At 45.1% G+C, this 143,414-nt stretch overlaps 3 protein-coding genes across 15 annotated transcripts; 1 reads left to right on the top strand and 2 right to left on the bottom strand.

The window, feature by feature from the left end:
• Positions 1 to 1,625: 1,625 nt before the first annotated feature.
• Positions 1,626 to 30,762, top strand: TCTN1 (tectonic family member 1). Of its 4 annotated transcripts, XM_086681666.1 has the most exons (15): positions 1,627 to 1,926; positions 4,951 to 5,071; positions 12,070 to 12,200; positions 13,559 to 13,710; positions 15,395 to 15,482; positions 17,012 to 17,121; positions 18,910 to 18,936; positions 23,206 to 23,340; positions 23,878 to 24,003; positions 24,393 to 24,478; positions 25,019 to 25,159; positions 26,318 to 26,480; positions 28,722 to 28,847; positions 29,669 to 29,813; positions 30,674 to 30,762. In XM_086681666.1, the coding sequence occupies exons 1-14, from the start codon at positions 1,707 to 1,709 to the stop codon at positions 29,810 to 29,812; spliced, it is 1,770 nt and encodes a 589-aa protein (XP_086537792.1). In that variant the 5' UTR covers positions 1,627 to 1,706; the 3' UTR covers position 29,813; positions 30,674 to 30,762. The 4 variants fall into 4 exon arrangements, with proteins under 4 accessions (XP_086537794.1, XP_086537792.1, XP_025789137.2 ...); XM_086681668.1 differs by lacking the exon at positions 23,206 to 23,340 and having other exon boundaries at positions 1,626 to 1,926; XM_025933352.2 differs by having other exon boundaries at positions 29,669 to 30,762.
• Positions 29,331 to 66,357, bottom strand: HVCN1 (hydrogen voltage gated channel 1). 10 transcript variants are annotated; one of them, XM_086681671.1, is made up of 8 exons: positions 66,196 to 66,268; positions 64,993 to 65,058; positions 59,622 to 59,661; positions 41,081 to 41,362; positions 36,479 to 36,577; positions 33,860 to 34,091; positions 31,498 to 31,610; positions 29,331 to 31,145 (listed from the first exon to the last, which is right to left on the bottom strand). In XM_086681671.1, exons 3-8 carry the CDS (start codon positions 59,640 to 59,642, stop codon positions 31,080 to 31,082), a joined length of 813 nt encoding a protein of 270 aa, XP_086537797.1. In that variant the 5' UTR covers positions 59,643 to 59,661; positions 64,993 to 65,058; positions 66,196 to 66,268; the 3' UTR covers positions 29,331 to 31,079. The 10 variants fall into 10 exon arrangements, with proteins under 10 accessions (XP_086537797.1, XP_086537798.1, XP_025789142.1 ...); XM_086681672.1 differs by lacking the exon at positions 66,196 to 66,268 and adding an exon at positions 65,731 to 65,763; XM_025933357.2 differs by lacking the exon at positions 66,196 to 66,268 and adding an exon at positions 65,602 to 65,675.
• Positions 66,358 to 91,616: 25,259 nt separating this feature from the next.
• Positions 91,617 to 113,427, bottom strand: PPP1CC (protein phosphatase 1 catalytic subunit gamma). Its single transcript, XM_025933476.2, has 8 exons — positions 113,170 to 113,427; positions 101,860 to 101,991; positions 100,658 to 100,888; positions 96,377 to 96,481; positions 94,268 to 94,491; positions 93,925 to 94,059; positions 92,899 to 92,959; positions 91,617 to 92,008 (listed from the first exon to the last, which is right to left on the bottom strand). The coding sequence occupies exons 1-8, from the start codon at positions 113,222 to 113,224 to the stop codon at positions 91,938 to 91,940; spliced, it is 1,014 nt and encodes a 337-aa protein (XP_025789261.1). The 5' UTR covers positions 113,225 to 113,427; the 3' UTR covers positions 91,617 to 91,937.
• Between the last annotated feature and the right edge of the window lie 29,987 nt (positions 113,428 to 143,414).

The following is a 143,414-nucleotide window of genomic DNA, read 5'->3' on the forward strand; positions in this document are numbered from 1 at the left end:
AAAACAACAGTAAGTCCTGGATTTAGAAGTTATGAAATAAAGGTTTGGAAAATACAGTTGTTTTTTTTTTTTTAAGGAAAGCATTACACCAGTTATTAAAAGTGGTCCAGAATTTCAGTCAGATGTTAAAGTAATCCTTTGTAGAAAAAAAAAAAAAAGGAAATATCTGTAGTATACATTTGATCCAATTTTATCTTTCTACACTTTGTCCAGCACGCCAGACAAAGGTGCTACAGGTGCCACTTTGATGATTTAGTTTTGCTAAATTTAACAAACTAGATATATGTACTGTTTTGGCATTTTTCTGAATTGGTAAATGTGTCTCGTGAGTAAATACCATGAGATTTTAAGTATTTTGACATTTACTTCTGAATTGTAAGGAGATTAAGGGTCAATGATACAGCCAACATCCCTGGACTGGGGTATCTTTATAAATAAGCCAGTTTAGATTGTAGGGGCTTTCTTAAGTCTTGTGGTCTCCATCCCCTTTGGTAGAATTACATACAGATTTGTTTTCTTTCTTTTCTTTTAAAACTTGTAAATCATTCTGCTTAATTTTCATCAATTTTTTTTGTCTGTAAAAAAAGTGTTCATTTGTCCCCCTTATTACAACAGGGTGACTAGAAGTTATCTGGCGACCTCCTTAGATCTGGCCATCTAAAACAAAAAAGGCAAAGCAAGTGTCAACAGTGTATGACATGGAGAAATTCAAGGGCTGTGATGTGTTCTCTGTGTTCCTTTAGTATTTATAGCTTTAGGGGCATCTGTGTAGCTTAGTCGTTTAAGCGACCAACTTCAGCTCAGGTCCAACTTCAGCTCAGGTCATGACCATACGCCCGTGGGTTCAAGCCCCTTGTCCAGCTATATGCTAACAGCTCAGAGGCTGGAACCTGCTTCTGATTCTGTGTCTCCCTCTCTCTTTGCCCCTCCTCCGCTCAGTCTCTCTCTTTCAAAATAATAAACATTAGAAATTAAAAAAAAATATTTGGTAGCTTTAGGGGATAGGTTCCCAAATTTCCCTCCTGTCACTGGTTGCGTCAGGACATTTGTTAAAAATATTGATTCCTGGAGGTGACTGGGTGGCTCAGTCAATTAAGGATTGGACTCTTGGTTTCGGCTCAGGTCACCTTCCCAGGATCATGGGATTGAGCCTCACGTGGGGTTCCTTGCTGAGTGCGCAGCCTGCTTAAGTTTTCTCTTTCTCTGTCTCTCTCTCTCCCCCTCCCTCTCCCCTGCTCATGCTCTCTCTAAAATAAAAAATAAAAAATAGAGTCTAGCAATATAATATAGCACAAAAATACCATAAAAAATCACGTAATTAAAAAAATATATATATGTATATATATTCCTGGACGCTACTCCAGACTTACTGAGTCTGAATCCCGGGAAAGTACTTGGAAATACGCATTTTTTAAACAAGCCTGGAAGTTGGCTTGCAAACTGCTGCAGGGATTTACCAGCCTTTCACCCCTACTAGCTTTCACTAGCTTCACGCCACCCCAGGTCTTCACCCCCTCGTCCCGCCCCTGTCCCCGCCCCTCGTCCCGCCCCTGTCCCCGCCCCTCGTAGCCGGCCTTACCCAGGCCCCGCCCACCACGTTCTCGTGTGGCCTCGCGGGACCAATCCCATAATGCCCCGCGCCAGGCCGCGGTTGCCAGGCAACGCGCGGGGTCCCTGCTGCGGGTCGCGTGGGGTTCCGCGGGGCTATGGGTTCCCCCGGCCTTCGGCCGCTCCTTCTTGTGCTCCTGGATTGCTGCGCCTCCGTGAGCGCCCAGGCCGCTGCCACCCCGCCTGTGACGACGGAGGGCTTCAACTCTACGGAGGCAGCCTGGATGACTCTCCGACCCGCCTTGTCTCCTAGGCCCCCCGGAACCCCCAAGGCCCCCGGGCCCTTCTCTGGCCCCAGGCCCACTCCGGTCACGGACGGTGGGTACCAAGTGGCAGTTCCTGGGGATCCAGAGTGATCCAACCTGGAGCGGTTAGCCCGGGTGAGGATGTAATAATGATAGTTAACATTTATGGAACACGCAGCTGTGTGCAGGCATTTCTAAGTATTTCATAGGCTTTGAGTCTCTCAGCAGCCCTTAAGGGTAGATAGACCTCATTATCCCTCTCCTACACATGAGAAAATTGAGGCTCACAGAGCGTAAGTGTGACAGTATAAAATCTTTGCAATTACTTGCAGTAGTCCTGGACAACATTATGCTAGAGGTAATAATGAACGAATTGTTACACCTTTGCAGCCAAAGGTGAAATTATGTAAATCCAAAGTTTCTGGGCAGTTATGGAAGTTGAATGCGTAGGATGCGTTGAACTTTTGATTTATCAAAAAGAGACGCCAGATGTCTAGTTTACTAAATGTGACTAGGCCCTTGTCTGTTGACTTCAGTTATGAAAACCCAGGATTCCTCTCATGTTGAGTTGGAGGTGGGAAGCGATGAGGTGAGGGGTGATGCCCACCTCTTAGGATTCATCCTGAGGGATAATTAACATATTTCTCAGAAAGTGACCTAATGCTGGAGTTACACATTAGTGAATATTGTATAATGTGATAAGACATGGATGACTTAAGGGGATGGCTGTAACCCTGAGATGCTCAGAGTGCAAAATTTTGTGAATATGCTTTTTTCTGGGTGAGGGTTCTTAGCAGTGAGCAGTTTCTCAAAGGGGTTTGTGATCTCAAAAAACAAACCAGACCAAAACATCAAAACTGTAAGTCCTCTGACTGCAACCCCAATAGGCATGCAGTATTTTTTTTTTTCCTTTGTGAGAGAAAAAGATCTTGAGTAAGGCTCAGTATTAGTTGAAAAGTTGTGATTGGCTGACACCATGTACTCTAGGACTTCAGTTCCTGAATCATCATTTTTCCAGAGGGCCTCCTTTATACATTATGTGTAAGGAAACATACAGAGAAATAAATTTTTACATTTTCTGTTTCAGTATATATTAACCAAACTTCTATATTGAAACTGTCGATTTGGTGAATTAGGGGAGGTAAATAAATGATATACAGGAACAGAATTCAATATCCACAATTCTCTAAGGTTGGGACTGGGTTATCCTTTATCCATCTAAGTATTCCATCTGTTTATGTACTTTCTCCCCACAATAAATCTATTCTGGAACCATCATTATTCGGGCATGTGTTCAGGGCTGTTTTTCCAGTATGGGGGATGCATTTGCATTTCATCTTTTTGAAGGACTCCTCTCTAGATCTGTGACTATAATGGTAAGAAATGACGGTTGGCATTTATTAACTGCTTACTGTGTAGCAGCAGGCCCTGTGCTAAGCTTTTCATCTTAATGTATCTCATTTAATTCCCAATGGTGTGGGTTATCCCCATTTTCTGGGTAGGTGAATTAGTTGCCTGATTTTAGGTCCCACCCCTGCCCTGAGTTGGAGCAGGGGCTGATGGAGTGGAGAACTGGACACCACGTGCAGAATGGGTTATAGATAGAAGAGAAAAGTGATAACTTCATTCTTGGTCTGAGCTCTGTTCATTAATATCTTGCTCTAGAGCCAGGCATGTAGATGTTAAGAGGTCTAGAAGAGCAGCTGAGCGCTACTTAGACCTTGGGAGCGCTCAGCAGATACTTGTTGGCTGATTAAGTGCACTCACATCCTGGATAGAGACCTTTTTTTTTTTTTTTTCCCTTCCCTAAGTGGCGTTCTTAAACACTATTGCTTTGTCCTTACTGGTCATATAGTTACTTACAAGGGTTTTGAGTTCTGAAAAACAAGTCAAGATTGTAATTTTAAGCACATAAGGCAGGGAGCCTAAACAACTTTTTTTTTTTTTTACATTAGCTTGCACACGTTGCCTTTTCATTTCTCTAAGCACATAGGAGAGTCCTTGGCTAGAGGGAAGTATGTAAGCTTAAGGGGGAAAACTTTTGTGTCTCAGATGAAGAAAGGATTGTGTATTTATTGGCAAAACCTTCCTCTTACACCTCCTTCCAGAGGATGCTGTTGTACCTTTTTTGAGGTGTATTTTGTAAAGCTGATTTTTGTTGTGAAATAGTTCATTCATGCAAATCAGAATGTTGAATTGACTCTCTACCACCATTTGCTTAAGATCCTTGTTTGTTTTGCATGAGATTTTTTTTTTTTTTGAAAAAGGAAACAACATTTTACGTAAGACTGAAGCATGATCTTATTCTCCTCTTCTCAGGAATAATTACTACCATGAATTCCCTGTTTATCATTCTTATGCTCTGCCATCTTTAAAAGGGTTATCTCTCCCCTGTTTGACAGAATAAAATAGAGATTTAAAAATCCAGATAGTCATTATTAAAAATTAAATGTTGTGAACTGGGGAGATTTCTACCCTTTCTATCCCCCCCCATGTTTTATTGTCTAAATTACCAAAGATATTTCCAGAACCCCAGGTACAAAGCACCTGTGCCAGTTTGATTCTTGGCTAATAGTTTGAATGTGGGCTCTGTTTTAAAGCTGCAAGGTGACATCTGAGGACAGAAATAAGATTGAGAACCCTGATTCCTGGTGGCCTTCATTGGGCTCTTCCTCTGAATCAGAGTCTCCAGAGGAGGGGCTTGGGAATCTGTACTATTACACCAGGTTCTTATGGTCCGGCAAGTGCTTTAGCATGCTGGTTCTTAAATTATCAGCATCACCTGGATAGTTTTGAAAAACACAAATGTCTGCGTTTCATAGCTTACCAAATCAGAGTCTTTGTAGGTAAAGCACAAACAGAACTTTCCAAGTGAGTCAGATGATTAGCTATTTTGGGGAAACTTCAGATTGAGGAGTATTCAAACTGACTAATTTTCACTTCACAAATTTCCCTCTCCGCCCCCAACCTGAAGTGCAGTGGGAAAAATCAAATGGACCTTTTGTATGATATGGACTTTTGGTACTTTGCAGTGGCAGGGGGCAGTCACTCCCTGCTGATTGTGAAGTTCTGCATCCCACCTCTTTTGTTTCTGTAGTTGCTGCTCTGTGTGTCTGTGACTTGTCTCCAGCACAGTGTGACGTCAACTGCTGTTGTGATCCTGATTGCAGCCCCGTGGATTTCAGTGTCTTTTCTGCCTGTTCAGTTCCAAGTGTCACGTAAGTTTGTGATGCATGCAGTTTTGATGGAATTGAACCAAGATTATAAAATTTGAGGACAGAAAGTGAAAACTCTTCCAGGCTAAAAAACCCATACCTGGTTTCCTGAATTTTGCATCATTCAGAAGCCATGCTGTCCAAACCAATATGTTTGGAGTATGTCTTATTTGCATCCAGCCGGCTGATAGTGCAGGCCAAAGAGAAGAGAGAGTCTACTTGGTTAAGAGTATAAGGAAATCTTTGTTTCCAGAGACTGAATTACATTTCACTCTGATTTGTAAACAGATAATGTGCACATTTTTGTATAGTTGAATTAGTCTCATGTATATAGCATAGGGTGAAAAGTGCAGTTTAATTTTACAGCTTTTGTTGTGGATATAGTACTTGTAACAAAAAATTAAACAGATAGGAAAGCTTTGTTTATACTTTTATGATGCGTAAATCTACTGGGGATTCTCACAGTTCACATTGTATAGGAGAATAATGGCAAATAACATTCCCAGTTGATTATCAGGTTAAGAAATAATCTCTTCTGAATGGTTTGTTTCTCGTAATTCAGATTTCAAAGCTCTTTGAAAAATATAGCACTTAAAAGAGGTTAATTTATTCAGGATGGGACCAATTTATTATTCAGAGATAGCTAACTTAAATTTAGCTATCTCTGTAGCTAAATTTGTAGTAAATTGTAGCAGTTGATACTTGACAGATTGAATGCTTTTTGGAAGTAGGATGTGTTTTTCCATGAAGAACTATTTTATTGATCAATGAGAAAGTGAATCTACTCCCAATATTGTAAAAATGTTTGGAGAATGGTATGTTGTAGTCAGATTGTTTTTCTGGTTATCTGGGCTACATCATAGTTAAATCTTTGTTAGAAACCATTCAGCTTTTCTGCCTTAGTAAGTAACAGGAGCCTGAGAGAGATTTCAGCTCCAATTCGAGATGATTATTTAGAATCTTTTTTTTTTTTTATTAGTCAATACTGAATTTTAGATATAGACTATTTAGAATATGGGTCAGCAAGCTTTTCCTGTGGAAGGCCACATAGTAAATATTTTAAGCTTCACAGGCCAGGGGTGCCTGGGTGACTTAGGCGGTTGAGCGACCGACTCTTGATTGCCGCTCAAGTCATGATTTCACGGTTCATGAGTTCGAGCCCCGCATCAGGCTCCACACCAAGATAATGTGGAGTATGCTCGGGCTTCTCTCTCTGTTCCTCTCTCTCCCCACCCTCCCTCCCTCCCTCCCTCTCTGCCCCTCCTGTGTGTACTCTTTTTCTCAAAATAAATAATAAACTTAAAAAAAAAGCTTCATAGACCAGTGGTCTCTGTTGCAACTTCCTCAACTCTACCATTGATGAGCAAAAGCAGCCATAGACAATGTGTAAATGAATGGGCATGACTGTGTTTCAATGAAGTTTTACAAAATTAGGTGTGGTTTGTGGACTCCTGGTATAGACATTAGAGCTGAATCCATAGTGCCCTCAGGAAAGGACCTCAGAATTTTTTTTGAGTTAGTTTTCTGCCCCCTTTACTTATTTATTTATTTACATTTAAAAAGTTACATTTATAAATATTCATTTTTAAAAATTTGTTTAATTTACATCCAAGTTAGTTAACATATAGTGCTATAATGATTTTAGGAGTAGATTCAAGTGATTTATCCCCTATGTATAACACCCAGTGCTCATCCCAACAAGTGTCCTCCCTAATGCCCCTCACCCATTTAGCCCATCTCCCTACCCACAAACCCTCCAGCAACCCTCAGTTTGTTCTCTGTATTTAAGAGTATCTTATGTTTTTGTATCTCCTTGTTTTTATGTTATTTTTGCTTCCTTCCCTTATGTTCATCGGTTTTGTATCTTAAATTCCTCATATGAGTGAAGTCGTATAATACTTGTCTTTCTCTGACTGGCTAATTTCACTTAACATAATACCCTCTAGTTCCATCCACGTAGTTGCAAATGGCAAGACTTCATTCTTTTTGATTGCCGAGTAATACTCCAGTGTGTGTGTGTGTGTGTGTGTGTGTGTGTGTGTGTGTACATATATATATATTCTCCATATCTTTTTATTTGTTTAAAAAATTTTTTTAAGTTTATTTTTGAGAGAGAGATATATGTATATTCTCCACATCTTTTTATCTGTTTAAAAAAAATTTTTTTTAAAGTGTATTTATTTTTGAGAGAGAGAGAGAGAGATAGCATGAGCAGAGAGGGGGCAGAGAGAGAGGGAGACACAGAATCCGAAGCAGGCTCTGGGCTCTGAGCTGTCAACACAGAGCCCCATGTGGGGCTTGAACTCATGAACTGTGAGATCATGACCTGAGCCGAAGTTGGACGCTTAACTGACTGAGCCACCCAGGTGCCCCCCACATCTTCTTTATCCATTCATCCATCAATGGGTATTTGGGCTCTTGCCATACTTTGGCTATTGTTGATAGCGCTGCTATAAACATGGAGGTGCATGTGCCCCTTTGAAATAACATACCTGTATCCCATGGATAAATACCTAGTAGTGCAATTGCTGGGTCATAGGGTAGTTCTATTTTTAATTTTTTGAGGAGCCTCCATACTGTTTTCCAGAGTGGCTGCACCAGTTTGCATTCCCATGAGTTAGTTTTACTTACGACTTTCTCCTAAATACGAAGTGTAATGAAATAAAAATTAATAATCCTAATTAATTATTTTCATTATGTAGGTTCTAATTCATAAAAGGTTTGTTTACATATGCTTAACTGTCAGCAGCTAATTAATGATTTGCAAATTTATTGTTAAGGTTATTAGGTTAATGTCTGTTTTCCTCACCAGATGTGAGGTTCATGAAAGCAAGATTAATATCCCTCTTACATACTTTCTGTCACTAGTGCCTAGTCTAGCTCCTACCACACAGTTGGCCGTCATTAGAAGTGAGTTGACTCTGTGGGTGAGTTTCCCCCCTCCACCCCTAACGGGCCCTCTGGTATTCTCTTTTGACCTCTCTACCACTGTCCTCTCAGGAAGACAGCCAGGCCAGAACGTGCAGGCTACCCTGACTCCTTCCTCTTCTTTGCCTTGTCCATCTAGCTGTCTTTCACACCTCGTGCTTCCATGAGCACCAGTGTAGAAGATGAGCTACATGCAGCCCTGCCCTCCAAGAGCTCACTGACAAAGGGAGACAGAGGAATGGTGGCAGTGCTGCCCCAGGCACTGAGACAACTGAGAAGAGTGGCATCTAACCTGGGCAGTTGGACTAAGGAAGTCTTTCTAGAAAAGACCATCTGAGCTGGGTCCTGAAGGATGTGAAGTTGGCCGGCATGGAATCGGGGAGGGCATTCCAGGCCGAGGGAGCCACGTGACAGAGTCCTGGGAGTGAGAGGGTATGGCAGGCCTGTTGCCTTAACTGCAGGTAGCTGAGTGTAGCTGGAGAGCGGGACTGAGAGGAGTATGCTGCAGTGGCCGGGGTCAGATCCTGAGGGGCCTTGTGTGCACACTGAGGGTTTGGGTTTTGTCCTGAACTCTGCAGGATGCCGGGGGTGAGGGGATTAGATTCCCACCTTAAGCAGTTCTGCGGCAGCACGGGTGATGATGGGTCACAGGGGCTAAGCCTGGTGGCAGGGAACCAAGTAAGAAACTGTTGGAGATACGGATGAACAGGTGCCCTCCTCCCCACGCTGAAGGTCGTGACTAGAGACATGCAGAACCGATACCCCTCCACTGCACAGGATTTGAGAGCAGGCAGACTGGAAGGGGAAGAGTAAGGAGTTCGTTCTACTGAATTCTTTACACTAGCCCTTGTGTCTGTCCATTCCTACTCCCTCTGTATAAGGTCACACCTCATTTTGTCGCTTGCTATAAAAAAGCCTTCAGAAGCTCTCATTACCTACATACTTCTTGGCCTGGATTCAGATCTATCCCGATTCAGATCTATCCCCAAACTCTTTCAGATCCTACTTCCTACTAACCCGTCTTGTCTCCTCCATGCATCCGAACTTTGGTACTCAAGAATTTCTAGACCCCATCAGTACATTACCCATCCTTGGCCAATGCCATTCTTGCACTCTCTAACTCCTGTACATCCTTTAAGACGCAGTAGGCCTCGTAAATTTTTTAGTGCTGGATCTTTTCTCATAAATACTATTTATAGGTTCTTTATGCCCACAGTAATGACCAATATGCCATTAGAATTATACAGAGCTTTTGGAAAAGCAGCCACTTATAAAATTGATAGCTTCCTTATACTTCAGCAATAACCATCAAAAAATATAATGAAAATGGATCCTATTCATAACACCCCATAGAAATGTCACATAAAACGTAAGTACTTAGAATTTGGGGCGCCTGGGTGGCGCAGTCGGTTAAGCGTCCGACTTCAGCCAGGTCACGATCTCGCGGTCCGTGAGTTCGAGCCCCGCATCGGGCTCTGGGCTGATGGCTCAGAGCCTGGAGCCTGCTTCCGATTCTGTGTCTCCCTCTCTCTCTGCCCCTCCCCCGTTCATGCTCTGTCTCTCTCTGTCCCAAAAATAAATAAAAAACGTTGAAAAAAAAATTAAAAAAAAAAAAAAACGTAAGTACTTAGAATTTATGTGAAGAAAACTGAAATATGGTGCGAGACCTAAAACATTTGAATACATGGAGAGATAATTTTTGTAGTGGGATGAGAAGAATCATTATGTAAACACTTCAACTTATAAAAACTTAATTTGTAGGGGTGCCTGGGTGGCTCACTTGGGCATCCGGCTCCTGATTTCGGCTCAGGTCATGATCTCATGGTTTGTGTGCTGGTACCACACAGCGTGCTTGGGATTCTGTCTCTCCCTCTTTCTCTGCCTGTCCCCTGCTCACTGTCTCTCAGGTAATTAAATAAATAGATAAAAATAGTTAAAAAAAAAAAAACACCTTAATTTGAAGTGTAATTCCATTGTCAGATGGGGGTGGGGTGGCTAATACATCAGCATGATTGAAAATTCATCTAGAAGAATAAACCTGAGAACAGCCAAGAAATTATTGAATAAGAAGAGCAAACTATCAGCTTTCAAACATGTCATAACATTATAGTAATGAAAGTAATGCATATTGCTTCAAGACAGATAGGTAGATCAGGATGAGAATAGTCCAAAAATCCGTTCTGTGTACTGATTTTAAAAAACCCACAAAATACTATGTATTTTTTTCCTGTTTAATATATAGTAAGTATAATTTTACAACAATGGAGTAAAGTTTGGATCACTCAGTAAATGATGTAAGATGGTAACTATTGAAAAGTAAAAATGTTAGACTTCTGCGTCATAGCGTTATATCAGTAAATTACCAATAGATCAAAGAGTAAAATGTTAAAAAAATTAATGAAAAAATGAAAAGTATAGGTGAAATTTGTTGTTCTTGGGTTAAGGAATGTCTTTTAAGCATAAGCCCACAGACAAACCATAAAAGATTGATAATTTTATTTAAAAAATCAAGGGGTACCTGGCTGGCTCAGTCCACGGAGCATGTGACTCTTGATGTCAAGGTTGTGAGTTCAAGCCCCATGTTGGGTGTAGAGATTACTTAAAAATAAAACTTTTGGGTTAAAAAAAATTTTTTTTTAAGTAAGGCTTCATGCCCAGCATGGAGCCCAACACCAGGCTTGAACTCATGACCCTGAGATCAGGACCTGAGCTGAGATCAAGAGTCTAATGCTTAACTGACTGAGCCACCCACATGCCCCAAAAATAAAATCTTAAAAAAAAAAAAAAAAAAAAAAGATTAAAACTTCTTTATGACAAAAAACACCATAAAATTGAAAGGTAGCAAACAGGGAAAAAATATTTACAACACATGACACTTGAGATTCTTAAAAAATGGATTCTTGCAAACCAATGAGAAGACAAATATCCTCATAAAAAATGTTGAATAGGTATGAAGAAGCACCTTACCGAAGAAATACCAGTGAGCAATAACCATATGGAAAAATGTTTACACTCACTAGTAAATGAGAAAAGTCAAATTAAAACAATGAGATAGCAGATTTTTGCCTGTGAAATTGGCAAAGTGTAGAAACTGAATAATGTGTATTCTTGGCAATAGTACAGGGACATAGGCACTCTTAACTGCAGTACTGGTGAGCACGTGTCTTCCCTTTCTGGAGGGAATCTGGCAGTATGTCTCAGAAGCCTTGAACAATACACCTACCTTTTGACCCAGCAATTCTACCTCAGGGAGCACAGCCTGAGGAAATAGCTGGAGACGTTCATAAATATGTGCAAGGGTGATGTTAAAGCGTTATATGTAATTGGGGAAAGCGAGAAACAACCTAGACCAACAGTAGAGAATTGGCTAAAAAAAATTGGGGTAGCTTACTTAAATAAATTGGTATAGAATGAAGCCATTTCATATAGTATTGCAAAAACATACTGATGACATGAGAAATGTTGGGCAGTATATACTGAGAAAAGGTCTTAAAAGCAGCACATAGAATATGATCCCATTTTTGTTACCTTGCTATCTTCACACCATACCTGTATCAAAATGATTACACTTTGTCAAATCTGGGATTGGTTGGTTTGACTGTACCCTAACTTCTAAGCCCCCAAACTTCTAGATGACTTCACATTTTCTGATTTTCAGTCTGTTGAAGGCAGCTTTATTCTAAAGACAAGGAATTTTGGATCCATTCTGGGTACTTGTAAACAATCTGAAGTTCTGCAAAATTTTATAATTGATGGTGTCAGAGTTTTACAAGGTTCATTTACATCAAAATTATACCCTGATCTATATTCTGTACTTGATACGATTTCCTTAAAGGTTATTCTACTTGTCTTAATATTTTCTCTGTTAAAGGAAAAAGTTTTCAAATGCCGAACATTTTAACACTGAATAAACCAAATAAAAATGGATTCAGTTCTAACATCACGCTTTCATGAATATCTTCCATGTAGTTGTTAACATAGTACAGTACAAGCATCTGACAGTTTTAAAATAATCTTGCTAAGATTGTGTGCATATGCCTTAAAATTTTGTATTATTATTTTTTAATTTCCAGGGGTGATAGTCAGTTTTGTAGTCAAAAAGCAGCCATCTATTCATTGAATTTTACAGCAAACCCACCTCAAAGGATATTTAAACTTGTTGACCAGATTAATCCATCTATTTTCTGCATTCATATTACAAACTGTAAGTATTTGATGCTGATATACTTTGAGAAGCCCTGGAAATTTTTTCTTTAAAAAGTTCTTTTTTGGAAAAAATGTCTCATTCAGTTAGATTTAAAGCATTCAGGTTATGGTTTGGCTCAGGTGTATCTTCTGAGGCCTTTTCACAGGCGACTGCAAAAACTTGATAGGCCTGTGGGCACGCATGTTTTCATTAAAACTAATGTGCTTATGTAGTTGTCTTTTGAAGTTACATACTTTATTTCACAGGTGTTTATAATATGTAGGCATGCGTAGGAATCTAGATTTATTTAGGTTGTGTGTATATTTATGTAGTTTTTTATTTTCTCCTGGTTTTTTAATGGTTGAAAATCAGGTTCAGCTTTGGTTTCAATTTCCTTTTTTCTCTTTTATTTTTACTAAGAATATTTGCATGCAAACCGGATCTTTATTTTTATCTGAGCATTGAGCTCAGATAGGGGTCTAGAGCCAAAAGTACATATAAGTGCAAAGTGTTATTAAGATATCCAAGATCAAAGACATATTTGTGGTTTTATTGCTTAAACTTCATCATCTTTTCAGAACGTCTTTATATTTTGAGTTCATTCCCTTGCAGTCGAAAACCAGGTGAATGCTCTGTGATTGGTAATCTAAAGTAATGACTGGTCAGTTATTGTCGGGTCCTATGACGTAAGACCAGGCAACTGAGCATACCAGCCCATTTCCTCCTTTCTATTCCATACACAACACATTGTTCTCCTGGGCGTTGGTTGGAGGTGGCTGCGTGATGGTAGAAACACAGTCTTTTGTCCCTGTCACCATCTGCAGAGAGCTGCACCTCAGAGGTTGATGCAGCCAGCTCCCCAGTCCGTGGGCTGCAGAAAGATTGATTATTATTGGCTTTTGTTGTGCTTCGCCTGCAGGCTTTACAAACCATTACTTCTACACTGTTAGAGAAACAGGCCGAATCTAGGGATCCTGTTTATTTAATAAGACTTGAGAAATTTTGGGTAAAGTAAATATGGAAAGAGACACTTTTTTCTTTTCATATCAGCCTTTAAAAAAAAAATTTAATGCTTATTTTTGAGAGAGAGCGAGCAAGCGAGCACGAGTGGGGGAGGGGCAGAGAGCGAGGGAGATACAGAGTCTGAAGCAGGCTCCAGGCTCTGAGCTGTCTGCACAGAGCCTGACATGGGTCTGAACTCATGAACTGCAAGATCACGACCTGAGCCGAAGTTGGACACTTAACTGACTGAGCCACCCAGGCCCCCCTCACATCAGCCTTAATACTACTTAAAAGCTGTTTCCAAAATATTATGTGTTATATATAATGCTCATATTATATTGTATGCTGACCTAAAATACTTTTTCTAAAAACAGATAAACCTGCATTATCATTTATTAATCCAGAAGTGCCTGATGAAAATAATTTTGATAAATTGATGGAAACATCTGATGGTTTTTCCTTGAATTCAGAATCAGAGATTTCTTTCACAATCCAGTCAGATGCTCCAGATACTGCAAAATATGAGGTGAATCAAGAACTTGATTAAGTCCATTCATCTTGTTGCAAATATCCTGTCCTTGTGAGTTAATTTTTCAGTATGTTATCAGCAAAACTGGTTTCCCTGAGACAGAATTCACATTACAGAGGGGAAAACTTCATGCCTACAAATCAAAGATCACAAAGATTAAAATTGAGTAGTTGAATTCTAACATAAGGTTTTTTTATTCTTTAGTAAGCCTGCATTTTTCTCTGCAGAAATCTTTGTGCTTCTCCACCTCAAAAGACGCAGCAGAGCGTGTGAGTCATGCTGTTGGGGACACAGAGTGGATTAGTTGTGTGCCTGGTCCACTTCTCAAAGCTGTATTTAGTTTTACAGATTTTAGAAAAATGTGTGCTATTTTATATACTATCCATTAGTAAACTTTTCAATGTAATATACATTAACTTTGAATACACTTCAGATTTTTTGGAAACATCTTAAAAGAGAAATATAAAAACATTCTGTGCTAATTCTAAAAGGTAAAAACATCGAGGTACATATGATGGAAAGGCCATAGTGTCCATGAAAATGCACATTGGAAATCACTGTTAATAGATCAGCATATATTCCTGATTTTTAAATGCATCTATAAAAGTATACATGTATAGTATTGTATGGAAGTAGGATTTGTAGTTATCTACATTGTTATGTAAGCTTCCTTTTTTATTCAGTGATAAATCTTACGCATCTTCCCATATCAATATAAAAATTACCATTTCTTGATCATTTTCCACATGCCAGGCACTGTGCAAAGCTTTCCAGACATTACTTCACACAACCCTGAAATAATGCGTCTTGTCCCCATTAACCGATGAGAAAAAGAAACTTCAGTCTAGGAAAGTAACTTATCGGAGCTACAGTTTACTGATACAAAGTATACCCTCTGTGTATGTATCATCATTTATTGTTGAACCATTCCACTATTAACAGACATTTGTTTCCGGTTTTTGCTATCATAAATAATCCATAAGGAACATTCTGATAGATATGTATATCTTTGTCTGATTAAATCCTTAGGATACATTCCTATAACTGGATTAACTTGGGCAAAATGAATGGAAGTTTAAAACCTCTGTCTCAGGTTGCCCTCCAGAAAGATAATAGGAGTTTAAACTCCCAGGTCCAGTGAAGGAGAGGGCTTGTTTCCCTAGATCCTTGTTGGCACCGAGATTCAAGAAAATTGGCTGTATGCCCAATAGCTGCAAATTTTGATTTGAATATTGGGGAAAAGTTTCACATGGTTTGGTTTTGGGAAAGAAGGCCTATCATTTTTATGATTTTGATGTATACCGTATCTGTTATTAAATAATTATTGCTAATAAAAAATAACTACCTGTCTCACTTCCGTTGCTGGCTACCCAGTTTCTGTCTGCATTGGAAGATGCTATGTCAACTTCTTATATACCTCTCTGGAGGAATTCTGTAATAAAAAAACAAAACAAAAACCCTGCAAATACAATAATGTTCACACACAGAGACATACGTCCTTAAAAGAAAGGGATGGGGCACATGGGTGTAAGCTCCGTGTGGGCAGGGACCATATCTGTTTTTTGTTCATCACTGTGTTCCTGATGCCTGTTACTCTGTCTGGCACATAGTAGGTGTCTAGTAAGTGTTGAATGAATGCTTTTAATAGCACCATAATAGCTATTGGTTGGTCTGTTCATAGTATGGGGTTCGTCTGCAGACTTCAGATTCATTCTTGAGATTTCCCTCTCCCCTTACGTCATCTCTCTGCACTGATGATAACCCTGCAGGTAAGACAGTGGGCAATTTTTTCTTTCTCTCTATAAACAGAGTTTGCTCTTAGTTTAAATTTGTAGTAGTCATAATGGAACAGGCTTCATAACTAGAAATAGTCTATCTTTGAAAGAGGTCTCAAAGGTTATGCAGTTTAGATTCCCAACCAGTGCCCAAATCTTTTCTACCATGTGACTGCATGAGCACTTGTAGTGATGGGGAACTCACTACCCGAAACCAGCCCACCGTTGTTTAACCCTGCCAAGCTTGGGGGAAGTTCTTTCTTCACTGGAGCTAAAGTTTGTCAATAGCTAATGTTTATTAAACACTTACTTTGTGCTGGGTATTGTATTAAGTGCTTCCATGTGTTCTTCCATGAGGAAAGTGAGGAACATTCAGTTTCTTGCTCAGGCCCGCTCAGGCAGTGGCAGAGCAGGGATGCAGCCCATGCAGCTGCTTCCCATGGATCCTGCTTCTCCTTTCAGGAGCATCATAGACTCTGTGGAGTCACCGTCCTGGCAGTGGGAGGCAGCAGACATGGCTCTCCAATCCTTAAGGCAGCATCACAGTGAAGAAGCTAGCTGAGTAGTGTATGGTCACATGTGGCTGAATGGAACATCATTTCGTACAGGAATGGAAGTGGATTCTGTTGAAAAGATGCTCAATCTTGCTCACAATAGGAACAGTGTAAATTAAAACCAAACTGAGATACCATTTCCATCCAGTGGATTGGCAAAGCTTAAGAAATTTAAGACTCTGGAGAGTCTTGATCTCCAGGCATTGATCTTACATACCTGGTGGGACCACAAATTGGTACAGCCTCTGTGAAGAGCAATTTAGCAGTATGTGTCAAAATTGCAGGTGAATATGCCCTTTGACCCACTGTTCTGCTTCTAGGAGTTGGTCCTACAGAATGTCTGGCCCACATGCAAAATTGTAGATTGCAGCATTGTTGGTGATGGCAAAGCCAGAGATAACTTAAGCATCCATTAATGTGGAACTGGTTGAATAAATTGTGGCGGATCTATGATAGAATACTGATTATCCCTAAAAAAAAAGGAGAAATCTCTTCATATTCTGAGCTAGACTGAACTCCAAAATATATTGTTCAGTGAAAAAAAGTGAAGGGCAGAATATATAGCACATATTTGTTTCTAAAAGGGGAAAGGAATACTAAAAATACATATACCCACGCTTTTATTTGCGTAGAATATTTCCAGAGAGATACACAACAAACTTGACGCTGATTGTCTCTGGAGACAAACAGTTGTTTCTGGTGGTGGCTGGGCCGGGGTGGGGATGGGGGGAAGGGGACAAGGGTTGGAGAGAGACTCTCAATATCCTTTTGTGCCTTTTGAATTGTGTGAATGTATAACCTATTCAAAACACAATTTCTTAAACCCTATTTGAAGCATGTTGTATATCTGTGTTATAACTTATTTTACGATTTTACTTAGATTACAAGTTTTTAGTTACCATTGGACAGTTGAAAAATTTCTTCTCTCTCTCTCTCTTTTTCCCCCCTTGGGAACGTTATGATTTCTAGCATTTCTGGTGAACCAAGCTGTTAAGTGCACCAGAAGGATAAATTTGGCACAGTGTGAAGAAATTGAAGCCCTGGGCATGGCTTATTACAGCAGCCCTAAAATTTTGAGGGTAAGAATTATTTTGAAGGGAAACTTATTCATCAGGTTTGTTTTCTGTTCTTTGCACTCTTTTTTTTTTTATAAAAATTTTTTAAACATATATTTATTATTGAGAGACAGACACAGAGCGTGAGCAGAGGAGGGGCAGAGAGAGGGGGAGACACAGAATCGGAAGCAGGCTCTAGGCTCCAAGGTGTCAGCACAGAGCCCGATGTGGGGCTCGAACCCACGAACCGTGAGATCATGACCTGAGCTGAAGTTGGCTGCCCAACCAACTGAGCCACCCAGGCACCTCATGTTCTTTGCGCTCTTTTGAAATAATGACAAGTATAGAAAAATTTCAGTACCTGATTGATAATTCAAGTTTAAATTTGTCTTCTCTGGTTCTTCAGTATACTGTTACCAAAGATATTGAAATAATCACTTAAAGTAATTTTTATTTTTACATAGCTCATATTTTGCTTTTAGTCATTGTGGTTTTTTTTTTTTTTTTTTTTTTTTTTTTTTTTTTTTTTGCGGGGTGGGGGCTCTCGCTCATTTTCATGGTAACCGATAATGTCTGTCTCCTGCATAAAAAAAGACTTTAAGAACTGAAAACTTTAGAAATTATAAAAACATCTTAATGTCTGTGGCAGAAATAATCACGTTAGCACCAAAAAGATACCTCTCTGAGAAGCAGGCTGGAAGAGAATAGAAAATCCACGTTGTGGTTCACTGATGAAATAAGCAGGAGAAGACAGGGAGGAGATAGGGTTGCTGGAGAAGGGGAAGAGGCCACGGTGTTATCGAGGCCCCTTCTTTCTGGTTGCAGTGACCAAAGCTGGAAGGGAGTCAATAAGAGAGGCCACTGGCCCACTTGGTGGATGGCTTGGAGGGTTGTGAGAGGTAAAAGTTATTTTCAATAATGAAAAACCATATGATTGCTGTGAACCCTCACCTCCTGATTTCCTTATTTTGGGGGGAACGGGAAGGGAGGAGGGTGGTCCATGACATCAGTATTCATCTGGGCTGCAGTTTTCAGAACCAAGGTTAAGTTTTTCCTCTCCCATCCCTTTCCCTCTTCCCCTCTCCTCATAAGTCAGCCATGTAGATCTTTGAATTCTTGCAGGTATTTGACCTCTCATGGTGGTGCTGGAAGTAGCCCCTCAAGCGTGCAGTCTCCGCGCTCTCAGCCCAGGCCTCCCCAAACAGGTCTACTCAGCCCCCACCCCTAAGTTCCCTTTGGCCTGGTAGGGTGTCTTATGATGAAAGGTGAGGTTGGGGGAGACGGGGATGGAGAGTGAAGGGAGGTCGAGGCCTTTGGAAGAGTACTCTGCTGTGTTGGGGACGCAGGAGCTCGCCATTGAGTGGTTTGGGCTAACGGCAGGAAGAGCAGCTAGGAGGCTGTGGAATCACCTGGGCCAGTGACAGTGGCTTTCCAGTGAGGACAGGTGCAGGAGGGTGACCTAGGAGGATAGGAGCCACATCTCCCCCACAGTACTGTGTCACCGGTGACCATGTAGAAAGTACGTAAAGATTACAGTGAAGCATGGAGGCTTCTAGAGACCAGCTCTGTCAGGCTGTTCCATTAAGCTTCCAGTCTAAAAGAAATGAATATAGAAGGAAGACATAAAGTTACCTTTGGATTAGGAGATAGATATAAAAATATGTAGGTGGCAAGTCTTGATTAAGGAAACTGTTTTCTTCTTTGTGAAGTCTGTGGTAAGTTGAATATATCCTTTAACCTGCGGTCTGAAAAAGCAATAGAAATGTTTCTTTCCATTGTACTTAACAAAATTTGTTGTTTCTTTTTGTTTAGGTGCCTGGTTTAAGAACAAAGGCAGAGGTAAGAGTATTTCTTGGTGGAAAGTAAGATAGATTATAATATATGGTCTTATTTCTGAGCCCTTTGAAATGAATACACTTATGATTAGAAGGGTACCTTACTGCCAATAACAAAAACATTTGCCAAAAGGCAAACAGAAATGAAATAGGGAAACTCCTTATTAGAGGACCTTTTTGTAATTACAGATTTTGAAAATTTGTAAAATTTTGAAAAATACAAAATTTTCAAAACCCCTGTTTTCATAGTTTGCACCTTTTCATATTTAAATGGTTTAGCTATGTTATTGACAGTGGGTTCACACCCATTGGCTTCTGTGCTTTCCAGGCATCCCTTTAGGTCTTCTTGGTCTCCTGTCAGGAGAGCTGGTTAGCTACCAGGATGCTGTCTGTCCATCTGTCTGGGGTAGAAGGTAGAAACAGTGAATGGTCCTGTGAATGTCCACACTTGTGTAGGAGCTGAACCCTCTTGGTATAGCTTCAGGGGTTGAGGTATGGGTGTCGATTCTGTCCGACCCCACTCCAGAGGCTCTGTCAGGCTGTGGTCGGGAGGCCAAGGTTTTCTCGTGGGTATGTTAGAGCAAAGGAACATGGATCTACCCCTTATTTTTGGGTCTGCACCCTGTGCCTGTGAATACAGTTCCCAAGGAGGACCAAGTTGATGGCCTTGTCATGGTCTCCCACCAAAGCTCATGGAATTGGTTGACCTTGGTTCAAAATTCAACTTCGCCATTATTTTCTCATATGACATATGCCTCACTCTCCCCAGTTGTTGAGCAGATGGTAAGTGTGTGCCCCAGAGAAGGTGTAAGGCTTGAGTGGGAGAATGCACATAGGTACTCTGCACAGTGTCTGGTGCCCAGGGAGCACTTGGGACAGTGATACCTACTGTAATTGATTTCGTTAAGTCTCTAGACACAAATGTGTTTGAGGTAGACATTTGAAAGGAAATAGTCATGTGATTTTGGACTTCACACTTCTGTGTGTAGGCCTGGATTTCCTCATCTGTGAAGGTGTTTTCAAACTTGTTCAGAGTTTTTCAAATGTGATCTTTAGCAGAACTCTCCCTACTGTGTTAAGTTGGATTGAATCCAAAGCCCCTGGTTGGAGCAGGGGTGGGGCCCAGAGCTCTCCACCTGCCTGGCCTCTCCATCTCTCTCCTGTTTAGTCCTTCTGAGGAACCTATGGCTCCCAAGAACCCAGTTTGAAAACCATACAATAGACTAGCTTTCAAATACCTCAAATCAAAGTGCTTTGATTCTACCATTCAAAACGTGAACGGTCTGTGGGGACAGAGATCCTGTCCATCTTGTTCATGACATATCCATAGTAGTAAGCTGGTGCCTAGTATGTACTGGGTACTCAGTGGGTTACGTGTTAATTGAATCAGTGCCTAGGGGATTGGTTCAATCAAGCAGGGAAGACCTAGTGTGAGGATGACGGGTGTTATGGGAAGGGGCGTGCTGCGTGCTGAACACTGTTCTCATTCCTGTGCACGTCTGAAGTCCATTAGTCTGTTCGTCTCGGCAGTCCTGGGAGTAGGGCCTGTTGTCACTCCCTGGCACATGAGTTACAGAGCAGTTGAATTAGCTTGCTCAAGGCTGCCCAGTGGGGAAGTGGCAGAGCTGGGATAGGAATCTCCAAAGACCTAACTCTCAACCACAACACTGGACAAGCTATACTGTGTGCCAGGCTCCCAGTTACAAGCTTCACACACATTCCTTCTCTGCCTCCTATGGCCATGCAGGCAGGAAGTGGCACTGGGACTTAGAACTCAGATTTGTGTGATACCAAAGCTTGTGCTCTAAAGGACAAATATATCAACTAATATCAGAGATTGTTTATAAAGATTTTTAAAAAGCAACTTCCAAGATTTGTTAGAGGATCAGGAGTATAAAAATTGGATCTAGGCTCCCCGTTAGGCTTGCCTGGAATCGTTGTTAATATCTATTGAACCATCAATGAAAGATTAAGTTACGGCACTATATTTCCACTGTTACGTATGCTTTAGTTCTTTGCCACAGGGTATAGCTTGGGGGTGGGATAGGACCGAATAGGACATTCAGGAAACCAGAGTAGCCCCACCATTTTCATTCTGTGACTATTCCAGTGGCTGTTGCCAGACCAGTCTTTCCGAAGCTTGTCTAACCTGGGCCCTTCGGTTTTTGCCAACTACGTCTGTATACCACCGGAATGGCTCCATCACAGGCTGGTGTGGAAGGGTGTGCGCGTTCTTAGAACCCAGGATTCGTGCTGAACCAGGGATCAGTAGGTTCAGCTAAAGAGATCCAGAGTTGTCTTTTGAGGATGTAAACTGAGGAGTTCATTAACTCATAGCAAGGGACTCCCTATGTAGGTCTTACGTGGATTGGTGGGCTTGTTATGCAGAGGGTGTTGTGGTGCTTGGTGGTGCCCTTTTGCCACTGTTGTCACATGACAGCTTGTCTTTGCTTCCAAACCCTGTCATGTTCCTAGAGGTTTGACTTATAAGGACAGTTACAGTCCTTTTGGTCATGGGAGCAGATGTGTAACAACTGCTTATTTATCTGTAAAATGACAGCTTAAATACCTAGTAATTTTGAATTATAAACAGCATGGTACATGATTGAGGGCAAAGTTCAAAGCAATATAAACAACTAGATACAAGTTAGATTCCTTCCTAAACAGTGATTTCTGAGTACTGACATTTAAAGCAAACATCAGATTTGTCACATGGTATGAAGAGGCCCAACTCCCTAGAGGGTTGAGCCATTTAAAGGATTGCTTGCTGCTTGTTGTTCTGCTGGCTGTGGCCATAAATGAAAAATGTCCTTTATTTTTTAAAACAATGTTATTTATTTTGAGGGAGGGAGAGAGAGAGGAGCACGCAAGCAGGGGAGGGGCAGAGAGAGAGGGAGAGAGAGAATCCCAAGCAGGTTCCATGCTGTCAGCGTCCAGAGCCTGACACGGGGTTTGAACCGACACATGGTGAGATCATGACCTGAACCAAAGTCAAGCGTCGGACACTCCACCGACTGAGTACCCAGGTGCCCCATGAAAAATGTCCTTTAATAGCATTGGGTTAAGCAGAGCTTCCTGATTCTGCTTGAAAGATTTATCTGTCTCTGTTTTCTCTTACCATGATCCCACCACTGTGTGTGTGTGTGTGTGTGTGTGTGTGTGTGTAAGGGTGTGTGTAGAAGTTGGGTGTGAAGTGGGCCAAGGGTGTATTCAGGGAGGGTGTGGGGGTATAGGGAGCTTTGTTCTGTGCAGAATGTGCTCGTGTGTACAGAATGAGTGCATTTACTGGTAGGAGCTGTGCTCTGGAGGTGAATATAGGTGAATGTGAGATACAATTCACATACCATAAAACTCACCATTTTTAAGTGTGCGATTTGTGCAGTTTTTAGTATATTCACAAGGTTGTGTAACCATCACCACTACCTAATTCCAGAACATTTTTTAATTAATTTAAAGTGTTTATTTTTGAGAGTGAGAGAGAGAGAGCGAGCGTGCGCGCGCATGTTGCGGAGGGGCAAAGAGAGAGGAGACGGGATCCGAAGCAGGCTCCAGCAAGCCCGAAGTGGAGCTTGAACTAACGAAATGTGAGATCGTGACATGAGCTGAAGTCAGACGTTCAACCAACTGAGCCACCCAGAACATTTTCATCACCTCAGAAAGAACCCCTGTGCTCATTAGCAGGCACTCCTCATTCTTCTCTAATCCTCTCCGTCAACCCCTAGGCAACCACTAATCTACTTTCTGTCACTGTGGATTTGCCTGTTCTGGACATTTCCGATAAATGGGATCATGTAATATGTGACCTTTTGTGTCTGGCTTCTTTCACTTAGCATCATGTTTTCAAAATTCATCTATGTTGTGGAATGAATCAGCACTTCATTCCATTTTATGGATGAATAATATTCTTTTGTATGGCCATACTACATTTTTCCATTTATCAGTTGATGGATCATTGCACTGTTTTCAGTTTTTGGCTGTTAGGAATGCTGCTGTGAACATTTGTGTACAAGTTTTTGTGTGAACGTAGATTTTCGGAGATAACCACTTTGAAAGATTTGGTAATATCCTTCTCTAGTATTTTCTGTGTAAATATATCTACATATAAGCAAATGTATTTTTGCAAGTGTGGAACTATAATATGCATACTGTTGTGTGGCATGCTTTTCTCTGCTTGGCAGTCTGTCGGCGGAGTTTGTCTCCAGTTTTTCGTTACTGTAACCGATTCATCTCTATTGGACGGTGTCCTCAGTGAGCCATCTCCTTTACTTGGCAGATCCCTATCACTGTTCAGTCCATCCTCATGGAGTCTCTGAATAAAACGCTAGCCCGACTGGAGGACACAGATGTACTGAACCAGACTCTTGTTGAGGCTGGGGACGTTAAAATCTGCACTAACGTTGTTCTTGAGGTAGGTGCCCAGCTTGGCTTTGAAAGCAGAGTCTGTGTGGCAGACCCAGGCTGCATGGCCCCGAGGGAGGACCTGGACGCCCTTCAGAGGGGGCTCTGGCCCATTCTGATGTGTTGGTTTTCTTGGCTTGCCCTCCTGCTTGCCTTCATGCTCTGTCATTAGAGGATGCTTCTTTAGGGTCTCTGAAAGAATCACGTGTGGTTTTTCTCCACAAACCTAGTGACTTTCAAGAATATACCAAAATTTGTTGTCGTTGCTGTTGTTTTACCACATTTCCCCTGCGGAGATGGACTGATCACGATCTGCTCAAACCTGCTGATTTGGAATACACGTAACTCGGTACAGAGAGGCTCAGATGACGCTGTCAGCTGGGGGTGGTGAGGCAACTCGTCCTGAAGTCTGATGAGCCAGGACAGAAAAGCTTCCATGAATAGAGAAATGGGAAAGGACTTGCCTTCTATATGTATTTTGAATTATTAATACAGCTACAGAAATGCAACAGGAACAGGTGGATTTGGAGTATCGTTTTGTTTTTAGGTCAAGTACAGCCTCACATATACAGATGCAGGGGAAATAACCAAAGCTGATCTCTCTCTCCTTCTGGGGACAGTGAGCAGTGCAATGCTTCCACTTGAGCAAAAGTTTGAAATTCGTTTCATTCAGGTAGGTTTGATCAATTTTGTACACATATTTAATTGCAAATAAAAAGAAACCATAACTTCTTAGGGGAAAAGGTATCCCAATTTAGAAGTATTACCATCTATCCATTTGTACTAAACGAAGGGTTTATGTCGCATGTATTTGTGAGGAAATCAGGCAGAGTCCTTGTATCTTATCCTTTCTGGGAGTAAGATTTTCTTCCATGTGAGCTTGTTCTTTTATAGAATGATCTACTCCTACACTCAGCAGATATATTTATAGTTCTGAGTAGGGGGGAGGAATTCTTTTATTGGTTGGAAATCCTAGATTTCACTGTGAAAAGCATTTTATTTTCACCCTATTTCCTTATTAAATTAAGAATTATTTGGGGGCATTTCTTCTTTGTCTTTCAGCAAAATACAAAGCCGGTTCCTCTCAGTGGAAACCCTGGTTATGTTGTAGGGCTCCCATTAGCTGCTGGATTTCAGCCTCAGAAGGGATATCCTTTTTGGTTCTGTAGACAAGGTTGATTTCCCTGTCCACTTGTGTGTGTCGCTCTTCTCTTTATTGCTGAGAGTCCTGTGAGCTGGAGACTAGTTCTGGCCAGGACTTCTCTGGTTGGCTCTGGTGGGTGGTGGGTCTGGCCGCAGAGCATGTGAGGTACGTGGGGTGGTTGGGGGTGAAACAGCGTGACCCTGGAAAACGTGTTTTATAGCGAAAATCTTAAGACAGAAAAGTTGACAGACTTTTAGATATATTTAATTGCATACTTAAACAGAGACTCTTAAACACATTTAGTGATTTTGAAAAATTGGAAATATTTTAAAGGAGGAACGGTTTCTGAGGATTTTCTTTCTGAGGATCTCCTAATCAAGGAGAATAGAACCGTTTTTTGCTCTGTCCCAGGAAATAACTGTCAAAATTGCAGATGCCTAGAGAAGGGATATTTGGGTTTCACTTCATGTCACACATGTGTCACTGTCTCCTGAAAATCGGACTGCGTTTGTACTGGGTGATTGTCCCTTAACTTTCTGTGAATATCTGGGATTATTCAGACCATGAACAGATATGGACAACTTACTATTCTTCGAAGCACAGCGGAGAAAGACTGCTTAGCACTCGAGGGGATCCGGACCCCAGTGTTATTTGGTTATGATATGCAATCTGGCTGTAAGCTAAGGTAAGAGAGAAACTTGTTTCTCTTGTGTTGATCAAACTTGTGTTGATCAGAAAACAAGACATTCCTACTCTTCCCCCATCTCAGTCGAACCTCCCCATCAGCCTGCAAGCGCATGTGAAAGCCACAGTGTGACCTGTTGGCACTAGTGACAGTACCTTTGTTTTCTAATTTTAGTTTTCACAGCCATACACCATTTGTCATGATTCAAAGGAAAATTGTTTAGATCATTTTTCTTATCAGATGTGGCAGAGTAAAAATCTCAAGGCTTTTGGAGATTTGGTTTTAAGGTTGCATACATAGCATCTGCGTTCACAACAAAAAAAACAAAAAAACAAAAAAAGCTGTCCCTGAAAGTCCTTTCTGTATTTCTGAAATTTAATTTACATAGTGCAACAAGCCCATTGAGAGGAAGCCTGCATGTGATCTCTGTTTTTACCGTGTTAACATCAAACATACATATAACGTAAAAGGTCAGCTCCGCATGGCCTACCCTCATTTCCCCCCTCTGCAGGCAATCTCTTGAAGTTCCTATAGCTGAGCTTTTGGAAACTTACTCCCAAATCTGTGAATAACCTTTATGTAATGCTGCTTCTTGATATTTTGGTCTTATGAATTATTGAGTCCCCACTATGGAAGACCAAGATTTGGCTCTTACCCCTTTCTTCTCCTACCCTACACTTCCCATCCCTACCTCCCCTCAGGGTAATTATAGCATTGTTTTGGTTAGACCAACACATTCCATTTCCATTATTGGTTCTGATCACTTTAGACCAGTATTTCTCTGAGGGAGTTTCAGGGACTACATTTCCACAAGAGTCAGTAGGGGTATGTCTGTGGTCCAATCAATATGTTTGAGCAACACCAAACTAAATTTAAAAACATGATTCCTTACTGTAAGGAGAGCCTCTAATATGCCAGTGTGCTTCAGGAGGGATGTGGGCATGCAATATTTCCCAAACTTTTGGCCATGGAAACTCTGCTTGGACAGAGCTAACCGAGGTTTCTCAGAGTTAGAGACAGTTTGGCTTCTGTCAAATGATGGGTTTGGAGTGAGAAAATAAAAATAAACTGGAGAGGGCACGTGTGTTGTTGAGCCGGTGAAAACTGTTGGAATGAACAACAGCCTCATTGCATCAACCTCTTCTTCCTTCCCACGAGACTGACCAAAGCCATCACGTGTCAGCTTGCAGTGCAGAAAGTGAAGAGCCTCCTGAAGGGCCATGGCTTCCCGGATTATGTGGCCCCTTTTGGAAATTCCCGGGCCCAGGATGTGCTGGACTGGGTACCCATCCACTTCATCAGCCAGGCGCCCCACATGAAGGTAAAGGGGAAGCGGAAGGCCGTACCTGTGCGCGAGTGGTCTCTCCTATTCCCACTGCTCCCCCTCCCCCGTGGGGAGGCAGGGGAGCTGTTAAGGAGATGGATGGCTCTGGGCCGGAGCCCAGGCTTTGCTGTCAGATGGGCCTGGGTCTTGAAAACTGTTTTTGCCCCTCGTTAGCGCTCTTGCCTTTGAGGGTTTGAGCCTGTTTCCTCATCTGTGAAACAGGGAGTGAGGGCTACAGTGTCAGCCACACGGGGTGGTACAGTTAAATGAGGGACATTCGTGGTGCCTAGTGGCCGCTCCAAACGTGGAAACTACCACCCATCACCATCCTGACTTCCTACGATCACTGCTGGTGTGACATGAGGCATCGTGACAGGACAGGGGAGTATGACATGGACTGTCACAGAAAGACTCCTCCTGTCCACATCGCTGTCCCATCTCTCGTTCCCAGGTCTATAAAGGCAGCCCACACGTGAGAGCTTTCAGTTCCAAAGTTCCCTGAAGAGTTTAATGGAACTTGACATGCTACAGAGAGGTTCCTGATCACATGTGATTGCTCTGCCCACCTTTTTCTTTTGTCTCAGCCGTCAGAGCGTGGGCTGGTCCCCATCACCGGAGGCGTGCTCTCCATCTTATCCTTTAATTGCCCAGCGTTTGCTTGTGGCAGCTTCTCGGGCCTCTCATTATCTGCTTAGCGTATTTATAGCATGGGGACAAAGGGGCTGAGGACTAGCTCTCTAGCTCTGATCCGGCCCTCCTCCTGAGTCCCCGGCAGAGACCCATGATTACTCAGTCCCTGCTGTTCAGCTGCTATGTCTTGGCTCGGGTCTGCCACCTCAGAGCGAGGCAAATTGCTTCTGGCTTCTGGCAGTTGGGTTGAGACATCCAGTTATTAGGACCCCTCAGAGGGGAAAACAGGTTGGGAGGAGAGGCAGTGCAGACATTAGCGTTTTCAGGGTTTTGCTGGTCCAGGGAGCTCAGAGAGCCTGGAGTGGGTTTTGTACTCCCCTTCCAGGAAACTCCAGTAGCAGACATGAGAGCTTGTGCTAATAAGCTCAGTTTCTGCCAGTGGTGTATCGCATCTTCTAATAACAGGATAGTCACAGGGATTTTTTTGCCTGCAAACTTCTTAAAAGGCAGTTCCAAGCTAAGGAGTTCACCAGTGCCTTTTTGGCAGGCACCAAATTTAGCAGGCTTGGTAGCTTTTCATGCCCTAAAGAGGCGTAGTTTTAAAAACTTGTTATTGTGGGGAAAATGTCAAACACACACACAGAAGTCGAGTATTACAATGGAATCCCTTCTACCGGTCAAGCAGCTTCAGTGGTTATCACATTTGCCAACAAACCAGATGTAAAGGCAAGAAAAAGGTTGGGAGGCTGTTGGCCTGTTCTGCCCGGGGGCAGAGGCCTCAGGAGGCGCAACTGTGGGAGCAATGCTCTCAGTCCACAGGAGACTTAGTATCTTTGACAACTTACAGACTCATTTCTTTTTTTTTTTTTTAATTTTTTTTTTTTTTTTAACGTTTATTTATTTTTGAGACAGGGAGAGACAGAGCATGAACGGGGGAGGGTCAGAGAGAGAGGGAGACACAGAATCTGAAACAGGCTCCAGGCCCGAGCTGTCAGCACAGAGCCCTACGCGGGGCTCGAACTCACAGACCGTGAGATCATGACCTGAGCCGAAGTCGGACGCTTAACCGACTGAGCCACCCAGGCGCCCCTTACAGACTCATTTCTATACGTTCCTGTGTAACACCTTGATCGCCAACTGATGAGATTAAATAAATGGAAAGAGAGCAACTGCATTTCTTCCAGGTGTGTTCTGGAACGTGATCTGCAATTAGGTTTAATTTCTGTGAATAACCCCATCCTCTCTTCTCTCCCCACCCAATGCCAGTTTCTCCCCTAAAGAATCCCTGAGCTGAAGTTGGGGCATTTGAAGCCCCGTGTTCCAGTTTGGTGTTGGGATCTCCAGAACTTCCCAATACTGGCTGGTCTTTCTAGAAACGGGAGAGCACGGAAAAATGATGCTTTAGGTGTTAAAATATTTTTGGAGCACTGAGTACTTTAAAATATGTGCTCTCAGCTGTTTTCGTATGAACTTCTAGAGTCTATTCACTCTCTTGTTCAGAACATTTTGTAATATGCGAAACATTTTATAATTAAAACTGAACTGCAGATTAAGTTTGACATGAGGTTGTGTAATGTTCAGACTGGTGAATGGCATTTTGTTTTGCAGGATTCCTGCCAGCTCCCAGTGGCTTTGGTTATAGAAGTGAAGTGGACAAAGTACGGATCCTTACTGAACCCACAGGCTAAAATAGTTAATGTCACTGCAAATCTAATTGCATCCTCATTTCCCGAGGTACGTCTAACTTGAGTAGAAAGGTATTGGTTAAGGGGCCCCTGGGTGGCTTGGATGGGCGTCAAGACTCTTGATTGCAGCTCAGGTCACGATCCCAGGGTCATGGGATTGAGCCCTGTGTTGGGCTCCACGCTGAGTATGGAGCCTGCTTAAGATTCTCTCTCCTTTTGGGGCGCCTGGTTGGCGCAGTCGGTTAAGCACCCGACTTCAGCCAGGTCACGATCTCGCGGTCCGTGAGTTCGAGCCCCGCGTCGGGCTCTGGGCTGATGGCTCGGAGCCTGGAGCCTGTTTCCGATTCTGTGTCTCCCTCTCTCTCTGCCCCTCCCCCGTTCATGCTCTGTCTCTCTCTGTCCCAAAAATAAATAAAAAACGTTGAAAAAAAAATTTTTTAAAAAAAAGATTCTCCTTTTGCCCCTCCCACACTTTTCTCAAACAAACTTAAAAAAATCAAGGTATTGGTTAAGATGTAAGTCCAGACAAAACTCAAGTGTGATAATAAAATTTATTCTGTGAAAAAATTATTGAAATTTAAACACTTTAGCAGTCATTTAGTTAGAAAATTCTGACAACAGTTGAATTCACATTAGCGTTCTTGTTTAGATTTGATCCTTAAAATTCATTGAAAATTGAGTTGCGATTGACATTGATGGGGTAGGACAACCTGGGTAAAAGTGGTATCTTTCATCCAAGTTAGTGGCTGATGGGCCCTCCGCATACCTATGAGATGCACTGACCACGGTCACGTGCGGAAAAGAACGCAACATGTCCCATCTTTGTTAGCACGCTGGAAGGCAGGGCTTGCATCGCTCTTTTTATTACAGACCAACTCAGGAAATGAAAGAACGGTTCTTATTTCCACTGCGGTTACTTTTGTGGATGTGTCTGCACCTGCAGAGGCGGGCTTCAGGACTCGGCCAACCATCAATGCCAAGCTGCCGTTTAATTTCTTCTTCCCCTTTGTTTGACGTAAGTTTTTAATCAAGGAAATGACACCACACCTCTAGAATCAAGTGCTGTGGGGCGTGGGCTCCCTTGGAGACCTCCTGTGGTGTTACACCTCTGACCTGTGGGGTTGCCCTCAAACCACACATCTCCTCTCTCCGCTCACTTCCCTCCTTTTTCCTTTTGGAAATTCTACTTAGTGTGACCTTAGAATGGGGCACCGTCTGGTCTTGGTGATTTCCAGTACTGTTGGCACATAGGTCACGTGTGGAAAGCAAATTGCAGCTTTGGGAAGATGGTACAGGGGACAGACCCTGAGTAGCTCAGGCATCGAGGGTTCATCCAGTGTATTCATCCTCTGCTTCAACATGACTTATTTTAAAAATACTCAGTTTGTAGTCCAGGTTTTCTTTACTGGTCCCGTGGAAACGAATACAAAAATAGCAAAATTGTACAAAATCATTCAAGTAGAGCACAGGGCCTCATGAGGGAATCTTTCCCCGGTGTCACCTTCATTACATGGAGTCTTGGGTCTAATTGCTATTTCGGTGGCAGGCACTGGAGCTCTCCAACGGGTGGTTGTACGGAATACCACAGAGCAGTTCCTAGCAGTTGATGCTGGAAAGAATAGAGTAGGAGGTCCCGAGGGAAGGAGTTGCTTTTATACATTAATTGCACAGTAATTGAGAAAAAAGTTGTCAGGTGGCGGAACTGGGTAGAGCCAGTTAGAAGCTAGATGCGGCAGAGGAGGGGCTGGGTACCTGAGGACAACCTCCCTGGAGGAATATGCACCAAGAGGAGCTGTTGAGAACAGCTTGGGAAGAGAAGACTTTCTAGAATGGGCTGGTAGCTAAGGTAGCTTTCTTTTTTCCTTTGTCTTTCAGAATGCCCATATGAAAGAATGCACTGGTTCCTCAATATACACGCGAAATGTGAAAAGTACACTGATGAGATAAAATTTTATATACAACTAGTAGTTGTCCAGCTTCGTTCATTTTCAAGCAAAAGTGTCAACATGAGAGAATATAGTTTATGATACATGGTGACGTGGAGTGAGGACGGGATGGGAAGTTCTTGGTCACGCCAAGAAAGGAAGGGCAAGCCTTTCCCCCGCCTTCCCCCCTCCCCCTACCACCTGCCCACCCCGGAATCCAAGCTGGGTGGAGGTGAGGCAAAGGCATCGAACCAAACCTCTCCCCTAAACGGGCCCAGGAGAGGCAGCTGTCTTTCTCTCAGAGACACAAGCCCGTGGAAGCAGGGTCTTCTCTTTGGGGTGGAGCAGGTGCGCATCTAGTTGACCTCACCAAGAAGTCCGTGCTGTCTCAAGAGCTTGTTAAGTCTTTCAATTTCTTGTTCCTGTCATTACAAAAGCAGGCAAACAAGTCAGTTTACCTTCTGAGCCTCCCCAGAGATGTGGCGAGCATTCAGTGGGTCCCCCGGATGCACAGCCGAATGAATGCTACACTCCTACTGGAGTCTGCCAGTGGAGCCTGCCTCAGTCAGATGGGGTCCAGTGGGCGACTCCAGTGACAGGAGGTACTCAGAGGAGGGACACCTGACATAGCTCTGGGGAAGGAGGCGATGCCTAACCTGAGTCTGAAAGAACAAGGAAGACTTAGTCGAGGGCTGTGTCCGAGCAAGGGCCTGGCAGGGAGAAGTGCAGAACTGAAGGCAGACAGGTGGCATTTTCCCACAACTGTGGTCTTACCTTCTCAGAGCAGCTGAATTCAAGGTGTTGGATCTTGGCGGCCAACTGTATATTCATCTGTTTTAACCTCAGTAGTTGCCGTTCTGAACGTGTCTTAACGGAGATAATTATTCCTGTAAAATAATTAAGGGTCTCAGTGATATAGGTTTCTAGTTTAACCACTTGGAAAAAGCCCTGTATTATTTATAACTGTGTCCAGCTGGTGACAGCATGGTCAGTCCCTTAAAGACATCAGAACTAGGAGGGTCAGAGTTTATCTCTGAGCTACTCAGTACCCAGGTGCTCCCCAAATGAATATTCTTAAGGAACTTTAATCAGACCTGAACTGGCTCCTAAAGATTTCCCTTTAGCCCACATGGGCTAAGAAGTCCTTAATAGTCCCTGACCACGTGAGTGTTAAGCTCCTTAACACAGAGCGTGTTCATGACGGCGTGGCTTATTAGCACTCTACACAAAAGACACGAAAGTACATGGCTGGAAATGCTCAAGCTTGGCCTTGGAATTGTCACTGTCCTGACTTTCCGCCTCCCACAGCTATGGCCAATTCAGCTATCAGGCCATCAACAAAGCCTTGGCTGACAGGGGGGTCATCGGCCTTATCTGGTAGGCTCCCAAATGCCCATGCCACAGTGGGGACATGACCTCAAAAGACTGTGCAGCAACTGGGGATGCTCTGTGCCTTCCAACTAAGAGTGACCATGTGTGGACTCGGTAGCCATAGGTCGGGGAGCACCGGCCCCCGGTCCCCAGCATTCTTGATTGTCTGAATCCAGTTGAAGCTTGTGTTGCTTTCTCAGACCTTTCATGTCCTGCCCCTAAATTTGATAGCGATGCAATAGTGCGCATTATTAGGCAGTCCTGTGCCCTGCTACCATTTGGACCAAGAGAATGAACAGAGCTCAGGCTTTTGGTTTTATCTGTAAAAGCACATCTCACAATGGTGTGATAGGAGAGTAATGGGTAGTAACTATTCCGGAGTCATTCATAGTTTGTAATGGTTGATCCATTTCAATTGTGCTAACCTTTGCACAGAGTATTTCTGTTTGATGAATGAAATAATCAGCATAAGCGTATTCAGTAAAGTGGAAAACTTCCTTTATTTCCTTTGATGGAGCCCAAATTAATTTTTTTTTTTAATGTCTGCTTATTTTGTGAGAGAGAATGGGAGAGAGTCCCAAGCAAGTATCCTTGCTGTCAGTGCAGAGCCTGACACAGGGCTCAATCTCACAAACCGTGAGATCATGACCTGAGCCGAAATCAAGAGTCGGATGTTTAACCCACTCAGCCCCCCAAGTGAATATTCTTAATGAACTTTAATCAGATCTGAACTGGCTCCTAAAGCCTGTGGGAGCCCGCAGTGCCCACAGGCAGAGCCCCGCATCGGAGCAGATGTGACCCCTCACCGCCAGCACGGAAGGCCGGGGTGGGACTCGTTGCTGCCCAGTGAAGGAGCTGCACATCCTAGGACGGGCCTGCCTCACTCTCCTGGCATTGACCTACAGTCTGTCGGGCTGGACGCTTGTCTAGGGATTCCCAAGCCTGTCTGGACGCCCAGGTCACCTGGTAGCACTTCAAAAACAGACACCCCACGAGGGTCCACCCAGACGTCGCATCAGACTCTCCACTGAAAAAACAAGAGCCCTGAAGGGGATTCTGGTGCAGTGGGTCTACAGACAGGCTTCAGAACAACCCTGACTCGTTCAGGGAGAGCTGAACCAGTTGGTGATCACTGTGTCCACCCAATAACAGCACAAACATGGCTTCTCTGAAACAGCCTCCCTGCACCAACAGGGTGTGTATGAGGAATATGGTAGAGCATTCTTTCCCCAAGCGTGTTCTCTAGAGCCAAAGTCTGCGTCATGTTAAGAGGTGTTATCTCCCCCCAAACTGTCCAGTTTGTCAGTTTGGGAAACAGTTCTCAAAGTCTTCCTCATGTTAACAAGTGCTGTGACTTCCTCAAAGGGCCAGAATCTAGGGTGCAGCGTTTGTCAGCTTACTTGCACCCCTTCTGGATGGTACCCCTCCCAGTGGGTGGGGTGCGGTGGAACAATCTTCGGGAAAACACCAAACAACAAAGGTGCTCTGGGGACCAAGCTGTAGGGACCAAGGAGGCATTCGTCTGACCCCTTCTATAAATATCTTCTAATTATCATGAAAACAAGGCCTACAGGAGAAATGTGGTTCCTCTTTGAGCATGTGACGCCGTGTCGATTTGTAGCCACAGAGGCTACAAACTCAGGTCACCCCCTTTTTCCCTAGAAAATGCTAGCCAGAAGGAGGAGGAACCATGGCCTCTGGGTCCACTCTCAGGCTGTGCCCACCCTCCAATTCCCTCTGCAGCCCGGGAGTGCAGGGAACATACCGTTGATGATCCGGGCCACCCGCCACAGCCGGAGCAGAATCAGTAGGCCAAGAGCCTCAAACTGGTGCTCATGGAACAGGAGGACGATGTCAAGGATAAAGGAAATCACCACCACGATGGTGTCCAGGATTTCAAACTTGTGGTGAAAGAACTCCAAGCGGAAGACATATAATTTTAGAAAAATCTCCATCATAAAGAAGGTCAAGATGGCAATGCTCATGCAGTGAAACACCTGGAGAGGACAGAGGCAGCACAGTGAGTGCAGATCCAGGGCTGGTCACAGGCTGGGGCAGGGCACACAGACGAGCTGGCCTTGAGTGCACCTGCCCGGGCACCGGAGAGTGAACTCATTGATTTGACCCCAAACTCCACGGGCTCAGTTCTTGGCCTGGGAATACGGCCGGAACACCACAGACCGGGGCTCTGCCCTGCCTGCCCTCTGACAGGCACTTGGGCAATGGCAGGATTTGAAAACCATGTCCTTTGGCCCGGTGACTCCAATGCTAGGAATCTATCCTACAGCCAAGCTGACACGTGCACAAAGGCATGTTGTAGGGATATTCGCTGCAGCATCATTTACAGACAAAAGATCTTCTATATTCTTTGCAGTATAGAAATATTAGAGGGCATCTGGCAGATGCATTATGGCACCTCCATATGGAGCACTGGGCAAAGGACCAAGGCTGACTCCTACGTACTGACGAGAAATGATCTCCCAGGTAGACGGTAACTGAAGAGGATTGCTAGATCTTTATTTATAAATACTACGTTTCCTTAAAGTAACCATTTCCATTCTAGGACAGGGAAAGTACAAACTCAGCTGGGACGTCGTCTTGCGCCAGAGAACAAGAAATGCTCAGAGCCTACGGAGTTATGTTAAAGAGATATAGTCAGTTTGAAGAGGCTCACAGTGACCAAATATGGGACAATTTGAACAGTGAACAGAAGGACTATGATTATCATACACTGAATACACCCAAAAAATCCATGAGTCCCCCATCGTGATATGTATACACACATGGGGGGAAAAGGAAAGCTCTTCTTTATATATATATATAAAAATTACCACCTACTAGATGTAAAATGAATGATGGAAATCTGAGTTCGCATCCCCCAATGTATTCACCGACTCAGATAGTGACCATCAGGTGGACGCTAATTGGAGAAGAGGATTTTTGCATGGCAGTCAAGTGTCACTGCAGATTATCTATAACTGAAAAGGGAAAGTGTCCCTGGACAGTGGAACAGCTCAGCAATTACTGCCTTAAGTGGTCTCAGTGAGGATCACCGGTAGCAATGTGCTGTGCTATAAAGAAAACACCCCACCAGCCAAGAACTCTTGCTAATTGTGCCTCCGGACCTCACCTATGGTGTACAGGGGATAGGGGAACAAGCTGGAAGGACCTCAGTGGAGACAGGCAAATCCAGAACACGGGACACTTAACAAGATGACTGGCTGGACTCCAAAAAGTCAGTGTCCTAAGGGGAAAAAATTAAAGGTGGGAGGACTCTTCTAGATTAAAAGAGCCTGTGGAGATATGACCGAGTATAATATCAGATGTCTGGATCCTAGTTTGAAAAAATAACAAAAACATTATAACAGATACTCTTGGGACAAATGAGGACATTTGAATATAAACTGGTTATTATAGAATCATTGATAACTTTTCAGGAATTGATAATATTGTGGCTCTATAGGAGAAAGACCTTTTTTTAAAATTTTATTAAAAAAATTTTTTAATGTTTATTTTGAGAGAAAAAGAGAGAACAGGGTGGGGGCAGAGAGGGGCAGAAGCAGGTTCCAGGCTCTGAACTGTCAACACAGAGCCCGATGCAAGGCTTGAACTCACAAGCTGTAAAATCATGACCTGAGCCGAAGTTGGACACTCAACCGACTGAGCCACCCAGGCGCCCCAAAAGGACCTTATACTTAAGCAAGTTGAAATATTTGTGTCCTAATGTCTAACTTACTTTCAAATGGTCAAAAATACATGGGTGTGTTTGTGGATATAGAGAAAGCAAATACAGCAAATGTTTATTTGCCATTTTTCATAATAAAAAGTTGAAGAAAAAGGCACAAGAGAGTGAGTACAGCAGGTATGTCCGTGATTAAGTTTAGAGAGAGAGGAAAAATATTCCAGAAGGACTCGGGCTGGCCACAGAATAAAAGCTAGCAGCTGTCTTGGGAAGGCTGGACAAACGTCTGGGGCTGGCTCAGGCAGCAGCTGTGAACTGGGGGATAAACAGTGGGCACATCTCCAACATGGGGACCACATCAGAATGTTGACAGGCAGAGAAATAGCTCATCTGCCCCTAAAGATGGGACAGTAGCCCTCTCTCGGTCAGATCCTCTAGAAGCAGCAGCAGGCTCCAGCTCTGCGGTCTAGCACCACTTGAGATTCGAGCCATCACACGAAATGAGAAGGTTTCTTGTTTGTAGTAAATGCTTATCTACAGTTTGGAAAGAAAGACATTTTCTCTGCTCGTTGGTTAAAAGCACCCAGTCAACCTACTCTGTTAAGGACTTGCGACTCCCAGGCGGGTGCCATCTGCCCCACTCTGCCCGCCTCAGGAAAGATAACAGAACTGAGCCGTATTAAAGGGCTGCTGACACACTACCTTGACGGCGTTCTTGTCAGCCTTGATGATCTTCAGGTCCAGAATGAGCTCAGCGAGCACCAGGAGGGCATCCAGAATGACCAGGCAAATGATGATAACCTGCAGACCAAGGGAAGGCGCAAGAAACATTAGGCCAGAAACATCTAGGGGAAACCATCCTGGGTAAAGATGCCAAGGATGGGAGGCCGCGGCCCACAGTCGAGCGCCTTCCAGGCCTGTTGCCTGCGCTGCCCCCCCCCCCCACCCGCTGGGAAGTGTCTGTCCCCCTGGAGCTTCTCTGTGTGGTTGAGTGACACTCTGTCACCACCAGTCTTCGTATTCATTCACTGTGTCTCAGCATCTCTCAAGCCAAACTGCCGATTCCTAGATGGCAAGAAAATGTTTTTTAAGTTTTAATTTTTCTGTTTCTGGAGATCTTCTTGCCAGGGTACGCCCAGAACAGATGTTCGGTAAATAATTAAAAAGATCTGTCTCACAGATCTGAGTCATGGAAGGCCTCCAGGGACTGCCTGCTTCAGGCAGCCAGATTACAGTGATGTCCACGGGACACACGAAATCGCTTCCGTCCAGAGCCGCGAATATTTGCCCAGCTCACGCGTGCTCGTTAGGGGGCCAAGGGCAGAGGGAGTCCTGGGTCTGCTGGGGACTGAAGAGAGTGGTGGGAGGAGGACCATCTTGTGGGCTCCGTGAGAGTGGGGTGCAGTGAGGGCGTGCTCTCACCAACGGGGGTGGGGGGGGCATGGTGACAGTGACGATGCTGGTGAGGCCTCTGTAATGGCAGGGTGGGGGTGACGGTGTCCGGCGGTGGAAATGGCAGCGATGGGAGGAGACCCAAAGGACGCCGTGTAACCCCTCTCTTCCCTCGGGAACTGTGGACCCTCCCTCGCCTCCCTCAGGGCCCTTCCTACATCCAACACTCCGGGGTAGATTCCACAAGTTCATCTGCCATTTTCTTGGCAGTGCCTGCAGTTTAGGGCTGGAACCCAACAGGCCTGTGTGAGGATGGACTAGTAAACCCTTTGACCATCTCAGCCCGTAGCTAATTATTTCAGTAATTACAGTGTTCAGTGACATGGTTTACTGTGAAAATTGCATGCCAAATTGCTCTGTAATGAAGTTTTCACACATATTCAAATTCAGTAGCTCAAAGATTCCAGCCTCTGGCAGGTTGTTTTTCCTTTTCTTTCTTTCTTCATCCTTGGTTTTATTTTAGAGCTGAAGGGATGTGAGAGCTTTGTCTGGTCTAAAACCAAGGCACAGAGACATTAAAAGCAGACTGAATATTCAGCTGTAAAACGGAAGCGGCACTGGCACACTACAGCATGAGTGATGGGGAAGACGCGACGCGGAGGAAGAAGCCGGGCGTCCAGACCACGCGTTGTCTGATTCCTTTCCTATGAAGTCCCGAACGGGCAAATCCATACAGACAGAAAGCAGATTAGTGGTCCCCGGGGGCCCGAGGGTTATTGTTTAATGGGTACTGGATCTCCTTTTGGGGTGATGAAAACATTCTGGAACTAGACCGTGGTGGGGGTGCCACAACACTGTGAATGTACAAAATGCCACTGAATTGTTCACTTTAAAATGATTAACTTTAGGGGCACCTGGCTGGTTCAGTCAAGTCAGGTAAGTGAATGACTCCTGATTTCGCCTCGGGTCACGATCTCACGGTTTGTAAGTTCGAGCCTCACATCGGGCTCTACACTGTGCCAGTGTGGAGCCTGCTCGGAAGTCTCTCTCTCCCTCTCTTTGTCCCTATCCCATGTGCACTCTCTCACTCTCTCTTAAAATAAATAATTGTAATAAAATGATTATGTGAATTTCTCTTCAATTAAAAAAGGTGAGACAGACCGAAGGTCATAAAAGTACAATGTCTGGGCTCCAATCCTGACCGCTGTGAAAAAATCCCCAGACCCTGAAACTGCCACTTCACAAGGCAGTGCTATTTCTGAGGGGAGTCATGTCACAAAGAGAAAAGCTGAGAATTCAGGGGAGCCGGTTAATTCCAAACCCAGATGGGGCAAAGACGGCCATGGTGAGAGCGAAGGCTATGGGGCCGCCAGCACCGGGCCGGCTCCTGCGTTGGCCTAGACCTTGGGCACGTCTCTCAAGTGTTAACTCCAAGCTTCAGCGTACTCTTGGAGAAAATGCGGTTGACCACATTTTACACCCTAGAATGACACAGGGAGCATTACATGAGGTAATGTGTGAAGGGTGCTTATAAGGCACAGGGCCCGGCTGTAGTGAGCAGGTAATAAAGTGAAGCTCCTTGACCTTCACAATTGTCCTCCCCAGCTCAGCCACCCTGTCCACCCATGGATTCCACAGAGGCCCAACACGCCCTATATTCTTTCCCTTGCTTGTACCATCCTGTGTGAGAAGTGATGGCAATTAACTATATACCTGGTCACCTAGGCTGCCTCAAACCACGGGAACAGGTAGAGAACGCATCCAAGAAAGGGATTCCAGAATCCTTTTGCATGCTGATTCTACCGGCAGAGATCAAACCCCTGCACTGGTATCCCCACTCCGCCGTGGTCTCCCTGAGCCTCTCTACAAATCCAGTTGTGTCACTCCCTCCCACCCACGCATTTAGACTTTCCATGGCTGCCCACTGCCCACAGGTGACCTTCCAGCACCTCCTCTCTTGCCAAGTTATCCCTTTACTTGCTACACGGAAGCCGATGTGGACCCTTCCCAATTCCCGGAATATGACAGGTCCTTTCCTATTTCGGCCCTTTGCAAACACAGTCCCTCTGCCTGGAAAGCTCCTCCCCTCCCCATTCACAGAGCTCAGCCCTGCCTAAGCTTCAGGTGTCAGGTGAAATGTCACCTCCTCCACTACATGTCTTATGACACCCAATCCTGGGTCATGTGGCTCCCTGCCCCCAGGATCGCCGGGAGCCCCCTTCTGTTTTCTTACAGAGGGCTTCCCTTCACTCATAACCAGCATCAGTCTGGGTGATGGTTCCTGGAGTGCCTGCCTCTCCACAGACTGTGGGTCCTTCAAGAATAAGGACAGGGACACATCTGCCATGCCTGCTGCTGTACCCCTGGCACGCAGTGTGTGCTTGAGAAGTGACTGTCAAGTGAATGACTAAGCATCTCTACTTCTGTTTCCACAGTCAGGCTTATCCAGTAGGAGTGTCCTTAGGGGTCCTGGCGCAGGGGGCCAGCCCTGTGCCCCCTCGGGAGGACCTCCCAGAGCTGGGAGGTCCAGGGTTTCCCTTGCAGCTGGAGGGAAACTGATGCCTTCCTTCTGCTCCTGAAATTGAGGGTTTGGGATTTCAACCCCAACAACTTAATACCACGTTTACTTTCCTGTCACAGCCGCAGAGGAAAGTGCTGAGCTGCAAGGCTTGTTGGGCTGTTTGGCCTGCTTCATTTCTCTAAGCTACGCAAGAATGAGAAAAAGACCAAAATTAAAAAAAATTTTTTTTTTTTTTTTCTATTTTACCCTGGAACAAAGTCAGTGATGGGAGAGGCAAGGGCTGTTTCTGCTTCCAGAAGGGAAGTCAGCTTTGGGAGGCGCTGGTTTATTTTGCTTTAGGAGGACACCAGCAACAGGGTCCCCAAAATGGCTCCATTACAGGACCTTGGGGGCTGCATGCTTCCTTAGTATCCCTGGGCCTCCCGAATTCTCCTGGGGCTCTCAGAACACGTTTCCAGACACTGCGGGGCCAGCCAGACCAGACTCGACCTGCGCTTGTCTTTCGAAGTCAGAAGATGCCAACAGACGCTTCGCTATTCTCTCAACTCCACATCTCCCTCTCATGTTCTCCCCTAACTGCACCCCGAGGTCAGCCGTGGGCTACACTATGCAGATCGCTCTACAGCATTAGAGACTGAAGCCCCCAGGGTGATGTGTCTGGGACACGGGACCCATCTTGGCTTTGTTCAACTCAGGGCACGCACTCAGTGTTTGCCGAATGAACGCAGGAACATCTTTTTCTGGCTCCAGTGTTTACCCTTCAGTTTACTTTTTGTGTATCATAAAATCTGCATAACCTAAAATCTACCATAAAACATTTGAATCATTTTTAAGTTGGCTTATAGTTCAGGGGCATTTAGCACGTTCACAGGGTGGTACAATCATCACCACTATGTAGTTCTGGAACGTTTTCATCACTCCAAATGGAAACCCGTATCCGGTAAGCAGCCCATTGCCATTCTACCCTCCCTCCAACTTGTTACCACCAATCTGCTGTCTGTCTCTACGGATTTGCCGATTTTGAACATTTCATATAAATGGAATCATACGCTCTGTGGTCTTTGTGTCTGGCTCCTTTCATGGAGTACCATGTTGTCAAGCCTCCTCCACTTTGTAGCAGGTGTCCGTGCCTCCTTCCTCCTCCTGGCCGAGCATGGACAGACTACATTTTGTTTATTCACTCATCAGGTGCTAGACCTTTAACTGACTTTGGATTGTGACTTATTTTATCCCTGACAACACGGGATCTGCCCAGTGCTGGACGGGGCACCTGACACACGGTTAGCATTCAGTAGGCATACAGTGGCAGAGACGGGCTCCCACCTTGGCCTCGTGACTCTTGGCTGACAGCTCTGCCCCACCCTGGGCATCTTGGGCCTCTGCCCACCTACCTGAAACCTGTGGGAGCTGAACAGCTTCCTCAATGTGGTCCTGAAGTCTAGGGGGGGCCTGGGCGCAGGGACAGGGGCCGCAGCCGGGTCGGCAGCTCTGCCCTCCTCACCGGAGGCAGGTGTTGGTGGCGGCTGTTCCTCCTCGTCCTCCTCATCCTCCTCATTCTCCCATTTCTTGTAGTTGATGTTCCAGGCATGGTAATCGTCCCCAACGACAGTGAAATGCTTCAAGAACTTGCTCATCCTCTCTGCCGGAGCCACTTTGGCCCTGCGGGAGCCAGCCTGAAGAGGGGGGACAGCGAGCAAGTTCAGGTGGGGGGGACGGCCCTCAGAGCCTGTCCAGGCCACTCAGACCCCACATTGCTCTGGCAGGGAGCAGGGTCCAGGCCGGGCCAGGCCGTGGGGGGGTGGGGGTGGGAAACAGCCCTGGCGTTCAGAGGACCGTGCAAGCAGAGACCGTGAGGTCACGGTGGTTTCTTGTGCTTTTATTTTTGGAATCCGGGGTCTCAGTGCCGATGAGGCAACAGGAAACCCCAGAACCCGTCAGGCCTGTCACTATGGTCTGGTTGGCAATAACCAATGAAATTGGTACCACAGCTCAGTCACAAAATACCCACCACGTGTAAATACCGGAAGAGTGGCCCCATGGTTCAGAGACATCACAACCTGAAAAACCGGAGGTGAGAGTTGGCGGGGCAAGGGTGTGGAAAGTCAAAAGTAAAAGTACCCAGAGTTTCACGGAAAAGTGAGGCCCCCCTCTTTATGCCACAGATTAGTTCTTGATATGTGAGTGGCAAATAGCTTTTTCCCAAGTTCGGCCAGTGCTGTTTTAAGTACACTATGGACAGCTGTTTAAAGACAAATGACTTCAGAGCAAAAAACAAATAATCCTCCTCCCTTTGCCCAGCTTGCCCTGCCAGATAGCAGGTTTCTTATGAAGTTCAATAATGAAAACTTCTAGGCATGAGTCCAAGAATGGGCAATATGATCAGTGGATTAGGGAAAAAAAGCCCAACCAGACCTATTCCCCTGTAGGAAATGTGTATGATGGTGGTGGCAATGCAGATCAGTGGGAAGAGGCTGGAGAGGTCAGAAGACGTGGCCTTCACAAGAGGAAGCAAACATAAAAGATCCCTAACTCACACCCTACACAGAATCTCCAATGCATTAACCGTAACATTTATAATTAAGAAAAAAAAAAAACTTTAAAGTCTTAGAAAAAAAAATATTGGCAAGTGTTTTTATGACCTTCAAATAGGGAAAGGTTGATTAAATAAGACACAAAACAAAGCAAACACATAGATTTGATTCATCAAAACTCAAATCTATTTTGGGGTGCATGGGTGTCTCAGTCAGTTGAGTGTCCAGCTCTTGCTTGCAGCTCAGTTCATGATCCCAGGGTGTGGGATCAAGCCCTGTGTCAGGCTCCATGCTGTGTGTGAAGCCTGCTTGGGATTCTCTCTCTCCCTCTGCCCCTCTTCCCTGCTGGTGCTCTAAAAACATCATCGACAAGAAAAGCAAAAAGCTTTTATATCACATACACACACATACCCACAACCCTACCAAGTTAAGACATACCACAGACTGGGTGTGACACACACATTATTTGCAATGTATTTAATGGAGGTTTAGTGTCCAGAATATATATAAAGAAATCATACAACTTTAAAAAAAAAAAAAAAAGACAACTCCATTGAAAACTGCCTGATATTAACAGGCAGGTCACATGAAAGGAAACCCAAGTGGCAGAGACCCACCACCTCACTAGTACTCAGGAAAATGTGAGTGGCAAGAATTCTAAAGTCTGCAACAGCAAATGTTGGCAAAGATGTGGGCCATCCCTTGAACACTGAGCACAGGCATGGACTCTGGTACCACTGTTCTGGGAAACAATCTGGCATCGTTTTGTCAAGTTGAAGGGGTGCATATCTTCCTTAAAAACTAGTGATTCCATCCCTAGAAAGACTCCAAAGAGAAACCCCCCCCCCCCCCATGTGCTCAAATCAGTGATATGTTCAAGAACGTTCGCTGCAAATGTTCATGTAAATGGTGGGAGAGAGAGGAAGGAGCCTTTTCTATTCACACGATGGCATACTATACAGCACTTCACACGAACGGACCGCGTGGCTCTAGGTCTCTGATGACGTCCATATACCCACTTGGTGGCACTGAACACAATAGGTCACTCCTTCACTCACACACTTGTTTCACTGGCTTCTGGGATTCCATATTCTCCTGGTTTTCCTCCCACCCCAATGATTAGTTCTTACCAGTCTCTTCTGCTGGATTCCCTAAGAGGAAGACCTTACATTTAAGAACTGACATTCCTAGGGCTCAGGCCTAAGATCACCTCTCTTCTCCACTCTCAGTTCCTAGGGGTTCTCGTTTAGCGGCACAGCATTAAAGGCCATCTGTACACCGATTATACATAAACCCCAGCTCCAATCCCCATCTCAACTAAGGGCATCACCCTTAGTTATCTGAGAGCTATCTTATACCTAGCAAGTTCAAGGCAGAATTATTCATTTGCCACCCAAAAGTCCCCATCTCAGTTTATGACATTCCATTTGTCTAATTCCTTAGGCCAATACCATTGGCATCATTCTTTAAATGTCTTCTTCCTCATTCAATACTTACCTAACAGCAAATTGTTGGCACTGCCTGTAAGCTAACTTCCCAAGGAAGACCACCTCTCCCCACCATATCTTGCCATCTCTTGCCTAGATTACTGCAGCAGCCTCCCACCTCCTCCCCATATCCATTCTCCGCACAGCAGCGAGAAAGGACTTTCTCAAACATAAATGAGATCACTTCATGCCCTTCCTTAAAGCTCTCAAATGCTTCTTTCATCACACTCAGGCCCTCTTCTGGGAACTGTCTTCCCCTAGACATCTGCATGGCTCACACCTTCACTTAGGCTTCTACTCAAATATCACCTCCACTGAGGCTTTGTCTGGTCGCTCTTGCCCACTCACACTGTGTCCACTTACTCTGCTTCACTTTCCTTTATTCTGCTTACTGGCGACATTATATGTGTACCTGGCTGTCTGTGTGTTATCTTCCCACCTTCCCAGACTCTGAGCACCACGGAAGTGGAACTTTTTCCATCTTGTGCAAATGACATACCCAGTGTCTTGCACTTAATACACTCAAATGTTTAAGTGACTGAATACACAAATGTGGATAGGTCTTTAAAAACATGTTGAGTTTAAAAGAAAAATATAGAATATGAATATAAGCCACTTATATAAACATGTAAAAATATATGCAAAATATTACTATATGCGTTTTTGGGAGTGTGTCAAAATGGGAGTGTAGAGGCTCCTGGGTGGCTCAGTAGGTTAAGTGTCTGACTTGGGCTCAGGTCATGATCTTGCAATTCTTGGATCTGAGCCCTGCGTTGGGCTCTAAGCTGACAGCTCAGAGCCTGGAGCCTGCTTCAGATTGTCTGTCTCCCTCTCTCTCTGCCCCTCCCCTGTTCATACTCTGTCTCTCTCTCTCTCAAAAATAAACATTTAAAAAAATGGGAGTGTAAGCATACAAAAGAATGGGATTTCTGCTTTGGGTCATGATAGAGTAACTAGTACCAGATTAGGCCTCTTGCCATAAAAACAAACAAACAAACAAACAAAACTGTAAAACTGGATGAAACACATGAAATTTACTGTGATCCCTGAGAGAAGAGAAACAGACGAGGTGAACCCCACAATCACCTGGCTTTCTGCCTAGAATTACTTTCTGGACTGTGGCAGCAAACATTATAGTTCAAGGCCTCTCCCCCTCTCCCCGCCCCCCCCCCCCCCCACCGCCTCAAGAATTTACATGGCAAAATACCCAAGGAAAGGAAGCTCTACAGAGAAGGAGCTCCAAAAATCCAACTTTGGCTGAACTGTAAACAGCTAAAAAGCTGCCAGAGATGATACAACGCTGGGCTGGGAGATATGTGAGTTCCAAACATCCCTAGTACCAATCTTGCTGAACACCCTGGGGGCATTCAGTAGAAATTCCAGAAAAGCCATGCCTTATACGTAGTCATAGGAGTCATGATCTAGTTCTGTAGTGAGAACTACCTTAGACCTGTCCCAGATACACTTAAAAAGAAGCCTTGAAAAGATCAAGCAGATCCCCAGGTAAACGGACTGCCTATTGGGACAAAACTCAGATTCTATTAGGGAGGACAACAAAATACACTCAACAAGGCAGCATTCATAAATGGATAGCACACACTAAAAAATTATAGAAAAATGTGGCCCGTAACCAGTAGAAACATTAGATTAGCTCAAAATGGACAGAGATAATAGAACTGGCCAACAAAGACTTATAAATAGCTATTATAAATATGTTCAAGGATTTCAAAGAAAATAGGAGCTTAATGAAGAAATATAGAATCTTTTTTTTTTCCAGTTTATTTTGAGAGAGGAGGGAGAGAGCACGATCCCACATGCAAGTGAGAGTAGGGAAGGGGGAGAGAGAGAGGGGGGGAGAGAGAGAGGGAGGGAGAGAGAATCCCAAGCAGGCTCCGAGCTGTCAGTATGGAGCCTGACACAGGGCTCTATCTCACGAACTACGAGATCATGACTCAGGCTGAAATCAAAAGTCAGACACTTAACTGACTGAGCCACCCAGGTGCCCCCAAATATAGAATCTTAATAGAGAAATGGAAACTATTTTTAAAAAATTCAAATGGGCTCAAATCTGATTAGATAATGCAGGATGAAAGATTAGTGAATTTAAAGACAGAGCAATAGAAAATATCAAGCAGAAATGTGGTGGGAAAAAAAGGCAGGGATAAAAACCCAGAGCCTCAGGGACAATATCAAGTGGTCTAATATGCATGCACCTACAGCCCCAAAAGAAGATGAGAGAGAGATTAGGGCAGAAAAATATTTGGAGAAAAAATGACTGAAAAAATTTCCAAATTTGACGGAAAAATATAAACATGTAGATCCAAGAAGCTTAATGAACACTTAGGAGGACAAACAAAAATGAATGAACTAGAAGGAGATACCAAATTCATGATGGTGGCTGCCCTCGGGGAGTCATAAAGGTTAAAAACAGAAGGGTTCAAAAAGCACTTGAATGCTCTCTGAAAAACATCTTTTTATTATTTTAAATTTTTTTATTTTAGAAATTGAGCAAGCAGGGGAGAGGGGCAGAGGGAGGCGGGGAGGGAGAGGAGAGAGAGGGAGGAAGGGAGGGAGGGAGGGAGACAGACTTAAGCAGGCTCCATGCTCAGAGTGAAGCCTGATATGGAGATTGACCCCTGACCCCGGGATCATGACCAAAATCAAGAGTTAGATGCTCAACCGACTGAGTCACCAGGGGCCCCCGAACACCTTTTTAAATTACAAAAAAATTTGAGGAAAGTATGACAGAATGTTAACAGCTGTCAATTCAGGGTGATGATTATAGAAGTACTTGATAGTATTTTTATTCTTTTATATTTTTATACTTTTCAAAGTAAAATAAAATGATCTTTCTCCAACAGTACACCTTTGATGCATATTCAGACTTTTTTCATAAACGGTTTCACGAGCTCAGAAAAGGTTAGAGTCCAAAGGGATTAACTACGGTGATCTCCCCTCTCTGATTCCAGGTGGCCTCCTCTGCCCAGTCTCCCATATGGTTCGGGTGCCTTAGGAGCTCCCAGTTTGAGATTTCCTCAAACAGAAGAGGTATGAGATACGAAGAGGTCCAAGGAGAGCTTGTGACCACCTGAGAGTAAACCTTCTGATTTTTTCCGCATCCACAATCCTGGAGCCTGTTTGGTTCTCATCTCCCCACGTATGCTGTTCATTTCTTCCTCCTCCCCAGTCCAAGTCTTCATCCCAGAGACTGCAACTGTTTCCTTATAGATTTCTCTCCCAGGACTTGGTTCTTCCAGTGCATTTTCCAACCAGCAGCCCAAGCAGGCCTCATAAACCCTCACCTCTGATCATAGTATCTGATCCTATCACTGTCCCCTGTTTTTTGGATAAAAATCCAAGATCCTGGGGTGCCTGGATGGTTCACTTGGTTAGGTGTCTGACTCTTGATTTTGGCTCAGGTCATGATCTCACAGTTTGTGAGACTGAGCCTCATATATGGCTCTGTGCTGACAGTGTGGAGCCTGCTTGGTATTCTCTCTCTCTTTCTCTCTGCCCCTCCCTGGCTCACATTCTCTCTCAAAATAAACACCAGGGGCGCCTGGGTGGCTCAGTCGGTTAAGCGTTTGACCTCAACTCAGGTCTTCGGGCTCTGTGCTGACAGCTCAGAGTCTGAAGCCTGCTTCAGATGCTGTGTCTCCCTCTTTCTCTGCCTACCCGCCAACCTGCTCTCTTTATCTCTTAAAAATAAACATTAAAAAAATTTTAGGGGCGCCTGGGTGGCTCAGTCGGTTAAGTGTCCGACTTCAGCTCAGGTCATGATCTCACAGTTTGTGAGTTCGAGCCCCACGTCGGGCTCTGTGCTGACAGCTCAGAGCCTGGAGCCTGCTTCGGGTTCTGGGTCTCCCTCTCTCTCTGCCCCTCCCCCACTTGTGCTCTGTCTCTCAAAAATAAATAAAAAATGCACACAAAAATTTTTTTAAAACAGGGGTGCCTGGGTGGCTCAGTCAGTTAAGCATCTGACTTCAGCTCAGGTCATGATCTCATGGTTTGTGAGTTCAAGCCCCACATCAGGCTCTGTGCTGACAGAGCCTGGAGCCTGCTTCAGATTCTGTGTCTCCCTCTCTCTGCCCCTCCCCGACTCATGCTCTGTCTCTCTTAATAAACATTAAAAATAAATGAATAAAAAAGATAAAAGAATTTTTAAACAAAATCCAAGATCCTTCCTATTATATACACAGCCCTGTGGCCCTTCTGTCCCTCCAGCCCTCTGCATTCTCCCCACACCTGGTCTTCACATGGCATCTTCCCTCAACCTGGACTACTCTTCTTCCAACTCTGAGCTTGGCTCACTTTCACTCAAGCTTGGAGCCTCAGCTGAAATGTCCCTTCTTCAGAGAGGCCCTCCTTGACCCCTAAAACCTAAATCAGACCCCTTCTCAGGTTTGTAATCTGTGTATTCTTTTCTTTTGAGAGATCCTCATGACAGTTTCTAATCAGAATGTTGTGTGTATGGCCATTTACTTATGACTTCTCTTTCCACACTAGCAGTTAAGCTCTATGAACGCAAGGCCTGTGTCCCCAGAGTCTCATGTGACACCTGACCGGGAGCAGAAGCCCACCATCTGCTGGCTGAGGGCACTGGTACTGTCTTCCATGCTGGGCTGTAGCTGGTCTCAGGCTGGACCCTCCCTCCGTTGCCAAGGGCCAGCTCCATGGCTGTCCCAAAGCCCTCTGGGCAGCTACTGGCCACAATTCTCCCCTAAAACGCCTCACCTGGCAGACGGAAGCCTCCTGGGCTGGTTTTCTCAGCATGATGGGAGCCTTGGGGTGCTTTGTAAAAACGACATTTATATTTTACAGGAGAGGGAATTTTTCTTTCTGAAACCTTGTGACCAGTAAAAAAGCAACTTTCTGTAATTTGGGATGAAAATATTTATGGCACCCAGCAGAGCAGAAAACAACTCTGGTTTTAAGTCAAAAATATGACATACCAAAAGCAGAGGAGTTTCAGAAAAGGTCAAAGATATAGCTGATCATGAAAATGCTGTGGGCTTCGGCAACTTTTCACCACCCACTTGGGGCTCTCAGCTTCCTCCTCCCTGCCCAGGCAAATGGGAGGATTGACTCAGTGAGCTACTCGGAGCACCAGCCTCAGGGCCCAGCCTGGAGCAGCCCTCCGTGAGCGCCTGCTATCCTTCCTCTTCAGCAGCGCAAACTCTCATTTCTGCTCCTCGGACATCATCCCCGGCCGGGGACAGTTCGCTTCTCTGCTCGCTGGCCCACTGCCTGCCCCTGCAACCCCCAGACTTCTCAGTCACGCGAACTGACAGATTCCCTTTGAGGCTTACGCTAGATTGAGTTCTGTCACTGACAACGCCAGGAATCCAGACTTGTAGGGTCCCCGGCACTGGACACGCCCACCTCTACCTCCCCTGCGTTAACCTTCGCCGTCCCCTTGTATCCTGACACTACTCTCTCCAGGGTCACCTGGAGCAAAGCCCACAACTGTGGTTGCCACCTGGACTGGACCGCATCCTCTCACACCGTTGACTCGGTTCTGTTTGACAATCTTGCCTGCCTCTTGATTTTTCTCCCATGTCCGGCCACCCTCCTCAGCCTCCATGTCCCTGCCCCCATGCCACCAGGTCCCCCAGTGCTGGTGACCCTGTGCTGGTGCAGGGCCAGCCTCCCCCTTTGGCAGTCTCAGCACACCTGGGCTCTCAACACTGAGAACACGTGCAGATCAGTCTCATGTGCAAATCAGCCTCCAGCATGATGTGTGGTATCCTGCCAGGTCATCTGTTTGCTGTGACCTGAACTGAATCCATTTATCTTCCCTGCCCCCCATCCATTACCCCTTCCATGTTCCCCTAAGGCATGGCATCATACCCACCCTGCTGCCCAAGCCAAGAGCCAAAGATCATCTTGGGCTCCTCTCTCTCCCTTGAGCCTTGGCAACCTGACCTCCTAAAAATGGCTCACGCCCCTTTTTCTTCTCCCTCTTCCCCTTTCCAACTGCCATGGCCTGCACTGGCCTCCTTGCTCACTTGGCCTTCTGCCTGGTCCTTTCTCCACACAGCGGTGGCCAGGGTCCCCCTTCTGTGGCGACAACCTGGCTGTGTCCCTAGCCTCACCTGCCTCCTCCCCCATGACCTTTAGTCCTCCACCCTACCTCCTGCCAACCACTGCCTTCAGAACAAAGGCACAAAGCTCTCTTGGTCTCCGCAGGTCCCCTGCCTCCGCCATACCCCAGCTGCACCCAATGTCTTGTGGGTCTAGAATAAACCTCTCTCTCTCTTGCTCTAGAACTCCACATGCCTGCGCCCGCTATCTGAATTATCTTTTGCCTGTCGCACACGATTTTACAGATGTGTCTAGACTGTACCACCCCAGGGAGGTCTTCCTTAGCCGCCACCTGCTGGGTGAGTGTCCCTCCTGTTTCCATGTCTTACCATTTGCTAACTTGTGCTGTGCCATCTCAGTATCGTCTGTGTCCTGCCCTGGTCTGCAAACTCTGGGAGGGCAGACTCTTCCCCGCTCTCACAGGGAGGGGTATGAAAACTATTTAATAAACGAATTAACAGCAAACCACAGGAGCTACCTCCTCAAAGGTAAATGTATCGCCTACTTATTTTCTACACATGTCAAGTATCATACCAAAAAGATTGCTACCTGGGAGAGGGAGGAGAAATGAGAAAAACAGACCTAGAAGAGACAGAGAAAAAAAAATGTTCTTGTGAACATTTAGTTTTACAGGTGTTGAAGCTGCCATCTATAGGAGGGGGAGTCCCTATTTCACGGTCATCCAACAATCACAGAAAAAGGCACTTAAAAAAAAAAAAAAGAAATTCAGGGGATTCCCAATGTCCCTTAAGTCCCCATTTCCCTGCTTCCTCCCAGAGTCTACTTTGGGGACCTGATTTGCATATTATTCAACATCTCCTGCCCCCAAACTCCAATAAGACACAATAGCAGTGACATCTACTATTATGTTGTTTTATTATATTAATATACCACTAAAGTTCCTTAAATGAGCTATTGAATTTTATTCCTAGCAACCCTCTGAGGTTAAGACCATCATTTTGGGTCTTAGTGAAGAAGGCGGCTTGTCCCAAGTCACAACTTAGGAAATGGCAGAGCCACGATCTGCCCCTGGGCTGTTACGACTCGGAGCCCTTGTTTTAGAACACACGGCTGAGAAAAAGGCAGGCAGCCAATGACTGGAGATCTGCCTTCTAGGACCGTGTGGTGGGGTTTGAACAGTGGCTGCCCCTGAATTCCTGTCCACCTGGAACCTCAGAACATAACCTTACTTGGACTATGGGTCTTTGCAGGTTTAACTAGTGAAGGGGCTTGAGATGAAATCATCCAGAATTTAGGGTGGGCCCTGATGTCCTTACAAGAGGAGGAGGGGCCATGTGAGGGTGGAGGCAGAGACCGGAGGGCTGCATCTACCAGCCAAGGATGCCAGACAGCCAGCAACCACCAGCAGCTGGGAGAAAGTCATGGAACAGATGCTCCCTCAACGCTCCCAGAAGGAACCGACCCTGCCGACACCTTGATTTTAGACTCGGAGCCTTCAGAACGGAGAGAAGGCGTCTCTGCTGCGTTAAGCCACCCAGTGTGTGGTTATCATCACGGCAGATCCAGGAAGCTAATGCAGAGCCTGTGCCCGAATCAGCCTACGACGGGTGGCCACGGACGGTGTGCCCCCTCCCTGTATCTTGTGGGCTACACCCCAACCCCGGACTCCAAGGAGAAAGCGGGAGAAAGCAGGAGAAAGCGGGCTCCTTCAGAGGTCACAAACCACTTGGAAAAGCCTGTTTCTGCAGCCAGTCCTGGCAGCAGCGGCTTCCTTTTGCTCACAGCTTACAGGCCACCTCCACCCCCTTCGGCTCTTCATGCTTGTCACAATCCTGGGAGGGAGGCAGGGCAGGGAGGGGCAGGCTCTCCAATCCACAGAAAGGGAAACTGAGGTGCGGGGAGGAGAGGCCAACTGCTCAGAGTCGCATGGCATGGCAGGATGACAGAGGCAAGGGACGGGGGCATGTAAACGGATACGCCCTTCTCAGGAGGGCAGCGGGACAGTTCCTTTCATCTTTCGAAAAGATGTTTGAGCGGCTCCAATATGCCAGGCATGGGAGCGAAGGAGGGGATCAGCCTTAACCGGTTTCTGTCAAAATTGAAAATGTCCCTATCCTTTGACATGACAAGGGACTCACACATAAGCACACGGATGCTTCCTAAAGTCCTGCTACAACAGCCCAAACCTGGAAATGACCTCAAAGTCCATCATTAAACACGCTATGGGAGACCCACACTAGACAATACTAGGCAGCTGTTAAGAAGGCAGCAAGCCCGTGTACCTGTAGGTGCTGACACACAAAGGTGTTCTTGGTCTGTATGAAATCTAGGTGAAAAGCAGCACGTTGTGGACCAGATTGTATCATATAATGCCACCTTTGTTAAAAACAGACAAAATCAATACCCCAAACTAAATGGTTCCCTCTGGGAAAGGAGTTCAATTGGGTTGGAGGGTGAAAAGAAACTTTCAAATTTTATTCTATTAGATTTAATCATAAGAAATAGCCATTCTTGGAGGGAGATCCTCCCGCCTACAGAGAATTGAGTAGTGAATGAAGTATTGAGGGTAAGGGGGGAAGGAGGATGAACACACATACACACACACACACACACACACTACTGAAATCCCTGAATAAGAAAATCAAAACAGATGCCTGGGTGGCTCAGCTGGTTGAATGACTGACTCTTGATTTAGGCTCAGGTCCTGATCCCAGGTGGTGGGATTGAGCTCTGCTTCAAGCTCCATGTTGAGCGTGGAGCCTGCTTAAGATGGTCTGTCTGTCTGTCTCTCCCTCCCTCCCCCCACCCCTTCTCTCCTACTCACTCTTAAAAAAAAAAAAAAAAAAAAAAGAATGGAACAAATACCTAAAAACAAACAGTGACTGATAAAGCCGGCAAAATGAACTCAAGTCTACCAGCTTTGCTCCTTATAAAACAAGGGGAAAATATGGCAGAAAAAGTGGATTTGCTTTAAAGCAACAAAATGATGATTTTCTAAGAGGTAGAAATCAGGTTCTGAGATGCTGTCTTCCCTCCCTTAGCAGATGGGGAAACTGAGGCCCTGCAACAAGGCAAATGCTACCAGTCAACGGATAGTCCCGGACAGGTACCTGGGTCTCTGGTTTTTGGGTCCAGAACACGGAAAACACACTCAGGGAAGATCAGAGAAGTTGTCCCCAGTGCCTACCTTCCTTCCCCCACCCCCAGGGCCCACTCGGCACTAGGCCCTCTGCCACCACCGTGGCCCCACCTCTACCTCTCACGTGGAGGATACGGCAGCTCTTCACTACTCTCTGGCACTCTATCTTCGGCCAGACAGCACTTCTCAGAACATAGTCCCGTCACTCTCTCTGCAGAACAGACTTGAGGCTGCTGTTCTTAGAAAAGGCCTGCTTAGTCCTTGGCTGGCATCTGGAGGGTTCCACCATTTACTGGTAAGAACAGCTCAGTGGGCCCAGACCGTGTGTGTACACAATTCAGTTTATGTCGAACACTTGCTTTCCTTCAGGGAGCCTGGAATTTTCTAAGTGCTGTACAGAAGGTACCTCCTTGACCAGCCCCCAGCAGCAACCTTGAGCCCCGAGTCTCTAACAGGCTTCCCAGTGGACACGTCACTTCGCGGTGTCCCCACCGGAGGAACTGAGTCCTCAGAGACCGTCCGCCACCATGAGGGCCCTCCACGCTTGGCAGCTGGCAGTTCCCCACTGAACATACCTGGATGGTGGAATGAATCCCTGGAGCAAACCTCTCCTCTGGCGGGAGGGAGGCGGGAGGGCCTCCAGGCACACGGTCACCTACCCCAGGGCCGCGCCCCCAGCCCCCCGGGGATTGGTGTTCTGAGGAATGCCTATTTTTAAAATCAGGGAAGTCTTTAAATAAGCGTGGCAGCTTTTCCTTCTCTAGGGTGGGGAGGAAGTCTGAGGTTGGCAAAAACAACCACCACTGATGGCTGACTGGCTTGCGGGGGCCGCTGCTTATGGGCCAACGAGCCCGACCGGTGGCCCATGTCCCCCCAGAAATGCTGCAACACTTCTCTCCTTTTCCTGTGGGGTCAGGATCCCTCCCGTCTTGACAGAGTGGTCCGCTGGCAAGATGAGGGTGAGGCTGGGTGGAGATGATGCGGGCAATAACATCCGGTAGCAGGAGCCACAGTGAGCGTCAACTACCTCCCGGGCACCTGCCATTTCTGAGCTCCGTACAAAGTCCTCTAATAACACATTGCAACAGCCTCGTGAGGTGGGGAGTGGAGACATCTCCATCGACAGGCGAGGAAACTGGGAACGGACAGGCCAACAACTTTTCCCAGGTCACACGGCCAGCGAGAGTGAGACGCAGGCTGCCTGGCCCAGAGCCCCTTCCTCTTGCACAACCTCCTTGAACGCCGCCCTGGACCAGGCTCACAGCTGTGAGGAGCTCAAGGCCGTGCAGGGAGATCAGCCGAATGTTACTCAGTGAGAAAAATACACTTTACATGCTGCCTTTTAGTACACTCTGACATACATACACGTGTTCCACAACCAACACTCAAGTTTCTAAGTGCGAGAACTCTTGTATTTTCCGTTTTATTCTAGTTCATTGCTTAAATGACCGATTGCAGGAGTCACCAACAGGTTGAGTTTTAAAGATGCAGATATGGGAGGACGTGCCCAGTCTATTTCCCAGGGGTAAGGAAACGAGGATTGCCAGAGAGGAGACAGTCCCGTCTAAAGTGTGTGACGTCAGCCATGTTCACTGGGAAGCAGAAGTCAGGTTGTTTACAAAAACATAACAAAATGAAAGCATAGAAAGAAAAAAACAAACCGTTTTTCAGCCAGAAATTAAGACCTATCACCAATGTGAGACCGAGGCATCCAGGGAATTTCCAGCTCCAACATCTTAGCAATGCTTTGGCCCTGGAACAGAGCACCCTCTCCCTGCCTCACTGTGAAGTAGCCCATGGAGAGAGGCCCTACCCTGCCATAGTCTAACCAGTGGCTCTCAGCCCTGGCTGCACTTTGGAACCACCTGGAAGCTTTAAAAAACCAAAACCAAAAAACCAAAAAACCCAATACCTGGGTCTCAGGCCCCAAGACTGTGATTGGTCTGGGGGTGGCCTGGGTGTTGGGATCTCCCATCTGCAGCCAAAGTTGAGAACGTGCACCATAAATAAACCTGGCGCCTCCAGCTCATGAGAAATGAGCAAAGGGCTATAGTGATTTCTAAGCACCCTGGCTCCCAGGTGCCCCGTGTGGCTGGCGACACGCAATCCCGAGAGGAAGAGGAGGTCAGCTGCTGGTTGAAAACCCAGCTCGTCCTCATGACCCAGGGAACAGCTCCCGTGGGTTGAGTCTGTGCGGCCCTGCTCAGTGCTTCTCACGCACGAGCTTCTTTGAGCCCCACCACTGTAGACGGAGTGTTTCCGTTCCCATTTCACAGAAGAGGAACTCTGAGTTGCAGGGTGGTGGGAAGGGGCAGAGTCCACGGCCCCTCTCTCTCTGAACCAGGGCTAAAACCCCCGCCAGTTTCTCCTGCAACACCATCATCTTCCCCTCAAACACTAGGGCAGCCGGACAATAAAGAGCTGCTAAAAGCATTTCTAGGACAACATTTTTTTAAAAACACAGTTGAGGCGTGGGTTAAATGGGTGACGGGCATTAAGGAGGGCACTTGTTGGGATGAGCACTGGGTGTCTCACTGGGACGAATCACTGGGTTCTACTCCTGAGGCCAAGACTACACTGTATGTTAACTAACTTGAAAATTAAAACAAAACAAAAAAACCCACAACTGAGGTGCCTGGGTGGCTCAGTCAGTTAAGTGTCCGACTTCAACTGAAGTCATGATCTCATGGTTTGTGGGTTCGAACCCCACATTGGGCTCTGTGCTGACAGTGCGGAGCCTGCTTGGGATTCTCCCTCTCTTCCCCTCCCCCCCCTTCTCTCTCAAACAAACTCAAGAAAGAAAAACAAACCCACACAATTAACTGCACAAGGATAAATTACTAAAAGGAACTTGTTCTCCGAATCAATAGAGGCTCAGGTGCTACAAGTGATCCTGGCCCAATCTTCTCCAGCTCCAGCCCTTGTACTGGCCTCTGTGGCATGACAAAAAGGCTCCTGTGTCCCCCCTCTCAGGGGTCATTCCCCCCCCCAACAACTGTTGTCATCGCCCTCCCCCCAGCATGTCTCCTTGGTTCCTCATCTCTATCCTGTGCTTCTGTGCCTTCGACCCTCACCCCACCCCACCAGCTCCCTGGTTTCATTCAGACTCCCCTGGACACTCCCCACCCCCACTTTACCTGCTGTCATTCACCCCAACGAACAGACCTTTATTCTAGATCTATTTCTTTCAGCATCGTGAAGACATGAGCAAAAGGAAGTAAATTCATGATACTCCTAATACAACAGACTTATCATCCACCTAAGGTCTCTTTTACAATTGTAATCAAAGACCACACACAATCTCATATGTTATTTTTCCCACTAGATTTTTGGTTCCCCAACCCCCCCCCCCCTTTTTTTTTAAAGAGACTGAGCGAGTGTGTGCAGGGCAGAGAAAGAGACAAAAGAGAATCTTAAGAAGGTACCACACCCAGCTAAAGCCTGACGCGGGGCTAGATCCCACAACTGTAAGATCGTGCGTGACCTGAGTTGAAATCAAGAGCCAGTGGCTTAACGGACTGAGCCACCCGGGCGCCGCAGATGTATGTTTTAATGGCCAAGAAACTTCACCAAGAAGTTAATGCTCTCACTATTGCATTTACTGATTGTTCATTTTTAGCACTTTTATCGCCAATTCAAAGGCCACATTTCCTCATATTTTGACACTCTTGAAATCTGAATGTCTCACAACTGACCAGTGTTAACATTATGCAACATAAGGTCACAGTAAATGACAGTATTATGTTCTTTGTGATATATAAAATAATGGCGCATCTATAATCAATGGTACCTCATGTGACAAGAAATACGGTGCTGTAAGTCAGTTTTCTTTTCATGGGTTATCTCCTTTTAAGTGAGACGCCCACGTTTGATTAGGAACATTTTCATGATGCTTAACACACGCTATCGAATTTTGTCCAGAACAACATGGGCTGGTTCTATAACCAGCATTGAGCATTTCCACATGCTCTTTTGGTTTGCCTGATTTAATACGTTCTAAGCTCAGGGTGGCTTGGAAGCTGGTCACACAGCCCACAAAGGACAGATGTAGCACTGGAACCCAGGCTGTCCAGCCCTGAGCTGGGGCTGACCCGCTGGAGCCATGGAGCAACCCAAGGCCGGCTTGCACAGGGGGGAAACTAGCACCTCCCAGACCAGAAGGTAATCTGCTCCAGAACTAGGGTTCTCCATGGTCAAAGAGCAGATTCCTCAGCCGGGCATACAGGGACCTTCACCTTCACCATCACCTCACCCCTCAACTCCCCTCTGCTCTGTAGAACTTTACATGAGCCTGCCTCCAGGCCTTTCTCCATGCTGTTCCCTCTGCTGGAAATGCCCTTCTCTTGGATCCCGTAAGTTCAAATCCCAAGGCCCAGCTCAAAGGTTGCCTTTTCTGTAGAACCCTCCACGACCCTCCAAAGGAAAGGGGTCTTCCTCCTCTGAACATGAGCCCCACGTTCCGTGTCATCCTCCCCAGATTCTGGGCACCGAACTCGTAAATCCCTCCCAACTGCTCGCTTCTCTCCAGTGCCAGCGCCTCGCTCCCTGCTCCCCTGCAGGAGGGCTCCCACCTTGCTTGCCCCCCCATGTGCTTTCTGGCATTTCCACCCATCTCCACAGGACACCAGAGAGGGCTTTTCAAAGTCCAGGCCTGATCAGGGGCTGCCCTGCCCACCAGTGGCCTGCCCACTGTTCCTAGCACCACCACCAGAACCTTCAGTGTCCCCTGGGCCCTGCCTGGCCTTGTCTCTTCAGATTGAGCACGTCCTGGCTCCCCACCACACTGCCCTACCCTGGCCATCCGCCTTCTGTCCGTGGCATAGGTCGCTTCCTCTGCCAAGACTCACAGTCTTCATCCTCTACCTGGCTTCCTCCTCAGGCCCCACAGGTGTCAGGTCGGGGAGCCCTCTGATCTGAAGGTCTGAAGGTCTCAGTGGCCCTTGTGAGGGGCCCACATTAACCATGGCTTCTCCTTTACTGCTCACCCCATGTGCACCTTCACACATTCAGTGTTGTGACTTGAGACCGGTCTCGCAGCTAGAGAGGAAGTCACCAGCAGGCAGAGACCAATGCCTTCAGTTTGGCAGCTATGGCCTGAGAGCTGTAGTTGGTTCCAGGACATGGCTGGTGTTGATATAAACATTTGTGGCTGAATGAATGAATGAATGAATGAGGGAAGGAATCCTCCCCAGAGAGCCAGTGCTGCCCCTGTGCTCCCCACTCCCGGCTCCCTTCCTGCCAGGGGTGAGCTCTTCCTTGGTCTCTTCCTTCTGGAGACCTGTCTTTGGGCTAGACTGTGTCTGAAAAGCAGACAGGGCACAATCACTAGTCAGTAATCAGGACACGGAAGCCAGGCAGCGTGGGTTTGAACCCCTTGCCAGCTGTGTGACCTTAGGCGAATTGCTAAACCTTGCTGGGCTTCAATTTCCCTACCTGGAAGATAAGGGAAAGAACAGTACTTAGCGCACAGGGCTGTTGTGAGCATTAAATAATCAAATACACAGAAAGCCCTTAGCACATGCCTGGCACAGCAGTGAGTGCTCCAGAGACATTGCTTGAGTTATTATTACAACTTCTGCACCTTAGTTCATTAATTCAAAGACAAACATGTCCCCAGATTCTTCCCCAGATTTCAACATTTCTGAAATCAGAGTTGGTGGCATCCACTGGCCATTTACCCCACCACACTGTTAACAGACCTAAAATCCAAAGGACTCTTACAGTTAAAGGGGTCATCAATTTGATGAGATACAGGATGCTCATCATTATCATCCCATGGCCCTGCTTCTTGGACCCCGCCCTCCTCACCCTGCTGCCACCCTGAGCTTCTAACACTGCCCTGATGGCTCTACCTGGCCAGAACCTCCTAGTGAACAGGTGAAACGAAAGCCAACGTTTCCCTTCTGCCTTGTCCTCACTATCCACAACTGATGTCCCCTCAAACCCAACAAACCTGCACCCAGATATCAAGAACAGGGTTTAGCGGCTCTGCTTGGGATGGGCTCATGCCACAGGAAGCAAAGCATTCTCTCTGGAGAGAGGCCAGGGTAAAATCCTACTTCGGCCACTTCCTACCTGTGTGATCTTGTGCAAGTGTCTTTATCTGTGAGGTGGTAAAATGGACAATAGGGAAAAGCCCCGTATGGGCTCAGTATCAGCCTAGCATTCTGAGACCACTGTCTCTTCAACTGCTCCCAACCTTCAGGAACAAGGGTAATTTTAGCTCCCTTTTCCAGATAAGGACACAGAGACTCAGGGAGGTGAAAGTCCTGGCCTATGACACATGGTTATTAAAATGCAGAGGTGAGGGGTGTCTGGGTGGCTCAGTCGGTTAAGCGTCTGACTTCAGATCAGGTCACGATCTCACAGTTCGTGAGTTTGAGCCCCGTGTCGGGCTCTGTGCCAACAGTGTGCATCCTGCTTGAGATCCTTCTCTCTTCCTCTCTCTCTCTCTGCCCCTCCCCTGCTTGCACACATGCGCACTCTCAAAAATAAAGAAACATTAAGAAAAAATGCAGAGGTGGTGTTTGAATGGTCTGATTCAGGTTATTAGGCCATCTTGAGGTTTGTGACTTCCTGCTACAGTTTTCACCTTTGTGACGAAACACTTTGGTAAGGCAGAAACACCCCAAACAGGTGTTTTCCTTTTATCTTGTTTGTAACACCAAGCAGAACTGTCTTCAATGCCAGGAAGTCCTTTAATGCTGCTGGTCTGCCAGAATTAATTTACCTTTTCATCCCAGGTGGCCATTTTCCTGTCCTCTCTGGATCTGGAAAGTAAGAAAACATTTGTCTGGATCTGACATTCTGCTCTCCTTTATCTTAGTATGTGCTTTGCAACACTTTGTTACAAATTATTTTTAACTTGCTTACGTTAACAGCCTCTGAAAATAGCATAAAGCTCAAAGTGTATGTGGAAGGATGCACATCCTTGGCATATACCCAAAGGAATTGAAAACAGGCACTCAAACAAATCCACGTACACAAACAGTCACTGCCAAAAGGTGGAAATAACTCAAGTATCCATTAAGGGATGAACGGATATATCAAAGATGTCATATCCATACAATGGAATGTTATCCAGTCATAAAAAGAAATCAAGTACTGATCCATGCTACAACATGAGTGATTTATACTAAGTCAAATAAACCACACACAAAACATCACACATTACATGATTCCACTGATCTGTAATACCCAGAACACGCAAATCCACAGAGACAGAAAGATTGGTGGCTGCTGGGGAGTAGGGTGATGGGGGGCAGAGGGTGACTGTTTAGGGTGCAGGGTTTCTTTCTGATTTGATGAAAATGTTCTGGAACTGGATAGAGGTGACGGTTGCATGATATTGGGAATGCACTAAATGTCATGGGATCGTTTGCTAAATGTTCACCAAATCGTAAAATGATTAATTTCATGTTATGTGACTTTCACTTCAGTTTACACTTAAAAAAAAAAAAAGACACACAGACAGTGTGGGAATGCCTTGGAAAGCAACAAAGTATCTATATGTCCACCAATGAGGTTCTGGTTAAGTCAGTTAGGGTACATCTGAGCAGTGGCAAATGCTAGTGTTGTTAAATCTTAATATGCAGATAAGGAAAGAGGTGAATAATATAGTAAGATAAAAAAAAATTCAGGGGAGTCTGGGTGGCTCAGTTGGTTGAGCATTCAACTCTTAATCTCAGCTTGGGTCATGATCTCACCGTTTGTGGGATGGAGCCCCGAGTGGTCTCTGCTCTGCCAGATTCTCTCTCTCCCTCTCTCTCCTGCCCCTCTCGTGCTCTCAAGTGCACAAGTGTTCTCAAAATAAACATTGTTTAAAAATTCATATTACAGCATAGTGTATACAGTATGACTCCATCTACGTGAAAAATTACATATGCATTTTTATTTTATTATTACTTATTCGAGAGAGAGAGAGCAAATGCAGGGGAGGAGCAGAGAGAGAGAGGGAGACAAAATCCCAAGCAGGTTCTGTGCTGCCAGCGCAGAGCCCAACGCAGGGCTTGATCCCATGAACCATGAGATCATGGCCTGAGCTGAAATCAAGAGTCAGACACTTAACTGCCTGAGCCACCCAGGTGCCCCTACGCATGCATTTTAAAAAATACATCTGCAAGAATACAGCCAAACTCTTTACAGTGGTTATTGCTGGACAAAAAGGGAGTGTGGGTATTTTCCTTCTACTGACTTCTAGAAGGTCTGAACTTTTATAGTCAGTTTGTGTTACTTCTTAAAATTTATTTCTGAGGGGCGCCTGGGTGGCGCAGTCGGTTAAGCGTCCGACTTCAGCCAGGTCACGATCTCGCGGTCCGTGGGTTCGAGCCCCGCGTCAGGCTCTGGGCTGATGGCTCGGAGCCTGGAGCCTGTTTCCGATTCTGTGTCTCCCTCTCTCTCTGCCCCTCCCCCGTTCATGCTCTGTCTCTCTCTGTCCCAAAAATAAATAAAAAAAAAAAAACGTTGAAAAAAAAATTAAAAAAAAAAAAATTTATTTCTGGGCATCTGGGTGGCTCAGGCTGTTAAGCTGACTTTTTGGCTCAGGTCATGATCTCACGGTTTGTTGAGTTCGAGCCCTATAGTGCTTACAGCACAGAGCCTAGAGCTGGAGCCTGCTTTGGATTCGGGGTCTCCTCCTCTCTCTGCTCCTCTCCCCCCCCCCCCCCACTCACATGCACTCTCTCTCTCAAAATTAAACAAACATTAAAAAATTTTATTTTTAGTGTAGGTGACATATGCATATACTAAAGGGAAATAGGAACGCCTGGACAGCTCAGTCGGTTGAGCATCCAACTCTTGATTTCTTGGGATTCTCTCTCTCCCTCTCCCTTGCTCGCCCTCTCAAAATAAACTAAAAAGCGAAAGAACACAAAAAAATATGACAAAAAAACCTCCTTTCTACCCATTCTCCCCAGAAGCAGCCACTTGGGGAGAGCGCAAGTAGGGGAGGGGCAGAGAGGGGGACAGAAGATCTGAAGCAGGTTCTGTGCTCACAGACTGAGCTGAAGTCAGACACTCAACTGACTAAACCATCCAGATGCCCCAGAAGCAGCCACTCTTACCAGTCTCCTTTGTGGCCTTCTGTGGTGTTCTAGGCCTTCAGCAACACACCCGTATTTACTCTTTTTTTAAAACTTAAACAAATGTGAGCCCACGCATACTGCGTGAATCTTGCTTGTTTCCGTTTAGGGTGTGGCAGGCTCAGTGATGACCCACCCCCAAAGATATACATGTCCTAATCCCCAGAACCTGTGAATATGTCACTTTACATGGCAAAAGGAACTTTGCAGATATGGTTACATTAAGGATCCCAAGACGGGGATTATCCATATCCAGGTGGGTCCGATGTAATCAGAAGGGTCTTTATGAATAGAGTAGAGCAGGAGAATCAGACACAGAAGGACAGGTGAGTACAGACCCAGAAGTTGGAGCCAGAGATTTGAGGATGTTATGCAACTGGCTTTGAAGATAGAGGGAAGGGATTGCAATCCAAGGAATGCAGACAGCCTCTAAAAGTTGCAAAGAAACAGATCCTCCTTTAGAGCCTCCAAAAGGAATGCGGCCCCGCCAAGGCCTTGATTTGGACCCAATGGATTGATTTTGTACATCTGATGCCCTCAGCACTGCAAGGTAATAAATTTATGTTGTTTGAAGGCTCAAATGTGTGGTGACTTGTTACAGCAGCCACAGGAAAATAATACACTGTTTCAGATTGTCCTAGATCGATGTGTGCTAAATCAAGTGCACTCCTTGGAATGACAGCCCAAGACTTCCCTGTAGGAATGTATGTAGTCCCACTAGTGATCAGTGTTTAGATTATTTCCCCATCTTTTCCTGCCCCAATGTTCCAATAACACTGCACACTGTGTGATTTTATAATTGGGGGAAAAAATGATCATTCTGAAAAAAAAATGTTCACATAGACTTAGAAAAAAAAGTTCTTCTCCTTAGTACCATGCTGGGGGCATAAGGGACTCTTAGAGAATTTCTTGTTGGTTGACTGACAGAACAGCTTCTGTAACCAGCAGAGTTCAGCTCAGTGTGTTCCTGTTCTAGCCCCTTGGGTCCCTCGACCTGCTCTCAGGAGATGGGCTGAAATGGAACCATTAGCACAAGCAAAGGTGAAGGGGGCAGTTAAGGCGCCTGGAGATTTCCTTCCTTCACAAGACAGGAAATAGAACCAGCACATATATAAAAAAAAAAAAAACAAAACCCCAGGTTCACTAATTCAAGCAACAGAAAATTTCAACCTACTACCAACTGCCCATTAAAACAGACAAAAGTGATAAAACTCAATGCTTGTGGGGCTGTAGGGAAACTTGCACATATTGCCAGGCATAGTTTTTCCTCAACAGCCATCTGGTGATAAGTGGCAAGTGCCTTCAAAATAATCATACTCTTGACTTGAACACAACAGTTTGGGAACTATTATCTCAAAGAAATAATTTGATAGCAAAAAACATGTACAGTGTGGACAAGCTAAGCTGGATATGATGCCTAGAAGCTGGAAAGACCCCACAAGCCCCGCTTTTGAGAAAAGCCGAGAAAGGCTATGGGCTGACAGAAGCAATGACAACTCTGGGGTGTCATGTCGAAATACAGAAAGAATTCTGTTAAGTAATGAGAAGAAGAACCCTGAATGGTTGCACACACTTGCTTGCAATTGTACAATATAATTGGAACATTCACTATGTGCCAAGCGCTGTGCTGAGTTCCGGGGAATCCAAAGCCAAGAAGATAAAGGCCATGGCCCTGACAGACTGATACTTCAGCTGGACGGACAGACAAGGAACCAGGGAAACACATAAGCAAGGTAACACCACCCAAGACTAAGCATGCGAAGAAGGAAAAACAGTAATGCAAGAAGGGACCAGGCCAGCGTGGCTCCTGCAGGTGGAATAGTGGGGGAAGACTTGAGTAGGAGACTTGCATAGTGGTCCCTGAATTGCAGAGAGGTTAAGTCACAAGAAGATGGCTGGAAGACCATGTGCACTGGCCCTCAGAGGGCAAAAAAAAAAAAAAAAACAAACAAAGACCCACAGAAAAACACAAAAAAACCTTCAGCAAGTCCAATGAAGAAAGAGGAGGTCAGTGTGGCTGCAGTAAGGGGGTGGTGGCAGGAGACAAGGGTCTGATCTCATAGAGGGCGTGGTAAACAACTCTGAACATTTGGGGGTCAAGAGTGGTGGCAGGGAGGCCAAGAGGAGACAAACGATACGGGGATGCAGAGCAATGGCCGGATACAGAACATGCCGAGAAGTAGAACCTGCTGCCGGCTTACATGCTGGAGAGGAGATGAAGACCAGGTTTTGGGGCAAGAACACTCTGGAGTTCCTCCTTCACTCTAAACCAGGGATGGGGAGGGCTTGGGGGCTGCAGAGCAACTCTGGAATTGTGCGAGCCTCAGCCCAAAGATTTTCAAAACCCTGCCCCTACTTCCCCCCAGGTACTCGGAGGGTGAGAAGTTACCACTGCCAGCTTTCGTCTTATCAGAAGCTTCCAGCCGATGTTGGGCCTTTCCAGAAACACTGCAGGTCTCAGGTGGCCCTGACTGACCTTAGGTTAAAGGTGTCCAGGACAGAGGAGTGCTTTCAGAGGGGCGGGTGAGGCTGGAGGGGGACACAGCTCGGTAGCGACCTTGGGCCAGATGCTGGGCTAAGCTTTTATACCAACCATCTCACTTAACTCTCAGCACTCCTGTGAGGGAAGTACCATGCTCAACCCCACGGAACGGTGGAGGGAATGAGGCATGGAGAGGTGGAGTCCCATGCCTAAGCCTGCAGGAGCCCCTGCACTCAGCAGAGGCGCGGGGCTGGGGTGTAAAGGTCTCTGAGTTCCTGCAGGGGGCTGGCTGTACCTCCGTGTCCTGGAGTTTAACCTGTCCCCAGCCTAACCCTTCTTGTTCCTCAGCACACCCTGCCCCAAGAGGTGTTTCCAGTATTTCCAGGTGAAGGATTTGCTGCCCTGGAGGTTCCCTCATTTCAGCCTCCCCCCGGGGTCCCCGGTACTACGTTTACCACTCCCTCTCTCTCTGCAGTCTCCCTGGCGGGGCAGCGAGAGGCAAGGACGAGGAATAAAAGGATTTAGGGGTTCACACGGACCTGGGTGTGAGTTCTGGCTCTGCCTCCTTTGGCAGGGTGGCTTGGCCCGAGTGTCGGTTTCTTCACCTGTGAGAGGGAGACAAGGAGGGTACTTACCTCACCTGTTGCTGCGCTCAGCGTGTGATGAATGAAGGCACCTGTCCCCACGTTAAGCACGCCGTGCAAAAGGGCAGTTCTTATCAAGGCTCCCGTTTTTCAAGGGGAGGCAACTGAGGCCAAGAGGGACTTCCCTCCCATGTCGCGTGGCATACTGTCTCCTGCCCCCCCCCCCCCCACCTGACTCTAGTACCCTCTGGACAAGGGCTGGGGGAGGGGTCCCCCGGGGAATGACCGTCCGCCCTGGTAAACGCTAGAACAGAGGGCAACTGGGGGCGGGGTCCCAGGCAGGCTGGCAGGGGAGCGGCGACGGGGATGAGGGTCCGCTCCTCGGAGGGCGCCGGCTGGGAGGGCTCGGAATGGGGGCCGCGCGCCCCCCGTCCCAGCGCCGGAGCACTTACCCTGCGCCCCTCCCGCCCGCGGCCACCGCAGCGACTGCGAGCTCTGCGCCCGCCGGGCCGCCCCGCCCGCCCCTTCCGACCCACCCTCCTCGCGACCCGCCCGCCCTCTCACCCCGTTCGCGTCTCGGTCCCTGGCTCCCGCCTGTGTCTCAGTCCCCTTGCCCTGGCCTGCCTGTCTCCCCTGTGGTCTCCGGCTTGTCCCCCACCCGGCCGCCTCCCGCCCCGCAGCCCCGAGCCTGGCCTGGGCCTCTCGCGGTCCCGCGGATGGACAAAGGTCCGCCCGTGAGAGCCAATCGCGAATCACGAGAAGCCTGTCCCAGGCGAGCCTGAGGGAAGGGGTGGGAGGAGGGAACCACTTCCTTCCTCCTGCGGGATGGAGTGGGGGCGGAAACGCTCCCCTCCCCACCGCACACGCTCGGGGAAGCTGGGCCTGACTTCTGGCAGCACCCCTGCCCTCATTACTTGGGGGTGGCTCCGAGCGGCTTTGAGGGTCCCCTGCATTGCATCTGCCACGTAGGGGTTGGAGAGTGGGCAGAATGCCCTCAGGGGATGGCCAACCTTGAGGTGGTCGGGACACCCGTGGGGGGGCGGGGTGGTGCTGTGTCTGGCAGTGGCGAGGGGTCCTTGCTGGGGCTGGTATTGGCAAGGAGGAGGGCGCCTTCCTGCCAGGAGGCTGAGCCCCCTGGCCAGGCTGACTCCTACTCACCTTCCCGCGCAGCTCCAACGTCCCTCCCCGCCCAGGGCTTCCCCAGCACTCTGCACGCATTTCATTCTGGCACTGCTCTGGAATGGGTTTCTGTTAGTTTCCGTCTTCCAAAAAAGACCACTTGCCCCAAACGCCTCTGGGCAGAGGCTCTCTCCCACGCACCTCCCTGCTTCTGGTTTAATTGGGGGTGGGAGGAGTCTCAATCCTGGGAGTTCTGGGAGTTTCCCATTGCAGCTGTAACAGGTTACCACAAACCCAGTGGCTTAAAACACGAATTTGTTATCTTAACAGCTGTGGAGGTCAGTGGTCCAAACGGTCTTAATAGGGCTACAATCAAGGTGTTGGGAGGGCTGTGTTTCTTTTGGAGGCTCTAGTGGGGAACTCATTCCTTGCCTTTTCCAGGTGGTGGCTTCACTTTGACCTGTGTTTTCATCATCCCATCTCCTCTAGATCTGACCTTTCTCCTTCCCTCCTAAAAAAGACCCTCTTGATTACATGCGGCCCATCCTCAACACCCTTGACTTAATCACACTCTTTCAACAGGTACTGTATCCACAGGTCTTGGGGCTTAAAATGGGGTCATCTCGGGGGGGGGGGGGGGGGGGGCTGTAATCCCCAGGGGCATTGTTTCCATTGGCTTCCACTGAGTCTGCTCTTCCCAATCCTGCCCCCAACCTCTTGCTGGGTAGTAAGTAGGCTTTCTTAAAAACATCTCAGTCTGATCTGACTTCTCAGTCACATTTTTGTTGTTTCAACATTCCTATTCTGGTCCCTAAGCCATAGTCTGGTCCATTTTAAACTTCAACCTTCTTCTTTCTTTTTTTTTTTTTTAAGTTTTTAAAATTTTTCTTTATTTTTTGAGAGACACAGAGATAGAGACAGCGCGCGCGCGCGCGCGCGAGAGAGAGAGAGAGAGAGAGAGAGAGAATGAGTGGAAAAGGGGCAGAGAGAGAGGGAGACCCAGAATCCAAAGCAGGCTCCAGGCTCCTGTCAGCACAGAGCCCAACACGGGGCTCAAACTCACAGTGAGATCATGACCTGAACCGAAGTCGGACACCTAACCGACTGAGCCACCCAAGCGCCCCTCAACCTTCTATTCTATTAAAAATGCCCCTCCCCTACCAGTGCCAGCTGGACAGAATGGAAAGGATGTGTGCACTAAATTGGTCTGTGCATTCACTCCCTCAGGGTCTGGGAAGGGAAGAGGTGGAGAGAACAGGTATCAGGTATCTCCCCACCTCACTGCCCACCTGGAAGCTGCAATCCTCTTTCCATAGGCTTTAACAATTGGTCCTGCCTATAGTTACAAGCAAAGTGCAGACAGGTGGTGGCCTCAACAGGCCCTAGGAAGCCAAGGCTCAAACCTCACCCCAGCCTTGATCTTCTGGCTGACCCCTGCTGGAGACATCTCTCATTATCCCTCCATCCCTCCCGTGTGCTGCCTCCTGGCCCAGCTCTGCAGGGGGCCTGGGGAAGCCCGCAGCTGCCAGCCTTACCTAGGCTCTGGAGACTGGGACCACCAGCAGGGACTTATTTCCATACCTTTTAAGAATCAGGATACTGAGACAGCAGGTCGGCAAGTCTGGAGAATTTAGTAATGTTCTCAAGATTTCTGTCCACAGAAATGCCTCTATTACTCAATCTTCTCAGTTGGACAGGAAAAGATGTCAATTTTGTTACATCTTTATCCCCAGCTCAGAGTTTGGCACATAGTAGGTGCTCTACATTTCTGCTGCATAAATTAATAAGTGAATACTGAGCATAGTAAGATAAGGGTGCCCACCATGAGTGCTTCTATTCAACATTGTACCGGGACCCCAGCTAATGCAGCGAGACAAGAGAGGAGACGAGAAGGACAAAGATTGAAAACCTCTGGTCTGCAATCTATGTGATTGTCTACCTAGAAAATCCAAGAGACTCAACAGAGTGGTGTTGGATGCCCACCGTGTGGCAGGCAGGCCCTTTCTAGACACTTAATATAAGATGAAGGAACAGCTTTGTCCTCAGAGAGCTCCCATTTGAGTTGGGGAGGCAAGAGTGGGGCACATTCCTCTATGCTCCAAAGGGTCTAAGAGGCTAGTATTCTAGGATGGGAAAAAATTACTTTATTTTCAATAACCTCTAACTGAAATTGAGCAATTTCCTTCCATTAAGAATATAGGTAACAGATCACACTTGTATTAGCAGTACCCACGATTTTGTCATCCATCGAGATCACAGATGTCTCCAAATCACAAGATAGTTAGACACCTTAAAATATAACTTACCCTTCACCACTACTGCAAAATTACTGAAGTAACTAAACCAGCTGTTAGTTCTCATAGTTTATTGTGTTAGCAAATAACTTCATATATTCATCACATTTAAAAAAATAATTCAATAGCTGCATTTCAAGACAATGGGTCTTTTGTAATGGAATGTATTCTATACTATGCATTGAAAGACATTACCCTGAGGGGAGGACTCATGGCACAAAAAAGGACCAGGAACTCCAGCTTTAGAGGAAGGACTTGGCTTGGGCAACGCTAACACAGTTCTCTTGCACAAGGGAGTCCCTGCCCCACCTTCACATTTCATACCAAGCAGTAAGCCCAGCTTGCTCAAGTATGTGCCTGTCAGTCTCAGGAGCTTTCTGGGTGTCTGCCTTTTGATGTTCATGGGGCATTCTGAGGAAGGTCAAAACACAGCCCCTGGGTCTGGGTCTGCTTGTGCCCTGGGCTGGCTGGCACTGGGCCGAGGCATTGGCCAGTTCCGGCTTTACCCAGTGGGAAGAGAGAGGGTTGGCTCGGCCGGTTTTGGTTCCTCCAGGCCAGTGTCTTCAGCTGCTGCAGTTGACCACTTCCCTTCCCAGGGCAAAACCCAGGTCCCGACTCCAGGAGAACGTGAGAAAACAGAAAGGAGGAGAGAAAGGTCCATGAGACCTCGGCAGGGGCCCTGTTTGGATTTCCCAGAGCTACGTCTGCGTCTGGGTCCAGAGGCTGTCTTGCCAGCAGATAGGATTCATCTATAGCAGTGACAGCCACACAAGTCTTGCATTCCTAGACACGATAATGTAGCTACATTACCAGGTCAGGGCTAGGGACCCCTGGGTGCCTCAGTCAGGTAAGTGTCCGACTCCTGATTTTGGCTCAGGTCATGATCTCGGGGTTCATGAAACAGCCCTGTGTTGGGCTCTGGGCTAACAGCATGGAGCCTGCTTGGGATTTTCTCTCTGTCTCTCTCTCTCTCCCCTTCTCCCCTGCTTGTGCTCCCTCTCTCTCAAAAAAATGTCGTTTTAAAAGGTCATAGCTAACTCTGATCCCCTTCTCTGATACTTGGTTCAAGCTTCTGCATCATACATAGTCGAGAATCATGTGGAAGAGTAGAAAGAGCATAGAAGTTGGCGTCAAAGAGACCTGGGTTTAAGTCCTGCCTCCATCCTTTCCCTTGATAGCCGGGTGATCTTTCATTAATTAAGGAAATAAGCCTCTGAGGGCCAACCACGTGCCAGGCACTGAGAACAGAGATGAACAAGACGGACGGACAGGTCCCACCTCCTCTCATGGAACTCACTCTCCATAGGGATGCACACAAAGGCCCAATGATGGTTATGAAAGAAATGGCCAGGCGGTTATGGCAGACAATTAGAGTGGTGGGGATAGAGATGAGGTCCCACCAAGGTAGGGTGGTTGGGGAAGGCCTCTCTGTGGCATTGAAATTAATACTGAAAACTGAGGTGGAGCCAATCGTGAAGGGAGGGGAAAGCCTTCCTAGCAGTGGGAACAGTATGTGCAAAGGGCCTGAGGTGGGAAAGAGCTTGGCCTGGTGAGAAACCGAAAGGAGGCCAGAATTATCCAAACATGGTAGGAGGGAAAGAGAGTAGGTCAGAGAGGGGAGCAGAGGCCAATAGGAAGTGCTGGATTCATGTAAAGTGCAAGAAGCCATGGGAATTTTAAGCAGGGGAGAGACATAGTTTGATTTTTTTTTTAATTATTGTCAAATACACATAACAAAAACTTTACCACTTTAACCATTACAGAGTATACAATCAGGGGCATTTGCTCCATTCACAATGTTGTTCAACCTTTAGCACTGCTCAGTTCCAGAACTTTTCCATTATCTTTTTAAAAAAAATTTTTTTTATTATTTATTTATTTATTTATTTTTATTTTTTTTTAATTTTTGAGACAGAGAGAGACAGAGCATGAACAAGGGAGGGTCAGAGAGAGGGAGACACAGAATCTGAAACAGGATCTAGGCTCTGAGCTGTCAGCACAGAGCCCGACGCGGGGCTTGAACTCACCGACTGTGAGATCATGACCTGAGCCGAAGTTGGCTGCTTAACCTACTGAGCCACCCAGGCGCCCCTAAAAAAATTTTTTTTAACGTTTATTCATTTTTGAGACAGAGAGAGACACAGCATGAATGGGGGAAGGTCAGAGAGAGAGGGAGACACAGAATCTGAAACAGGCTCCAGGCTCTGAGCTGTCAGCACACAGCCCGACGTGGGGCTCGAACTCATGGACCGCGAGATCATGACCTGAGCCGAAGTCGGACGCCTAACTGACTGAGCCACCCAGGCGCCCCTCCATTATCCCAAAAGGGAACCCTGTACCCATTAAGTGGTTGGTCTCCATTCGCAACTCCTCTCCAGCCCAAAGCACCCACTGACTTGCTTTCCATCCCTATAGATTTGCCTCTTTTGGACATTTTTATACATGGAATCATACAATATGTAGCCTTTCATGACTGGCTTATTTCACTCAGCATGTTTTTGAGGCTCCTTCATGTTCAAGTATGTATCAGTATCTCGTTCCCGTTGTGGCTGAACATCCATTGTGTGGCTGCAGCCATATATATTTTCATTCTTTCACCCATTGATAGAGTTTGCTTTCACTGCAGTTAACTCTGGTTGCTGGGTACGGAGTAGATCTTAGGGAAGGCAGGAGTGGGCGTGCAGGCCAGAGAATGGTTTGGACTAGTATGCTGGGAGTGGGAAAGGAAAAGCAGGTGTGGACTCGGGAGGTAGAGCAGATACGAGAAGTGTGTGGACTGGACGTGGAGGGGGAGGAAGACGCGTCAGAGTACCCTGTGGTGCCATCCCCGAGATGGAAAACCCTGAGAAGGGAGATCCCAGCTGTTTGTGATAATGTTTGGTTTGAATTGTCAAAGTGGAGGCGTCATGTGGGCAGTAGGATTTGAGTCTGGAACTCGGCAGAGAGTTTTGGGGTGTGATGTTGTGATAGAAGAAACAGACATTTTGGTCTTCATCCACGGCTCCGGGCCAGAGCTCCTAAAACCCTTGTAATATCCTAAGTGGTAAGAGCACAGGGAGCACCTTAGAATATTTGCGAGCTCCTAAGGATGGGGGGCCGGTTGCCAGGGGTTAGAACTTTCAGTCCCACCTCTACCATCCCCCCCCCCGCCCCCATCCTCCCACCCCACCCAGCCCCAGGGGAGAGGAGAGGAGAGGAGGTGGGGGCTGCCTTAGTCACCAGTAGCCGGTGACGGAATCAACGGAATCAACGGTGCCTGCATAATGGAATCTCTGTGAAAAACTCTAAGTGGAAGACAGGTCAGAGAGCTTCCTGGTTGGTGACCACGTGGAGGTGCTGGGAAGGTGGCGTCCCTGGAGGGGGCATGAAGTTCTCTATGCCACCCCCCAATACCTTGCCCTATGCATCTTTACCGCCTGGCTGTTTTTAAGTTGGGTCCTTCTAGAATAAATCCTAAATTATAAGTAAACTATTTTCCTGAGCTCTGTGAACCATCCTAGCAAATTATCAAAACTGAGGAGGGGTCATGGGAACCTCTGATTTATAAGAGGGACATAGGTGACAACCTATGCGATTGGTGTCTGAAGTGGCGGGGGTGGGGGGGGGGTGGGGTCTTGTGGGACTGAGCACTTAAGCTGTGAGGTCTGTGCTAACTCCAGGCAGTTAGTGTCCAACTCCTGGGTGTGGAAAACCCACACATTCGTTGAAACAAAAGTATGGAATGTAGAGAAACACATGGAGTTTTTCTTTGAGAAGATCATCAGCACATAGCTGGTCTTGAAAACCCTGGACCAGGCTGAGATCCTCCTCCTTCGTGGGGTGTAGACAAAGGGTCCAGGGCTGAGCTAGAGGTCAAGCAGGCGAGGAAGAGCCTATAGAGGGACCACAAAGAGTAAGCAGAGGTCAAAGGGAAAGACAACGGCATGTGGGTCCTGGAGGCCAGGGAGCCAGTGGTCCAGGAAGACAGAAGTGTGAGGGGGTCAGAAGCTGATGGGAATGGGCTGGACAGGAAGGGACGGTGCGGAGGAGGGACGTGGAGGGGAGACACAGGAACCGCTCACGGGACAATGGCTGCTCATGAAAGGGAGCCAAGAGGTGGGACAACAGGGGGAGGGCTGGCAGGGCCCACACAGAGCCCCCAGCCTAGATGGTACCTGGAATGTAAGAACCTCAGACCGAGGCGTGCTGAGCATCCAGTCCCCACATCATGGAGAGGCCAGACCCTGACAGTTAACTACAAGGCCACACAGCGGGTAAGTGGCAGAGCTGGAACAGGAAGCTGCTCCGTGCAGGCTTCTCAATGGACTCCTTCCCTGCCTGCGGCAGGAGCAGTGGGTGCTGATGTTTGTGGGGTCAGTTCAACAGTTCTCTGGAATCTTTCCCGCCTATTGATGTCGGTGAGGCTTAACGTTGGGGAGAGGCGGGCAGAGGACCCTGGAAGTATTTTCTGACTCTCACGTGGACGAGCAGAACCTCAAACTAAAGGATCCAGCAGCACAGCCTTGTTCCACCTGCTGGTTACTCACGGCAACTACTCAACAATGTGGTTCAGCCTTCCTGGCCAGCTGGAGAAGAAGGTTCGACCAGATGGGTCCCACATCGGCCCAGAGCAGAACTGGGATAGACTCCCCCCACCTTCTCTGTACCCGGGAGATTAGTCTAAACCCATCCCTCCTTGCCATTATGTTTCCGGAAAGGGCGTGTGATGCCATGCCCTGGCCACTGAGACCTCGGGGGATTGTCTGCGGAAGTGTCCTCCTCCCAGGAGTGGCCTTCCTCTCACCTTCCTTGTCAGGTCTGCAGCTCCTGCTTGAAGCCTGAGGGCAGGGCCAGGGGTGGAAAGCACCTGGGCTCTGATGCAGCTGCAGCCGAGTCACCGACCCCCTCACCAGGAGCAGCCATGTACAGATGCCCATTTTTGAGAGGTGACTCTTGTTTGGGGCAGGATCTTTGTTCCTCACTTCCAGGAGCATACAGACCCCATTCATACTTGGGCATTTGCTGCTCAGGGGCCATTTCACTTTCTCTTGGTAACAGCGTCCTCTTTCCGTTTGGGGAACGCATTTACCCCCGTTGGGTCCAGTCCAGTGGGAGTGTTCACCAAGGCGTCCCTACCTTCTAGCTGAGAGGTGGGCATGTGACCCAGATGGAGCCAGTGGGAGACGCACAGGGAGACGGCGGCCAGTTGGCATCTGCTCACATCAGGGTGGGACGTGCGGCTGCTGGTGCCCGTCAGTGCCCCGCCTCGGTGTCGGCCGCCCCTGCCGTCCTGTGGGTGCCTGGCGGTCTCCCAGCAAGCTGCCGCAGTGAGCCTCAGCTGGTTTCCATTGTTTGCATCCAAGGAACCCAGGCCAGAGGGAGACAGACGGAAGACAAAATCCCTGCCGTGAAGTTGCGTGGCCTTAGTGCAGGAGGCAGACTGTGAACAAGCCGTTCAAATGTGAGGCAGAAGGGAGTGGACAGGAGTAACCACACTGGGAGAAAAGAGCAGCCACGCGCATCGAGGGAGCGCCTACTGCCCATCAGGCCCTGGGCCGGGCACGCCGAGCACATCCTCTCTCATTTAGTCTCCACGTCAGCCCCTGGGAGGCAGGGACCCTGATGGGTTCAGGTGAGGTTCTGCTGTAGCAGAAGTCCCCGAATCACTAGTGGTTTAAAGAAACCACAAATTGTCTTCATGCCAAAGGCCAGAGGCATGAGTTCCAGGGCAGGTAGGGTGCCTCCGTTCCACAGAGCACTCCCAGGGCCTTCCTCCTGGTCAAAGATGGCAGCATCCGTGTTTCCAGCAGCAGGCCTGAGGAGGGTGTAGACCAGGAAGAGACAGTTGATGCTTGCCAGGCTGTCTCTTCAGAGCAGCCTCTGAAACTGCTGTCCCCACCCCATGGGGAGCCCTTACTCCCAGGACACTTAGCTGCAAGGGAACACGGGAAATGTGGCTGTTATTCAGGGCACCGTGTGCCCAGCTAGAAAGTGTATGATGGTTGAGGAAGTGCAGAGAGAACTCTGAGAAAATGCCAGGTACTATACAGATGAGACTGACAAGGCTCAGAGAATGAAGTCACTTGTTCAAGGTCACCCAGCTATGAAGTGGCAGGGCAGGACCTGAGCTCCCTGTCCACAGGAGACGAGGAAGACCTCAAGGTCTTCCCCAGGGCAGCTGGGGGAGGAGGCTTCTTGGGCAAAGTGAGATTTCAGCTGGGTCTCCTGGGTTAGGAAAAGGTGGAAGAAGGACACTGTGGGAGCTGAGGTCTAGAGGCATAACTATTTGGAAGAAAATTTCTCTTCTTGGGGTAGCCCCTTACAAATGCTCTCTGGCCATAGCCCGCATCATCTCCAGCAAGAGGGGGCTCACGCCTGTGAGAGATCATTGTGTTTATGCAAATTTCTCCTCAGAGCTCTCCTTTGGAGTGTGATGGCCATCTCTAGTTTTTCCCTGCTTGGCATCTGTGTCCCTTCTCCTGGGAATGGCAGCTGTCCCCTAATTCCAGTCCAAGTGGCTCCAGAGTGGCTGACCCAACCAGGCCAGTGGGGCTCCACAGGAGCCTCCGGCGGGGACTCTTTGCCGACAGTTCTGCTGTTGGGACTGCCATTTGCAAGGACGGGTGAGCCTGGACCTGGGGGGCGTCATGTGGAGAAGGCCTGCTTGGGTGTTAGGCCAACACAGACAAGAGCAGAGGCATCTATCTGATGGCTAAACAGGGGGCTGCATCCTGCTGTGCTCCGAGCTACCCTGTACCTGTGAGTTTCCACAAGCCAATAAATTCCCTTTTTGCCGCAGCCAGTTTGATTGGTGTTCCTGTCACTGTCACTGAAGAATGCCAACTAACAGAGGTAGAGATGTCAGGCCTTTTTTGTTTCGTTCGCTTATTTATTTTGAGAGAAAGAGAGAGAGAGGGAGGGAGGGAGAGAGGGAGAGAGAGAGAGATTGAGAGAGAGAGAGAGAGAGAGAGAGAGAATATCCCAAGCAGGCTCCGCGCTGCCGGTGCAAAGCCCAACGTGGGGGTCTCGATCTCATGAACCATGAGGTCATGCCCTGAGCCGAAATCAAGAGTCAGACACTTAACCGACTAAGCCACCCAGACGCCCCAGGCCTCTTTTTATCGCCACCCGGGCAGGGGGGTTGGGGAGTATCTGTGTGTTTCATTACAGTGAGACCTGGTGCAATGTGAATGCCAAGTGTGATCCACGAACCCGGTGTCTGCACCGCCGTGATACCGAACTCCGTAAAACCACACATTACTGGGCCCCAACTTCCAAATCGGAATCTCTGGAGGTGAGGCTGCAACTCTGCATTCCTGTCAAGCACTGTAGGGGATTCCACTGGCACCCAATAGGAGAACTGGCGGCTGAACTAGGTGACCTGGGATCCAACCCAGATCCTGCTGCCAGCTTGGGTGTTCGAGGTCTCTCTAGGTTTTCCCAACAACCGAACAGAGCCCTTCCACTGACTGGCTGTTTCACAGACGCCTGGGCCCCTGTGAGGAAATGCTTAATGTGCCCGCCCTTACTTAATCCTCACATCCGCTGAATATCTCTTTTAAGGAAAGAAACGGAGGTTCAGAGAGGCTGACTGACTTGTCTAATGTCACTGCTGGTGGATTGGAAACCACTTCTGTCTGTCCCCAAATTCCCAGTAGCCAGCACCATGCTTCACTGCCTGTTGTCTTTAGAATGAAAACAGAACTTCTTACTCGTTAGGCATGTGGACTTTTCATGTTAGAAAAGGATCTTGATTCTTCCCTACCCCCCACCTGGTGACCGACTCGAAGCCCCATGATTCCGCCTCCTGATGTCGCCGGGGTACATCCTCTCTGGTCTTTACTGCAACTACCCTGGGCCTTGTCACCACTGTCTCTTGCTGTAATAGTCTCTCCACTTCCACTCTTGTCTTCCTCAGACGTGTTCCCCGCAGTACCGAGAGCATTTTTACATAATCTCACTGCTTTGTTAAGAAATATCACAGACACTCAAATAATTATGCGGAATACCCATGTCTTTACCACCAGGTTAAGGAATAAAGTACTTGTTTTCTTGAATCACAAAGCTCAGGAACCTTCCTTGGCTTCCCCTTGCTCTTGGGATTGAAATGCTACCTGTGGCCAAGGAGACCCTGTCTATCTGGACCCTGCTCCTCTACACCCGGCCCACACGCCTTTGCTCCTGCTGTGCTGGCCTGGACTGTCTCTCAGCCTCCTCCCTCAGGGCTGGCACACCCGATGTTCTTTCTGAAACGCTGGGCCCACCGGCTGGGTCCGGCTGCTCCTTCTCAGGCTCCCGTCTCCACTGTAATGGCATTTCCTTAGGCGGGGTCCTCCAACAACCCCAGACCAGGTCGCCCCAGGTGATTGCCTCATGCACACCTACCCACAATGTTTAATTCTTGGCTTACTGCCTGTCTCTCCCACTAGACTGAGTCCCATGAGGGCAGGACCCCTGTCTCCCCAGGGCTTAGAGCAGAGTAGCTGCCATAAATAACGGTACTAATGAGGTCTCAGCTTTTGCAATCTCAGTAAAACACACAACATTCATTCACTTGACAAATATTTCTGGAGTGCCTACTGTGTGCTGGGCTAACATTTAATTTTAAAAACGCTTCGTTTGCCTTAGGAATAGCCATCTGCCTTCGCTTCCTCATTATTCAGTAAAATGGGGATCAGAGTACCTACCTTGTGCTTGGGAAGACTGAATGAGCCGACGCAGGGACAGGGCTCAGCGCGGGGCCTGGCGTCACTGTAAGGTGGGAGGTATAGGGCCAACGTCAGGACAGGCACCGGGTTTTACACCAAACAGAACATGGGCATCACCCCACTTGTGCCGGCAACACCATTCCTTCTCCACATCCTCCCCCCGCCCCTCCAACTTTAGGCTGTGAATGCTCATCTACAGGGATTACAAAAGCACTTGAATGTGACTTCCTATAAGTGTGGGGGAATTCACTCCTCTGCTGGTTGTTACTTCTAGCAGTTAGGGAAGGAAGCAGGGGGGAAATGAGCACACGAAAGCTACCTCTCCTACAAGTCCACCCCATCTGCAGCCAGATGGTGTGGGCTAGGCTGGAGCACAAAGGCGATCTGTGAAGACTTCTCCCGCGAAACACAAGGATATAGGTACTTGAATGATAGAACTGTTGATATTTGGTAGTAATCTTAAACCATTTTGTTGAGAAGCTGCTTTTCTTCCTATCACTCACTCAGTAAGAAGTCCATTTTGGCTATACATAACAGAAAACTAACCTATATAATAAAGGAAATTTGTTTCTTTATTGGAAGTCCAATGGTAGGATAGGTTTCAGGTATGGTCTGATCAAGGCTTTGGCAGTATCTCTGCTGTTCTCTTGGCCCTGCTATTTCCCTGGGATTGGTTTTGTCCTCAGACTAGTTTCCTCCCTTGTTGTAAAACGTAGCAGTTCTAGGCTTCACACTGGCATACCATAACTTCTAGAGGAGAGGGCCTTCTTGGTGCTGCCCCCAACCCCCAACCAAAGGATGGTCCTGGGCTTCCCTGTGTTATGATTAGATCAATCTGGATTATCTTTCCACCTCAAAATACACTCTAGCCAGGGGAATACTGTATGCTAGGGGGTGTGGGCTAGACTGACCATTGTTTTCTTTCTTTCTTTTTTTTTTTTAATGTTTATTTATTTTTGAGAGAAAGAGAGACAGAGTGCGAGTGGGGAGGGACAGAGAGAGAGGGAGACACAAAATCCGAAGCAGGCTCCAGGCTCAGAGCTGTCAGCACAGAGCCCGACGCGAGGCTCGAACCCACGAGCCGTGAGATCATGACCTGAGCTGAAGTCAGAAGCTTAACCGACTGAGTCACCCAGGTGCCCGGGGGCTGACCATTGTTAAACCAATGTCTCTGCCAAGGAATGGGTTAATTCCATTCAACTTGGGCTCTATATACCAGGAGAGGGTAGGGAGCAAGTTAGAGAGGCAACTGTTCTGTCTCAAGTGTCCACAAAAACAGGCTTGGATTATCTACATCTAAAAAGTTGGGGGAATATTTAACTGTGAGCAACGGAGCCTCCCCAAGTAGATCTGAGAGGAAAAGGGATACCTGAGCCCAGGGATGCATCCCTTCCTCAGCCTGAAATTCCCATCCACATCACCTGTGGGAGGCCCTGTATTTTCCTAATCATTTCCAGCTTCGCCCTTGTAGAAATAACCCTGGAGCCCAGGAAGGGCGAAGAGCTTGTTCTGCTACCTCTAATGTCCACTCAGGACATATCAGCATTTAATAAATATTTGTCTTTGAAGGGGGGAGCTGAGGGTGTGTTGACCGGTAATCGGAAGACACTTACTGACAGGTTATTGAGACTCAATGTCTGACACAACAGCCAGGTGCTCATAAATTTAAAGAAATGACTTACAAGAACACAGAAGAAATGAAAAGACCAAGGGGAGACTTGGCATCAGAATGGCCCTGGTTCCTGGTTCTAACTCAGCACAGTTCCATCCCTTCAGTGAGGCCCCGCGTCTAACTCCTGTGGCCAGTTACTAGCCAGGGGCTCAAGGGTCAAGCAAGGACATCTGTAACACACAGGGCTACCAAACTGGGTGCCACTGTCTTGCAAACGTGCATTTCAAATGACCAGTGTACTGCCCTCAAACGCTGCTGCTGGAAGGCAGGCGGGCAAGTGAATATAGCAAACTTAACAAAAAGCATGTAGATTTGCCCTTTGACCCAGCAATACCTCTCCTCTGGACCATCCCGGCGACACCGGGCCAGCGACATGGAAAGGTGTATATGCCAGTTGCTTACCGCAGCCGTGAGAGCACGGGGTAGGAACTGCCCCAGTGGCCACTGGTGGAGACCTGGTCGAATGAGCTATGGTACACCCCACCCTGGAGCATCGCGAAGCTGGAAAAGGGCAAGAAGAACTCAAATACTGCCATGGAATGGTCTCCACGAGAAACCGTTAAGGAAAAATGCAAGACGTAGTCAAGTGTGTGACATTCCTCCATTCTGTAAGAAAAAGGGGGCCTAGGAATATACAGATGTGTTCCTTATATTCGACATGCACACACGTGCACACACACATGCACACGCACTTAGGATAAACAGAGTGAGGTAAGGACAGGATGGAGAGGGCAGGGAGAGAAGCTAGACTTCTTTGAATATACCTTGCTCCGTGTATTTGACTTTGGGCCCATGTAAATATTTTATCCTTACGTACAAAAGCAAAATTAAATAAATAGAACTTAAAAAGAATCATCTCAGGTGACTTTAAAACAGCAATTGGTGCACCTGGAAGGACTAAAAATGACACTAAGGACAAAAAGAACTTTAGGAAAAAAATTAGAGGAGTCATAATGTTAATAATATTCATATAGTGTTATTCTGAAACCATTATATGTACTATAGGATGAAGCAAATAATTATGTTACTATTGCTAGGAGCGAAGATTTTCACTATTTAAGAGATATAACAATGTAAAATCAAAGTAAAGTTGTGTAATCCTAAATAATGATGGGAAATATCAGCAAAAACTAATGACTTATTTTCTCTTTGAAAACATGTATATCCTGGCTTTATTCACTGAAAAGCCCTAGACACTAACAGGTCAGTGGCAGTGAACATCGACCTTATTACCCAGACTAAATGCCACTTCCCTCTGAAAGGAGTCATAGCTCTCTGGAGAGATGGAGACAACCTCAAGATGCACCTAGAACCTCTTATCAGAGTGGAAGGCGAAGACACCGACTAGGAGAGTCATGTCAAAAGGACACGGGGTAAAAAAAAGGACGCAGGGAACGTGAAGAGGTTCTGATTGGCTAAGGATGGTGACTGTGAACATGAGCAAAATTATTAATTACGACAGATTGAAACATTTCAAATACTCTGAATTCCAAGGGTTCACCATGATACGGAAACAGAGCAAAACAAAACAAAATCCTAACTCACCGGTCACCTGTGAGAGGATGCTGGGGGATGCATTTGTTTTCAAAGTTAGTAAAAGGGAAGAGCCGAGCATATGTCCTGACTTTCCTGTACATATTATAATTCAGGGTAATCAAGTAGCAGGTGAAGGGAAGTTTCTTGGCAGAGACTTTTTTTTTTTTAATGTTTTTTTTTTTTTTTATTTTTGAGAGAGAAAGAGAGAGACAGAGAGCAGGGTAGAGGCAGAGAGAGAGGGAGACTGAATCCCAGACAGACTCTACTCTGTCAGCACAGAGCCTGACGTGGGACTCAAACCCAGAAACCATGAGATCACGACCTGAGCTGAAATCAAGACCAACCGAGCCACCCAGGCGTCCCCGGCAGAGACACATTCTAGGTGACAAATAAAGAAGGCAGGACAGAATCAGAGTATGAACATTGTGCAATCCTTGAGATTTTCATATCATTATGAACTCATGGATTTCAGTATTTGAATGCTGACTAGATATTAGGTAGGATAATGGTGTTATAGTTATGGTTTTGAAAACCATCTTTCAGAGGTACAAACTGAAATACATATAGATACAGTGATATGTAGGGCATCTTTCACAACGATCGTGTTGGGGAGGGAAGATGATACAAGCTCAGCTCTCAGTTGGTGACCGATGGGGCGAGGTGGTGATGACCGAGGACTTCAGTGCTCTTCTGTCTACTTGTGTACGCATTTGACATCTTTCCAGAGTGAGGAGTTAAAAAGAATTTTAAAAAAATCGACTTCCCTTTTGATTCACAATTTGATTTCATGGAATATATTCAACACACAGCACCTGATTTGAACACGTGCACACCTCAGTACTGGCAACGATATTTATTCTAGCATTATTTATAGTAGCAAACAACCTACAAGTCCATTCATGGGCAGCTGGTTAAGAAAAGGAAAGCTATGTAAAGGAATACTGTGCAGTTCTTAAAATGCGTAAGGCAGCAACATGTACACATAATATAGGAGGATCCCCAAGAGCTATTATTAGTAGACTCACATAAAGCAAGACGTAGAAGTGTGCAAAAAATTAGTGTGTACGGAAAAAAAAGATCAACTTATCCTTATAAACGTGCAGAATGAGGGATTCCTTGTCTCTGGGGAAGAAAATGGTAGCTTAGGGGACCTTACACTGTCTATCCTTTTCTATCCTTGAAAACGACTTTTCAGTCCCACGCATGACCATTAGCTACTGTGGAGTGGAAAACACCCACACTCGCCCCCCAGGCTACATGAACACTGGGCAGCTAAGGAACCAGCACTGAGCGAGCCGCCGCTCATGGCAGGCCTACTAGCCCTCAAGGTCCAGCCCTGGCTTGATTTCAAGAGTGTGGCCCCCGCCTCTTCCTTCTGGCACAATCACAGGGCTGTGTGAGGCCCATTGAGCTCATTTCCCTCTTCTGGCAACAATTCAGTAGACATTCCTCAACCGTACTTGAGGAACCAGGGTTGGGAACAAACGTGGCTTGTTACAAGAACAAATGTCTCTAGGTAAATACTGTTAGTTTTGCTAGCATAAAACAGGTCCTCTTATTGGGTCGTGATAAGGCTCCCCACCCCCCACATTTTTCTATTGTTACTCCTGACTTCACAATTCCCTATTTCCAAAAAAGGAAGAATGTTCTTCTAATAAGCTTTTTGAAAAATTAGGATCAACGGTTGAGATGAAAGAATGAGTTAGTTCTATAACATGCTAATATGGGGTGTCTACAGTATATGGTTAAGTAATGAAAACAATGTTTCAGTGCCATTTGTGTTAAAAAAAAAAAAAGGAGATGTATACTTATACATGCTGGTGTATGTATATGGCATATCCCTGAACAGTACCCCAAAACCAGGAACAGCTTCATCTGGGGGGTTTGGGTGAAGGGAAGATTTACTTTAACCCTTCTGGTGTCTGTAGTTTTAGAAAATGATTTACATATATTATGCCTCAAAAATAATTTAAAAGATTAAAAATGCTAAAAAGATTAATTTATAACTGATTTGCTGAGACTGTATTAAAATCACAGTTTCCTGGTTAGCTTGGTGTTACTTACAGGAAGCCTGTGGATATTCGCGGAGTGGAATTTTGTTAACAGTGCTTTTCACAAACGAATCCTACGTCTGGTTATCAAGTACATGATGGCGACGGGGGCAGGTCAGGGGAGGAGGGGCATGAAGGTGTTTTTTGTTTTTTTGTTTTTCCTTTAACTGTTTCATACCATTCATTTAGTGCTACCTGGATTCGGTGGCAGGAAATAGTCACAAAATAGTAATAATGCATCATATTTATTGCACAGCTATTATCGGTCTAGGTCTCAGGTCTTTCCATGTATTAGCTTTTAATTTTAATCTCCCAGCATTCACTGCCGTAGATGTCATCATCCCTGTTTTATCCAAGGGAAGCACTGAGGCACTGAGAGATTAAATGACTCACCCAAGGCCACACGACCAGAAGTGGCAGTAAGGATCCCCACTCAGGCCCTTGGCTGTAAAGCCCGTGCTCTAACCACTGCCCAACACAGGAGGAGGAAATGCTGCAGGCTGCTGCCCATGGGGGCTTCCTAGACTGGGAAGCTAGTGTAACCAGCCCAAGGCCACATATATTCAAACTCATTACAAAAATGGGCACCTCTCTCAGTTTATGTAGGAAGTAGCTTGAGCAGCATACTTTGTAGAAAACCTTATAATACTGGGTTTGCATTCCTACTTCTTTCTAAGAAATGATTCCTTAAAAAATTTGTTTAATGTTTGTTTATTTTTGAGAGAGTGGGGGGAGGAGAGAGAGAGAAAGAGAGAGAGAGAGAGAGAGAGAGAATGAATGGGGGAGGGGTAGAGAGAAAAGGAGACAGAATCGGAAGCAGGCTCTAGGCTCCAAGCTGCCAGCACAGAACCTGATGCGGGGCTCAAACTCACGAACCACAAGATCATGACCTGAGCCGAAGTCTGACACTTAACCGACTAAGCCAGCCAGCCAAGCGCCCCCTAACAAATGATTCCTAAAGGAATAGAAAGCTTAAACTGAATCTCACTCATCTATATTGTTGAGAAACTATTAATAATTCAGAAAGTCCCCTTATGGCTGGAAGATGTATGATTCTACTATTTATTCATCAAAATGAACACAAATGTGCACTATAACATAAATACTAGTTATTACCAATGGGATCTCTGTTACTTGGCAAAGAAACCATGAGTGAGATAATTACTAACAAGAGTGCATAAATACCATTTTAAAACATGAGACCAAAGAGGGGGAGGGGAGAGAGAGAGAATTACAATTCTAGGCCTAAGAATTTATCTTTGTATTTTAGAAGCGCTCTAGAATTAAAGTAGTAATTATGAGAATGGCCACCTTCAAGTCAAATGAAGTTTGAGGTACTACCCAAGCCCACTCACTCATTTTAAACCACCACTTAGGCCCTCTAATTATGCAAACTTGACAAAACTATAAATCCTTTCCTTAGAAATATTCACACAGGCACTCACAGGTAATACGATGCATATAATTTCAGGGAGCTCACGGACCCACATCCACTGTCTGGCCTCTGTCAGTCCTGATAAGTCAGCTCTCCACGACAGCAGCTTCACTTCTGGGTGTGCAAGTCAAGTGGTATAAAATTCTTACCAGAGGAAAACTGCACAGCAAATCAACAGGAGCTTTTGAAATAACAGTAGCAATACACCCACCCAGTAAACTATTTTCTACACCAAACTCTGACCTTAAACGGATCTGCAGGTGGTAACTTCAAACAATTTAAATACGAAGCAAAAAATAATTTCCATTTGAAGTGGGATCCAGGATCAAAGGATGAAACTATTAAAGAGAAATCTGACAGGCACCCAAGACCCTAAAGTCTCTGGGTTTAAGTGGTGGGGTGTTTGAATTCCTGAAACAACAATGCCAAGGGTAAAAACAATGCCAAGGGTTCAACTTAATTATATCAACTACTGAACTAGAAATGAGCTGAGAGAAACTTGGGGAGACCAAAGTATGGAGAAAGACCCTGAGAGACCCTCCTGATTAAAACACCTAAAATGTTAAATATAAAAATTAGGTTTTTAAAAAATAAACTACAGGGTTGGCATTAAAGGGATTGACAGACTGATCCCTAAACAAAGCAGAAATAAGAAACTTGAGCTTGGGGAGGCAGGTGAGCATCAAAATGGTTTCTGTCTTCAAGGCTTCTACAAAACCCTGGAGACCTTCTGCTTCAGTTCTTACGACTCTCTAGGGCTAGTGGGGAAGGGGATAAAGTCCAGAACCTACTAAAGGGTGGGGGAAAGGGAGTCTGTTAGAAAGCTGCCATTTTCTATGACACTGCTGAATTCTGTAGGCATCCTCCCGTGGTTCAACTGAATTACAGTGGACCGTGAATACAGCTGTGTATATGGCATAAAGAAAAAGAAAAAATAACCCTGCCACACGTAAGGGGACAGCAAAGAAACCTGCCTGTCTTGACCCTGGCACTGGGTAGAGGGAAATGAAAAGCTCTCCTGAGAATTCACAACTAGGACCTAATTTGAGACCTAATTTTGTGACACCTGCATGATCTGAAAAGTGTCAAGTGAGGAATTTAAAATTTCTTCACCATCCCTGTCCCACTCTACCTGCAGAGGCAAACTCAATATTGACTGACAGAACTCAACTTCAATCCAGGCCACAGGGACTCTCCATGGGTAAAGATGCAAGGAAAATGGGCAACTCCCACTCAAAACTCACAAAACACACAGACCAAACAACAATGAAAAACCAGTAGGAGGAGTAACAAATGATAGAAACAGATTCCCAGAGACTTCAGATATTGGAATAATCAGATGGAATATAAAATAACCATGGTTATTAGAGAAATAGAACCAAAGTTTTAAAAGATTAGCGGGGGGGGGGGGGGGGCGCCTGGGTGGCTCAGTCGGTTAAGCGTCCGACTCTTGATCTCAGCTCCGGTCATGATCTCACAGTTCATGAGTTCAAGCCCCACATGGGGCTCTGTGCCGATGGTGTGGAGCCTGCTTGGGATTCCCTCTCTCCCTCTGTCTCTGACCCTCCCCAGCTTGTGCTTGCTCTTTCTCTCTCTCTCAAAATAAATAAATAAACTTAAAAAAAAAAAAGATTAGCAGGGGAAAAATAACAACAAAGAATGACTGAGCAGGTTTTAGAAAATAAAGGGGCGCCTGGGTGGCGCAGTCGGTTAAGCGTCCGACTTCAGCCAGGTCACGATCTCGCGGTCCGCGAGTTCAAGCCCCGCGTCAGGCTCTGGGCTGATGGCTCGGAGCCTGGAGCCTGTTTCCGATTCTGTGTCTCCCTCTCTCTCTGCCCCTCCCCCGTTCATGCTCTGTCTCTGTCTGTCCCATAAATAAATAAAAACGTTAAAAAAAAAAAAAAAAGAAAATAAAATAAAACAAAAACAGAACTTGAAATAAAAGTATAGCAATTAAAATTTAAAAATGCAGTGGCTGGATTAGATTAGGCATGAGTGAGGAGAAAATTAGTAAACTAGAAGCTAGAGTTGAAGATAGAGAATGTAGATCACAGGGACAGAGATGGAAAAGAGAGGTTACCGGGAAATGGAAGAATGGGGTCGAACACCTGTCTTATCTTCAATTCCAAAAGAGAGAAAATGAGAAGAGCAAAGATAGTAACTCTTAACACGATGAATGCATATTAGAATTACTAGAGTGACTACTAAAAGAGCAGTCATAAAAAATATAACTTCAAACAAACAGAAAAAAAGTAGAGGGGAAAAAAAAGAAAGGAGGGGAACCCCCCCAGACCCCAAAAAACCTTAAAATGGGAATTGAGCATGTCAACATGGATAAAAATCTCTAAAAAAAATATGTTGAGGGGCATCTGGTTGGCTCAGGTGGAAGAGCATGCAACTCTTGATCTTGGGGCGGTGAGGTCGAGCCCCACATTGGGTGTAGAGATTTACTTAAATAAATAAAACTTAAAAAAAATTTTTTTAATTAAAAAATGCTGAAAGAAGCCATTCACAAAAGAATACACCCAGCATATATAAAGTTCAAAAATTGGCAAAATTTAACAATATATTGTTTAGGGACATACACAATAAAAAGCAAGGAAATGATTAATCTCAAATTCAAGACAGTGCTTCACTCTGGAGGGAGTATATGTAATTGGGCAGGTACATCCAGGGGGCTCCTAAGATATTGGTAATATTCTGTTTCTTAACCCAGGTGGTGGGTATGTGGGTGTTTTATACACACACACACACACACACACACACATTTGTATTCAGGTATTTCACAAAAAATACACTAAAAAATCTACAGCATATAAAATATGTAACACATAAAATGGTAATATATACACACACAGTAAAATACACTTAATTAAAATTACACACACATCAAGAAACAAAGAAAATGGCCCTGGAACCCCCTCAATGAAACACCCTGGCCTCCTAAAGGATGTTGTGTTCAGATCTGCAGAATGCTTTCCTGATCTGTGTCCTGTAATGCAGTGCTAAGAAGGGAAAGCAAGCTAAATAACCCCAAAGTGATAATCTGTTTGACTTTCTATCAGGACAGTACCTGGATTAAATTTCTTAGATACTAGACAAGGCATCACAAAGCTGAGAAAGTTCTAAGACTGTAAGGTTGTATTGGTATCTTACCGATGCTGGTCTACAAACCCAGGCCTGTAAGCAGTTCTCTTAAAGCAGTGGTTTCAATCGTTGGGGACTGAAGCTGGTGGGGGACAAGGAGCCCCCAGCCTCTGCTTTTACAGAGCCATTCTGATTTTACTCACTTTATGTATGCCTTTGATAGGATTTTGTTTGAAGGGTTCCACCTGTCAGAAGAGTTTGAACAGCATTGTTTTAGAGGAATGCTAGCATTCTGGAGTTGGGAAAACAATGCAAATCACCTTTCTCAACTCTCTAGAAATGTAAAAGCAGAGGGGACCAAAACGTACACCCAACAAGCAATTTGCGCTGCAGCAGATCTTGAGATAGCTGGCTCTCTCTCCCCTTTTGTCCTTATCCCATTGCCTTGAGAGATACCCAATGGCCCCAGAAGAGCGATAGGAACAGGAGGCAGACTTGAAACCAATCTAAGCCAAGCTGGTGGGCAAAATGCCCCGATCCACACAGCTTATCACTTAGATTGCACAGATTCCCAATTAGGCGATTATTTGAGTCAACTCCAGCTACCCCTTTGTCATGAGGGTTAGCACTAAACATGCGAAGGAAGATACTGGTGTTTGTGGGTGGACTACCAAAATTGGAAAGACAGGATTTCATTTTGGTAACTAACAGGTATAGAATTTGACTCCTCTAAAGGCTCGTGACTTGGTGAATGGAGCAAATCCCCAGCAGATGGCAAACGAACTTCTGCCAACCACAGCGAAAACCTCTTTATCCCACCCGCTCTCCTGCCACACCTCCCTAACTTGCCAGGCTTTTTCTGGAAAGGTCAAGCAGCCAGTCTGTCCAAGAACATAATGACTGGTTACTGTTCTCTTGTACACCAGCCCTGAACAACTGGTGTGTGGGCTGGTCCTCTCTGGGAGACACGGTATTTGATACTGTGCTAATTGGGTGGCTAGAAGAAAAAGGGAATACATTTTAAAATGGCTCCTTCGAATTTCTTCTACAGTTGTACCAAATCCACATCTAGGCTGAATGATTATTAAAATTCTCTATTTGGTCACAGCCAAATACACTATTAAATATCACTTTTAAAGAAACTGGCTGTTGTAACACAAGAATGTGACCTCCAGCTAAAAAAAAATATTTTATTTAAACTGTATTTTCCAAAGTTTGACGTTGGGCAGGAATGAAACTTTCTTAGCACCAGTGGTCCTATACCAAATTGAGTGTTGTGTCCTAATCGTAAGATAACGACTTGGGTCTTCCGCAGCTCCTAGACTTTAAAAATTCTGGCTGATGACAATGATTTAACTGTACACAATCCCTCCATCTCAAGCTTTATTGTAAGATGCTTTCTTAATATTTTCAGAAGCACTTAAGATTTTTGCCATGTTGATTAATTTCCAGTATTTTGCGTGCCTATTTAAAAATTCTTAAAGCCTTTTGTTAGCTTAAAGAATATAAAGTTCTTCCTGAACTTATTTATTTTCCTATTTATTGCATTCTTTAATTTTTTGATTGTAAAAGTGTTCAAAATTAACTGAAGTGTTCATCCTATAACATACATTTATACTTCAAATAACTGTCAAAAAAAAAAAAAAAAAAGACTGCGCAACTGGAAAGCTTACCTGTATTTGAAATTATTCAGATAAATGGAATAAATCCAAATGCCATGTCTTTTCAAGCTACTGCAGGGATTGGCTGAGAAGTTCAACAGCTGTCATCTCTGTGACCACCCAATCGTCAATCACACGCCAGTTCAGGGATACCAGGAATTCTAAGTATTCATTCCACTGGTTTTGGGATGAGGTTGAAAGCATGGATAAGTTTTCATTTTCACTCTTCATCTGAAGCTCACATATGTAATCCAGCAAGGATGAATGAAAATTGATTTTTTTGCCTATGCCTGGGCTGAGTTTTCCTAATTAAGTTCCTTTTTGTTGCCATTGATGTAAATCTTATATTCCTTGGTATCTTAGAGCTGCCTAGTGAGTGCTCGTTATATGTAAGCCAAGTTGTAGACACCATTTGTGGGTTTTCAATCTTCACAATCCCATCGAGGGATCTATCTTACAGGTTAGGAAACCAAAGCCTGGGGTGTCTGAGCCTTCTCATCTGGGCTGATGTCTACATCTGACTTGCAGAACTCAAAAAAGCAGATCATGATCCTTGCAGATTCCAGCTAGCTGGTTTGCAAGGCTGAATGGGCTTTGGGTCTTTTTCTAAGAGGTGGGAGAAATGGGCGTAGAGAACTTGAAACCTTTAAACCTTTTTCTAAAGGCTCCAGCCCACCCTGCCTCAGTTTCGCAGCTATCCTTTTATCTGCACTTCCCAGCAGTTTCCTTTCAAAACCTCCCACCATGGTCCCACAGTGGGAAACTTATGTGATTTCCCTTCCCTTTCCTCAGTCCAAACCCTGTGTCTTCTTCACGGCTCAGGACTCAATCATTTGTTCCTAGTTCCCATGTCCCGTGTCCCATTTATGTGCCTGTTACTTGAAAAGTATGCCACATCAGCATCTGTGCTGTTCGTTGTAGCTAGACATGGGCAGGTCTAGTCAAGTAGGCACAAACCAGTGATTTCAAAAGATGGTTTCAATTATATTATATAGACTAGCTACATAAGGATAGCTGTTACCTTTCTGAATGGTATTGTAATGGGATGCTTAAAAATCACACAGAAGCAGGGGCGCCTGGGTGGCGCAGTCGGTTAAGCGTCCGACTTCAGCCAGGTCACGATCTCGCGGTCCGTGAGTTCGAGCCCCGCGTCAGGCTCTGGGCTGATGGCTCGGAGCCTGGAGCCTGTTTCCGATTCTGTGTCTCCCTCTCTCTCTGCCCCTCCCCCGTTCATGCTCTGTCTCTCTCTGTCCCAAAAATAAATAAACGTTGAAAAAAAAAAATTTTTTTAAAAAAAATCACACAGAAGCAAACTAGAATTTAAAATATTACACTAATTGCAACTTCATGTTTCCTGGTTGTTTCCTTTGTATTTGCTGAAAATATCTATAGGTGTTTTATGTGCAGTCAGTGCTCAATTGCTTGGCTGTCCATGGCTTAGTATTACATACAGGTTGCTACTTAGAACCCAGCTGGCCAGATGAGACACTCAACCACGACACAACTGGGATTATAAAGCAAGAGAGAGTGAGGAATACTATTAGGAGTCAAGCATTATTCTTACTGTATCATATCACTGCATTCAAGATTCACCATGAGGCAGGTACTGTCCCTGTTTTATAAGATACTGTTGCTCAGCATTTAAGTCATTTACTCAAAGTGAGAAGGAGAGCCAGACTTGGATGGAGTGTAACCAATGGTTTATAAAGGCAGATGTGACTTCAGGTGCAAATAAAGATAAGTAAGAAAAGAGAAAGTAAGGTTAGAGCAGACTGGGATTTGTAAGGCAAGGTCTCAAGTTTTATTAGCACATGCTAGTTTCAAATTATGAGCCTCTCCTAAGATTTCATGTCCTAAAACAAAGATTGACTTTCTTACCTATTTACCTGGTGCTAGGTTTTCTTTCTGAAAGAATTTTAAGGAGGCTACCACACTCCACATTCTATAACCTGAGTAGAGTAGCCCAATTTTACAACTGTCGAATTCTGAAATCCTAGAAGGGACACAATCGACAATCTGTCCAGGGCACAGATTAAGGACACATGAAATCTGCCTTTGACATAATCAATTACTGCCCATCTTTCTTCCTACAATTAAAGAGACCTGGAAGAGGGGCGCCTGGGTGGCTCAGTCAGTTAAGCGGCCGACTTCAGCTCAGGTTATGATCTCACGGTCCGTGAGTTCAAGCCCCGCGTCAGGCTCTGTGCTTACAGCTCAGAGCCTGGAGCCTGTTTCACATTCTGTGTCTCCCTCTCTCTGACCCTCCCCCGTTCATGCTCTGTCTCTCTCTGTCTCAAAAATAAATAAACGTTAAAAAAAAATTTTTTTTAAAGAGACCTGGAAGAATAGGACAAGGAAGTTAAAAATAGTACAAATTTGGATCTGTCACAGAATGTGGAATAGAAAAGTACAAGAGGTCAGGGGGTCTGACCCCCCTCACCGACTGAGGAGCATGGGTGGGAGGAGGGAAGATGAGATGTGGCCAATGCCTCAGGACCAAAGCTTGTTAGTGTAGAGAGGAGACTGGCCCCCAGCAGCCCTGTGCTTTTCCCTCCACATGCCAGCACTGGCTTAAACAGCTTCTTCCTCCAATTCTGAGGTGAACCAGTTTTTAATAGGAGAAAGCACTTTGCAAATGGCGTGCTCTTCACCCACTTTTAATGTACTTTAAGAAATTAATATCCACTTGACACACGTGTGACACATGTAACATGACACAACACCGTGTTCCATACGAATCAGGGAAGGGAGAAGAGAGCAAATTACCGTGCATGCTAACACTGGTGGTTGAGCCCGAGAAAGCAAACAGTTGTTCGACTGAGCCCACGCCGAGGGAAAACCATGGATGCAGGGGACACTGCAGCTCACCAAGCCCCACCCCTCCCGAACAACACGGAAGGATGGCTCAATCTCATCACCCCACTTCAAAAACGTAGCTCCATCCAGGTTAGACCACCACAAACATGAGCATCCGTATTAGAATCCCTCTTTGCAAAACAGACTATTTGAAGGAAAACAAATCCAAATTGAAACTGTGTGGTTTCCAGAGCAATTTATTCATTAAAATCTATTCAATATGCCATCAACAGTTCTCCTGGGTGTATTGTGCAGATAAATAGACACTGAGAGAATTTAACAAGTTCGTCGTTTAATAAGTCTGAATTCATTTTCACCACATGGTATTGTACACGGTCATCTGTTGAAACAGATTTCTTTTTAACAGATTAAGTTTAAAAAAGTCATAGATACTGTGAGTTCTGTATAAATTGGTGGATAGTAAGTTAGTTCCTTTGTTTTGACTTATAAGCCTCAACTTCACCGCAGAATAAAGAATGCAGGCCAAAGAAAGCATAATCGGTCACTCGTATAGAACAGTATTGTTTCTATAATTTGAAGCTTTCTGAATGGACGGGTTCAGGCCTGATGTAACTGTAAAAAGATTACTTAATGAATAGACTATATGGAAATTGTACAAAATGTTATTAACTTTAATCATTAATAGCTTAAACAGCACTATGTTACTAATTGCTATTCAAAACCAAAAACCTGTTTTTGAATCCCAAGTGTGGTGTGTGTACATAGCCACGCCACCTTGGACTTAGGGGGTGTGTCAGTACACATTTCAACAGAAACTTTGGCTTTAGGAAAGAGTCACAAACATTTAAAATAATGGCTTTAATTGTCATTTTGAGTATACGGTAGGGGAAAGTGTGCTTTAATTAAATATACATCATACCAGTGATGCTGGCAAGGTTGAGTTAATCCTAAGGACAGCTATAAAAACTAGTTTGTACACGACAAGACAATGAGAGAAAAAAGCAATCCCTTTGAAACAAAATTTAAAAAAAAATATGTTCACAGTGGTTTGTATCAACAGTATGTATTTTATGACAATAACATGTACAGACTGAGCACCCTAGGGCTCTCTTTATATTCTAAAGAAAACAAGCATTTACATAATTCATGGATTGAACTAAATTTTAAAAAGATCAATTGTACACTGACCCCTTAGACAGGATAAACTGTCCTGGGGTGTACAGCTTTAACACCATCATTAAAGTTGTTTGCAAAAGGAACAGACAAATAAAAAACAAAACATTTTTTCTTGGGAGTGGAGAGTCTTTCATTTGCTGTTATAACCAGCAAATGCCATTCATTAACTCAAAAAATGGAAGGGGGAGCCCACAAACACACTATTTGAGCAAGCTGACCAATACACATTACAGTTTTAAAAATGAAGGTTATATACTATATGTTACAAGTCCCAACTAGGCAATGTCAAAATGACATCTATTTCTTTGCTTGCTTTGTGATCATACCCCTTGGAGGTGTTACAGGTCTCGTGGCATTCGGCTTCTTTTTCTCTGCAGGCTTTAAAATCTGCAAAGATTCAAAATATGGTGTATTTTAGGAAATATTCTCAACCGCCCATCTTAAGATTTCTTAAATCTCACTCAAATCTTTGTTCAGAAACGTTTTTGGCCATTTAAAACTGCCCCCAAAACTTTGAAGGCCCCACTAACATATTAATATAAGCCAAGCTGACGTGAACATTTTGGTTAAAAATGTTATGATGAACACATTAAATGCATGGACAAATTATTTTGTCTCTGGATAAAATAACAATTTTCTGAAGTCAGACCTTGTAAGTACCTTCAGGCTATCCCTTCTCACACAAAGGAGGAAAGTTCTTTAGAGAGAGCAATTCTCTCTAAATAGAGAGTTCTTTAGAGAGCTGCAAGTTCTCCCAGTTAATTGGTAAAACAACATTTTACTGCCACTTGACTTCAACGGCTTTATTTGTGTTAATGACTGGGCTAGACTAGCTTGAAGCTGTATAAGTTTAATCGTAATCAGTGAATGAGAAAAAGGTTCAGGCAGACTTTACATGTAAACGATGCTTTTGCGCCAAGTGAAGGCCAAATGATGTCATGGACAATCAACAGGTTTTGTAGAAATGAGAGCAGAGTGGTGGGAGAAGGGAGTAATCACACAGCACATTTGGCACCTGGCGGTTAGTTCTATTCTCACGTACAAGTGGTGATTAATTTTAGCTGAACACACTGATGTTATAGTTTCAGATTTATAGTAAAGAAGACAGGAAATTCTTTTTACCCCACTTAAATAATGCAAAAATGTTAAATTCAACACTGCAGGAAAGGTTCTCTGATAATTTTTTTCCCTTAAAAGGGGTCCACTCATTACCGAGTTAGGACAAACACTGGTTACAGGAAAGTAAAAATTGAGTCTATTCAACATAGATGAACAGTAGGCAGAAAGTAGTCTTTTTAAATCAGTAAAATTCAGACATCATAATAAGAAGCAATGTTGAAAACATCCTCTACCTGAAAAGAACACATTAGAGTTTCGTCCACACTCATCATGGCACCTGCATTGTCAAATTCTCCACAATAATTGGGTGCAGAAAACAGAGTGACCAACTGCCTCTTTGCAAAAAATTCGTATCCATCTTCAACCACCTTGGAGAGAAAATGTTTTCAGTATAAGTAGGTGTAAATTGTAGGTGAGTAAAACCATTTTTCAGTTTCCCATTGAGTCTGATATCCTCTAGGTCACTTGCAGAGACATTTTGTATGAATAAGCAATACCTACCCACTAAAATCAACAAGGAGAATCTGTGCTCACACACATGCTGTTAAGTGTACATGTAAAATTCAAAATCAATACCTGATGGGCTCTACATATAAGATCCAAATCATGCTTATGGAGAAATTTTGCAACCACTTCAGCACCAAATGTGAAGGACACTCCTCTGTCATTTTCACCCCAGCCTAAGACATCTTTATCGGGGTCAGACCACAAAAGATCACAAAGAAGACCTTGATCTGGTACATCAGTTGGTCGCATAATTCGCCGAATCTGCTCCATAGATTGAAGATCTGGTGATAAACCTATTCAGTGAGATGAAAATTGAAGGAAACAGAACTTTAAAAAGGATGTTTGCACTTTAACGGTTCCATTTACTTACATAGAGATGCAATGACTCTACCTGGAAGGCTTAAATTAAATCTACGGTTAGGATTTTTTTCATGGCTATGCTTTCTTATTTAGCTTTGGTTTAAGAAAAAAAAAAAAAAAACACAACTCAACTGAAAAGGCACTAGAATTTATTATATGCACCAATCTGTGGGGCACATTATGTTTAAATGGTATAAAATTAAGATCCAGTGATTTAAATTTTTTTTTTCAACGTTTTTATTTATTTTTGGGACAGAGAGAGACAGAGCATGAACGGGGGAGGGGCAGAGAGAGAGGGAGACACAGAATCGGAAACAGGCTCCAGGCTCCGAGCCATCAGCCCAGAGCCCGATGCGGGGCTCGAACTCACGGACCGCGAGATCGTGACCTGGCTGAAGTCGGACGCTTAACCGACTGCGCCACCCAGGCGCCCCAAGATCCAGTGATTTAAAAACAACTACTCTTCAACTCCTTTGATGATGGTAGTGAACAGTGTACATTCTAGATTTTACTACTGACCATTAGTAAGGACTGGGTGCAGAAGGTGCAGGTACTCAGGTGTGATAAGCTTTCCAGGGAACCTGTGCTGTCCAAGGACCGTTGAATCTATCAGACCAGTTCAGATGTAGCTGACTTTCTTTTTTTTTTTTTTTTTTTTTAATTTTTTTTTTCAACGTTTATTTATTTTTGGGACAGAGAGAGACAGAGCATGAACGGGGGAGGGGCAGAGAGAGAGGGAGACACAGAATCGGAAATAGGCGCCAGGCTCTGAGCCATCAGCCCAGAGCCCGACGCGGGGCTCGAACTCACGGGCCGCGAGATCGTGACCTGGCTGAAGTCGGACGCTTAACCGACTGCGCCACCCAGGCGCCCCCAGATGTAGCTGACTTTCATCTGAGTCTAAAATCACATGCCCAGGGACTCCTAGCTAGCTCAGTGGGTGGAGCAGGAGACTCTTGATCTAGGGTCGTGAGTTTGAGCCCCATCATGAGGATAGAGTTTACTTTAAAAAATAAAATTAAAAAATTTAAAAACCATATGTCCAGCTCTACCAAAACCAGTTAAAGTATAGGAGGGCAGGAATAATGGCTTTATTAAAATATATTGTTTTGGCTCTCTGATGGTTATCTAATTTCTGACTATAGATGAAAAGAAATTCTTCTTGCAATTACTACTTCACAGAGCACAACCACTGAGCAAAATCCTTTTAAAATCCAAATCAGGGCACATGGGTGGCTCAGTTGGCTAAGCATCCGAATCTTGATTTTGGCTCAGGTCATGATCTCATGATCTGTGAGACTGAGCCTTATATCAGGCTCTGAGCTCTCAGCACAGAGCCTGCTTGGGATTCTCTCTCTCTGCCCCTCCCTCAGCTTGCACTCTCTCTCAAAAATAAATAAACACTAAAATAATAATAATAATAATAATAATAATAATAATAATAAAATAAAAATCCAAGTCATAAAAATTTCTGGAGGATCAAAAACAGACCAAGGAAAGTCTACTCACATTTTCAGTATTCTAGAGGATCTATAGTACAGCATATTAATCGTACTTCATTTTATATTTAAAAACACTTTCTGCTCTATTTTCAAGTCAAACTGTTACAGAGCCTAGAATTCCCTGTAACAAATCAATTTCTTACTTTAGATTTCTAGCCAAATGATCCTGGATGTGCCAGACTGGACCCATGATACAACACATCAGTAAAGGAGAGTTCAGAGGAAGTCATCCCAATGACAACTCATAAATGTCAAAGTGTACACACACCCTTTAGAAGGAACAAAATCTATCTGGAACTAAAATCGGCCCACGAACCTCCATGACAGCAGAATATCTTCTCATCCACGATGGCTGCTATCGGTAAACAGTTAAAGCAGTCTGTGAAAGTTTTCCATAGTTTAATGTTATATCTTCTTTTACCTGTGAAAATTTTAGGATGGTTAAAAAGAGATTGGTGTTCTATAGGTTCATTCTCTCAGGACCATTTCTCCCAAAGCAAGGTGCTAATTACCTTTCAAGTAAACAAAAACTATGCTTTTATTAAAACCCCATTGGAGGTTTTTAGCAGAACTAGATACACTTTAAAATTCCATAGAAGTTTGAGATCAGAATCCCAGATGCAACGATTAAAGATCATTAACCCCCAATAATTATTTGGTAGCACCTACTCTGTTTGAAATCTAGTCTGTTTTGTCCAATCTCAACCCATAAGTAGCTCCTGTGTCTAAACGTAATTATGAACAGATCACACATGTGTCATTACCATCTTCCTTCTGTGGAAGCTTCTGAGAATTAACACCCATCCTATCTCCCACTATCATCAATAGCCTACTGGTACCAGACAATTCCTAGTCCTACATACTCTAGTAGCAGGCACAAATGACTTATAGGGGAATACAGATTTACTGCAGGCACCCCAGGATAACTGTTCCTACAACTGCCACAAAAGCTCACGTTCCCCATAGACACGATGTTATAGGATGGTTATATTCCCTCTACCAGCCCTGTATTCCATACATACTGGAGTCACAGTGTGATCTGGACCGAGCATGTGTTTTAAGGCACTGTTCCAACAAGAAAATCATATTCTGAGTTAAAGACCTACTCATAAACCTTGGAAGCACAAATCTGTCAGAACTGGATTGAGAATGGCCCAATTGTTGGGTGCCTTTGTCTCCTGTACTCTCCATACCAGAAAGACCAAAGATCAAAGCACAATGTTCATTCCTAAAGCCAAGTTTGTCCTTCGTCTCTTTTTTCCTTTCTTATTCTAGGGACATCTACAGGTTTAAAGCTGAATGTTCTTTGAAAATTAGAGACTGGCCCAAGCAGCAGGTTCCTGAACCACACCTTCCACTCTAGTGCAAATCAAGTCGGGTATGGAATTTAGCAGAGTTTGGAATGCAATGTACATTCAACAAATACTTGACTTCTCCCTCTACAGAGGAGGACTGTCCTTTTTTCTCATAATAGTCTATTTCTCTGCACCTGGGTATAACTCTCACTATGGTTTACCCTGTTTGTATTTCTTGGGCGGTCACTAATTCCCTATGCCTTATCCTCCTTCATTGGAGGTTTCCAAAAGCTGAATAGAATTCCTCTCTACAAAAGGCTGAAAGGGAACCTGTTCACAATCACCACCTCCAATTTCCAATAATGATAATAATGGAAGAACAAGGCTGGGCTGGTCCTGACCTCCATTCATAAAAGTGATTTGGTTCTATCTCCCATTTTCCACTGTATCTCTGAAGGACCATCCAATGGCTCACTTGGATTTTTCCTTTGCCCATATGCCGCATCTGCCAGTGCTGACGAACCCTCTCCCTTCTTAAAGTCTGCTCTGCTCCCTGATTTTTTATTCATGCAACACACTCCAGATTGTCTTGCAGAGTCCTTTGCTATCTTTGTTGGTTTCTTCAACAAAAACGAGGATTCTTCCTTCTATTGCCTCTGAGCATCTTAACTAAGCCGTGGGGCCCTGTTTTCTCTTCTCTCTACATTTCCTCTCTCAAGCTACTTCACACCACTAGGAACATCTGGCTCCAGAAAGGCTTAGCCTGGATAAATGCCAACGTCTCTTCAAGCTTCCAAATCTGGGGATTCTGAGCCAGAACCCCTAATGCAGTTTCCAATTACTACAGATCAGACCATTTTCTGGTATCAGAAAAGGGTAACACACATTCACATCTTATCTAACAACAGATACCAGGACTGCAGTCATAAAACTGGGGTGGGGGTCAGGGGGAGAAACCGTAGTATAGAAGAACACTTATTATACTTGTGAAATAAGCCTAGCACTTAAAGCAGTGGTTTTAAATTGTTCCATGAAAGTCTACATTTGAATAAAATTTTTCATTATAATTTAAAATAAAATTTTAATGAAATTATCGAGTTTTTTAAAAGTCTGCAAACCATGAATTGAAGGCCACCTATGCCAAGGACACTTTTGTGCCTGCAAATAGACTAGATGGCAAGTTATACCTGCCTGATGGAGGACTGGGGGGAGCATGAGCACAGAGTCAATGAGTCTTGACCAAACAAGAATCAAAACTGATTCCAACCATCTAAAATAACTGTTAAAGTCCTCTGCATTAAATAGAAACTGAAAAGGACATAGCTAGTATCCTCACATTTGGATATATGTCACAACAAAGAGATCATCTGGATTTGAACTTCCTCAATGAAAACATCAAAGTACTTGCTGAATAGTGTATAAAAGGAACCTTTTTTTTTTTTTTTTTTTTTTTTTTTTAAAATTTGAGAGCGAGCGAGCACACATGAGCAGGGGAAGGGCAGAGGGAGAGAGAATCTTAAGCAGGCTCTATGCCCAGGGCAGAGCTTGTGAGATCATGACCTGAGCTGAAACCAAGAGTGGGATGCTTAACTGACTGAGCCACTCAGGTGCCCCTAAAAGGAACCTTTTCTAAAAAGTAGCAACTATAGCAAATATCCAAAACACAATTTATAAAACTCGCTGCCTCTCATCTCACTACCTTAGGAGTAATAACTGCTTTACTAGTACTTCTCTGATAGACTCACTGTCAAAATTAAACACCTTCTTGGGTACCTGGCTGCTTAGTCAGGAGAGCATCTGACTCTTGATCTTAGGGTGGTGAGTTCAAGCCCCATGTTGTGTGTAGAGATTACTTAAAATAACAACAATAAACCTTGCCACAGACTCAGTTGCCCTGGTCAGTTCGGAACCCACAAGATTTTTCTTTGGTGATCCCTCCCCACCTCATCTTACCAGATGGGTCTCAGGGCCTTAGACCACCAGGCAAGTATACAATTGTGGGAGAGGGTAGGCAGGAGTAGGAGAGCTAAGTCTAGAAATGTAATCTTTCCAGCAGTGCACTTCTAACAAATGAGCTATGTGGAACTGAGATAGAAAAACACATTACAGGTTATGACTACAGTCTAGGGGAGGGCCACAGGGACAATTCTTTACTGATCTTGTTATCATCACTGGCAAATGCTAGTAACTCAAATTCCTCAACCACCTCTCTCGTCCAAGCCTGAAGCCTCTCCTAGCACAAATAAGCACAAAAGGAGGATGGGGTAAGGACTCAACACATTTTTTAAAAAAACATTTTATACTTAACACTACAACAAAAACCTCCACCGAAACTGGCAATTTTTAAGGCTTTAAGAATCTTGGTTTTTGTCAATTACAACTCAAAGTGCACCTTCAATTAAATAATCCAAAATGGATAATCTGTGTAAAATATTACACAAATAAATTTTTGTTTGTTTTCTAATTTTTCTTTCTCCTTTCAGCACATTTTAGGATAGTAACTGGCATTTCTCCTGGGTGCGCATGTGCCAGAAGGAAAAAAAATACAATATCACAAAATTTAAAAAGCAATTATTTGGGGGCGCCTAGGTGGCTCCATTGGTTAAGTGTCCAACTCTTGGTTTTGGCTTGGGTCATGATTTCACGGTTTGTGAGTCTGAGCCCCACACTGGGCTTCACGCGGGTGGTACAGAGCCTTCTTGGGATTCTCTCTCTGCCCTTCTTCCCCCACTCTCAAAAAAAAAAAAAATAAACTTAAAAAAATAAAAATAAAAAGCAACTATTTGTGTATTTCAAGATACCATTTATAAGAAATATCCAGAAAAGGCAAATCTATAGACAGAAAGCAGGTCAGTGCTTGCCTGAGGCTGTGCTGATAGTTGCACAACCTTATAAATTTACCACAAATCACTAGGACAGATTTTATGGAATGAAATTATATCTCAATAAAGTTGTTAAAAACAAAACTATCTATTTGGACAGGTTCTCAGAGTTGTACTAAGAATTAAGTTATCTGTGAATTTTCACAAAAAATGATCTTAAAGAAGTCATCACTGAGACCATTACTTCTTAATCTAATAATCACATCATAAAAGAATCTAGGGCATTATTATACTGCAGCAGCAGTTATTTTTCTACCCCAAGAAAGAAAAAACTATGATAAAAACAATTAATAGAAAACACGAGAGACTGTAACGTTTCATCTAAACAGTCATAAATCCTAACAGAAGTATGTGATAGTTCAATTTATGACCAAATATCTCAGTTTAAGTAACTCTTCCTTAGAGGTAGAAAGTACTTACATTCATCATAAAATCCATAAATTCTATTGATGCTGGCACATTCATGGTTTCCTCTGAGAAGAAAAAAATTCTCGGGATATTTGATTTTGTAAGCCAGTAAGAGGCAGATAGTTTCCAATGACTGCTTCCCCCTGTCCACATAGTCCCCAAGAAACAGGTAGTTGCTTTCTGGCGGGAAACCACCGTACTCAAAAAGTCGAAGCAAATCATAGTATTGCCCATGGATATCACCTAGAAACAAGAATTGTGTTACACAGTAACTTCATACTTCTTGTTCAATCCATTAACAAGCTCTGGAGAGACCATCTTTAAACACTCCCTGCATAATGGGATTGATCTGTAATAATGAGAGTTAAATTTGATGGCTAACACTAATTCCCAATCTTGTATTATATTTCAGTTCATTTCAGTTCAAGTGAGCTTTACTGAAAATTTTAAGCATATGTATATGTCCAGAGTCTCGCACAAAACTCCACTAATTAAGAATTAATTTTGTGGAAAGAATTATTAATGCCCAGACAGGCCTTTCTGCCAAGTAACATCGCTTTCCTTTCAGGTCGGCTGATCGATATCAGACCTCTGGCAACTCGGTTCGCAGGGACTGTGTCAGCAGAACTGCTGCACTGCTGCTGAGCCCTGGACCGGTGTGAACAAAGGCACACACACAACACCCACCAGTTCTGTTCATTCAGCTCTCAATTTCTCCCTGCTAGATAACGCCAAAGAGCATTTTACTTTAAAAACATCCATATAAGCTTTATCAATGTAGTCAAATATGCTAGAATATAGAACATTACTCAGACGAACTTCAGTTTTTATACAGATTATCTGCATCTATCATGTAGAAACAGATGACAAATGGCATCAAGGAAGGTCTATTTTTAAGCATAACCAGTCTTACTTTAAGCTTAAATAGAATTCTTATATATTCATATAGTTCAGACCTTTTCTTAGCTCTCTATTCAGTTTCATCTCCTTTCTGTTTATATTCCTTTAGTGAAATAGTTTTTAGAAAATCTGAAGCACATCTAAGTAAACTAAATCCATTAATGCTATTTATTCAAAAGCTAAAATTATTTAATTTTAAGTAGTTCCAGGTTATTCATAAACAACAAATGATTCTGCTGGGTAATACAAGCTCATCTCTATATCCTGAGTCAATCAATCATATAACCAAAAGCTGTTCATGTGCCAAAACCTACCACATATTTTGAGTGGTGCTTCAAGTTCTAGTAGGATAGGCTGACTGAGAAAGATCTCTCGGGACTTTAAGCAGAGTCCTCGGATTTCATTCTCCTGTAGCTGGACATTCTTACCAGGCTTGGACCCTCTCACTGCAGAGAAGAAAAACTCCAGTTAGTCAAATGAAGTCAAAATCCAATTTACCAGAAAAATTACAATGATCTGAAAAGGCACAAGTTTTAATGAGGAGTCAAAAACACAGTTTAACTGGCTTTCTGACTTGACTCTATTTTCTCAACACTTATAAAGAACATGGTTTTAATGACTAATTACAACTATAAAATCTTAGACAGGATTTCATCATTTAGTTACATCTTCTATACCAAGTTAAGACTTCTTATGCTGTCCTGAACAAGGAGCCACGCTCTGTATGAATACTGTTAGAAAAGGTCTTCCTTGCAGAAATCAGACTCCCTGCGGCACAGCTCGAGGCCTCCGTTTGCATCCAAGCCACACAATTGGCTTGTTCACCTGCAGCCTGCCCACCAGGCCATTGCTTTTTGCCTCCGATCTTGTCTTCTCTTCTCCAGCCTTATAAATGAATCAGTATGTGTACAGCAGGGGGTTTCAGAGATTGTCATGTTACCGAGTTGGTTCTAAGAATTTGTTTTAAAATGTGAGACTGGTAATGCTCAGAAGCCTGCCCTCATCAGTGCTTTTCAAAGGGTGATAGGTAATCTATCTTCTTAAGAGTTCTATGAAAAAATGTAGGTGTTGTTTGCATTTCACTGAAACACACTTTAATGTTCATTGTACATATTTTGCCGTGCAACCTCGGAGCCTGCATCTGTGAATACAATCATGACCTTACAGGGCAAAGGATGTCCATGAATGATGTAAGGAAGGTTTCCTAGTAATCTGAACAAATAAAAAGAAAAGGGAGAAAAGAAAACATGGTATAGTACTAGGTGTTGCCCACATCCAGGCATTCTTGTTGGAGTTCTGTTCACTATCAAAGTTGAGCACTCCAGCTCCATAACAGTTAATTTATCAGCAAGTGGGCAGGAAATGAAATTTTGTTTTGATTTCAGTTGTAACAGATTAGACAGTCACTAACTACAGATTAAAGAATTGCTAATTTTACCTTAACTTTACAGTTATCCAGTGGCCTGGTTAAATACAGGGATTGATTATCCTCAACTTGCAATCAGTCCTAATACTCGTTTTGCATAAAAGACTAATGAAAGCAGGCATTCTATGAACTACAAGCGAAGCAAAAACAAAGAACCAGACTAAATATAGAATGTTACGTCACATCCCTCCACCATTAAACCCAGTATAAAATGATTTAGTTTTAGCAAAACAACAAAACCCATCAGATTACATTATTGTTGCTAATTTAGGGGTGCCTGGGTGGCTCAGTCAGTTAAGTGCCTGACTTCGGATCAGGTCATGAGCTCACAGTTTATGTGAGAGATCAAGCCCCATGTCGGGCTTCCCACTGTTGGCTGGAGCCTGCTTTGGAGCCCCTATTTCTGTCTCTCTCTGCCACTGACACCCCCCCCCCCCGCTTTCTCTCTTAAAATAAACAATTATAAATAAATAAATAAATAAAGGTTGCTAGTTTAAATTTCATCAGTTTTGGAGGCTTTATATTCCAATTACAAAATCATTCAGTCCAATAGCTGAATAGGGGCGCCTGGGTGGCGCAGTCGGTTGAGCGTCCGACTTCAGCCAGGTCACGATCTCGCGGTCCGTGAGTTCGAGCCCCGCGTCGGGCTCTGGGCTGATGGCTCAGAGCCTGGAGCCTGTTTCCGATTCTGTGTATCCCTCTCTCTCTGCCCCTCCCCCGTTCATGCTCTGTCTCTCTCTGTCCCAAGAGATAAATAAATGTTGAAAAAAAAAATTTAATAGCTGAATAAAAACAGTAAGTTTAACTGCTTTGTTCTGTAAATATCTGATGTTACAGAGTGATAAAAATTACAAGTAAAAAACCCGATTGTCTGTTGAGAACTTTTTTCCATTAAAAATGTCTGTGTTAATTGGGTGCTCAGTCGGTTGTGTCCAACTTTGGCTCAGGTCATGATCTCATGGTTGGTGAGTTTGAGCCCCGCAATGGGCTCTGCACTGCCAGTGCAGAGCCCACTGGGGATTCTCTCTCTCCCTCTATCAAAAATAAATAAATACACTTAAAAAAACGACTATGTCCAAGTTTGAGAAATACTGTCCTAGGCAAAGCCATTCTTCAACCTGAATAGCCACTGAAACCCTGAGTTCTCTGAAGAAACAAGTTTGAGCAGAAATGGAACACTGTGTGGAGGGGGTTTTATTTTTTTCAATGAACGACAGTAAACAAGAAAAGATGACAAGAGGGAAGGGCCAAGCTCTTGAAGCACACAATGAAGAGAAAACGTTAAGGGTGAGCAATGGACTGGGAGCCGGCCCCAAGTTTCTGTATTAGTTCTAGAGCCTGAACAAATCACTACTTTGAACCCCAAAATATGTAACTGAAGTAAACAACTGCCAGTCTCCTTCTGATAAAAATATTACAAAATGAGAAGCAACGAAGAGGAAAGCTCAGTAATGATAACGTTTGAGGGAAGATATGGAATAGACACACATATAATACTACAGCAACTGAGCAACAAAAAATGGTTTTTCCAGAACCACAGTAATTTTCTCTCTAGATACACACAGTGAAGAACTCAAGAAACGCTCCTGATGGAAAGACGGTGGGATTCCTGTTTCAGTGGCCAGAAAACCCCAATCATTAGCAATTATACCACAAGTCAGCCAGAAGTTTGGGCAGACAGCCCAGCAGGAACTTTATTTTTGGCTAGGAGGGGACTCCTAGAAGCTTCTGGTTTTCAACCTCAATCTTTTCAGCAGAGCCCTTTAAGTCCTCCAGAAGAGTATGCAATAATAACTTACACCTATATGGAACAAAAGCTATACTTTTTATAGGAGAATGCTATCGTAATAAATCAGTGCCATCAGATTAAATCAATCTTGTTAATATAAATTTTACTGGTTTTGAAGGCTTCCCACTACAACCTTCAGACATAGTTTATGTTTTCTTGTTTTGTTTTCCTGTTTGTCCTATGAGTGGAGTGTATAGATAAGTAAAAAGCAATATTGCCGACATTTAAAAATTATCCTCTACGTGAATAAGGATTAACTGCAGTTTTTCCAGAACAGATCAAGAATTTATATCTGAAGGACAGTGCTCATTAAAAATAACATGGCCCTGTGGTGCCTGGGTGGCTCAGCTGGCTAAGCCAACTGAACTCACGGTTGGTGAGTTTGAGCCCCGCCATCAGGCTCTGTGCTGACAGCTCAGAGCCTGGAGCCTGCTTCAGATGGTGTCTCCCTCTCTCTCTGCGCCCCCGCCCCCAACACACTCTGTCTCTCTCAAAAATAAATAAACATTTAAAAAAGATAACCTGGTCCCAAGGCTTCTTGAATTCCCTACAATTAGCTCAAGGAATAACATTATAAAAACGGAAACTCTGCCAAAACCACCATCTACCAATTGGCAAATACCTGTTCATCCTTCAAGGACCGCCCTGGAGAGCCTCTTCTGTCTACCACCTCTCCCTTCATAAGCCTACTTGCTTTCTGAAATGCTCTCACGACACCTGGACACCACTCAGCACACGTCATACTTAGTACTTTGTACTGTGATTGCCATTTCGCTTTCACCTATTCATCTGAGCCTCCCGGCAGACTAGAAGCCCCAAGACCACACCACTTGCTCAGCAGTGTACATGCCACGGCCAGTATGTGGCAGGTGCTCAAAATTTGTTGTGTGAATGAAACCTGGATAAATCTCTAAGCGCTGATGACTTGTGGTATCAGAATTAAACACGCGTACCAGACTACATACTTTTGATTAGTTAAAAAAAAAAAACCAACAACCCGTGTCTGTTCTTTAAGTTAAAAATCAATGGAGTCATTTTCCTATCAGCCTTTAATAGAGCATTTTTCTAGTTGTAAAAATCCAGGATTACTCTTAAATTTCAAGTTGAAAATGATAACAATTAGAAGATAAAGATTTCAAAACGTGTTTTAGCAAACCAAACGCACACTGGATATTTCTTAAAAATGGCCATATGGCAGGGGGTGGGGGGCGCCCAGGGGGCTTAGTCAGTTGAGCTTCGACTTTGACTCAGGTCATGGTCTTGCAGTTTTTGAGGACTGGTTTTTGAGTTTGCGCCCCGTGTCAGGCTTGCTGCTGTAAGCGCAGAGCCCACTTTGGAGTTTCCCTCTCTCTCTGTCCCCTGCTCTCTCTCGCTCTCTCAAAAATAAAAGATTTTTTTTAAAAATAAAAAAAAAGATGGCCATATCGACCAATAGCACATAAATCTACTTCATTATTTTTGACATCCATCAAATAGAATTACTTACTAGTTGTAGATAACATTTACTAAGCACTCACCATGTGCTGGGCACTGCACTAAAGGGCTTTACGCTGCCATTTAATCCTCACAGCAATCCTATGAAGTTAGGCTCTCACTTCTGTTATAGCCTGGGAGAGGTTTAGTGACTTGGTCCAAGGTCACAAGAGCTTTTAAGCACACCGGGCCCCAAAGAACTCTAGGTCTAGTGGCGCTTCTACCATACTACTTTCCTCCCAACTGAGGATTTGTTCTTCTTTAATTTCCAAACCAAAGGAGCTTTTGTAGGACAAACTATCAAAACCCTAATATATGGTCACTGCTCCCTAAGAAAGTTCCAAGATGGGATATAAAATCATAAGGCATCCTTACAAATGAGAAGCATTAAATCAGAACTAAATTAGGCAATCTGTTAAAACTGTCAATACTTATTAACTATGCTTCAAACATTCAAGAGAATAGGTGTAGAGTATCTACTATGTGCCAGACCCTCTGGCGGATGCTGGGGATACCCTGGCAACAGGATGGACAGGAACCTTACTTAGCCTTTCTCTTGTGGAGGACATGAAAAGTAAGACCAACTAGGTAACTGCATCTTGTTATAAATGCTACAATGAGAACTCCCTCCCCCCCCCCCCCATAAAGATTATAAAACTAAAAGGTTTACCTTAAGGGTATCTTCAATATCATTAAAAACACAAAGGCTTTTTAAATAAAAATATCTCTATTTTATCACTAGTAGCTACAAAGAGAATTACAATGCAGCTCTACTCAATAAACATCAGTCGATACTTACCTTGAGGTTTAAAGCCCTCACTGTACTCTGTGCATAGTGGGAGAAAGGTTCATAAAAAAAGAGACCCTAGGTGGAAAATTCAAGACTTGTCACCCCATGTCACCTTCTTAAGTAGTAGCCAAGGTAAGCTCAAGTAGTAAATATCAAATTATTTCAACAACTGCCAAAGGAATCCAAAATATTCCAACAAATAAGAATTCCACTTTCCAGATGGAGTGTTTCTCATAAAGACAGATGCTAGGTATTGCATGGAAATCAGTAGGTATTGTGAACATGTATAGGTTAGTGACCAAATACATTAATTTAGACCTTAAACATACAACTTTGTAAACACTTTTCCCTTTACCTGGCTAGAAAAAAAGAATTCTGAAAAATGCATCATGGCTGTTAACAGCAAAGGCTGTTCTGTAAAAACTTATCTATTTATCTGGCAAATCACTAACATGAGCATATGATAAAAACTTCCATGCAATTTTATCAAACTGACAAAAACTTGAAATAATAAAAAGAATGTTTTCGGTGATTATTTGCAACACCAGCTTTTTCTTACAAGTAACACTAACTTTTCTCACAGCTTGCCAACAAGCAAAGTAGAGATGAAAACTATGCAAGGAAATTTAAGACTACTTTGGGATTATTTATGAATAATAAAAAGTATTCTTCTTGCTCTTTAATAGAAGTCCCTTAATTGTTGAGGGGCGCCTGGGTGGCTCAGTCGGTTAAGCATCCGACTTAGCTCAGGTCATGATCTCACAGTCCGTGAGTTAGAACCCTGCGTCGGGCTCTGTGCTGACAGCTCAGAGCCTGGAGCCTGCTTCAGATTCTGTGTCTCGCTCTCTCTCTCTGCCCCTCCCCTGCTCATGCTCTGTCTCTCTCTGCCTCAAAAATAAATAAAAACATTAAAAAAAAAAAAAGAAGTCCCTTAATTCAAAGTCTTACTGAAGGAACGGCATACACAAAAAAAGCCCCAGATGAATTACAATGAAGTTTTAGAATCTATGAAGGACACAACCAGCAGAAAAATAAGCCAACACAGATTTTGCTGTTTTAAGATAATCTTATTAAAGCAGGTGGTAATCATATTCACTGCAGTGACAGAATCAATAACTTCACTAAATAGAAGACAGATTTAGGAAAGGAAGACTTCAAACCAAGACAAACAGGGAATATTTGCAACATTAAAACTTTCCCACAAACAACTGAATTCTTTTCTGCAAAAAATAGAAAAGACAAAAATGTTATCAAGAATCCTTTGGTTTTATTGCAAAGTCACCAGGAGGAAGACTTCCCACTTTCGGGCCATCTTAAAACTGTTTCCTCACTATACCCTCCCCTCATTGACTTTCCTAACTGCTGCCCTTATACTTTGGCCATTTAAAAAAAAATTATTTTATTGAAGTATAGGTGACACACAATGTTACACTAGTATATACTTTGGGCATTTAGCGGTGATACCAGTTTTCTCAAAATAATCAGGATATAGTTGCAAAACACTTATCTACTTGCTCGCAAAATATTTTGAGTTTTCTACACCTAGAGTGAACCCAGTTTATTGAAAAGCATTTATCTTTTCAGTCTAACAACCCATCTTGATAAAACACTACTAACTGGACTCGAGGTCTGACCCTACATTTTATGAGCGGTTTTCATTTTCATAAGCCTTAATATCAGTGACACCCATTCCACTCTACACAAGGGATGCCTGCAAATCTTAGAGCAGTGGAGAATTTGGGAGATTTCAGGTAAATCAAGACCACTAAGTAAATCATCTGTTCCGACATGCTTTGGATACAGGGGTCTGATCCTAAAACTTAATAATTCATCCCAGAGTTCCATAAAGTCCAAAATTATGCAATCTTTCCTTATTCATCATGAATAAGATTTTTCCACAGTTTTGAAGCAATTCACATCAGAATATGGTCTCCTTCACATATCAATTTTTAAGGTCTCCTAATAGCCCTGATTTGTAAATGAAGTGAATGAAATAGTCAAGTTGGTATAAAATCAGTACCAACCACTGCCTTGCTTCAGGATCAGTAATCCTCACCTACCTCAAGTAAACTGGCATTGGCACACATTTTTGCAGAACAGGTCAAAGATTATTATAGGACTGCAGCATCAAAGACATAAAACAATCTCACCAACTAAACTCTACTTCGGCAACAGATTACTAACGCGTGGCCCAGCACCGTTTCCACCTCACCAGCTTGGGAGAAGGAAAGCCTGGCCTTTGCTCCCGTGGCTAACATTCCCTCAAACACAACATCATGACGCACACCATCCTGTTAACATTTCACTGATGCCTCCTGCTACTGACAAACAAGGGGACACTTCAGGCATAAGGAGAGCAATCCTTTCCATGCTGTGGGTTAGGACTGGTGCAAGCTTCAGTTCGTGTCTCCAAGAGATCTTTCCTCTCCTGCCTCACAGGAGAGGGTGAGGCTCACTGCAGACACGCAGTAGCGGGGACAGCAGGGAAGAGCAGAGGTCTCACAACACAGACTTTTGTAAATTAGGGAGTTAGTGACACAAACTTGGGTATCACTGTCTTTATCAACAAAACGCCCTATGGTAACTGCTTCCAAGAAAAACCTGTATCGTTAAAAGCATGACCTATTAAAAAATAATAAATGCAGAGGTCTCATTAGAAAAGATTACTTTTGTTTTCTTTGATCAGAATTTTACTAGCTGTATAAACATGTTTCATATTACACCAAAGAGCTAAACACACGGGTCACTGAATTTTAGAGAGTATGTGAACACTCACTATTTTCAGATGAACTCTCACACATCCGAGGATTAAAGTAGTAGGCGCTTTCTGAGGGCTGGGGCAGAAGTCATTATTTAAACACTAAAGTAAGTAGGACAATTATGCAAAGCCTGACAAAATCTTGCAGTCTGACAATGGCCATCTTCAGAGCCAAGATGCTTTTTGCAAATCAAGATGTGAAATGTTACACTGCCTGCTATGTAAGAAAAGTACCAGCCATCACTGCTCCCTGAGCCAGCTCACTTACAAAGTTAAAACTCTGCCCTCTCGCTTTTCTCTAACATGGTAGGAATATCAGACCAAACCAACACCTGGCTTATTTTCTCTCTAAATCTCCCAAGTTTTAAGGTATGGCAATTAAATAACTGAACATTAGTTAAACTACGAGTTTCAAGTTTTATCACCAGCAAGGCAAACAGCCTGGATAAAGCTTCCGAGATGGATCACATAAATGATGCCTCAGCTAAGTAAAAACAACTTAAGGGTTTAGAGTAGAAAACAACTGCCAAGCTGTACTCTAAATCAACACGCTGTTTTTCTTAAATAAGACCTCGCTTTGAGTTGCCTTGTCAGTACTATTACTGAGCCACTTCTCAACTAACCTTGCACAGTCTTTGACCTTTTTATTTTTTAAGTTTATTTATTTTGAGAAAGAGAGAGAGAACACGCAGGGGAGGGGCAGAGAGAGAGAAAGAGAGAATCCCACACAGACTCCACACTGCCAGTGCAGAGCCCGACGTGTGGCTCCATCTCAGGAACAGTGACATGAATGCTAGAGTCTAGAGTCGGAGGCTTAACTGAGCCACCCAAGCGCCCCCAATCTTCCACCTTATATGAACATACAAAAAGAGATCACAAAACTCCTATTCCATTGTCAGATATACTTACACCTTAATTAAAATTCTTAGGGGAAAATGTTTTGGGGGCATTACCCCCCAAAATCACAAAATTTATTATCAACTTCTAACATACATACATATATATATATATATATATATATATATATATATATATTCACACACATATAATCTCCTCCCTCAATGGATCATCTTCAACCATTTCTCTGCCAAATTAACACTGATGAGAAAAAAGGGAATTTAAGCATATAGTACTGTGCAGGTAGCCCATTCCGAAGGCATTAAGATACAATGCTTTCTTATATTAATTTCAATGAAAAATGAAATAGTAAAAAAATCCAGTTTTCAAGTGCAACATAACATGTAAAGAGGAACTATTAAGAAATGATTGATCTCATTTTAGATGATCTAAGTTCATTAAGGTAAATTTCTTAGCATGATTTAAAAAAAATTTTTTTTTTTAACGTTTACTTATTTTTTTGGGACAGAGAGAGACAGAGCATGAACAGGGGAGGGGCAGAGAGAGAGGGAGACACAGAACCAGAAATTGGCTCCAGGCTCTGAGCCATCAGCCCAGAGCCCGATGCCGGGCTCGAACTCACGGACCGCGAGATCGTGACCTGGCCGAAGTCGGACGCTTAACCGACTGCGCCACCCAGGCGCCCCAACATGATTTTAAAAATAAGATTGAAATGAACAAATCTCTTATGTGAATAGAATTACAGGCAACATAGATCTTAAGTTAACAAGACTTAAATGGTTTTAAAGTTCTGATGATTCTAATCAACACAGATTCCAATTTTTGTTTCCTCAGTGAAATAAAGCCCATCTAATCTAGAGAAACACAACCCTGCACAGACAGAAGTTAGATTTAAAATGAAAATATTTAATAAAAAGTTCCTTTCTTACTGCAAACAGTTTTAATTGGTTTCTGTGGCCTTATATAAATCAAAGGACTATATTAACTAGCATGAAAATACAGTTCTTATAATAAATGTCAAGTACTTAACGAGTGACAAGTTTTTCACACAATGCACTGACATTTCAGGGATCCTTATACACATTCAGTGAGGTTTTCCTTTAAGAAGGTATAAAAGTAAAAAAACAAAACAAAACAAAACAAAACCCCCAAAAAACCCCAGCACGGATTAAGATATTCCCAGGGGTTTCATTTTAAATGACTTATTTAAAAGACCTGCAAATTCTAGAACCAGAGTTATTCCAATTGTTCTTAGTCTGGACTCCATCCCTCAAGCATTTACAGTGCACTATTTTAAGAGGACAGTATGAAGGCAAAAAAGCAGTGAAAACTCAGCCAAACCTACATTATCCAGCGCCCAAATCAAGAAAGAGATTTGAATTCTCCCAAAGCCTCAGAAAAAGACATTAGCATTAGACCTGGAGGGGGTGGGGTGGGGGGATTCACTTCCGCGACCCTCTTTGAAATCCAAACTTCATCGGTCTCCCAGGTCAGTATCAATCGACTGTCAGGCACCTCAGGAGTCTCAGGTCAACCAAAATCCAAGCTTTCTTTTAACCTCTGCCTAACCGCTGAGCAGCTCCTTCCTTCAGACACAAGGTGGGTTGAATGTAGCAAGTTCTAACTCCTGGCTGCCTGGGTTTGAAACCCGACTGTCACTAATGTGTGACCTTGGTCAAGTGACTTAATGTCTCTTGTGTTTTAGTTTCTTCTGAAAAACAGGAAAAAAGACCAGCACCCACCTCTCAAGGTTGTTGGGAGAATGAAACTGCTCTATGTCTGACACATAGTAAGCGCTTTAGAAACGCTGACTATTGCTATGAACGTAATTATGAGATGAATGCAAAGCCTCATTAATACACAGCCTGGCACAACCGGAAAGATAACGAAACTGTCACCATCGCTGGTTTCAGGTTCAGTGGCACGTTCAGAAAAGAGCGCGGAGACCTCAAGATAAGAATAACTTAAGAGTATTTGGGAGGGCAGGAGGGGATGGGTTCCAAGATCCTCCGGAGATACGAACATTCGTCACCAAGTAATAAGAAATGGGCCGCCCGACACCAGCCCCACATAAAAATAAGCAAGACAGGAAAGAAGCCCCCATAGCCGGTGGAACCCACAGCCCCATCAAATTCCCTTCCGAGAGGACGAGTACCAGAAAGTAAGGAACACGCCGTCCTGCAGGTCGGACCGGGTCCCCCAGCTCTCTCGCCTCCAAAGACTGGTCCCGTTTGCGGGGCGCAAGGGGGTACGGACCGGAAACGTGGGGGTGGGGAGCGGAGTTTTCAAATCTCTGGGAAGAAGGCTGCACCTCTGAGCAATGAATGAACGGGGCCGGGAGGGTCTGCGGGGTGGGCCGAGTGCCGGACCCCGGCCGGCCTCCTTCGGGCTGCAAACCCTTGGCGCCACGAGCCAACTCGCGGGGCTCACTCCCCTCGGCGCTGCAAGCCCAACCGGCCTCCCAACTCTCCCTCCCCCGCGAGCCCCCGGGGCGCCCGCCTCCCCTCAGCCCGTCTGCCGACCCCTTCACCTTCCAGCAGCCGTTGGATGATGCTGTCGATGTTGAGTTTATCTATATCCGCCATCGCCTTCCCACCGCCGACCCTCCCGCAGCGGCGCCGCCGCCGGCTCGCGCCCGGGACTCACACCTCCTTTCCCACGCCACGAGCACAGAGGCGGCGGTGGCGGCGGTGGCAGCAGCCGCGGCGGGTCCCCCCCCCAACCGCCCCGCTCCCTGCTTCCTCCTTCTCTCCCCACTGGAACCACGAGAAGAACAAGATGGCCGCCGACTCCTTAGCCAGTCTCTGTCGGCGCACGGATGCGCGCGGCGGAGTGCAGCGGCCCGGCCGGGACTTCTTTATGGGCCATAGGGCGCGCGGGAGGGGCGGGACCAGAGCGCGGGAAGGGGGCGGGGCCAGAACGCGGGAATCGGAGAGGACGGTTGAACGTAACCGCGCTCCCGCGCGGGATCCCTCCGCCAAACGGGCCGAGCAAATAGGCCCCCTGGCGGGAGCGGGAGCTGCAAAGTTGCACGCGGGAGTTGGAGATGAGGCGGTAGACGCAGGTGTGCGCTCCTAGGTTTGCAGTCTCCGCCAGATACTGTTCGTTAAGCTAGATGTTTGCAGACTTGGCCATGTGGAAGCCCACCGGGAGAAATCGGGGGTCCTGGGATTTACCTCCTAAGATAAATCTGGGGTGGAGGTGAAGACCGCATTAAAGAGAAGTAGGTTGATTTATTTTGGATTCAAATTTGATGGGATTTGGGGGCAATGACAGGTTCATTTGGCCACTAATTTAAAAAGTCGTCTCCCAGATAAATCAAGAGGTTAACAGTTTTTCATTCTGAGCGGTGGGATTATGGGTATTTGTATATTTTTGTGTATGTGTGCGCTCTGTAACTTTTACGTTTGGGAGAAAATGTTTTTAATCCACTCAAAAATTTTTCATCTTTCCTGTCTTTGGATTATCTTTCTTGAACTCGGGAACTTATATAATCACCGGAACGGTTACCCTGATGTAAACCAGAATGAAGGTGACCAAGCGTGTGCAAGCAGATAAAGGGAGAAGTTGCAGAATTCCCGCGTCGGAGCTCGAGGCCGGAAGAGAGGAGCGAGTTTGCGGAGGCCGGCAGTGCAGTCAGTCCTGTCCTCTGCCGACATCCTAGGAAACTTTGGCCCGTTCCCCTCGGCTTCCCAGTCTTTCCAAGTGCACCCCTCTCCAGGAAGCCCCCAAAATATGCCTCCTCCGAGGGCTCCGTGTCGCCTTTAGCTAGCTTTGGAAGTGCAGCCCACACTTAGCAAAAACATACGCTCTTTCCTGACCTTTACATTTGCCTGTTTCCTCCCGCAGCATTTTACAGTTTGCAAAGCTCTTTCCCAACCCCTGAGAAATTAATTTTGTTTCCCAAGGCATTCGGGATGCACATCCCATCCCCAAATGCCACTGAGGTTATTGCACCACCTGGGCATCAATCCTTGCGGGTATGGGTGTCCTCCCTGGGCTGGCTTCTTGCACGTGGACTTGTGGTCCCATTGCTGCCGGCGGGGTGGGGGTGTGGGGGTGGAGTGTTGAAGTTCAGGGTTCCCCCTGCTTGACTCAGCTACCAACTCCACTTTCCCCAGTCTTAAGCTCATTCCCTCGTGCTGTAGCTCTGTCCACCAGAAGATACACAAGTGTCATTTTTCAGCCTAGGGCACAGGGCCCAGTTGGTGACATTCAGAGTCGATGCCCAGCACTGTTGTGAACAGCTGGCTGTTGAGGTCAGGGTGGCTCTTGCTGGATTCTAGGAGACTTTGGGCTCCTCCGGGGCAGGGTGCATCATGGCAATGGCAATTATCACAAGAATATGAAAGACAGCGATTCATTCAGCAGACAAATATTTATGGAGCACCTACTCTGTGCCAGGCATTGTTCTAGGCTGGGAAGCAGGGGTGAGTAAGATAGACAAGGCCCTTCTCATGGAGAGTCATCTAGTAAGCCAGACAGACAATAAACAAAGATGCAAATAAAAATGTCAGCTTCTGATAAGTTCAGTAAAGAAAAAAAAAAAAAAAAAACAAACACTGCACTCATTTTCTTAGTATGTGCCAAAAATGATCTCATCAAATCCCCAGGACAATCATCCCCATTTTACAGGTGAAGAAAGTGAGACACAGAGAGGCTAGGTTGTCTTCTGAAGGTCACACAGCTAGTAAGTTACAGAGCCAGGGCTGGGACTCAGGACAGCTAAAAACCAAAGCCCTGTTCATATGGAACAAATCACCATTGTGAATGCACCACACCAAGCACAATCCTGACACATAAATGGGGAACCCAGTGAAATGATCTAAACATGTCCCTACCACAACAAGAGTGCCATGATTTTCCACTCACAAAATGGCAGGTGTGTTAATATCTGTTGACATCATCAGGGCTGCAGGAGGAGGACTTCGGACTGGACTGGGACATAGGGAGGGCCTCTATCCACGTGCCATTCTTCACTGGGCAACCGCCCTGGAGTCCAGTTTTGCTGGCAAGTGTCTATGCAAATTAGCTGGCTTAGAGCCCAAGAGTGGCATCAGCTCACAAAATAGGTCTGAATGACTCCCAGAAACCAGCTCTTGGAGGAAAGAGCTGATTGGCCTTTTTCTGCCATTATCGATACTAATGGTCTCCCAGAGGACTAGCAGACAAGTATTTGCCTGAAACGCTACTGTCTCATAGGTGGAGTCTCCTCTCTATGCCTCATTTTGCCTATCTAGAAAATGAAGATAGTGGATTAAAATGTGCTTTTTGTGTGTTCTTCCTTGGGTCCACAGAGCTTTTTTTATGGAGCTGCTGGAAATGATGGGGAACTGATGGGGTTCTGGTCCCTCATCCTTTGCATCAGCCAAAGCAGAACCACACTACACGCTAAACGATCAATGTTAAGTATCACTACTATTATCTTTTATACATTGAGTTTCCGTGTAAGAGGGGCTGTGGCCAAAATGTCTGAAAACTCCATGGTATTTCTAGGGATACTTTAGCTTTGAGGAGAATTCAGGCACCATGAAATAATTAAGCCAAGTGGATGGGGACCATGGTGAACTGGAGAGCCCATACCCCATCCACCTAAGGAGCAGCCACTTTCACTTTCAGTCTGTTGAGGCCATGTGGGAAGCATGCCCAGTGTGGCCAGATCCTCTGAGTTTTCAGGAGAATTTAGGCATATGGGTTTTTTATGTGAAATGTTCCAATTTTTAAATTGGTTGGTCATAAACTCAAATCCTAAAACACTATATGAGACTGACAAAACCTATCTGGACTACATTTGGCCCTTGGCCAATAATTTGGAACTCTGTTCTAGAATGTTGGGGGTGAACTCTTTTCCCTCCCTTATCCCAATTTAATGAGCATTAGGATTCTTGTTAAATGATACAAAGAAATAGTGTTGATGAGGTTTGCCAGTACATCTGGACCCCCCGCCTGGATATTCTGGAGGTTTTGTGCAAAGTCAAGAACCATGGGAAAAAATATGGGTGAAAACCTTTGACAAAGTCCACAGTTTTGTCTCAATATCCTGTGGTATTACCAATAGACACTGGTATTCTTTTTGGCAAATGTTCACTGGGGCCTTACTCTGTGTCAGGCACCGTGTGAGAAGCAGGGGGACACAGCAGTAAGCAATCCAACATAGTCTCTCCCCTCATGGAATTCTCAGTCTAATGGAGAAGATAGACGGGAACAGAGAAACCAATCAAAGAAGGTAATTTCAGAGGGTGGTGAATTTTGTGAGATAATTAGAAGAAGTCATGTGACTACATAAGAGAGGGACTCTTAGAATTTGACATTTGAATCAAGATCTGAAGGATAAGAGAGAGAGTCATGGAAAGAACTACACAGGGAAAGAGAGCTTTCTCAACAGAGGGAACAGCAAGTACAAAGGTCCTGAGGCAGGAACAATCTTCCAGCTTTGGAAGATTGAAAGATGGTCAAAGGGTCTGGAGGATAGTGTGAGGGGCGAATGTTGGGAGGGAGGTTGAAGAAATGGGCAAAGGCCAGACCACTCAGGGCTTAGTAAGCCATGGAAAGAAACTCAGATTTTATTCTAAGCCTAGTGAGAAATCACTGTAGAGTTTTAGTGAGAGCAGTAACATGATCTAATTCATTTTTAAAAATAAGCTTTTTATTTTGAAATAATTTGGAATTTACTGAGAGTTGCCAAGATGGTACAGAGTTCGTGTATACCTTTCACTCAGTTTCCCCTTAATGTTAACATCTAACCCAACCATGGCATTGCTCTTAATTTTTTAAGACACCTATATCATAAAGAAATGTTGGATCAGAAAATATATAACAGGGGTGCCTGGCTGGCTCAGTTGGTAGAGCATGTGACTCGATCTTGGGGTTGTAAGTTCAAGCCCCACATTGGGATGTAGAGATTACTTAAAAATAAAATCCGTAAAAAAAAATATTGCATACGTTATTACCCAGAGAGTATTTTCTCCTAAATATGATCTGACTTCATTTGAAAAAGACCCCTTTGGTGTCTGTGAGGATAATGGACTAGTGGGGTAAGGGTGGGCGCTGCAAATCAGGGAGGGGGCTGATGAAAAATATGGAATCACTGCTCTGAGCCTCCTTTTCCTCATCTGCAAGATGGGGACAATATCACACATCTCAGAAGGTTGTTGTGAGAATGTACCTTCAAATGTACTTGGGGAGACAATAGTTACAAGATGGCAATGAAGATGCTGATAATAATAGCATATTTTTTGAGTACTTTGTGCTAGTCCCTGTGCTCGGGGCCTTTCACGCATGATTAGGGAGAGCAGATTCTTTGGGATATTCCCACAAGCCTCCGGTGAGGGGGATTTACATGGGTCTTTCAAAATCTCTCGAACCATCCTTGGCCCTCATGGAGTTTATGCGGATGTTGGGTGATGTACTTCCATCTGGACTTACTCCACAGGGAAATTAGGATGATCATCACCTGGTTAAACATTCCTTAGCTTCACAAAATAGCAAGCCATCCCAGTTTCTGGAGAGTGGACTGCACCGTCATCTGGAACTAAGTCTGGCAAAAGAAGGCTCACTCGAGAGTAGGGTCTTGCAACCTGGGCACTATTGATGTTTTGGGCCAGATCATTCTCTGCTGCGGGGGCTGCCCTGTGCAGCATCCCTGACCTCTACCTGCTAGATGCCACAAACATGCCCCCCTCCCCAATAGTTACATTCGAGAATGTCTCCAGGTACCACTATGTGTCCCCTGCAAAGTCAAAATCACTCCCTCTCCCATCCCCCTCATAGGGGACCACTGCTTTCAAGCATTTCGAAGCCTGTGACAAAGTGGCTTTGAAATTGTTTTGTTATTCCGTAACTTTTAACCCTATGTGTCACGTGCCTTGCCAGACGAGCTTCTTTGACTACTAACGGCCGTCAGCTATTCAGAATTTACTACGTATTAGGCATTGACCTAACTTTTGCGTTATACATATCTTCTGGTTTCATTCCCACTTAATCCATAGAATAAGTCATTATTTCCATTTGATACATGGAGAAATCAAGGATCAGAGAGGTTAGATGGCTCACCCAAAGACACGCAGCTAAGAAATGACAGAGCCTGGATTTGAACCCAGACTTGTCCAACTTGAAGGGCCACAATCTCTAACCACTCTGTCACACTGGGCCTCTGAAGACAGGGTGTTCGAAAATCACGTGGAGAAAAATATTTTTTAAACAATAAAATGTCATGCTAGTATCAAGTCGGAGAAGCAGAATGGAGAGAACTTGTTGGACTCAGGGATTGGAAAAGCCAAGTTCTAGGGCAAAGTGCACATGTGTGTGGCTTTGGGCAAGTCACTAGCTTGACTTCCTTGGTGAGACATGCTCCTTTAGCCCAGTGCCACCTTCCCCCACGTGGCGAGATGGCCCTTTGAGGACCAGGCAGTGCCGGGCCCTTGCATACAAGTTCATGTTTACTTCCAGCCTCGATAATGCTGGGAGCCACAGCCCTCCCTCCTTTTTAAATCGAGATGAAGTTCACATAAAATGAACCATCTTAAAGTGTACAATTCAGTGGCCTTTTGTACATTCATTGTGTTGTACAAACATCACATCACCTCTATCTGGCTCCAAAATGTTTCCATCACCCCAAAGAGAAAGCCCGTACCTGTTAGCAGTCATTCCCCATTTCTCCTTCCTCTCAACTCCTGGCCACCATGAGTCTGCTTCCTGTCTCTCTGTCTTTGCCCGTCATGGACAATGCATCTAAGTGGAATCCAGTGCTATGTGACCTTTTGTGTCTGGCTTCTTTCACTGAGCATCGTGTTGTTGAGGCTCATTGACATTATAGCAGATGTCAGTACTGAATAATGTTCCCTTGTACGGATATGCCAACTTTTGTTTATCCACTCCTCCATTGACAGACTTTTGGGTTGTCACAGCCCTCTTTTTTCAGATGAGGGACATGAGGCCCAGGAAAGTTAAATGACTTCACCAAGATCACAGAGTAAACAGAGAAGCTGGCAGGTCTGGATTTTATTTTATATTTTTAAAGTTTTTAATGTTTATTTCTGAGAAAGAGAGAGAGAGAGAGAGAGAGAGCGAGCGAGCACGAGAAGAAGAGGGGCAGTGAGAGATGGAGACACAGAATCTGAAGCAGGCTCCAGGCTCTGAGCTGTCAGCACAGAGCCAGATGCAGGGTTCGAACTCACGAACCACGAGAACATGACCTAACTGACTGAGCCACCCAGGTGCCCCTGACAGGTCTGGATTTTAAACCATGGAGACCAAACTGTCTTTTACCTGTTTTACCTGTATCGTACATTTTCTAACTCTGGTTGGTGATGAAATATTTTTAAAGAACTATTTAAAGCTTAGAGAAAGTACAATTTGGTGATAAACTTTTTTTTGTTTCGTTTTTTTTGGTGGGTTTTTTGTTTTTGTTTTCTTTTTGTTTTTGTTTTAGTGAACTATTTAAAGCCTAGAGCAAAGGTTGGGTGACTCTGTTCACACTCTGTAGTTCATGAATGTTAACATTTGGCCATTTTTGATCTGGACTTGTTTTTAGGTAACAAAAGAAACGAAACATGACAGTTGAGACTCCTTTGGAACCTTCTCCATTCTTCTCAATCCTTCTTCCTCTCCCCAGAAGTAGCTAGCCCAAGATGGTTGTGTATGTAGGTGACTATGTTTTTACCAGTTTACAATGTGCAAACTAACAGTCAACAAGGAAGAAAAACAATAATCTTGACTCCAGGGCAAATGGAATGTATTTTCATAAAACCAGATTTATTCCATTTAAAAGATTGCCTTTGATTCGGAGTATAGGGCTTTCCAACTTTATTTATATTAGAATGTCCTTCCCAGTATGAAATGTCCTTCCCAGTATGAAATGGTGACAGTGACAGATAGCTCTTTTTTTTTTTTTTTTTAATTTTTTTTTTCAACGTTTATTTATTTTTGGGACAGAGAGAGACAGAGCATGAACGGGGGAGGGGCAGAGAGAGAGGGAGACACAGAATCGGAAACAGGCTCCAGGCTCTGAGCCATCAGCCCAGAGCCCGACACGGGGCTCGAAGTCACGGACCGCGAGATCGTGACCTGGCTGAAGTCGGACGCTTAACTGACTGCGCCACCCAGGCGCCCCTATAAGCTAACAATTCTTTTTTTATAAATTTTTTTTTCAACGTTTTTTATTTATTTTTGGGACAGAGAGAGAGACAGAGCATGAACGGGGGAGGGGCAGAGAGAGAGGGAGACACAGAATCGGAAACAGGCTCCAGGCTCTGAGCCATCAGCCCAGAGCCCGACGCGGGGCTCGAACTCACGGACCGCGAGATCGTGACCTGGCTGAAGTCGGACGCTTAACCGACTGCGCCACCCAGGCGCCCCAGATAGCTCTTTTTTAAATGTCCCATTTGGCAAAAGAAAGAAAATCCAATACTGGGAGGGGGGAGAAATAACTTGGGCATGTTTATGCAGTGGTGGAAATGAATGAAAGCAAGCTACATGGATCAACATGGATCTATTTGGAAAGTAATGTCAAGAGAGCAAAAGCCAGTTGGGATAGGATTAGGCTACTATTTACGCAAAAGTTTAAAATGACAAAACTGGGGCGCCTGGGTGGCCCAGTCGGTTGAGCGTCCTACTTCAGCTCAGGTCATGATCAGACGGTTCGTGAGTTCAAGCCCCGCGTCGGGCTCTGTGCTGACAGCTCACAGCCTGGAGTCTGCTTCAGATTCTGTGTCCCCCTCTTTCTCTGCCCCTCCCGGCTCGCACTCTGTCTCTCTGTCTCTCCCCCACCCCCACCCCCTTCTCTGCTCAAAAATCAACATTAAAAAAAAATAAAATGACAAAACGATATTGTACACTTAGGACAGTGTTTTTCAAACTTTTGAGGGGGGCCACATTGTGCTATAAGAAAGGTATTTTATAACCCAATCCAGTACACATACACACAGATGTACAACTGGAAGAAAAGTTTCACAAGACAGTAATACTCGCCTTAGTACATATGATACACTCTTATATTTTTAATCCTGTCTTATCCTAGCCTATCCTAATTTTTAAAATGCTGAATTGATTTTACAATCTACTAAAGGGCTGCAACCTGCAGTTTGAAAACAGTGGTTTAGGAATTTACAACACGATGTGGTAAAGATACATGAGAAAGATACATATATTCAGGAAAGTGTTACCATGTAGTAAAACCATAAAGACCCATTCATGAAACGCATCATATTTAGGAGGAAAGGAGAAAGGAAGGAATTGGGGATGGGCCCACATTGGGTGCAATTTTCTCTCTAATGTTTTCTTTCCTAAATGGGAGATGGTACATGGGGGCTTGTTATATTACTGTGTTTATTTTATTTTTTTATATATTACTGTTTAAAATCAACTTCATTTAGGGACAACTTATGTACAGTAAAATGCACCCATTTTTAAGTGTATAGTTCCATGAATTTTGACCGGTGAATACACCCATGTAACCACCACCCAGTAAGATATAAAATATTTCCATTGCCCCTGAAATTTTCTCCGTGTCCTTTTGTAGTCAATCTGCCTCCACCCCCGAACTCCAGTTCCTGGCAAGGACTGATTTGCTTTCTACCATATAGATTAGATTTATCTTTTCTAGCATTTCAGCTGAATGGGATCACACAGAGTGAGCTCTTTCTGTGGCTGGTTTCTTTCACTCGGCATAATGGTTTTAAGATTCATACTTGTTGTGTGTGTCAATAGTCCATTTCTTTTTAGTTCTGAGTGGTATCCCTAGTATGAATAGATAAGAATATGTTTATCCATTCACCTGTTGGGAGGCACCTGGGTTGTTTCCAGTCTGGGGACTTAATATCATTTTTTAAATGCCTGAGATGGTTCATTAAAAAATTTATTTATTTATTTATTTATTTATTTATTTATTTATTTATTTATAAGTAGGCTTCATGCCCAGCACGGAGCCCCCCATTAGACTTGGATTCACGACCCTGAGATTAAGACCTGAGCTGAGATCAAGAGTCAGACGCCTTACCAACTAACCCACTCAGGCACCCCAAAAATAAATATACAATTTGAGATAGTTTAAAAAAAATTTTTTTTGTAACATTTACTTATTTTTGAGAGACAGAGAGAGATAGAGCACAACTGGGGGAGGGGCAGAGAGGGAGGGAGACACAGAATCCAAAGCAGGCTCCAGGCTCCAGCTGTCAGCACAGAGCCTGTTGCGGGCCTTGAACCCACAAAACCTGAGCCGAAGTCAGACACCCAACCGACTGAACTGCAGTTACTTCATAATTCCCTGATCACTAAATCTTTTTTATTTTTTATTTTTTAAATTTTTATTTATTTATTTTTTTCAACGTTTATTTATTTTTGGGACAGAGAGAGACAGAGCATGAACGGGGGAGGGGCAGAGAGAGAGGGAGACACAGAATCGGAAACAGGCTCCAGGCTCTGAGCCATCAGCCCAGAGCCCGACGCGGGGCTCGAACTCACGGACTGCGAGATCGTGACCTGGCTCAAGTCGGACGCTCAACCGACTGTGCCACCCAGGCGCCCCACTAAATCTTTTTTAAAACAAACAAACAAACAAACAAAAACAAACAGGGTTGCCTGCCTGGGTGGCTCAGTCGGTTGGGTGTCTGACTTCGGCTCCTGAGAAAGCTTTTAAGAAAGAAAAAGAGGGGCATCTGGGTGGCTCAGATGCGTCCGACTTCAGCTCGGGTCATAATCTTGCAGTTCATGGACTCGAGCCCCACATCAGGCTCTGTGCTGACGGCTCGGAGCCCGGAGCCTGCTTTGGAGTCTGTGTCTCCCTCTCTCTCTGCCCCTCCCTCACTCATGTTCTGTCTCTGTCTAGAAAATAAACACTAAAAAAAAAAATTTTTTTTTAAGGAAAAAGGAAATGCAAAGAACAAAAAATCGTAATAAACTCTGTGACATCCCCTCCCCCTCATATTATTCTGGCAATTTTTCTGGTGTCCAACCCCAGGTCCAGCAGCAAGCCAATGCTTCCCTGCCAGCATGCTGGAAAACCACTGGATGCAGCCCATTGTGGGAGTTGAAGATGGGGCCCTGGGCAAAGAAACCAGTGCTCCCGAGAGACCGTGTTGGTTTCAGCACCAACCTGGCTTCTTCTCCTAAAAAATATCGACTGCAGTTAAGGGGCTGCTGGCTTAGCTTAGAGAGCCTTCTGTGGATCTCAAATTTGTGTGGCCTGGTATGCCTGGCCCTCTAGCTCCCTTGATGAGAAGCTGAGCCACACATTGACGGTTTCTGGAATAAGTGCTTTCCGCTAGCCTTTCCATCTGCCCACACGTTGGCCTCCACCCAGCCTGGCCAGGAAGCTCTGTCCAGATTTTGGGGCCCTCCAGAGCCAAGCCAGAGCAGGCTCCCAGGGCCTGCCCCAGAGCAAATTGTCTTTTCTGCCTTTGTGTGTTCCAAGCTTATCTCCTCCCACACCACAGCCCTGTAATTAGAGGAACACTGTGGCCTCAGAGCCATTTGGGAAACAAAGGCCAACCTTGGGGAGGCCAGAGGGGCTGTAAGGAGGTGCAACACAGCCAGTTCCCCAACGTTGGCCACACTGTCCCTGAGTTCCCCTCCAAAGGCTCTTCCCTGCCACTCCAAAGTCGGCTTGGCTGGTGCTTGCCTATTACCTAGAGTCAAACCCCAGTCTGTCCCCTTAGTAGCTGGGTGACCTCGGGGAAGTGACATCTCTGAGCCTCAGTTGTGTCATCTGTGAAGTGAGAATAGTGCCAGATTGGATGAAATTATGTATGTGGGCTGCATCTCATGGCACCTGAAACACAACATGATGGGCTGTATTTTCCAAAATTGGCCATGACAATATTTCCAGTCCCACTTGCTCTTCTAGAACCTTACCACTCCCCTACCAAGAGATGGAATCCAGGTTCCGGCCCCTTGAGTCTGGGTGTGACCATGACCACGTCAGAAGTCGCTACGCGGCTCCCCAGGCCGTGTCTCAGAAGGTAGGATAGTCCATCTCGCTGTCTCCTGGCCTGAAATAAGTCAGACAGAGAAGGACAAAGACTGTATGTTCTCATTTACATGCTGAATCTAAAAAAGTGGAACACAGAGAGAGTAGAATGGTGATTGCCTGGGGCTGGGGGGAGTGGGGGAAGTGGGAGATGTTGGTCAAAGAGCACGAACACCCAGCTCTGAGATAAATCAGATCCGGGCATTGAACGCACAGCATGGTGAGTACGGTTAACAATGCTGTATTGTATCCTTGAAAGTTGCTAAGAGAGTAGGTCTTTAATATTATCACTATACACACACACACACACACACACACACAATTATGTGAGGGGATAGAGGTGGTAACTAACCTAATTGTGGTCATCATGTTGCAATGTATACACGTATCTAATCACTTCTCCACCTTAAACTTTTGTATGTTATATCTCAATAATATCTCAGTCAAGCTGGGGAGAAAAAGGTAGTAGGGCTTCCCATGACTCTCTCTTTCTCTTGGGACACCTGTTTTGGGAAGACTGCCACTGTGCTGTGAGGAAGCCAGGCCACATGCGGAGGGCCCGAGTAGGTGTTCTGGCCACAGCCCCAGGTGAGGTCCCAGTGAACGGCCATCACCAACCATCACGCATGTGGGTGAAGGGTTTTCAGATGATTCTAGCATCCAAGTGGCCCTCTGAGCTCCCCCCTCCCCCCGGTTGATGCCAAGTAGAGCAGAGAGGAGCTGTCCTCATGGAACGCTGCCCAAATTGAGGATTTGTGAGCTGAATAAATGATCGCGTGATTGTTTTAAGCCACTATGTTTCAGGGTGTTTTGTTATACAGCAATAAACAACCAGAACACAACAGCCACGATAAACCTCATTATTGACGTCTCTCTTTTGCTCACACTTCCCACTCCTCATCCATCAGCAAATGCAAACACATCCCAGATTCAAGCCCAAGCCACTATCATCTCTCGCCTCCGTGCTCTCCGTCACATCTCCAGCCTAGGTCCCCGCCACCTTCCCCCTTGCCATCGGCAGACCTTCTGGCCTCCTTGCGATGCCTCAGACATCTCAAGCATGTTCCCGTCTTAGAGCTGTTCCTTAGACAGAAATGCTTCCCCCCACCCCCCAGATGATTGTTCCCTCGCTCCATTCAAGTCTCTGCTCAGCTGTCACCCTGTCAGAGAGACCTTTTCTAATCACCCTGCCCCAAATTGCCCTCCTTTGCCAACCCTTCCATCTTGTTTCTCCCCTTACCTAGCTCTATTTTTCTCCATGTCACTCTTCATCATCTGTCATTGTATTGTGTCTTTGTCTGCTTATTTTTTGTCGCTGTTTGTGTCTGCAGGGGTTTTTGTCTGCTTGGTTCACTGCTGATTTCCCAGTGCCTGGCATACACCAGGTGCTCACTAAAAATCTGTTGAATACACAAATGAATGGAAACTACTAACATTATAGTTGCAAAATGGGGATAATAATAGTTGGGGGCAGGAATCAGTGAAATGATACAGGTGAGTGCTTAACACTGCACTTGGCTCTGAGTGGGTGTGCATTGGAAGGTTGCTATTTACCACTTGTCACAGGTGTGGGTGAGGCCTAGGGGACAGCATGTGGGGACAGTGAGGAGCAGCGGCCATCTGTGGTGCATCCCATGGAGTGAAGCAGGCCTCTGCCTTGCCCTGAAGTGTCCATCACTGCAGGATAAGAAAGCAATCCCTGGGGTCTGGGGTACTCTGGCCTCACTGCTTTACAGGCTAAGGAAAGGAGAACACCGAAGGGCTATTCGGGGCTTGTAAACCTTGTTTATTTTGATGGTAGGAATGGGACTAGGGGACAAATGGCTCTTTACTGATTTTATTTTCCAAAGCCCCAAATCAGCATTACAATATCAGCAACAAAATTACAAATTAAAACCACCACCCATATTCTTTCTCTGGTTTTTGTTTGTTTAGTAGTGATGTTCAAAAATAAAATCGGAGCACCTGGGTGGCTCAGGTGGCTAAGCGTCCAACTCTTGATTTCAGCTCTGGTCATGATCTCACGGTTTGTGGTTTCAAGCCTCGCGACAGGCTCTTTGCTGACAGCTGGGAGCCTGGAGCCTGCTTCAGATTCTGTGTCTCCCTCTCTCTCTGCCCCTCCCCCGCCTGCACTCTTTCCCCCTCTCTCTCAAAAATAAACAAACATTAAAAAAAAAAAAAAAAGAGGAGGAGGAGGAGGAGATTTGGACACAGATGGGTGCAGAGGGAAGACTTGGAGAAGACACAGAGAGAAGACGGCCATCTATAAGCCAAAGGGAGAGACCTCAGAAGAAACCAACCCCACAGACACCTTGAGCTTGATCTTCTGGGCCTCAGAACTGTGAGAAAATGAACGTCTGTTGTTTAAGCCACGCAGTCTCTGGTACTTTGCTATGGCAGCCTGAGGAAACGAACACAACATGGTAAATATTTGGAAAATACAGAAAAGTGGAAAGAATAAACTCACACATAATTCTACCACCCAGCAAGCCCCCAGGAAACAAGGGGCACTGACCACTCTTTCTACCTCCTCACTCAGGATGGGGGAGACATTTCTGGCCTGTTGCCTTCAGAAAGCTGGGAGGGATTTTGTATTTGATGCAAACGGGCTGGCATTTGATGTTTTCAGATTGCTTTGGGCTTTTTGTTAAAAGGAGATGCTTCTTCTAAAAGGTGATAAAATTCCACACCACAGAATTTGAATGTGACCTGATTTAGAGTAAGGGTTGGCAAACTTTCTCTATAAAAGGCTAGATAGTACATATTTTTGACTTTCTGGGCCAGTCTCTGTCACAACTATGCAACTCTGCCATGGTAACAAAAGCAGTCACAGACAATATATAAATGAATGGGTGTTGCCAATAAAACTTTATTTGCAAAAGCATGTGCCAGAACCATGGCCTTTGCTGACAACCCCTGGTTTAGAGGAATGAGTTTTAATTTCAAATTTTAATTAGAAACAATTATCTTAAGGAGAAAGTCTCCATTGGTGCTTATAAGTCTTTAACAGTGTCCTAACCCTGATAATCTTTTTTTTTTTTAATGTTTATTTTTGAAAGAGAGAGAGAGAGAGAGAGAGAGAGAGAGAGAGGATGGGGAGAGGCAGCGAGAGAGGGAGACAGAATCTGAATTAGGCTCCAGGCTCTGAGCTGTCAGCACAGAGTGCAATGCGGGGCTGGAACTCACGGACCTCGAGATCATGACCTGTGCTGAAGTCCGACACTTAACTGATTAAGCCACCCAGGTGCCCCGATAATCTCTTTTTAATAACGACAAATTAGACCTCAGGTCCAGTCCTTTTGAGTGAAAATATTCTATTAGAACTTAAGGAAATTGTTTTGTCTTTGACTTATATGTACAGTTATCTTCTGTTTATGGCGAGTGACACTGGATTTCCATTTATGAAATCTTTCTTTTTTTAAATATTTATTTGTTTTGAGAGAGAGAGAGAAAGAGAGAGAGAGAGAGAGAGGAGAAGCATGAACAGTGGAGGGGCAGAAAGAGAGAGGAGTGGGGAGAGAATCCCAAGCAGACTCCGAGCTGTCAGCCCAGAGACTGACACGGGGCTTGATTTCACAAACTGTGAAATCATGACCTGAGCCAGATACTTAACCAATTGAGCCACCCAGGTGCCCCTCCCCTTTCTCTCTCTCTCAAACAAACAAGCAAACAAACAAAAAGCTTTAAAATAGATTTTCAGTACAAAACTTGCAGGTTGATTAAATATGCTCGATATGTAATAGTCCAGAGGGCATAAAGATATGGCAAACATTATGAAGAAATTCGGAAAACACTGGCCTTTGATATACCCGATACTTTTACTGTATTTGCTCTGCCTAAATTTCGGTCTTTTGATCTACTATTCTGACAGGTAAACAAGTATCTTAGTCCAGTTGGGCTACTAGAACAAAAATATCATGGACTGACTGACATATATACAACAAATACATATTTCTCATCAATCTGGAGGCCAGGAAGTTCAAGATCAAGGTGTCAGCAGGTTGGGTGTCTGGTGAGAGCCTGCTTCCTGGTTCACAGGTGGCTGTTTCCTTGCTGTGTCCTCACATAGCATAAGGGTTGACGGAGCTCTGTGGGATGTCTTAGTAGAGCACTAATCTCATTTATGAACCTCTGTTTCTTTATCTGTAAACTGGGATAATACTGGCACATGCTTTGGTGGAGAGTGGAGAGTTAGATTCAGCAAGGCAATTCATGCAGAGGGTTCAGAGTTTGCCTGGAAGCAGCAAGAGTTCAGTAAAGGGTAGCTGTCACGATAACTATGTTGTTTCAGAAAGGTAAAAGGAAGTTCAGTGCAATAATGTAAGAGTAGTGGACTTTGAGCCAGAAAGATTTGGTGTAAATATTAGATTGTCCATTAATTAGGCCAGTCACCCTGGACACATTAAACTTCTCAGCCTCAGTTTTCCTTATCTGAAAAATGGGAACAAGGTCCAAATGAGGTTATATATATGATATCTCCTATTTAGGACTATTCAGGACTCTTCATTCTCTATTCAAAAATAAATATTTAAGGAGCACCCGGGTGGCCCAGTCGGTCGAGTGTCTGACTTCAGCTAAGGTCATGATTTTGCAGTTTGTAAGTTTGATCCCCACGTCGGGCTCACTGCTGTTAGCCTGTCAGGGTAGAGTCCGATTCAGATCCTCTGTCCCCCTCTCTCTCTCTGCCCCTTCCCCCCTCAAAAAAGAAATAACGCATTAGAAAAAAATCTCTTTAGAGACACCTGGGTGGCTGAGTTGGTTAAGCATCTAACCCTTGGTTTCGCTCAGGTCATGATCTCATAGTTGGTGAGTTTGAGCCCCACATCAGGCTCTGTGCTAACAGCTTGGGGCCTGCTTGAGATTCTCTCCCTCCCTCTCTCTCTGCCCCTCCCCTGCTCCCTTTCTCTCTTAAAATAAATAAGTAAATTTTTAAAAAAGTTAGCAAATACTTATTGGGACACCTGGGTGGCTGAGTTGGTTAAGCATCTGACCCTTGACTTTCGCTCAGGTCTTGATCTCACAGTCTGTGAGTTCAGGCCCCACATTGGGCTCTGTACTGACAGTGCAGAGACTGCTTGGAACTCTCTCTCTCTCTCTCTCTCTCTCTCTGTGCCTCTCCTGCTCGTCCTCTCTCTCTCTCTCTCTCAATCTCTAAATAAATAAATAAATAAATAAATAAATAAATAAATAAATAAAACTTCAAAAAATATTTATTGGGCATCAGCTATGTCTACTGTTTTGGATTCTAGGGCTATGGCAGTAAGCAAAACAGAACCCCTTCCCCATTCCAAAAAGATATAAATTATTACCTTTATGCAGCACTTGGGGGAAGGTTGGGGACAATAGACAAGATAAGTAAACTATATAGAATGTTATAGAGTGATGTAATGAGGGAAGGGGGATAGACAATTTGGACTTTTATTTGAAGAATCCAAAAACCCAAGTCAAGTGGCTTAAGCAAAAAAGTTAAATGCTTACATGAACGAAGAGTGCACGCATAATTAAAAAACATTCAGGAGAGGCCTGGGTGGCTCAGTCGGTTGAGCGACCGACTTCAGATCAGGTCATGATCTCACATTAGTGGGCTCAAGCCCCACATCGGGCTCTGTGCTGACAGCTCAGAGCCTGAAGCCTGCTTTGGATTCTGTGTCTCCCTCTCTCTCTGCCCCTTTCCTGCTCACGCTGTCTCAAAAGATAAAGTAAATAAAACGTTAAAAAAAAAAGAAAAAGAAAACATGCAGATGTGGCTTGATCCAGGAGCTCAAATGATGCTAACAGGGCTGGTCTCCATCTCATCTACGCACTCTCATCTATGCACTCAGTTTAGCTTCCTTTTGTGCTAACTCCACTCCCCTCATCAGATGCTGCCCAGTGGGTGGAAAGATGGCTGCTACCAGTTCCCACTCTCACAAGTCCAAGACCAGTGGAGAAGGGAGCCAACTCTCAGTCAACTGATGGAACCAAAGTCTTCCTCTGACTTTTCAGTGATCCAAACTGGGTTGGCAATCACTGTGGCCAGTGGCATGTGAGGCTCTGATTGGCCAGGGTTGGGTCACATGACCATCCTGGGGCCTGGAAGTGCAGTTGCCAGCACGCAGAAAAAGTGAACCACTGGTAGGAGGAGGGGGATGTCCTGCAGAAAATCGAGGTGTCCTTCCCTAAAGAAGGGTGAAAAGATGGGAGGGGGTGGGTGAGGTGATCAGTAAATGGTGGTCGAATTTGAAGATAGTGGTTGGCCTCCTTTCTCCCAAGTTCTAACCCGGTTGTCCTTGGCTGAGTCAGAAAATTATTTCTGAAAATTGTCCAGCAGTTTCTGACGTCTCTTGCCAAAAAAATGCAACAGTCGGAATATAAAGGCCCAGCTGCTCAATTAATGGGCCTGGCAGGAAGATGGACAGGTGTGTGTGCTGGTGAGCACAGGGAAGAGAAGAGAGGGAAGAAGGCCGAGTTGGTGGGGGGGTGGGGGGGCAGTTCCAACCCCTGTTCATCTTCGGCAGCCTCAGGGGTGATGTGACATTGACGGACGTATCCGCTGCTTGTTTTTAGAGAAGGCAAGAGGTACCCGGGTTAGAGCAGAACAGGGGTGGAGGCCTCTGACAGGTGACAGAGATAAGAGGAGGGCTGGACTCCAGGAGCCCGGCAGGACAGCCAAACTCATCAGGAGTCAGCCTGGTAACTGTCTCCTCCTTGCAAGGCTTGAGAACTTTCTCCGGTGACCTCCAGGTAACACAGTTCCTCCCCGCCCGCCCCCCCCCCCCCCACCACGTGCCCAGAGCATAAAAAATAAAAGACAAAGAAAGATGGGTACCATAGAATTCATTGTGGCTGCATAGAACAGAAACTCAAGCATATGCTACTTTGTCTCTCATATAAAACCAGGTTCACGGGTGGGCAGCTCAGGGCTTGTGGGGGGGATTTACAAAGTCATCAGAGACCAAGCTTTTCTGGCTTTTCCCTCTGTCCTCTTCTGAATTGGCTTAAGATCTCAAGGCTGCTGGAAAGTTTACTCTGCCCGTTCGAGGAAGGAACAAAGCAAAGGGCATGAATGTGTGATTCTATTAACGTAGGAGGAGCATAGATACTCCAGTGCACCAAAAGGGCCAAGATGGAGTGTTAACACTTCTTTCTAATAGCCCTCACTTCCCATCTTAGTGTCTTGCAACTGGCAGGTGTGCAGTAAATATTGCTGAGTGAATTGTGTCTTCCACAGCAGCAACTTCCTGCTTGTATGGAAAACTGAACATGCAACAACCACACCTGAGATTTATCGCACCCTTGACATCAAATCAGGCACAATGCTTACGGAAGCACCTTGCATGCATCTTTTTATTTATTAGAATTGTTTTTTAGTTGTGGTAAAGTGTGCTATTTTTTAGTAATGATTTTAATGTTTATTTATTTTTGAGAGAGACGGAGACAGAGCATGAGCCAGGGAGGGGCAGAGAGAGAGGGAGACACAGAATAGGAAGCAGGCTCCAGACTCTGAGCTGTCAGCACAGAGCCCAACATGGGGATCGGACCCACGAATTGCAAGATCGTGACCTGGACCGAAGTCGGATGCTTAACCAACTGCGCCCCCCAGGTGCCCCATTAGTAATGATTTTAAACATCTGCGCTCTGAGGCCCAGAGAGGTTAAGTGACTTGCCTGAAGTCACACAGTAAGTGATGGATCATGGACTTGAACCCTCGTTTGCTTGACTCAAAAGGTCCTTTTCTTAACTATTAGGTGATCTTGCTTCCTTGATTCTGAAGAAGCTATGTCAGGAACTGTGTGCTGGAATATTCATTGCAATGTTATCAGATATTACGCTTACGAGAGGCTTATTTTGTGCCCAACTCTGTTCTAAGCGTTTTATGTGAATTATCCTGTGTAATCCTCCCAAACAGTCCTACGAGGTAAGTACTGTAATTATCCCAGTTTACAGATGTGGAAGCTGACTCACAGGGAAGTTAAGTACGTAGCCCTTGAGTGGCTGAGCTGGGATTCAAACCCAGGCAGTCTGGCTGCTGAGCCCGTAGGACACGCTGTCCGTGCGTCCCCGACATCCTTTCAGCAGCCACCTTTCTGTGCAAGCCCATCTGATTCTTCAAACCTCCTGTGCCACACTTGCACAACCCCAAGAGTGAGGACATTTTGCAACCTTGTCACCTCACCCGCCTCCCTGGAGTCCCGGACCTCCTAACCGCCCATACTTGGACTTGGCTCTGTCCACCAGGGCTGGCTTGGCAAGTGTGGGGGCGAACCAGAAGTGCCAGGGAGTTCACGTTTTCTGGGAGCATCCCTCAACGGATGACTGACAGGAGTTCTTGCTCTGGAAGATAAATACCCAGCTCCCTTGCCTCCAGGACAACTCTGAGGTATGTTCTATGGTTCCCAGTCCTCCCCAGCAGGAGTGAGCTCCAGCTGCCCACGGTGGTAATTTGCTTGGTAAAGTGTCCCTTTGTATTAACTTCCCTCCTCTCCCTGTCTCCCTTTCCTACTCCCTTCCTCATATGTCCTGGAATCACCTCTCAAATAAGTAATTTGCAGTAGAGCCCTTGTCTCTGAGTCTCTTTACAGGAAACTCAAACCAAGTAGTATCTAAAGTCCTAACCATTACACGCTGCCTGGACATATCGATGTTGTTTGTAAGTGCAAACAAAACCAGCAACTTAGAAAAAAACCCGGAAGTCGCCTAAACAGGGAACTGGCTAAATCAAAATCAATCCTTTCCCACTTTGTATTTTATTTTATTATTATTTTTTAAACGGTTCTTTATTTTGAGACACTGGGAGAGTAGGGGAGGGGCAGAGAGAGACGGAGAGACAGAACCCCAAGCAGGCTTTGCCCCGTCAGCATGTAGCCTCACACAGAGCTTGGTATCTCACAAACCATGAGATCATAACCGGAGCTGAAATCAAGAGTTGGACGCATAACCGATGGAGCCACCCAGGAGCCCCTTACTTTATTACTTTTGATGCTCTGGGCGTGGTGTGGGGAGAGAATGGTGTTAACTGGGAGTTGCCAAGGGAAGCTCTCAAGTGCAAGTGTGTATGTTGTCGTGTATGCATGTGCGAATGTCTGCCTGAGTGCGATGTTACGTGGGCACAGACCTCTTAGATGAGCCGCTACCACACCATAAAAACTCGCCTGAAACTTCACGGTCATACAGTCCAGCCAAGAGCAGGCAAACGTTGACTAGTGGACCAATTTCTCTTTCCAGACAGCCTAACAGGAAGGGCATCTATTGATAAGATCAGCACAAATGAATTTGCCATTTGATGTGAATTTGCAGAGTTCAAGCCAGAGTACCTCCGGTTCTGGGTTTTCTGCTTTTGTGGGGTTTGAGGGGGAGGGTTTCTTTCAAAAGGCCGGAGGCTGGAAGAGGAGTGTGTGGAGGAAGGAAACGGAGGCAGCTTAAACTAGAGACTGTTGTGGGGTTCTTGTCAACGAAAATTTTGCATATGTTTTTAAAAAATGTTTCTTTTTTATTTTTGAGAGAGAGAGAGGGAGGGCACATGTGAGCTGGGGAGGAGGAGAGAGGCGGGCAGAGGGTTTGAAGCAGGCTCTGTGCTGACAGCAGCGAGCGCCATGTGGGGCTCGAACTCACGAACCGTGAGATCATGATCTGAGCAGAAGTTGGATACTTAACCAACTGAGCCACCCAAGTGCCCCTAAATTTTACATAGTTTTTTTGCCAAGTTATTTAGGGGTACTTTGCCAGAGCCTGACTCAGAGAGGTTACTACCCCAGTCTGAGGTCCAGGATCAGGCATTGGTCAGGCCTGGGATCCGAAATGTCAGCTGAGCTCAGGCAGTTAGGCATCAGACTCTTGATCTCAGCTCAGGTCTTGATCCCAGTGTTTTTATTTATTATCTTAAAAATAAATAAATAAGTGAAAGTTCAGCTGAGCTGGTCCTTCCACCTGAGATAAAAGACCACGCCTCAGACCTTTCTCTCTCCTCTGAACAGAGCCCTTTCTCAACGCCAAGTCCTTAGTGTACCTCATGTCATCTTATCCTCACCACAACCCTATGAAGTATAAGCACTCTTATTATTTTCCTATTACGGATGAGGAAAATGGGGCCCTAAGAAGCCAAGTGACTTATTTGTTCAACGACGCCCAGCCTTAGATATTTGGCAGAGCTGGGATTTGAGGCAAGGTCTACCTTCCTCCCAAGGTCTCAACACTTCTTAGAAGCTGAGGGAGAATGTGTGAGTCAGCACTGCTGCATAACAAATAGCCCCAAGATTTCGGCGGCTTGCAACACACACACATTTCTTGTTCTCATTAATGTTTGTGCTTCTGCTGGGCTCTGCCCCATGGGCCTTCTTGTTCTGTGCCCTAAAGGACATGTCCATTCCTGGGGCGGAAGGGAAGTACAAGAAAGAAGGAGAAAACTCTAGCAATGCCTTTTAAAACTCTCTCTTGGAGGTGATGTGCAGCAGTCCCCCTCAAATCCAATTGGCCAAGTCAGTGGGGGCAGTGACGGGCAATCCTTTTATAGGGAAAGTGGGAAGGGGTGAAAAGTGGAGAACAATAATACAATCTCCTGCCTTTTTGGTCACCAATATTAACTTCTCTCCCATCACTTAAAATACCATCCAACCCCCTCAAGAAAGACACCTCAAAAAGTCACATACAGCCATGATGGAAGGCTTGGAGCATAGGACGTGATGGTCTCTGCTTCATGTGTTAAGAGAATGTTGTCTTTGAAAACCTCTTCTGCAGGGCCTTGTACCACCTGGGAGGGATGAATAGGCTGTCACTGTTTCAACCTCCTGTCGGACAAGCTGGGGAAAGGCATTTCAGCAGCGGGAGAGCTAGAAGACCAGCCAGGCCGGTCATAGCAAGAAATAACAACAGCAACAAACATATATTGTGCACTTCCTATGGGCCAGGCAGCATGTTAAGGACTGTGTTTCATTATATCCCCACAGCAATACCTTTTTATGATTTGATCCCATTCATTCTCATTATCAACTCATTTTACAGATAAGAAGGCCAAGGCTTGGAGAGCTTGACCCCAGTTTATAGAACCACTTGCTTAACCATTGAGATAACTCCTCTCATTGCTTATTCTATATGGTGGTTAATGGTCCTGAGATATTAACCCTTCAATTTCTATAGGTGCCATCTCACTTCTAATGCCTTTAGTGGCATCTGAGGCAGTCTAACACTCCCACCAAGCTCTCCCAACAGTCCCACTGATCTACAAGTTTAGTTGCTTTCATAATGAGATACCAACTAGTAGTTACTGAAATAATATAGAAATGTATTTCTCTTTTATATAAATGTACAAATAGGCAGCCTTGGGCTAAGTGGCAGCTCTATAATCATTAGGTACCCAGGCTCCTTCCATCTTGTTTTTCTTCTGTTTCCAGCACGTACCTCCCTTTTCGTGATACAGTATGGCTGCTATAGCACCTGCCATAACATCTGCATTCTAACCATGGAGACCTTATAAAGGGGAAATGAAAGGTATGTCTCATACTTTTAAGCATACTTCCTAGAACTTATACATACAACTTCTATTTGCATCCTATTGGCTGGAAGGTAATCATATGGTTATATCTTGCTGCAATGAGGCTATGATGAAGTATAATCTCTATTCTGGTTGGCCTTGTGCGGTCTTATTACTAAAGGAAGAAGGGAGCACAACATTGGGGAAAACTTTTTTTTTTTAAGTTTGTTTATTTATTTTGAGAGACAGAGAGAGAGAGAGAGCACACGCAAGCAGGGGAAAGACAGAGAGAGAAGGAGAGAGAAAATCCCAAGCAGGCCCCACACTGTCAGTCCAGAGCCCAATGCGAGGCTCGAGCTCATGGACTGTGAGATCATGACCTGAGTGGAAATCAAGAGTCAGATGCTTAACTGAGCCACCCAAGTGTCCCTTGGGGAAAACTTTCTAAAGAGGGTTTCACCAAGTCTGTTGGTGAGGTGCCCCAAACTGGTTAATAAATCAAACCACTACTCTTCCAATATATGCCCCAGATTAATTTAAAGCTGGGGCTGGGCCTTGCAATGGGTAGAGCAGAGAAAGGGGTGTGGTCTGGTCGGTTTCTCCTCTGGCTCCCAAATTCATTACACAAAATCCCTCTTTAAAAGGCTGTTTATGAGATGGGCTTGCATTTCTCTTGGGGCTTTTGCCCTTTACCCGATGCCAGCAAACTTTTCAAAGTCTCCTCTGACCACACTTGACAATGAGGTGAGTCCCCATGAATGGCTTTTTGATCTGTCTCTGTACAGGGTTAATCCCATAAGTGATGGGTTCAGATTGCTGCTTTGCTGCTTGCTTGCTGGCCATGTGACCTTGGGCGAATAACTTCACCTCTCTGAGCCTCAGTTTTTCCCTCTGTAAAATGAAGGTCACAGTAGTGCTTGCTGTATACAGCTATGTCAGGGGATGGATGAGATGACGACGGGAAGTGGTTAGCCTGCTGCTTGGCCCTGAGCACTCAATACAATTGAATGATTATTACTTTTCTCAGCGAATTTTTTAAAAATAGAGTGTCTCCTTGAACAACTGTTTAGAACAGTACCACCCATTAGAAATAGAATGTGAGCCACATGTGGAATTTGTATTTTTCCAGTAGCTACACTAAAAACGTGAAAAGAACAAGTAAAACTAATTTTTAAAATTTTTTTAAAGTTTTTTTTTATTTATTCATTTAAGTAAGCTCTACACCCAATGTGGGGCTCAAACTCATGACCCTGAGATCAAAAGTCACATGGTCTTCCTCCCAAGCCAGCCGGGAGTCCCAAGAACAAGTGAAATTAATTTTAATTTAGCCCAATATATCCAAAGTGTCATTTCAGCATGTAATCAATATAAAGAAAAATATTCATGAAATATTTTTTACCCCCCCCCCCATTTTTTAATGCATTAGGCTTCAAAATCCATTGTGTATTTTATACTCACAGCACACCTCGGTTTGGACCAGCCACATTCAAGGGCTCAGAACCACATGTGGAGAGTGGCCTCTGTATGAACAAGATAAACTTATCCTTCCCTGGTTTTGTCTCTGTGCATAGCCAAAGAAACATTGTTGTACATCCAAATTGCTGGGACCTTGGCTGAGTCTCTCTGCTGGAAGCTTTCAGCATATTCTTAGGTCACTGATCGCTAGAAAACAGAAAGTGAGGACATCTCCAGCCCCCACCAGCTTCCTCCAATCTCAGGGTTGCTGCCTCAACTACTGTCTTCTAGAGGCCCAGCAGAAAGGGTCTGATGCAGCAGCAAGTGCATATGTAAATGTACAGGAAAACGTCTGTAAGATTCTTACCAAATTGTTGAGAGGAACGTCAAAGCAGACTTTGTAGTAATGCCCCTGAATTTTTCCATTGAGAATGCATTCATGTGTTACTTATTTAAGCAAAAAATGAGAGAGAAAGAAAGGTAAAGGAGTGTAACCATGATTTGGAGTAAATCTCCAAGAATTTGAACAGAAAACAGGGCAAGTGTGGAGACTACAAAATGGACCTTGGTACCAGCTGCCTGCATTTGCAGCCAGCCCTGCCATCTACCCGCTGGGTGACCTGGGGCAAGTTTCTTTCTTCTCTTTTCTTTTCTTTTCTTTCTTTCTTTCTTTCTTTCTTTCTTTCTTTCTTTCTTTCTTTCTTTCTTTTAATATTTATTTGGGGGGGGAGGGGCAGAGAGAGAGGGAGACACAGAATCCGAAGCAGGCTCCAGGCTCTGAGCTGTCAGCACAGAGCCCCACATGGGGCTCGAACTCACGAGCTGTGAGATCATCACCTGAGCTGAAGTTGGAGGCCCAACTGACTGAGCCACCCAGGCACCCCTGGGGCACGTTTCTTACGCTCTCTGGGCCTCAGTTTCTTAATAAAATGGGGAAAATCAGGGGACATATGCCCCTGGGTCGTTTTGAGGATTAAATGCGTGAACACGGTAGGGTGCTGTGATCATGCCTGACAGAGAAAGTACTCAAAAAATGTTTTCGTGGTTTTTGGTTGGGAGAAGGTAACAGGAAACTCTCTCAGTGAAGGCACACTGAAGGGGGATCCGGATGAGGAGTCTGGATCTGCCATTACCTAGTTTGTGTGAACTTGGGTCTCAGTTTTATGCTAATACTAATTCTAATATTAACAACAGCAACGTACGTGTTTCCGTACTTACTATCGCCCGGGAACCTCACGTATTTTATTTCGTTGGCTATTCACAACATCTCTCTGAGGCAGATGCTATTATTATTTCCCTTCTCCAAATGAGGAAACAGAGGCTAAGAGGTGTGAAGCAGCTCCCCCGAGGCCACACGGCTACTAAGGCCCAGAGGAGGGATTTGAATTCAGGGCTGTCTGCCAGATGGAAGAGCCTGAGGCGATGCCCACTGCACCACCCTGCCCCATCTGTAAGGTCTTTCCCAGTTTTGCTGGTCTGTGATGCTGGGAGGTGAGTTGCATGCTGGGAGCTAAGAGTTCTGGTTTCAAGTGCTAGTTCTGTTGAGTTTCTGGACCCCAGAGTGGGCCTGTCAGTTTTGTCATCTGTAAACTGGGGCCAAGAAAATGCATCACCCTGCATTTGAAGGTTGTCTTGCCAGCTTCCTTTAGACCTTTGCTACCTCTTTTTATCTTCCCAAACACCTCACTCATGAGGTCACGATGAAGATCACAGGATGTAGGTGGAAGGTCTTTGAGATGCTTAAATAGCACCAGGCTTCTAAGCCAGACTACCCAAGAGGAGGGGGAAGGAGGAAGTTGTAGGGAGAGAAATCCGAACCCGATTACATTAAAGGATGCATGTGGGGTTTTGAGAGAACAGTGACTTTTGCACAGAATCTCAGGAGGGAACGCACGGGCGCACACACGCATATGTCCTCACGTAGGCACACGTCTGAGACACCCTGGAAGCTGACATTTGGGGGATGGGGAACAAGGAAGTTGTTAAATTATCCAGCTGTTCTGTCTAAATATGTTGTACATCTGGCGGCCTGGAAACCTCTGGGTGACTTTTCACTTTACAGTCACCGTCTTGCTGTTTGGACTCAACCTTAGGGCTCTAGAGGAGGAAACTGGAAAGATGAAAAGAGAAACATGGGTAGATTGGAGGCAAGGGCGGGGGGGGAGCACAGAGAGAGAGAGAGAGAGAGAGAGAGAGAGACAGACTGAGAGATAGACTTAGACACAAACATACAGAGACAGACAGAAAGACAACAGGAGAGAAGCAGACAGGGGGAAGTGGGAGGAAAGAGAGTGAGGGAGAGGAGATCCAAGCAGAGAGACGGAGAGAGATAAACACAGAGACAGAGAAATTCACACAGAGGCAGAGACACGAACACAGGAAGAGATAGAAAGATAGATGAGATAGAGAGACTCACTCAGAGAAAGTCAGACCCGGACGTACAGGGTAAGAGAGAGAAAGAGACAAAGGTTGGGAGCAGAGAGACCCACACACAGAGATGGAAGTGACACGGACACAGACACTCAGACATACTCCAAATGACAGATTCGCATGAAGAGATGGGCTGCCTGTCCAAGGAGGAAGTAGGGACAGAGCTGGAGAGGGACAAAGAGATTGAGATGGTGAGAGGCAAACACACAAATGGAGCAGAGAATAGAGAGACAGAGAATAAGAGAAACGCTGAGAAAAAGGCAAAGAAACAGAGATCCACAAAGAGAAGAAAATAAACCATTCGAACAAAAAGAGCCATCAGGATTTTCTGTTCTGCCAAAAAATCTTGGGAGTCAGAATGTGTTGTGTTAGGGCCTTAATGCAAAACATTAATCTCTTCAGAGGAAAGAGTGGGCTTTAAAATATGGTTTGATGCAAGTAATTGCTCCCCAAACAGGAAATTATTTTATTCATTTTTTCCTTTTCTTCTTAGAACACCAGGACCTTCTGAGGAGCAACCAAAGAGAGCATTTGAGTGTTTATCTACTTTCCGCAAACATCTCGCGTCAGCGGTTTCTTTTTAATAGGAGGAAAAAGTTTCTGGACAAGAATGAGGCCTCTTGATGAATGCTGTGGGGGCACAGAGTAGACTGCCATGTAGAAAGTGCTAGAACGGGGAAAGAAATCCTCTTGCACTTCTCAGGCTGATGGGTGATGAGTAGTGGCTTCTTAAAGTGCTCTCTGTGAAAAGGAGTTCTGAGGCCACATCTCAGGAAGGAGGATTGCTGTGATCCACAACGGATGTCTGTCACGCTCAGGGAGGCAATATCTCGGGAACATGGTCCAAGATATTGACTGGGTGAATTGAGATGGCCAGCTTTAAACTGAAGCAGCCACTTTATCCTCAATGCTGCCTTCATGTCTAATGCATAGTTTTCTCAGTAACTGTTTTTTTTTTTTAACGAATTCTTTAATTTATACTTCTTTGGATGTGAGTTCATTTGAGTCTGTCAGGTCCTACAGCTCAGTGATCCCTCCCAGAAGTGAGTGGCCAGGGAGTGCTGTGAGGAAGGCGGTGCTGTTTCTGTTTCATACACGTGGTCAGCAAAGAACTCACTGGCAGAGTGACATTTGAGCCAAGACTGAGGCAAGTGAGGGAGCAAACCATGAGGATATCTGGGGGATGATGTTCCAGGCAGTGGAAACAGCCAGTTCAAAGGCCCTGAGGCAGGACTGTGCTTGACATGTTTGAAGAACAGTGAAGAGGCTGGGATGGCTGGAATGAAGGGAGTGAGAGCCAGAGCAGTGGATGTTGTGGTGAGAGGTGCCTGAGACTAATTCCTATAGGGCTGCACGGTCACATTACAGGCTTTTGCTTTGACCCTGAGCAAGATATGGGCCATCAAAGGATTTAGAGCCTAGGGGCGCCTGGGTGGCGCAGTTGGTTAAGCGTCCGACTTCAGCCAGGTCACGATCTCACGGTCCGTGAGTTCGAGCCCTGCGTCAGGCTCTGGGCTGATGGCTCGGAGCCTGGAGCCTGTTTCCGATTCTGTGTCTCCCTCTCTCTCTGCCCCTCCCCCGTTCATGCTCTGTCTCTCTCTGTCCCAAAAATAAATAAACGTTGAAAAAAAAAAATTAAAAAAAAAAAAAAAAAGGATTTAGAGCCTAGAATTGACTTACGTTTTAAGAGGATCCCTCTGGCTGCTGGGCTAAGAACAGACCAGGTAGAAGCAGTGAGGAGGTCACAGCTTTTCCAGATGAGAGGTGATGGTGGCTGGGTCAACAGTATAGAGATAGGGAGAAGTGGTCCGATTCTGGATATGTGTTGGAGGCAAGAGATGGCAGAATTTGCTAACGGATTGGATTAGGTGTGGGATATGAGAGAATAAGAGAGTCAAGGGTGATCCAAGAGGACAAGAGAGTCAGGATGATCCCAGGTTTTGGCCTGAGCAATTGAAAGGATGGAGCTGCTACCACTCCCTGAGTCTGGGAGGGGCTAGTTTAAGGCAACAGATCAGGAGCTCAAGGTCAGACATGGATTCTGGGGTGAGATCATGGAATTCAACTGAAGGCCGTACTGGCTGCATCAGGCGATTGCCCTTTCTTTTTTGCTCCTTCTATGGCCTCTTGGCATGTCTATATTTTGATTCTTCCTCTTCTCTTTGCAAACAAGTTTTCTCTGATTATTTTTTCAACATCCCTCAGCATGAAAACATCTGACTCTACCCTGATCTGAATGGCTACTGCCTTAGTGTATGGTTTAGAGCAGCAATTTTCAAATTGTGTGCCAAGGCACCTGGGGGGTTCTGCAGCAAACTCATAGGGGCACCATGTAATATTTTACATTTTCAAGGCAAATACAGTGATAGTTGACATCTCCCCGATGCCTCTTGAACTACTAGCTTAAGGTAGCTCAATGCAGTTTCAGCATTAGATTGCACGACATTCCTTTCCATGCCGCCATATCTTTGTAAGGTGGGTTTTCCGTGGTTGTTGTAATAAAAAGCAATTGTTACTTGAAAGTCAACCTGGAACGGGAAAGAAGGTGTTGCCCAATCTGCTGCCAAGGTTTGAGAATTCACGTGGTGCCCCAACATCCCATTGACAGCAATTGTGATTAAGAATGAAATAAAAAAAATTTCTTTCAATTTATCTTTTCAGAGTCTAAGTTCTTAGGCCATAAATTCTTATGAAATTGTTTGGATCTAGCTACTTAATACATGGAACTGTTACCCATTTCTTTCCACTTAGCGCTTCCCCGAAAAAACGATGGAGAAAATAGATGCTTGCAGAGGAAGTTTGGGAGCGCCTGCTCGGGACAGAGTCTCTAATTGGTTACTGGCCAGCCAATGGGTTGTCTAGCTTTGGATCAGGTGACCATGACTGATCCAATCAGGTGTCCAGTTGGTCTAGGGCCCGCGTCCGGAGGAGAGGAGTGTGGGCGGGCAGGTGGGCAAATCACTTCCCTTAACCACATCCCTGATGCCAACTCGTGCGTAAACTGCAGAAACCTTACTCTAAGTCTCAGCCTGAGCCCTGCTGGTGTGGGGAATTGTAAGATTCCAGAACTTGGTCACCTTTAAGACTCTTTCGATCCTTTAGGATCCATTTTGGCGTCCATCCCTCGTCTCTGACACGCCTGGCACACATTGTGGTAATTTCTATTTTTCAGCTGCTGAGCCTTCCTGAATTTGGGACTTGCCCAGATAATGGCTCTCACGGGGGCAGGCGGCGCCCACTCCCAAGGAAGCAGAGGTTGGCGAGTCCTATCTGAGCCTCGCCTGCAGCTGGCTCGACCCGTCAGATGCACGCACTGAGGGTTTTGACCGTGGAGTCGGCAAAGCAGCAGGGACGGAGAAATTGAGGGGGGCTGTGTGGGTGGTGTCGAAGCGGCAACACCGTCAGCGAGGTTGGCAGGAGCGTCGGTCCCTTGGCCGGCCTGGCTGGGTGGGCAGCACCAGCCGCAGTGGGAGGAGCTGTG

This window comes from Puma concolor, chromosome D3 (genome assembly GCF_028749965.1).
Source record: "Puma concolor isolate L17-30 chromosome D3, mPumCon1.1.hap2, whole genome shotgun sequence".
Taxonomy (NCBI): domain Eukaryota; kingdom Metazoa; phylum Chordata; class Mammalia; order Carnivora; family Felidae; genus Puma; species Puma concolor.

Bases quoted from the DNA above. Each gene is read 5' to 3' on its own strand.
- TCTN1 (XM_025933352.2), top strand. From the start codon at position 1,707: ATGGGTTCCCCCGGCCTTCGGCCGCTCCTTCTTGTGCTCCTGGATTGC. The intron at 17,122-18,909 runs GTAAGAATTATT...CTTTTTGTTTAG, and splicing joins GCAGCCCTAAAATTTTGAGG to GTGCCTGGTTTAAGAACAAA. The intron at 28,848-29,668 runs GTACGTCTAACT...TTTTTATTACAG, and splicing joins TTGCATCCTCATTTCCCGAG to ACCAACTCAGGAAATGAAAG.
- HVCN1 (XM_086681669.1), bottom strand. From the start codon at position 66,255: ATGCGTGCAGAGTGCTGGGGAAGCCCTGGGCGGGGAGGGACGTTGGAG. The intron at 65,059-66,195 runs GTGAGTAGGAGT...TCCCTCTCACAG, and splicing joins CGTTGGAGCTGCGCGGGAAG to GTGAAGAAACCGACACTCGG. The intron at 41,363-64,992 runs GTCCGTGTGAAC...CCCCCTCTTCAG, and splicing joins GAGCCAGAACTCACACCCAG to GCTGGCTCCCGCAGGGCCAA.
- PPP1CC (XM_025933476.2), bottom strand. From the start codon at position 113,224: ATGGCGGATATAGATAAACTCAACATCGACAGCATCATCCAACGGCTG. The intron at 96,482-100,657 runs GTAAGTACTTTC...AAATTTTCACAG, and splicing joins TTATGGATTTTATGATGAAT to GTAAAAGAAGATATAACATT. The intron at 94,492-96,376 runs GTTCGTGGGCCG...CTCACTGAATAG, and splicing joins GATATTCTGCTGTCATGGAG to GTTTATCACCAGATCTTCAA.